At 38.6% G+C, this 121,896-nt stretch overlaps 7 protein-coding genes across 15 annotated transcripts in view; 5 read left to right on the forward strand and 2 right to left on the reverse strand.

The window, feature by feature from the left end:
• slc39a1 (solute carrier family 39 member 1) overlaps positions 1-1,570 on the forward strand; it is a 10,231-nt gene extending 8,661 nt beyond the window's left edge. The window contains exon 4 of the mRNA XM_057837372.1: positions 283-1,570. Coding sequence (XP_057693355.1) covers positions 283-636 — 354 coding nt within the window. The 3' untranslated portion in view covers positions 637-1,570. The remainder of the gene's footprint in view (positions 1-282) is intronic.
• Positions 1,571-12,356: 10,786 nt separating this feature from the next.
• rlbp1a (retinaldehyde binding protein 1a) lies at positions 12,357-18,128 on the forward strand. The gene is made up of 8 exons (XM_057845353.1): positions 12,357-12,432; positions 12,739-12,773; positions 12,911-13,039; positions 13,103-13,307; positions 16,837-17,015; positions 17,116-17,274; positions 17,347-17,457; positions 17,527-18,128. The coding sequence occupies exons 2-8, from the start codon at positions 12,765-12,767 to the stop codon at positions 17,671-17,673; spliced, it is 939 nt and encodes a 312-aa protein (XP_057701336.1). The 5' UTR covers positions 12,357-12,432; positions 12,739-12,764; the 3' UTR covers positions 17,674-18,128.
• Positions 18,129-18,225: 97 nt separating this feature from the next.
• On the reverse strand, positions 18,226-41,460 carry LOC130921439 (monoacylglycerol lipase ABHD2). Of its 2 annotated transcripts, none has more exons than XM_057845329.1 (11): positions 41,255-41,460; positions 40,053-40,135; positions 38,393-38,603; positions 36,336-36,511; positions 31,826-31,993; positions 31,545-31,728; positions 30,723-30,815; positions 30,445-30,546; positions 28,294-28,363; positions 28,129-28,213; positions 18,226-20,805 (listed from the first exon to the last, which is right to left on the reverse strand). In XM_057845329.1, the coding sequence occupies exons 1-11, from the start codon at positions 41,299-41,301 to the stop codon at positions 20,597-20,599; spliced, it is 1,428 nt and encodes a 475-aa protein (XP_057701312.1). In that variant the 5' UTR covers positions 41,302-41,460; the 3' UTR covers positions 18,226-20,596. The 2 variants fall into 2 exon arrangements, with proteins under 2 accessions (XP_057701312.1, XP_057701320.1); XM_057845337.1 differs by having other exon boundaries at positions 38,393-38,608; positions 41,255-41,320.
• Positions 41,461-45,266: 3,806 nt separating this feature from the next.
• On the forward strand, positions 45,267-62,410 carry LOC130927037 (lactadherin-like). Of its 2 annotated transcripts, none has more exons than XM_057852524.1 (10): positions 45,267-45,433; positions 47,341-47,466; positions 47,539-47,670; positions 55,452-55,565; positions 55,685-55,866; positions 55,940-56,095; positions 56,184-56,328; positions 56,775-56,959; positions 57,046-57,201; positions 61,695-62,410. In XM_057852524.1, exons 1-10 carry the CDS (start codon positions 45,358-45,360, stop codon positions 61,836-61,838), a joined length of 1,416 nt encoding a protein of 471 aa, XP_057708507.1. In that variant the 5' UTR covers positions 45,267-45,357; the 3' UTR covers positions 61,839-62,410. The 2 variants fall into 2 exon arrangements, with proteins under 2 accessions (XP_057708507.1, XP_057708503.1); XM_057852520.1 differs by having other exon boundaries at positions 56,757-56,959; positions 61,695-62,408.
• Positions 62,411-65,940: 3,530 nt separating this feature from the next.
• Positions 65,941-71,697, forward strand: LOC130921792 (hyaluronan and proteoglycan link protein 3-like). Of its 3 annotated transcripts, none has more exons than XM_057846086.1 (6): positions 65,941-66,159; positions 66,307-66,538; positions 68,030-68,252; positions 68,336-68,481; positions 68,683-68,985; positions 71,141-71,697. In XM_057846086.1, the coding sequence occupies exons 2-6, from the start codon at positions 66,409-66,411 to the stop codon at positions 71,425-71,427; spliced, it is 1,089 nt and encodes a 362-aa protein (XP_057702069.1). In that variant the 5' UTR covers positions 65,941-66,159; positions 66,307-66,408; the 3' UTR covers positions 71,428-71,697. The 3 variants fall into 3 exon arrangements, with proteins under 3 accessions (XP_057702069.1, XP_057702059.1, XP_057702077.1); XM_057846076.1 differs by having other exon boundaries at positions 66,350-66,538; XM_057846094.1 differs by having other exon boundaries at positions 66,350-66,538; positions 68,354-68,481.
• A 4,826-nt stretch (positions 71,698-76,523) lies between these two features.
• nucb2a (nucleobindin 2a) lies at positions 76,524-88,670 on the forward strand. The gene is made up of 13 exons (XM_057834712.1): positions 76,524-76,683; positions 77,016-77,153; positions 85,316-85,423; positions 85,548-85,680; positions 85,746-85,849; positions 86,028-86,213; positions 86,305-86,395; positions 86,462-86,520; positions 86,591-86,683; positions 86,754-86,843; positions 86,926-87,096; positions 87,169-87,229; positions 87,311-88,670. The coding sequence occupies exons 1-13, from the start codon at positions 76,654-76,656 to the stop codon at positions 87,514-87,516; spliced, it is 1,470 nt and encodes a 489-aa protein (XP_057690695.1). The 5' UTR covers positions 76,524-76,653; the 3' UTR covers positions 87,517-88,670.
• Positions 88,671-89,060: 390 nt separating this feature from the next.
• Positions 89,061-121,586, reverse strand: LOC130915007 (caprin-1-like). 5 transcript variants are annotated; one of them, XM_057834675.1, is made up of 17 exons: positions 121,384-121,586; positions 119,278-119,412; positions 113,067-113,129; positions 112,857-112,943; positions 109,656-109,897; positions 109,431-109,513; positions 104,722-104,901; positions 104,569-104,621; positions 104,386-104,469; positions 104,152-104,313; positions 101,508-101,616; positions 95,749-95,810; positions 94,904-95,035; positions 94,538-94,691; positions 94,243-94,440; positions 89,434-89,543; positions 89,061-89,328 (listed from the first exon to the last, which is right to left on the reverse strand). In XM_057834675.1, exons 1-17 carry the CDS (start codon positions 121,402-121,404, stop codon positions 89,242-89,244), a joined length of 1,962 nt encoding a protein of 653 aa, XP_057690658.1. In that variant the 5' UTR covers positions 121,405-121,586; the 3' UTR covers positions 89,061-89,241. The 5 variants fall into 5 exon arrangements, with proteins under 5 accessions (XP_057690658.1, XP_057690649.1, XP_057690666.1 ...); XM_057834666.1 differs by having other exon boundaries at positions 95,749-95,813; XM_057834683.1 differs by lacking the exon at positions 121,384-121,586 and adding an exon at positions 120,544-120,773 and having other exon boundaries at positions 95,749-95,813.
• Positions 121,587-121,896: the final 310 nt, after the last annotated feature.

Here is a 121,896-nt window from a genome sequence, read left to right on the forward strand (position 1 = left end):
CTGCAAGCGAGGGATTTCTCCATGCGTTTTTGAGACATAAAAAATAGCTAATAACTTAGAGACAGTATGACGGAATTTTTTTGCGGTTTTAAAACCTGACTTTTTCATACCACGTTATACCTTCAAACCGGTAATCGGCACATGTCTAGACATAAGTATTAATTGCTGGGTGTCGTTTCATTATGTTAAAAAAGGAAGTGAGTGACAATAGAGGAATTCGCATCCGTTTGTCCTCGGTTGAAAAAAACATCCATTTAAATGAATAATTGTTTGGCCCCACAGGTGTTGGAGATCTGCATCGCCATTTTAGTACATAAGAGCATCATCGTGTTCAGTCTATCAATCAAGCTGATCCAGAGTGCAATTCGTCCCATGTGGGTGGCCGCTTACATTGGAGTGTTTGCCGCCATGTCCCCAATAGGCATCGCCATCGGCATCAGCGTGATTGAGGCTCAGCCACCTGCCGGCACACTCATCCAGTCCGTCCTGGAGGGCCTGGCCGCGGGGACCTTTATCTACATCACCTTCCTGGAGATCCTCCCACATGAGCTCAACTCCCCCGGGAAGCAGATGCTCAAGGTGCTCTTCATCCTGCTGGGCTTCAGTGTCATGGCCTCACTCACGTTTTTGGGCTGAGAGCACGAGATGGTGACCATTGTGTTTGGTGATGTGACGTTTTTCTCCATGCCAAGAGAGCGTTTTGGCCGCAGGTCCTGGGTTTTCACATCATTTCATTATTGGAACATTTTTTTAAAGAACACTGTAATGCTTGATTATTTTAGACACTTCAGTATACATTTTTAAAGATGTTTGGGAATGATTTGTAAACATGACCTATTTTACTTTAGTTTCATGGCCTGTTTAATGATTAAGTAAGGCAAGGGTAAAACGGGGTGTATCCGAATTTTCATATGACTGGCATTCATTTTGAACCCGCCTGAAGAAACCAATAGACTTGTTAAAGGCCTTACCATGTGTAATAACATAATTTCATTCCGTTATGTGACATTATCAACTATTTCAATCTGTACGTGTGGTTTTTGGAATCAAATGAGAAGTTTTTGCCCTAAAGGTGCCTTCTCTTTTGCTTAAAAGAATGTCCTTTTTTGTCATTGCTGCTACTAGTCTATCACTGACCTCATGACATTTGTGCTGACGTTTTTTTTTTCTTTAGAATGCATTTTTAGCTGACTGATTATATTTTGTTGTGCATATTATTTGTAAAAGAAAACTTAAGTTTGATTCATTATCTGAACTTTGTAGACGATCCTTCCTAATACCTGATGCATTTTGATCCCCCCCAAAAATAGAGTGCAATCAAGAGAAAACATGATCGTTGTTATTTGTACTTTTTTTTTTTTTTCATCATCAGTGAGGAAGACTAATACAATGTACCAAACATTTCAATTCACTTCATTTGTTTTAGTCTCAATAAATAGAAGTGTCATACCAGCACATTTTCTAATTGTGTTCAACATACAGTATTACAAGTTTTAAGGACATATTCACTCCTTTTAATGACAGATAAACCTGTTTTTACATCTTGGTAAAATAAATGTTTTAAAAAGTATTACACTTCATTGTATGGCTTTGTTTTGTGATAGAAATAGTAGTGCTTAACTGTATTAGTACTTAACCTGAGACCTTGCATTGTGTCTTTCGGTCAACTCATTGTGTTGTTAAGGAACTTGAATTAGCCATCAACAGGCTCTGTTCCCTAACTGTGGAGTCATATGACCCAGAACTGTGTGCTTGTATAAGGTTGTGAAATACTGTCCAACAAATGTATGATACTGCAGTAAGTTTTTCATACAGCTATATATAGTAGTCCTAATATTGAATGTGCGACATGCACTGTATATTTAAAATTAGTTCAATGTTACTGTATTTAGTTTTAACTTTAGAAATTGTGACTGAGTAACCCCTTCACGACACCCTCAACTTTGACCCACTTATATATATCAGGACATTACATTCACAGGGGAAAAAAACTTGGCTGTAACAGTATGACTGTCTTCACTGACATCATTTAGCATCTGATCCACAGCATATGTTTGATCCGTAACTTATTAATAAACAAGTTCAAACTTAACTACATTGTACTTTACTTACAATTATGATACAGTGTTGTTTTAGTAGCAACCATTCTGAAATCCAGGGTTTAGGTCAGTCATTAAAAAGCATTCAACTTAAAAGTAATTGAATTGATTTTGTCATAATTCAGGCCTTAAAAAGCATTAAACTAAATGTTTGAGGCATTAACAATTATGTAAATTGGGCGGTTTTAGGTATCAGTGTTTATGCTTCTCAGTTTTGCTTCCAAAAAGAGTTATAGTGTATCGCAAAAGTGAGTACACCCCTCACAATTCTGCAGATATCTTTTCATGGGACAACACTGACAAAATGACACTTTGACCCAATGAAAAGTAGTCTGTGTCCAGCTTATATAATAGAGTTAATTTATTTTCCCCTCAAAATAACTCAAAATATAGCCATTAATATCTAAACCCCTGGCAATAAAAGTAAGTAGTAAATACAAACATCCCTAAATGTCCAAATTGAGTACTGCTTGTCATTTTCCCTCCAAAATGTCATGTGACTCGTTAAAGGAGTGCTGTCAGCATTGCTGCAGAGATTGAAGAGGTGGGGGGTCAGCCTATTAGTGCTCAGACCATACCCCGCACTTCACATCAAATTGGTGTGCATGGCTGTCACCCGAGGAGGAAGCGTCTTCTGAAGACGGTACACAAGAAAGCCCGCAAACAGTTTGCTGAAGACATGTCAACAAAGCACATGGATTACTAGAACCATGTCCTATGGTCTGATGAGACGAAGATTAATTTGTTTGGTTCCGAAGGTCTGAAGCATGTGTGGCGGCAACCAGGTGAGGAGTACAAAGATTAGTGTGTCAAGCCTTCAGTCAAGCATGGTGGTGGGAATGACCCCTCCCCCCACCTCTTCAATCTTTGCAGCAATGTTGACAGCACTCCTTTAACAAGCCACATGACATTTTGGAGGGAAAATGACAAGCAGTACTCAATTTGGACATTTAGGGATGTATGTATTTACTACTTACTTTTTTGCCAGCGGTTTAGATGTTAATGGCTATATTTTGAGTGGAAAATAAATGAACTCTATTATATAAGCTGGACACAGACTACTTTTCATTGTGTCAAAATGTCATTTTGTCAGTGTTGTCCCATGAAAAGATATAGTTAAATATCTGCAGAAATGGGAGGGGTGTAATCACTTTTGTGATACACTGTACGTTATTTTAAACCCAGGATTTGCACCTACAGTATGTACCTGTACCAACTCTAGTTGCTAATTTTAGGGCTGAAGGCGTAGGTTTGGCCTCAACATTGGTTAACAGCATAACCTGCATGTACACTTTTTGCTGGGGACGGGCCATTAATAAGACCAAGCAGATTGGGTGAACAGGGGTCAGGGCTACATTTCTCACAAAAATGAACCTATTTAATTGATAGGTTAAATGATCAATGCAAATTTAATCTGAATTTGACTTTTACTAACTTTCATGTGTACTGGTTCAAGTGATAAACTATTCGTTTCCAACCTTTGGTTTCAAAAACTACTCAAACATTTTTAAAACTTCCAGAATGAATGGATTTTATTAGCAAATTTGAATTGATATATTTGAACATGATTTTAATTACATCTACATGTTCCAGCCTTCTTTCCTTCTTAACCAGGCAGTTTACAGGAAGAAAAGCATCAGCATGTTTTTATTTACTACGTCCTGGGACCTCCTAAGAAGCTTCTTGCTCACTTTTTTCTGGTTCTATAGTTTCCGGCAGAGTTCACTACATTTCTCACAGTTTAATTTAACGTTAACAGTAGAAAACAAATACAAGAAGAGACTTCTGTCTAAGCAGCTTCTTATTCGAGTTTTGCAGGTTAGCAAGTTCACACAGTTTAATGTAATACTCTAAAACTCTGATGCAGGTCGGACTTTCAGCAGCAAAAATAGTGGTGTGTTTTCCACCTCCACAACATTGTCATCTTTTTACATTACTTCAGTGGCTGCATCATGCCCTTCTAATATCCCTCCTTGTCCAAGGGTACGGAGGGGGCGGCATGTGGTCAACATGTAGCAATTCTGTGTCGGGCTGGCTGCGTGCGTGTGTGTACGTGGGGGGGTGAAGTCATCAGCTAATCAAACGTGCGTTTGATGAAAAAAAAAAAATGGACCAGCACATTCAGCAAGTGAAAGGGGGTAAAGTCTGGACATAATGAAAATACAGTGATCCCTCACTACTTCACGCTTCAAACTTCACGCCCTCAGTCCATTGCAGATATTTTTTCAATTAAAAAATGAATAAATGCAGTATTTTATAGAGCTGCCCCGATCTGTTGACGTAGTCTCTCAATCTTGCTCCTGCCGCTTTTCTTGTTCAGGCAGTGCACTGGAGTTGCTCATTAAAGTTAACAATGATTGACAGGCTTTAAGGTTTGATCTTGCCAGTGACGTCTGGAAGCTGAAACATCAAAGCACCGCATGTGTCAGTCATTGTTTAACTTGTTAAACAGTTGCTGTGGCAACTCACTGTGTGTGAGTGAGCCACTTGAGCGTATTTGAGTGGACCCACTCAATGAAGCATTTAAAAAAGACAAGCATTTTCCACTTTATTCTTGTTTATAAATAATTTGGTTGGACAGTAACATGTTTAAAATGTATCATAATTTTTACATTTGAACTGCTTAAAGAACATTTATTGAAATAAAAAAATCAATTATACTTTGGGGGAAAAAAGTGAAAAAACGTCTTTTATGTAGCTTTACAATGCTAAATCTGAATAAATACATTCAACAACAACAAAAAAAGTGGGGGGGGGGCGCTACCTTGCGGTTTTTCTCTTGACGTGGCGGGTTCAGGTCCCCATTAACCGCGAAAAATGTGGGATCACTGTTAGGACTGGACAAAATGAAAATAATTCACTTAATAATGGTCGGATCAATTCTATCCTTACAACATATGGGAAGACAATCTAAATGACCTATATAACCGAACTCCTTCTATAATGCAAATAAGGTTGCTTAAAGGTAAGTGGGGACAATTGAAGCATATTGAAAAGTTGGTCGTGTTACGTCCCTACCATCCCTATGCAAACGTACGCCCTTGGCTGAAGTTAATACCCGTAGGCTTCTAGTGTTCTTCTCTTAGCTCTCCTTCATGCACACGTGGCCTTCCTGAGCCTTGTGTGTTCACTGGAACAGAAGTTGCATCAAGCAGCTTGTTGCATTTATGTTGCATTTGTATTTTCAATTTTCTTATGCTTCACTCAAACCTCCTATGTTTTCTTCCGTAACCATCATGGCAGGCGAGAGTACCTCGACCGATGAGATGAGTGGGATTTTGTATTGTCATCGTTCCGTTAGCTTATTGGTCAAAACGCAGGAGAGGCAGGGTAATGCATTTACCTGCATATTCTTGTAAAGCACCATAATGGTATATAAACAAGATAATACAGGACAAAGCACATCCCTTGAAAACTCAATATAGGATGCATACTTTTGTTTCTGAATACGGAAGGATTCCATTTTTCAAGGGATGTTAGGCTTGCCACCCGTCCCTTGAAATACGGAATCGTTCCGTAATTGGGAATTAAAAGTTGCGTTCTGTATTGAACCAATACAGAACGCAGTTTATTCCGTATTTCACAATTGTCCCATGGGTCGACCCCGCGCGACCCGCGGCTCCTCCGTGGCGGGCGGCGGTGCCCCCAGCCCATGCACGTCTGTCACACACAAACACACACCTGCGCTCATGAGTGATCACTGAGCCAACAATAATGAACAAAAAGGGCAGGAGATATTAAAGACAGCAAGATAGTTATCTGCCTGCCCGCTGCTGTCTGCCCTGCACTGCGCTCCACTTCCGGGTTCGTTGCCTAGTTACCTCGCTCTCTCTGCTCAGTGCACCGCCCCGCGCGTTTTCAAAACTAACATGTCTCTTCAACATTAGAAGTTCAGGACACCCCACATCATCCTCAGACTGGAGTGGCTCGATAGAGTCACTGATGATGATTATAACGCGAACTGCAAGGCAGGCAGGAAAGTTTTTGCAGTGTCTCACGGAAGTGTAAAACAGCATGCTGCAGGGGACCTCCACAAACAGAATATAAGAACCCAGAAGAGCCTTCGTCACAATTCTTTGTACCTGAAACATCCCCTAAGCTTGATTTGGTTATTATGCTCTTGTATATGTATAACATATAGGCTATATTTATATTCACATTCATACATCTTGCATTGATAGGAGCATAGCTAGGCTATTTCAGTTGCTACAATGGTTGATTATTTTTAGGAATGTTGATTTTTTTTTTTTTTTTTTTTTTTTGAAACATGCATTTATTATCAATCAATATGGAATGAATTTATGTACCCATAAAGAACATGTTATTTTGTTACGCTAACTAATGCTACTCATTTGGAATTATTCCTAATAGATTAACAGCAAATAAACATTGAATAAATAGTCCTACTGCAAATATATGCTATCTATTGATTGATTAATAGTGAATTTGACATCATCCCACTCCTACCCTCTAAATTACTGCAGCTGAGGTGACACAGGTATACCACACAGTAAAACGTTGCCAGCCAGAGCTACAATAGTGCTGACTGTGGACACAGGCTCAATCAGATTTTTATGTGATTCCAAAATGGTGAAAAAAATGACTTTGGGGAGAACAAGCAAGAGGCACTGTTGAAACAAGTCCTGGGTCCAAAGGCAGTGGGTGATGTGCAAAAGATCTTAACGTCACCCATCCCATTCTCCATACAGACCAATGCCTCGAATAAATTGAGCAGGAAGATGTTCCCCTTGCTGTCCACTACTTCAGTCCAGAGTCTGGGCTCACCAACAAAATGTTGGACTTCATAGAGAATGCAAATGAGTCAGCTGCTGGAATAGTAGCTATCCTGGAACATTCCTTTAAGAAATTTGGCTTGTCAATTCATCACGTGACCGGATTCAGTGCCGACAACACACATGTTAATTACGATATTCACAACTTCGTTTTTATTAACCTGCAGAAAAAAAACCAAAACAATCTCCTGCAAGGAAACTGCCATGCCCACAAAGTGCACAATACAGTTTTCTCATCTAAAAATACATACATTACTATGCATTTTAGGAGTTTTGGGATGCCCCTTTTTTTCCGCCCGTAAGGCTTTGGGCTCGAGGGGGGGGCGTCCCTTATTTCTATTTCTGGAAGGTGGCAACCCTAGGTTGGCAACACTAAGCATGGGCATTAAATTATTTATATTGGCATTAAACAACATAAAATGTGATTTGCTGATACCTGTAGAAACCCTGAACATTTTTTAATTATTTCACTAATGGTAATTAGGTAATAGTAGAAGTGTGGTATTGAGCACCACATTACACATGTTGATTTTTAGTGTGACACTACATTGTACTCTTAAATCATTAAGTCAATTATTATATGAATATACAGTATATTTTATCCAAACTGTGGAACATTGCCCAAGACTTAAGACTGATGCTGTACATTCTTTATTCATGAGTGCTTTGTCACTCATTCACTGCCATTGACGGTGACCACTAGCTTCCAGCCCCTCCCAGTCAACATAGATTAGACGTCTTTCGCTGTCAGTGGCAGCCAATGACTTAATGGCTTGAGGGATGACATAACATCAACACTCCTCTTGCCTGATGTTTAAAAGCATCGTTAACCCATTTTTCGAACTCTGAGGGGAAGAGGGGCCTATTCATGAGGATCTGCTAATGAGAGGTTCTGTTGAAGAACAATAGCAGAGTACAGTAAGTCGGCAAGCACAGAGGCCTCAGTGTGTGTGGAGGAGCCAGTAGAGCAGAGTTCTGGTGTGAAATAAATTCTTCAAACATACAGTACCTCATTAAACTGCTCTCACATCTCAGGACAGTCATACTGTTGAAATAGAGGCAGCAGCACTCACATGCCTGCAACATAAATAAAGCTGTAGCAACCTGGTGTCTGGAATTGGTGACCCAATTCAACGTTAACCATATATAATCACATATGAAGGTTTTCAGCTATAAGATCAATACAAGATTTAAAATATAGGCTTATAACATTTACGTATAACAATGTATGATTTTGTTTTATACTCATAGACTACGAGTAGGGTTGGGCATCGAGAACTGAGCATCGATGGGACCCGGTTCAAACACTCCGGTTCTCCCGGAACCGTTCGGTTTTTAAAATTTCAATTCCATGTTTCGATGCCCTGACCGCTGAGCGGGAAAAAATATGCTGCCGAAAACCACGAAGAAGAAGCCACAAGAAGCCCGTGTTTGTGCATTGCAACTTGATTACAACCATGGACACATTGGGCGGTGTTTAAAAGTTTGGCTTAACTTTAAAAAAAAAAGAAAAAAAGACCAGTCAGCTCAGTGCAACATTTGCAACACAACTATATCATGCAAAGGTGGCTGCATGACCAATTATGCATGACCGGCTTCATGGAATATAGCCTAAGTGCCAAGTGCTATGTAGTTGACACGCTGCGCCGTCAGAACCCGGTAAGTAAAACAATACATTACTTCTGTCTTCTGCTGTCCCAGTGACCCGACCCCAGATTAAGCAGTAGATGATGGATGGATTGAATAGTATTAGAATAAATCGTATTATTACGTCGGGCTATGGTCGATATCACCAGAGGGTCCCCGGGGGCCCCAGGCAACAAGCAACATGGGGCCCTTGGAGCGTGTCCAAGTAAGAGGGACAGTTGGACTTGGAGCAATAGCATATTTAATAAAAGTATAATAACGCCTTGGTCTCATAAAGCGCTTTTTAGCACACTCAAAGTGCCCGGCTTCTACTACATTAGGACATAAAACTACAGTAACATAGTACACTCACTGCTGTCTTGCTTCCTTTTCTCCTCTTCTGCTTTTTTTTTTCTTTCTTTTGTCGCTTCCAGAAGAATGACTTCTCTTCATTTTGGATATACGCCAATTAAAAAAAAGCCAAATTACCGCTCACTCTCACTCTGAGTCACGTGAGGGAGGGGGTGTAGAACGAGTGAAGGGGCCCCTTCAGGGAACTCAGACACAAGGCTTTCACTGGCGTCGCACTTGTCGCTGCGACAGTGCAGTAAGGCTGCGTGTGCTAAATCTCTTAGCCCTCTGGGGGCCCACGCTGGCTGGGGGCCCTAGGCAATTGCCTGGTTTCCCTAATGGGACGCGACGCCTCTGGATATCACATGTAAATAGAACTAGATGCGAAATGACAGACTGTAGCGGTAGAACATATAAAGTGAACTAGATGCGAAATGACAGACTCGTTGGCGTTAGTAAACAGCTGCCATCTTGAAGTAATAGGCGCCACCGTTAAAATCAAGGATTAAAAGGATTTTTGTTTTAGAATCTCTTGTGTTGCTTATTTAGAAGGAAGCAACCATATGAAGCATTCGATTACTTTTTTTAATGAACTCGTAACAGTGAAAACATAGCATCACATCACAACGCATTCTAGCCAGACGCTCTCATCTCTTCTTCTCCGTATTGTACATACACACTCCTACAACGCCACTCACTGGCCTAACTGGTATTGTCACAACATAAATATTGCATGTGTCTGTAAACACAACAGAATCGGTTTTACAAATAAGGAAGGAGACATTATTTTGCCTGACCTACATCAAATTATAATCAACAGAAGAAAGACTATAAGTAAATGTTTTCTCCGTGAGCTTTTGAAAATTAAACATCTTTGTGAAAGTGCACTCCTGTGGAAAGAAACTTCATTACATTCGAGTTCAAAGACTGATATTTATATACAAGTTAAAAATAACCCCGTGAGAAGTTCATACACTTCGTAAATATCATTTTAATTGTATTAATAATAAACAATAATAATACATTTTAAATTCATATGATTAAAAAAAAATCGAGAAGACATGACTATAAACTAATAAATTTTTAAACTGGATTTATTTTACCCTGCCTCTTTTTTTTTTTTTTTTTTTTTTACCCTGCCTCTTAAAAGAATCGGAATTGAGAATCGTTCGGAACCGGAATCGTTCAATTTCAAACGATGTCCAACCCTAACTACGAGTATAACCTGAAGAGCACAAAGTCGTGCTCTTCAGGTTATGCAGTGGGGTTTTTTTTGTATAGCTGCTCTGGTACCTCCTCATTTTCCACTGATGTTCAAAGTCCATCTTTGTCACAAACAACTTTTTTTTTCATTTCCTACTTTTTTTGGGAGTGGTGGGTGCGTGTGTGTGGGTGTGTTTGTGGCCATTCCCCCAAAATTAAATAGAGACAACTTTTTTCTTCTTGTTTTTAGTGCTTGTGTGAAAGTCTGTCGTGGCCTATAAAAAGTGTATTTTTTTCTAACACACACCCCCACACACACACCTATATATACAGTACAGGCCAAAAGTTTGGACATACCTCATTCAATGCAACAAAATGAAGGCCCCAACCTCATTGATAAAGCAATAAATTCCACTTATCAACCCTGAAAAGGTATACCGCTGTGAAGTCAAAAACCATTTTAACTGACTGCGTCTTGAAGCTTATCAAGAGAATGACAAGAGTGCGCAAAAAAGTAATTACAGCAAAGGGTGACTACTTTGAAGGTATTAGAATATTATACATGTTTTTAGTTATTTCACCTTTTTTGTGCTAAATTCTGCATGTGTTCATTCAGTTTTATTACCTTCAGTGAGAATTTACAATGTTAATAGTCATAAAAATAAAGAAAACACACAAATGGCAAGGTGTATGTAGTATAAATCTGTTATTTAAATAGTAATAAATTAAAAAAGAATGAGAAAAAAAAAACAAATAACATGAGTAATATAAAACAGATAAATTCTATTATATTTTGATTTACTGTATTTATTTTTTTTTTAAATTAGAACTTGAAAAATACATTGAGAGGAATTGTAAAAATGAAGAATAAAGACATGAATTCAAATAGATGTGGCCTGTGTGTGTTTTTCTTTGAGAATTTTATTTTAGTTTTGTTTTGTAAATCTCTTGTAAAATCACATAGCTTTGGCAATCAATTGATGGCAGTAGATGTTCAATCCACGTCAATTGTTCTCTTCAATATCAATTTCACTCTTTTACTAATTACCACAACACACACTCTGTGACCTGCTGAACTGTTAAAAGCTCATTTGTAGCATTAAAAAAAATTCTTGACCTTTTATGTACTGAGCATATTTTGCAGATAAGGTGTAGCATATACGTTCAATGCCGGGAAAGGTGCTGGCCATTGGTCCATCTGCCCCTCCAAAGGTCTTTGCATATGATGGGTCAAAAACAAGTGTTCACCTCCAAAGGAATGTGAGGAGGGGAATTTTCAATGTGAAGCCAAGTGTGGGATATTGGGTGTTTCTCTCATATGACATGTTCACAGTCACAAATATGTGATCAAACCCAACGTTTCATGTCACAAGGTGTGCCACACAATGAGAACATGAATACATTTTTTCTTCAAGTTCACGAGTGAACAAATCAACTAGGATAAAGGCCTGTATAGAGGATATGTCATGTTTAACAAGAAAGGTCCCCATTATTAGTGAAATTTCCTTTCATAAAATATCAATATGTAACCTTTAATGTTTCTAAAAAGTCATATTTCTAATTATCTTTTTTTTTTAGTGTAACATGAATTTCATGGTTTACTTTTTTTTTTTTTTTAGCTGCTAGTTGCACGCAACAAGGCATATCCTTTGTAAATACACTATATATTGGTGTTGAATGAAAATTGCAGTCATGCCTGATTTTCATTTTAATGTATGTCAATATATCATACACACACATATGTGTAACAAGTGCATGTGATAAGAGCAGTGTTTTTTCATATTTTTAAGCTTGATGTGATGGGGGGGAAATGAGCTTGGTTTTAGATTGCACAGCCAAAAATGAGCTCAAAACAGCTTTCAGACCTAAAACAACAAAAACTGTTCCCAACTGTAACGAGAGTGATTTCTTGATATCGTTTTCAGGTACTGGTTGCTATTTTTCTGTCAAGGAATCATATGTGAAAACAAAAAGTTACCTTACAGCAAGACCTTACAAGGTAGTCGATTTCTAAATGCTAATCAGCAAAAAAAAAAAGATGAAAAAAATGATGAAAAATATTTAGATACTGAAAGACAAGTGAATTGTGCTACTATGGAGTCATTTTACTCGTATGTTGATGAGTATAGTATGTGGCAAATGCTATGTCATGTTATGTAACATCATATACTGTAGTATACAAAATGCTTCAAATCTTCGTTTACTTGTTTTTGTCCCTCCTACAATGTGACACTTGTTTTCAAACTCCGCCCTCATTAAAAAAAATGCAATGGTTCATGCCTCCCCCCCGTTGTGGTCCACTTTCCCCCGTGGTCTTTGCTTCTTCCTTCCGTACTCCCCTCATACTCACCACACTTAAGGTAAGACTGACATTCCTTTTTGATTGCCAGCTATTAGATTGTAGTGTCACTCTTTTGATTAATGGAAACAAAAACTTATGGGTTGACATTGGATTGTTTGGATGGGAGCAATGAGACTGAAATGCTCGTAAAATCAGCACCTGCGCCTCCAATTGGATGTTGAAAAAACAAAATTTAATTTCAGCAGGACACATATTGTTATGTTATGTTATTGTAATGATTATCATTTTAACAGCGTATGCTCAAAGGATTCGTTCCAAATGTCTTCTCATTTATCAATAATTCTTTTGTCATGTTTCTCCATAGTGACACTGTCGTGAGATACTGCGAACATGGCTGCTGTAAGTTAAATCAAACACTATGAGATGTTTAAAACATTATTATTGTGACAGTAGACACTAGTTGTCGGAAGGACCTTAAATACTGAAATCATCTAGATATGTAATTGGTTAACATAGCTATCGGGTCCATCGTCTAGACCGGGTCATTCCGTGTGGTGTCGGAGGAGGAGCAGGCCATGAGATCCAAGCTGGAGCACTTGACAGTGAAGGATCACGGGCCCGTGTTTGGTCCATGTCACAAAATGCCAGGCCACACTGCACAAAAGGTCAGTCACTACAGCAACAGATGTGGACACTGTGACACTAAATATTGTGCTGACGCGTCGCAGGCTAAAGACGAGCTGAATGAGACTGAGGAGAGGAGGGTGCTGTCCCTCAAGGACCTGCGGGCCGTGATGAAGGATAGGGCAGCCGAGGGGGACGACCTAGCCAAGCTGGTGCTGGAGCGTTTCGGAGACAAGCCCGACTCTCTTCTCCTTCGTTTCCTCCGTGCCCGCAAGTTTGATGTTGTCAGAGCTCACGAACTCATGAAGGGTAACCATCTTCAACCTCGTTACGTATCATTACCTGTATTATTTTAGAATTTGCTCACATTCCGTAGACATCTACGGATCGCTTTGGTAATTGAGGTTGAGGCCTCTCTTTTGTACTCGGGTTTAGCATAAACTCTGTCCATCACAGAGAAAGAGGGTAATGTGTTTGTTAATTGGAGGCGCTGATGAGCCCTTGACAAAGACCTCCTTTGTTTCCAACTGGGACACAAATTTGGGCTCCTGATGAACTCAAAGTGTACCAGTGGGAACTTCAGAGGAGTACAGTGATTTACACTGGTTGTACCGCTAACTTTGGCGTAATGATATACTGTATGTATGTCATTGCAGAAGATTGTTAGCGAAGCTAAATGTGAGTGGATTGATAGCGATGACGTTTGCCTCTGTTGTGAAATTGGTACTCTATGATTTGCTTCAAGAGAAAAACAAGCCCGAAACACTACACATTGCTAGCACTGTTTGCACCATCAATCTGTCGCATGCAAATCTGTCCTATCCTCCCTCTTCCTAACTTGTTTATTAGGTGGATTTCCTACCCACTCATGTCCCCTCGGTAAAGGTAGTCATAATGAAGCTGGCAACGTTTCCTATAGCTAGGGCGTAGGTTTGGTTTCAACATTGGTAGGGATAGCATAACAAGGGTAGCATAACCTGCATGTACACTTTTTGCTGGGGACAGGACATTAATAAAATCAAAGATATTAGGTGAACAGGGGTCAGGGCTATTTCCCATGAATATGCTTATGTGTTTCCTACGTAAAATTAAAAAAAAGTTCAAATAGAAAATATATATAAGATATAACGTAAGTCATTATATAATGCAAATAAGATGGCTTATAAGTTGGTGGGGACAATTTGAGCGTCCTGAAAAGTTGGTAGTGTTTTGTCCCTACCGTGCCAATGCAAACCTACGCCCTTGGGTAACATATATATTCAATCATGTTTTTAAATGACTATTTCCTCTGTTCTTTCTCTCAGTCCTTTTAAATCATATTCTATCCAGCTATTATTTTTCAATAAAAAAAAACTCCTCCATTGCACATAAAAACTGCTTTAGCGTTTAAAGACACTCAGATTCACCAATCTGCCTGTTCAAGCAGTGGACGTCCAAGCACGTTTTTAAACAATATACAGTATCCATATAAAAATGCAGTTGTACCTCCACTTTAGAAATTAATTGGTTCTAAAAGTAGTTTTTTAAAGTTCCCTCAGCAGAGATATGTTTTCCATTTGAATGCCCCAATCCGTTCCAAGCCCCCCACCAAAAATAAAAGTTAATACACCTACATAAAGCTGTCGGAACACCTCATGACCAAAAGGGCAAACAAAGAAGACGCTTGGATACACACATACATATGCATTAGAGGCCTCTCTTAGTCAACTGGATGCCAGAAAGATGCTAGACAATAGCCAATGGCAGAGCAGCTATAATTATGCTACATTCCGTAAACTCTGGGAGCTGCGAGTAGCAGTCCATACTGTATTTTTGCCTTTCTTATCCGGAAATTTCTTTCATAATCATTATACATTCTATACCATCTTTCACATCAAGTATGCAGTGGCGCCTCCAGAAATTTTTCATAGTGGTGGCCTGATGGGGCCACTTTAAATCTTTGGGTGACGAAGACTAAAAGCCACAATATCAGGTTGGTTAGGCTATGTATTTGGAAGGAAATGCATAACTGATGCTACTACAATATAACGATTTACTGTACTGGCAAGCGGGGTGGCCAACAAATTTATAGGGGGGTCCCTGGTGGCAGCACTGCAAATATGTTTATATTAACTGATTGAACTTACCCCCCCCCCCCCCCCCAAAAAAAACGAAACATAGGTCACACTTTTTGCATTAAAAAAAAAAAAAAAAAAATCACCTATATAAGACTGTAACGGTATACAAACTTTAACCTTCAAATGCTGTGGGGGAAAAAAGCCTTTTTGTGTTTCCTGTTGTACTGAACCCGCACCGAACTGTGATCTCCGTACCGAGGTACGTAACAAACTGTGACTTGTGTGCATCGTCACACACCTAATATATATAGATATACCGTATTTTTCTGACTATAAGTTGCACCAGCCCAAAAATGTGCAATGAAGACAAAAAAAACATATAAGTCGCACCGGAGTATAAATCGCAAATTTTGGGGAAATTTACTTGATAAAATCCAACACATAGAACAGATATGTCATCTTGAAAGGCAATTTCAAATAAAAATACAATAGAGAACAACATGCTGAATAAGTGTACAGTATGATAATGTTACATGATGCATGAACAACGAAATGCGAACGTGGCCGGTATGTTAATGTTATTCAGATAACTATAAAGAACATGCTAACAAGTTTACCAAACCATCAGTGTCACTCCAAAACACCAAAATAACACGTGAAATGATATAATAATGTGTTAATAATTTCACACATAAGTCGCTCCAGAGTAACTGGAAAAAAAAAAAAACAGCGACTTATAGTCCGAAAAATACGGTCGTTTTCAATATGCGGGTGAAGCTCTGACTCTCCTGCCTTTCCTTTGTTTGCTCTAGTTGTTTTGATTAAAAACCCTCACACAAGGTTCATGGATACGTCATTCAAGAAAAGTTTAGTGCAAGTGACTATTTTTGATAATTAAAAAAATATTTTATATTGTCGCGTCTACAAGGACAACGCCAACTTGGTGATGATAATGCACACTCATCAGGAAAACAGTACTTCATTATATTAATATATATTATTTTCAGTTAACTGTACCCACCTGGATACCACAAACTGTATGTAAAAAAAAAATTGCTTGAGAGGTTAATATGTTGTCGCCACGCTAAATGCAAATGCTGACGCTATGAGCCACCTAGCCCATCATCATCGCATTTGCAACGGCGTCACCACCTCCTCACCTCCTCCCGCTCTGCTTTCTCCCAGGCAGCTGTGACAAAATCAGACAACTGACGCTTCATTCAACCAAATTGTAGTAGCGCGCTCCTTCAAATCCTCAGTAACGCGTTGCAAAGATGGGAAAAGTAATTAATAACTCACTACTGAATAAAATAACGCCATTAGAAACCTCGTTATATACGCTCAAACAATGTTAGTAACAACACTGATCGTAACCTGAAAATTCTGTATGTGGAGATGTTTGCAAGTAGAGGTACCATTGTATTTATATAATATTTATGCCCCCCCCCCCCCCCCCAACACTCTCAGAAAAGTCAGAATTTTTCCCATTGAGCTGGACAATAACAAAGTATACATACATGCATTTTTGTGTGTAAGGGTCAAGTTGAACCATGTCTGAGGGGTTCATAATTGACAGCTGTCAGTGGAAAAACAAACACATGCAAATGCACACTTTATTGGGGTCTCCGTATGAAAAGCACATGCGGTTGGGGTGGGGCTAACATTGGTGTGACTGCGTGTGTCCCACTAATAACCTACACACACACACCCACTACATTACATCACATCACATTGCAAAGACTCACTTTGATGACAACGCAATGCAATTGGTGTGGATTTAGGTTACGTACGCTTCAGAAAGGAGTACCCAGAGTTGTTTGAGAACCTGACACCCGAAGCGGTTCGCAGCACCATCGAGGCAGGATACCCTGTGGTTCTGCCCAGCAGGGACAGGTACGGCCATGTAGTCCTGCTCTTCAACATTGAGAACTGGGATCTGGAGGAGATCACCTTTGATGAGGTAGGCAAAACATATTAAGTCATCAATACATCCACCAATTACTTACCAGCTTCAGGGGTGTAAGTGCTTGACTCACCCTGTTTGTTTGCGAATGTCCCAGATTTTAAGAGCATACTGTGTGATTTTGGAGAAGTTGCTTGAGAACGAAGAGACCCAGATCAATGGCTTCGTCCTGATCGAGAATTTTAAGGGCTTCACTATGCAACACGCTTCAGGAATTAAGCCGGCTGAGCTCAAGAAGATGGTGGACATGCTGCAGGTCGCTCAAATAATAAAATAGGCGCGGTCAACGGGTAAGCATTTTACAATTGTAGTTTCGTTGACTGTGCAGGATTCGTTCCCTGCTCGCTTCAAGGCGGTCCACGTCACCCACCAGCCCTGGTACTTCACCACGACATACAATGTGGTGAAGCCTTTCATGAAGAGCAAGCTGCTGGAAAGGGTACGGCGAACAGGCCACTTCTCTTTTTACGTTGCTTGAAGTCTGAATGGCTCTTATCTCTTACCTCAGGTGTTTGTTCACGGGGACGAGCTGGACAACTACTTGAAAGAATTTGACGCCGACATCCTTCCTGTAGATTTTGACGGGAAAGCTTGTGTGGCAGATTGCCAGGCCATCGCTACAAGGCTCTTTGGCTCCGAGGACACGGCTCTTTGAATCGTCAGCAGAGATTAGACATACACACTCTGATTTGAAGCTAGAGAGTCAACTGTTTTTTTTTTTAATCTGTAAAGCAGATACATAACAAAGTGTGTATTTAGAATTAGAAATTAGTTAAAGGTCGCACTTGATATGGGTGTTTATTGTAGATATTGCAGAGTTGTTTTGGATGTGCAGCTATTTTTGTTTACCATTCAAATGAAGGTGGTGCGTTTGGGGTTCATGTTTTAGAATTTGAAGAACTTGTGCTAGACAGTAAAAGGAGTGGTTGATGTATAACGTAGGAGAATTTGAGGGAGGAAAGAAGGGTTAAAAAGTCATTATAGACAAACCTGCTTCATTCATTCATTCATATATATGAGCATAATCTCTAGGGCCTCTAGTCTCGTTACTCTAAAGACATATTGTAACAATTAGAAAGTACTACAAATTACCTCTTTGTAATTTGCAGTGGATTTGAAATCATATTCAATAAAAAATATATTTTTGAGGTTGTGATTTATTTAGTATGGAGATCGCAAAAACTGTTACAAACACACACTCAAAAACCCCAGCAAGTTTCTCCTTTGGACAAAATTTATTTGGGAATATCATCATGATTCCTTACACAACATATTTAGAAAATGAAAACATGATAATAAAAAACAAAGAAAAAAAACAAGTGTCCAAATATGAAAAGAAACCATTCTTACCATTTTTGCATCCCTTCGAGGCATCAGATAATTAACAAATGCTAATAAACAAATGCTAACAAAATTAAAGCAGCATATTTATTGTGGGCTGTAAAGCAAGATAGAACCCAACCTGATGAGTGTTTTGGACTTTAGTATTTGAATTATATTATATTCTGTTAACCTCAGAAAAAACAAGCCCAAAATGCTTTAAAAAAAAAAAAAAAAAAAAAAAAAAATGGGGGACATTATTTTAGATGCACAGAGCATGGATCAATAAATATTTTCTTGTAACAAAAAATATTTTAGGTCCCCTTTCATTGTATCATGTTTACATCACACCGATATTCATAAATCTCTTCTGATTGCTTATTGCCTCCATTTTGTTTTCATCCCTGGCCTTTTAAATATTTCAAAATAAATATAGATTATTTTATTTCCCTTAAACACTCTCATTTAAAGTCGATTGTTTGGTTGTTGCCAGAGCAGATGAGATGCTAAAGTAAGTCTCAGTCACTGACGCACAAAGATGTACAGGTATTTTGAACAAATAACACATACACAAGTATTGTTCACAAACGCAAATGAATATCTGCAAAGATGAAAAAGGCAAAATATATATAAATATATATTCTCATTGATGAAGTATTGGCAGAAAAAGAAAAACATAACGGATAGATGAATTGATGATTGGTTCCTCTAACAGTAGGTGGTAGCAGTGACTTTTGTATAAAGGCTATGATGTTTGTATTTTGTTTTTTTGGTCAAAGCCAAAATTTACCACCAAATTTAACAAATGGGATACAACCACTTCGTAACATGTCAAAAAACCTTCACTTTTTTTTATGGATCAACATTATAACAGAAAAAATACACTTCAATTTAAACATAAACTGCTTATATTTTTTTTCGGTAAATTCACAAAGTTCTGGCCCTTTTCTGTGATATTTAAATTAGTTTAAATACAAGATGAGCTCCGTGTCTCTTTCATTACTGTATGCATTGCATCATCATTTTTAAGTAAACTCATCAGTCATTTTTCCTGGACCGATAATTAACATTTAAGTTTAAAGTTGATCAAGGTAAGTTGCATTTCAGTAATTTACTGCATTTTCTTTTGGTTCAAATTGCTGCATTTCAGCACTAAATGCCAAAGGTTTTGACAATAAGTCACGGGAGAAATAACCACGGGGAAAAAATCCAACCCCTCCCAACATACAGTACAGCACCTGTCTCTGATGCACTGTTCACCGGATAATATCACTTGACCATCACTAGTGTTGTTCAAACAGTCCATAGAAAATATTTGGTTTATTACTTAGTAAATTGGACCTTTAACTAATCATACCTCACAGTAAAGAAGATTTTATTAACCAAGCGAATTAGTGTGCTTCCCAATTCTCAACTCTCTTTAAGAGAGAGAGTTCAGACCAGCTGTTCGGTGTAATTCATTTTACCACTGAACAACGTGGTGTCTCTGGGCTCTTAGCACTGGCAGTAGGTGCAACCGGTCAAAGGTGAACGCAAAAGATCATGACAGAGACAACTTGTGGAGCATTGGAATTTTCCAACACATTGTTGTCCTCTCACCTCCCACCCAGAGAGCAGAAACAACAACAAAAAACATGATAGAGTGTAGCTATAAAGTGCAAAGAATCTGAGAAAAAGAATACGACTTTGGGAATGTGCGTTGATCCCATTTGGGCTTGCTCACAAGCAACTATGCTTTCTTCCTCTTCAAGTGCCTACAAAGATTTTTTTGAACTGCTAAATTTCTACCAACTATAGCAGAGAACATGGATCGGGCCTATTAACACGCAGTCCCTAGTCTTTACCTCTCCACACACACACGCATCCACCATGTTTATGAATGGCATGGCATATGAAGCTAAATGGCATATGACGCTAAAATGGCGGTAAGCGCAGCACAACACTACTGCATGTGAGGGGCTCACTTTTGTGGTCCGCACCTCAGTAATTTTGGTCACGGACTTTATGATTGAATGTAACCGTTGAGCACGCATCATAAAAACAGTGTTCCCGCTTTGGACGTCAGAGGAAGTTTGTCGTTCCTGAGACTGTGCTGAAGGCATGGGAGGGCGTGTGGCGGGCGCAGAAGTGTGCAGCATTGAGCAGCACCGATAAAAAAGGCAGAAAAGAGGGAGCACTTCCGCGTGTCTCCTCAGTGCTGAGATAGTGGGGTCTTGTGTGAGTTACGATCAGGGGGTAGGAAAAGGAGATGAAAGATTTTAGCATTTTTCCGTTGCACAGGAACTCTCACTCAGGGGGTCACTTTGGCACGGTGGTTTCTGCTTCTGCCATTGGCATATGGCGTTGGCATAGCCCACAATCACTTTGTCCATCCAGGTGAGGGGCTTGGGAAAGAGCACGGCCCCCTTAAAGAAACCGAGGTGGCCTCCATGTAGCGTCAAGGCAAAGATGACGTTTGGCTTCTTTTCTGCGGGGGAACAAAGCAGAGTCTTTAGACCTTTGGATTCTGAAACTGTTAAAACGTGTAAGCAAAGGACAAGTCCACACATACTGTATGCTTGGCAGGAATATGGCAATGACAGTGTGGTTTAATACAATGATAACAGCCTCAGTGGAATGATTTAAGTCTTTATACCAATGACCTCAACAGTTGATTGCCACTACAGTGTAATAAAGCAGGGAGGGGAAATTGTGACTACAGGGATTTAGCTCATTCCGAAGGCAAAAACTAATCTCAAACTTGTTAATCATTATAGTAAATTGGTGTAGTCCAAATTTAAACATACAGTGGTACCTCTACTTATGAACATGTACAATTTTCAGGTTACGATACGCTTCAATGGAAAAATATTGCTTCTTATCACGAAATTACTTTCAGGATATGAAAGGCAAAAATACAGTATGGTCTGCTACTTGCAGTAGCTCTTATCGATTCTAATTTCGGGAAAAAGAAGAACAAACATTTTGATTGGCATCAAGTTTGTTTAATCAGAAGTCACAACCTTATAAACTCACAACGAGGTCAAAAGAGGCCCAAAGCCTCGATGTTAACTGTGGCAATAAGTGGCAAATGCACAAGAATGTGTAACATTTTACTGAAACATTTTTCTAATAGAAATAAAAAATATTGGTATATTTTGGCATATAGGTCGTTGTTCTGCCTTCGGCAATGTCCCCAAACTTTTTCCTGTGAGGGCCAAATAACTTTTCCCTTCTCTGATGAGAGGCCGGGGTCAGTTTGTAACAGAAAAAGTGTGACGACTGCAGGAGTGCGTAAATGTAAAAAAATTATTGTTTTTCAGAAAGCCACAATCAAATAACCCTCTGTGGATTCTTCACGGAACAAAAGTAAATAAAATAAAAATAATAATATAATATAATAATAATAATAAATAATAATAGCACTACTAATTAAATAGATAATAACCAAATAACCCTCTCTGAGTTATTCACTGAAAAAGGCCAGGAAATAAATAACACTACTGAGGGAGAAAAAAACAAAAAAAATTCAAAATGCTCTCTGTAATTGTTCAGGGGACCGGACCAAATATGGAGCCGCGGGCCGTAGTTTGGGGACCCCTGTTTTTATTTACCAGTATATTGAAATGCATGCCTTTTAGTTTTTATGGCGCTTTCACGCTCAAGTGGTGGCGCCCTTGCGCTTCCTCACGCGAAGAAGAGCGCAAAGAAGAAATGCCGCATCCAAGCCAGTGAGCGAGTTAGTGAGAAAGGGAAACACTGCCACGAGCCTACGTTGTTTGGTAATGTTTGTAAAATATCCACAGAGCCAACGCCTGTATGTATCATCTTCTGTATTGTTGTTGTGTGTTTTCACTTGGAACAGATTAGGGTATTTACATGGAAAACCAGCCTCTGCACACAGAATTTTCAGTTTAAGAAACTACTTCCAGAAACAAGTCTACTTGTAAGTAGAGGGACCACTGTAAAATGGAACATGTTTTACTGCATCCCTCACCCTTGCCAACGCAGCAGTTAAGTCATTAGCAGTCCCGTTTGGGTCCTTGTCTGCGCGGCTGTGTGCACGCCAGTGATTAGAGCAAGAGAGAGAGTGTGTTTACTGCAACACTCAGGTAGGGTTGCTGATCCAATAACATTTACGATGTGTCGAGAGTTGAGATTGTCATGAGTCATGTTAGATTCAATGTGCCTCCATCAGAGATGAGTAAATGAAGTCAATTGTATTGTTTTTAACCTTTGTTGATGAGAAGTTACTACTTCGCGCGGCGCGCCAAACTAGTTAGTGATCATGCTAATCAATGTCATAAGTGCCCATTTGTATTGTGTTTTGGTGAAGGATATTAGCACTCGAGTTATTGTTAGATATTAAAGTTGTCTCGTTTCTTTCTATAAAGAAATCACTCTCATAAACCCATTCAACAGCTTAAAGTGTCATTTCAACACAAACTCCCATTCAAACTGTAAATTGTCATACAAGTACAACTGTTGGGTAACAGACACGGATTCATTACAGTCTACCTCCTCCTTATTGAATGTTGTTGTTTAGTTTAAAGAAACTAAATGAGTCATTGACACAATTTACATCAGCACTTTGCCTGCCCTTAGGGGGAAAAATGTCAATCAGCAGCACTTTATTTGAGAGAACAGAACTTTTTTCCTGATTTTAGTACTGAGAAATTTCTTTTTATATTTTCAACTCATAACCTTTATTAAAAACTTTAGGTTTTATGTCCTTAAAACAGTACAGTTGTAGACTATAGTTGAAGTCAGGAAGCTGTAATAAAATATTATTTGTGAAGGAAATATTAATCCATTTTGACTTTGTTGTTACTTACAACTAGGAGTGGGAACCTCTTGGTACCTCATGATACGATACAATTTGCGATATGAAGCTCACGATAATGATGATCTCACAATATGGCGGTGCAATTATCGATACATTGGTCAAGAAATCATTCTAGGATATTCTTCAAAACAACTAATAAACAGAAAAACAACCTATCATCATCCTTCTGATGTGAGTTCATCACTAGTAGATGTTCAATCCATTTGAACTGGGAAGGTGACAGCGAATGAACCCCTCCCTCTCGAACGGGCCCCTCCCTCTTCTATGGTCGTCAATGGCAGAAAATGCCAGGTAACCAGGTCATTTTAAAATACAGGTCATTACCTGTTGATTTTCAGTAACTTCCGGTTGATTTGGGGGCATTTTATGGATCACTTCCTGTTGATTTTGGGTTACAGAACAGGAAGTGACCCGTGAATGAACAGGCAGTGACTCAAACTCAACAGGAAATTACCTGTATTTGCCCTAAAATGAACAGAAAGCGACTTGTAAATGCCCCAAAAATCAAAAAGAGTGACTGCGAACGTTCTGGTTTTGAATGTACCACCGTTCATTCGCCCTTCTCAGTCTTAACGGATTGGGCGTGGAATGCCGTCAATGGTAGCCATAGAGTTAACTGAGACAATATTATGGTGGAAGATTTTGGTAACAAGTTGTTGGTTCCTGATATATATATATATATTTTTTTTTTAGCATTGACACCTTTAGAAAACGATATCTCGATTCTTGGCATGAATGTATCGACATCCTTTTGGGATGCAAAGTATCTCGATATATTACCATTTAGATATTTTGTCACACCCCTATTTACAACATGCCTAAAACTTCAAGGCAAATTGTAATTGTAATTGCAAAAAAGTGACATTTATCCGATTAAGCTCTTAATTATTTGTCCGATTAATCGATTATGAAAATAATCATTAGTTCCAGCCCTAATTTGAACAAGGATGGCACCATTGAATGATCATATTTCAGTGCCATTGATGACAATGAACATTCAATGCATTTTGAAGAGGAAGGCTGGCTGAGTTGACCAAAAAAGTTAAAAAAAAAAAAAAAAAAAAAAAAAAAAAAAAAAAAAAAAACATTCATACGCTAATAATAAAAAAAAAAAGTGAATCATTTATAGTGTACACTATTGTATTTTGGTATGGAGTCACAATCATATATCAGTGAAATATTGGGTAGCTATATCTTTTATTCTAAAACGATCACAATTGTCTAAATCCAACATCAGGTGATTTTGATTAAACTGGACATCGTCAGCGTATCTGACCTAATAAAAAAAGATAAGGGGCAAAACTAGGACACCTCCCTGAAGCAGATAAATCATTCATCTTGATCCGGCGGCCACGTGAACTTGCACAGGGTGCTGCTGCTGTGCACGAGCGGGCAGAGTGGTCGCCTATAAAGGATTGGCCTGGATCTCTTTATTTTGTCTCTTATCTGGGTTAGTGGGAGACACGGATGCAGTTCAATAGTGATTAAGATCCCACAGGGCTTTCAACAGTGTGGAAGCTGCCTTAAGTGCTTGTCCACACCCTACAAAGCAGGCATAAAATGATGGCCTGGCAACATTGGCTGGGACAGAAAAATGATGAACGTTGTTACTACAGTGTTAGTAGTGGTATACTATGTGTTAAAGTTTAGAACACATGAGTGGATGACAGTCATGCCTTTTACTGGTAGCATGTCTGAGTCACGGGATTGTATTTTAGTACCAACAGCTGCTCATGGTACTTCTTAAAAGACACATGACTAAAAGTCTTCATGAGTGCATTCATGCACACAGAGGCTCACACATGACGAGCTTTTCTTTTCCCAAATAGCATCTTAGTTTGTATGTAGGTCAGTATGAAGAGGCAGAGAACCCAAGTGTCAGAGACTGGATTTACATAGAATGGTTAGAGTACCACAATTCAGGGTAGTTGCTCTCAAATGACATAATTGTTATGATTTTAGCTGACATTATGAAGTGGAATAAGGCAATGCAAAAAATACATTGAATCAGATTGAATACAAAATGCAGTTTCTTCAAAATATGGATAAACATTTGATACGGATCGTATACTGTACGTATGTGCCAATACTGAAATCCAATATAACCTATCAATGCAGGCAAAATATAACCAAAATGCTATTCACTGATCAGTGACAGAAATATGCATACTTTGTCTCTGACTTTAATTTCAGTTTTTAAGATGAAAAATATTGCGTTAGAGACAATGAAGTCATTTTAAAATATTTTAAACTGTTTCATGCATAAGATAGATCACAATGGGAGTGTGCCCCTGGTGAAGTGTTTTATTCGTGTCGTTTTTTTTTTATTACAATGGCATTTGCATAATTCGAAATTGTTCATGGTGTTTTGTGCAAGCACCTGCTGTTTTCCTTCTTCCTCCATGCCTACTAATATTGGGAGCTATATGTCGAGAGAAAAGCTGTCTGGACGTTCCCACTCCGTGGTTATTAACGGAGATGCATGAAGCATACAGTACTGTATATAAATAAAGTTGTTTTTAAACTTGTGTATATATATTTATATATACACATAAATATATACATACATATATGCATGCACACATATATATATACATACATATATGCATGCATTAGGTGCAGTTTTATACAATACATTTGTTGCATGATCAGTTCCTGTCTTTGTCACGTTTTTTTTTCCCTAGACCTCCACCCCACGCTGCTGTTCCTCCATCTTGATGGCCGGGAGGCACTACTCTGCTTGCATGCCGGCAAAAGTCAGCCTGCTCATCTGGTTCTCGATCAACTTTATTTTAATTTTGTCGTGCTACTATTCGCACCGCTACTCTGAAAAAAAAAAATTTTTATAACGAACCCCCCCAACTTTTCCTTCTTCCTCTACGTCCACTAATATCAGGAGCGCTGAGGACTGATAGCTGTCTGGAGGTTGCCAATTCCTTGTTCTTCACGGAAATGCACAAAGCATACAGGATATAAAGAAACTTTTATTAACTATTATTAACTATTTAAACCTATATACCGGTATACTGTATGCATTAGCTGCAGTTTCATACAATACATTTGTTGCATGATCACTTCCTGTCTTTGTCAGTTATTTTTTTCTGCGACCTCCACCCTACACCACTGTTCGCCATTTTGATGGCCGAGAAGCACATTACTCTGCTTGCACGCCGGCAAAAGCAAGCTTCCTCGTCTGGTTCTCAATAAACTTTATTTTAATATTGCTGTGTCACTGTTAGGGCTGCAGCTATCGATTATTTCAGTAGTCGAATAATCGATGAACCATTATAAAAATTAAATTACCTGAGCTGAGCTTCAAATGGTATAAAAAATAAATAAATGAGGATCTACGTACAAAAAAACTTACATAGCAAAAGTCTGCTAGTTTAAATGCTATAAAATGCTAATTTTTTTCAATGCTCTTAACAAATGGTTCAGACACATATTCCCACAAAAATAGGCTAAAAATACCTTTAAATTAAATAACGAATGCATTAAAAAAACATTAGCTCAAACGAAATTGTAGCTTATGTTAGTCTTAACAGGGAGCACCTGGATTCAGCCATGTGAAATGAGGCAGACTACAAGGCAGAGTATCCACCCAAATAAATAAAACTAAATGCAAACACTTTCAAAATAAACCATTACAACGCCACTTAAACGAATACTCAAAGCAGCAAAATTTAATTCGAACCTTTTTTCTAATCGAATACTCGAGTTAATCGATTAATCGTTGCACCACTACATTTGAGTTTATGTTTTGCAATCTGTCCAATGTTACTTCTAACAATTCTGCAATTTAATAATTTTTCAATTAATTAAAAAAAAAACTGACACCAAAAAAAATCTATCTCAGAGGATCAATGTGTGTACATTCCTAGAATATATCTACCAAATTTCATTCCGATCTGTCTACGATTACCAATTTTTGTTAGTGTCCTCAACAACAACATGAAAAAATTCAGTGACCCAGTGAGCACCTGGGCGGTCTAAAAAAAAAAACATTGCACTTTAGCTTTAGGTAGTTAGTATTGTCTGGTTTACTGCCATTTCTGCAAAGTATGTACACTTGCAGAGTTAATTGGGCATGGTGGTTCTGATCTGTGAATGAAAAAAAATCATACCTGACATGTCTCACTTCAAATGCTAAAGTCAACAGAACTCAGGTATGGGAAATTAGCTTTGTCAGTCCAGCCCGTCTTTAGTCTTTCTTTTACTTTTAAAAATGTACTTTACTGCTTCTATGTGAACGTGCTTGGACTTCTATTAGGTCTTCAATAAAGGCAAGGCATTTTGACTAGACAGAAAGGTTTGAAAAAATGTGATTACTCACAAAGTTGGCACAACAAGTGTGTTACACCCACTGGCCACAAAAAATACATTTAAGCAGTTTTGTCTGCAAGCCTGACCTAAAAGGAAACTGGCTGTGTTGTTACTTTCAAAGCGCTTGATTGAGAACAAAACATTGTGAAGTCACTTTCACATTACTGCAAGTCTATTACTCTTCTTTGTATTTGTCTATCTGCCCAAAACCACGACTTGATTCTGCCGGCATCATCCTACAACATCATGAAGGCCTTCACGGCCACTAATAACATCAAAATGCAGGAGATCTTACTCCTCAAATAGAACTTGACATTTTTTCCAAAGTGACCATTTGTCACCTCCTGGATCAAGAAACAGTCCAGCAATCTAAATACAATAAATAATACTGTAATTATTTATTTCAAAACAGAGAGGAACATGTTTCTACCCGTTTTGGATGTCGACAATTTTTGAACATGTTCCTATGGAGACATGTTTCTGTTCAAACTTTAGTGCAGTTCTTGGTCAATGCTGAAGGGATACTGGACTAAACAATGGTTTCAGTTGTAACTGATACAGCCAATCCAGTTATAAATTGTGGAATAAGAATTTTAAACATCTTGTTGTGTCGCTGAGGTGCTTGTCATGACTTTTACTTACCTGCTAGCGTGCGGGGTATTTTGAGGAGTGAGTCATGGACCAGAGGATCATCTGCAGCATTCACGAGCAGCAGCGGTACATTTACCTGTAGAATATCAATTACAGTTCAGCAGACGAACGTCACAGAAAAAATGTGAAATTGTTGTAGAACTGCAGTTACCCTACATTGTGAATATAATGTACACAACTTTCTTTCTCATAATACTCTTTGAGAGAGCTGTGGCCATGGAATTTCCTGTTGAACGAAACAAGCAATAAATTTGATTCAATTTAAGAAATGTGAATCTGTTCAGAATCAAGACATATAAAATCACAAGAATACAAACCAAAATATACAAGATAGAAAAACGAGTGTTGACCATTGTAGTGTTTTTATTACATTATTTTTTGAACCCCAGGAGGTCATCATGAAGTCATGCCATAAAAATAAAAAAACAAAATGGCCTCCTGTGCAGAATGTGGCATAGTATGTGTGCCAGTCTGTGAGCTAAAAACTTGATGCACTGATTTTTTTTTTTTTTTGGAGAACCGGTTTCCAGTTTGCTTACTTGCTCTTATTAATTTCCCCATACATTGCAAACGAATATTTTGGTTTTTATTCCTAACCTTTACAACATTGTGTAAAGTCAGAAACTGTCAATGGTTTGCCTCCTATTCGAATGAAGACTTATAGTACTATTATTACATTATTATTATCAACAGCGCATAATGCCAATATGTGCAATGATGCAGAATTGCAGAAAAAAAAAAAAACTTTTTTTTTTTTTTTCAAGTAATTGATAGAAGAATAATTACGTAATTTGAATCTCATCTTTTTCTAAGATTTTGAAGACTTCCCATGTTACTTTATTTTATGGAATGAAGAGGTGCGGAAAAAATGTTTTTTTTTTTTTTTTTTTTTTTTTAATTGATAGAATAATCAAGTACCGTATTTTCCGCAACATAAGGTGCATTGGGGTATAAGTCACAGAATAGCCTATTTTAAATTGTTTTTCATATATAGGGTGCACCGCAATTGTAAGGCGCACTAGTAGTAGTAGTGGTTGGGGTTGCGTTATGCATTCACAAGATACAGTAAGTGATTTTCAACCAGTGTGCCAAACAGATCGTTAGGAGTGCCACGAGAAATTATCGCAATTATCGCAATTTATTCATTTATTTTTTTAACGTTGTCGGGCAGAGTTGCAGTAGGAAGGAAGGAGAAGGTAGAAAGTTGTCGGTCACTTGAGCGAGGTATAGCTCGTTTCGCGTTCAAAAACTGTTTGGATATCTAGCCATCAGCCACCTTGCTAATCGCGACGTGGATCCCAGCACGTCTACAGTACTTCATTTGATTAGACTCGCTAAGTGTTGATATACACAAAGTGTTCTTTCCATTTTATCCATATGTGACGACCGTCAATCCTCCCCGTGTTATATTCCAACACATTGTCGATGACAGCAAGGTGGCTGATGGCTTGAAATCCGAGCACTTCTTGAACGCGACACAAGCAACTATAAAACAGCGCCATGGTGCCATGCAAGCTTAAACGTCATCTCCAAACGAAACACCCATCGGCTCGAACCATGGACTATTATGTTTGTCTTTGAACACAGAGTAACAGGCAATTTTTTTTTTTAGAAAACTACAAAGGTAAATAAGAAAGCCATCAAAGCCAGTTAGCTTGTTGCTGAACTTGTTGCTACATCCATAAACTCCTATACTGTTGCAGGGACATTAATACTACCTGCCTGCAAAGCCATTGTCAGCGAGATACTCAGCCCTGATGCGGTTAAAGACATTGCTAAAGTCTCCCTGTCTGATAATTCTGAGATTTTCAAGCCTAACTGCTATAAAAAAATAAAAACAGAAAGAGACTGAGAGCTGTTGAAGAAGATTCCTGCCAGGATATCGGCTTTGTGTTCATCTAAACGGCGGAATTTTCGCACTGAGTAAGTTTCAATACTGAGAAAATATTATATAATTAAATATACTGCACAGAAAGTAATTCTGGAACATTTTTGGATGGTTGTGTGCCACGAGATTTTTTCCAGTGTAAAAACGTGCCGTGAAAAGGTTGAAAAACACTGCACTAGATGGAGGTGCGTTAAAGAGAATTCAATGCCATGATTAACAAATATCGAGCCATATATAAAGCGCATCAGGTTATAAGGCGCACTGTCCGGCTTCGAGAAAATTGAAGGCTTTTAGGTGCGCCTTATAGTGCGGAAAATACGGTAATTAAAATCTCCTCTTTTTGTAAAATTTTGAAGATTTACCATGTTACTTTATTTTATGGAATGTGTCAAACATCAGAAATGGCAATCTTAACGTACCTCATGATGTTGTCGTCGATCTGCATGAGCGATGTTGCAGTGTATAGCCGACCAAGATCTCCTTCTATCATCTTAACTGAGTTTCCTCCAAATAGACTGTGCCTGGAGCATTCAAAAATGGAAAAACAAGAATACAAAAGGTTTAGCCTTTTTGTAATTTGAAAAGTAAATCCTATCATAAAATTTTCTTTTCTATTGTCATCACTGGTAGGTTAATTTGGATACAAATCAAATAATAAGATATAGAATGTCACCAAAATTCAAGCCGTAAGCGTTACCTGTGTGAAAGGATTATTTTCTTCATGTTGTCAGCCATGAGAAAATTATAAAAGCGCCTGAACTGATCCCACTGTAGGAATGTTTCCTGGGCCCTGAGAGACAAATAGTCAGGAAGTCAGCTTTGTGCTTATAGTACCACTCAGCATTCCTAACAAGGGAATGTCATATGTAATCCATTAGAAAAAAGAAAAAGTCATGAGAAGGGACTGACTGAGGCAACACCGAAGAGTTGATTGGGTGAGATGTTGAAACAAGAAAACTAAGAATTTAATCCAAATCATTTGTGAATTCAGGAAAAAATGAGTCAAATGTAATTTTACTTTTACAGTGCAGGCCAAATGTTTGGACACACTTTCTCATTCGTGTGTTTTCTTGATTTTCATGACTATTTACATTGTAAATACTCACTGAAAGTAATAAAACTATGAATGAACATGAGGAATTATGTACTTAATTTAAAAAAAAGGTGTAGTATTCTAGTGTCTTCAAAGTAGCCACACTTTGCTCTCATTACTTTTTTGCACACTAGCCATTTTCTTGATAACCTTCAAGAGGGAGTCACCTAAAATGGTTTTTGACTTTTCAGGGTTAATTTCTGGAATTTATTGCTTTATCAATGGAGCTGGGACCTTCAATTGTGTCGCACTGAATGAGGTGTGTCCAAACTTTTGACCCGTACTGTAGTTTGAAAGAAGGATTACATTAAATAGAATAACATGTAACTAGAGTTACTCTATGTAAACAAGGTAGATGAATGAAATCACAATTAATAAAGAAACATGACAATTTTTTCTGAATCACGCGATGAGACTTCCACCCACCGAAGAGCACTGTAACCTTGACAGACGCTGACACAGCAAAGCACTCGTTCCTGGTTGGACATGTTCTCACCCAGGAACTTGCAAACGATGTTTCCACCCAGACTGAAGCCCACCACTATCAAATGGGTCTGAGGATATGCCCGCTTAATGTACCCAACCATGGCAGCGAACTCCCATGTGCAGCCTGTGCAAATACATAGTGAATTATGAATCAGCCTTTTTCAAGAGCATTAACTGTATTGCTCTACTTAAACGTTCATGTAAAACTCATTATTACTTACCATAAGTAAACATGCGGGGCGAAGTGAGCTCAATGTTGGGTAGAGCTCCGAGGTGGTTCAACACAGCGCAACGGTAACCGTCCTTCTGGGCGTAATCCACAAAAGTTCGGATATAATGCTTCTCACTGTGGTTACCGATACCAGGGCATATCACCATGGTGATGTCATCTGGTGAAAAAGGCATAGATATGTCACAATCAAGAGATTATGGATTATTTTACTGCTGTGCAGCGGATCAAAGCAAGTCAAGGTGAGTGCCTACTCGAAAGGATTACACAGTCTCAATCTAAAGCAAAAAATGTAGACCACATATAGAAAGTGATTCTTTTCTGAGTAAAAAAAAAAAAAAAAAAAAAACATTTTTATGTTTAAACAAGCAAAAAAAAAACAATCATCTGAAAATGTCAATGTTTTTGTTTTTGTCCTAGGGATGTCCTCATCACATATTTTTTCACCCGAGTCCAAGTCACCTGATTTTGAGAATCTGCCCATACTGAATCCCAATCCAAATCCGGAAAAAAGGTGTTTTTTTTTTGTTTTCATTTGAACAAAAGTGGAATTCCAAACATCTTACAGTGCTGTAATTTTGACAGTATTTCCTCTTCAGCTTTTTCCGGGCTTTGTTGCGGAGTATAAGATGTATATATTTTTGTATTTTTTTGCAATCTTTTGGTGGCCTCGGCATTGCATCTCCGCTTTTTGCAGATGATGTGGTGCTGCTGGCTTCATCAAGCCGTGACCTCCAACTCTCACTGGAACGGTTCGCAGTTGAGTGTGAAGCGGTTGGGCTGAAGATCAGCACCTACAAATCCAAGACCATGGTCCTCAGTCGGAAAAGGGCGGAGTGCCCACACCGGGTCAGGGATGAGATCTTGCCCCAAGTGGAGGAGTTCAAGTACCTTGGGGTCTTGGTCACGAGTGAATGTAGGAGGGAGCGAAAGATCGACAGGCCGATCGGTGCAGCGTATGCAGTAATGTGAACTCTGCACCGGTCCGTAGTGGGGAAGACGGATCTGAGCTGGAAGGCGAGGCTCTCAATTTACCAGCCGATCTATGTTCCTAGTTCCTACCCTCACCTTTGGTCACGAGCTGTGGGTCGTGACCGAAAGAACAAGGTACCGGATACAAGCAGCCGGAACGAGTTTCCTCCGCGGTGTGTACGGACTCCCCCTTAGAGATAGGGTGAGAAGCTCAGTCATCCGGGAAGGACTTGCCATCAAGCCGCTACTCCTCCGTGTTGAGAGGGCATATGGTTTGAATGCCTCCTGGACGCCTCCCTGGAGAGGTGTTCCCGGCATGTCCCACCAGTGGGAGGCCCCGGGGACGACCCAGGTCATGCTGGAGGGACTACATATCTCGGATGGCCTGGGAACGCCTTGGGATCCGGACGGAGGAGCTGTTTGAAGTGGCTGGAGAGAGAGAAGTCTGGGCTTCCCTGTTAAAGCTGCTGCCCCCGCGACCCGACCTTGGACAGACAGACGGTCAGACAGACGGACGGATGGCGATGGATGGTTCTATTCGACCCTGACTTATCGTTTAAAGCTCACATTAAACCTGCAGAACGGCCTTCTTTCACCTGCGCAACATAGCCAAAATTAGAAATATTTAACTAAAAACGATGCAGAAAAATTAATTCACGCGTTCGTTACATCGAGATTGGATTACTGTAACTCCCTACTTGCAGCCTGTCCTAAAAGTCTAAGTCTTCAGCTAGTCCAAACACAGCAGCAAGACTTTTAACAGGAACCAATAGAAGAGAGCACATCACCCCTTTGCTCCAGGCCCTTCACTGACTTCCAGTTGAGTTTAGAATTAAAACCATTAATGGGTTGGGGCCATCTTATCTCACCGATGCTCTTGTTCCATCCTGCCCCAACAGAACACTCCGCTCTCAGAATGCAGGTCTACTGGTAGTTCCCAGGGTTTCTAAAAGTACTGTCGGAGCTGGAGCCTTTAGCCACCAAGCCCCAGCTTTATGGAATCAGCTTCCAGCTAATATTAAAGAAGTCGAGACAGTCTGCACATCTAAGATTAGATTAAAAACGTTCCTATACGACAAAGCTTATGGTCAGGCTAGTTGAAGTCGGAGTAGACTCACAGTTTAGTCTAAGCTGCACTAGAAACTATAATGCTGGGGAAAGTACAGCCACTGAGTTCTATCTCCTTTTTCTCACTCTACCTACAACTTGTCTTACTTATTAACATTGGAAAATAGAAATTATCTAGTTGTCTAGTCTCTTCATCACTAGTCACCCGGTGTCCCCTTTCCCCCCTCCCCTCTGGCGAGGGGCTATTTTTCGGCTGCAGCCTCCTGACTGTCCAGACCCCTGGCTGGATGGACGTCCTCGTTGCTACCCCCGTCTCATCTGGCTAGATGGACCTCTTCTTGTTCCTTTACTCCACTGCATCTTTAACGACTGTAACTTCGCCTGCTAATTCCCATTAGCAGTCCTGGGGCTTCCTGTCTATCCGTCCTGGGAGTGGATCTCTCCTGACTGTGGTACACCCCAAGGTTTCTCATTTTCTCCCAAAGACTCTGGAGTTTTTGGAGTTTTTCCTTGCCGACATGGAGGGTCTAAGGATGGGGGATGCCCAGGACTTGAACTTTATTTATTCATCTTTGTTGCTTCATTTGCTGTTTCTGATTGTGTATCATATTGACTCTGCAAAGCCCTTTGAGACAACCTTGTTGTGATTTAGGGCTATACAAATAAAATTGAATTGAATTGAAAATGAATGAATGAATGAATTGAATCGATGCCATTGTATTTCTGGATCATTTTGTTACTTTTTTAGTCCCTAAAAAGTTATATATTTTATAAATGAGGCCTGAATAATATTGGGAAAAAAATAACATTGCGATATATATTGCCAAGGCTTCACACTTACTTTTTGCATTGTTTGCACTGTTGTGAACTTTTTTCTTGAGGTGCACTAGCACAAATTGTAAGCGTACCCACATTTTTTGTTTCATCACATTTAACACCATACTTTTAATCAACCTCCATAATGTTCATCTAATTTATATGAGTGAGTTACCGACAACAGCCTCTAGACAATGGAGATTGACTAAACGATGACTAACACATTTGTGCATTTTATTGTAGAGCTAGAGCCTTCACTTGCCAGATCAAAGCTATAAACCTATCAATCATTGCTAACTTTAAGCAGCAAACTCCAGCTGCACTGCACCCAAGAAAAGCAGCAGGATGGAGAGTGAGAGGCTGTACAAGTATGAAGCAGAAAAACATTTTTTTTTATTAAAAACACGATCCTTTTCACCCGATTCCGATCCTCTGAAAAAAAGGTGCAATCGGCCCAATTTCCAATCACGTGATCTGATCGGGACATCCCTATTTTGTTCTTTTCGTTAACGAAAATGACATGCATATTTAACTTCTCTGAGGATTAATAGGTATATTAATTTATGAGGGTAAAAAAAACACATCTTGTGGTCTGATAAAATCCATGGACTTTTATGGGCAAAATTGCTAAGATTAAAAAAAAAAAAAAAACGAAATATAACATGCCAACAAAGTTATATAGTTAGAGTTATATAGTTATATAGTCAGGGGTGCACATAAGTGGTCCGCATGCGTACTAGACGTAGACAAACGCGCTGGCCCTCAACGGTTTCCATACGCTTTTGTGTACCAATGGCTGACCACTGTATTTGCGGCGGACACGAGAAAATCACTTCTGAAAATGTCAGAGGCAGGCCCCACTGAGTAATTATTTCCGTGTTCCCCCACCCCCGTCAAAAGACAGACAGACGACAGAGACGTCACCGGAGCTACCGAAAAAAAGGACTTTTGCTGAGAAGTGGCTGCAGGAGGTACCATGGCTAGAAGCTAATGATGCTCGCGCGGAAATGTGGTACAAAATTTGCCGTGACAATCCCAATTTCGCTGATAAGAGCAGCGCATTTTATGTAGGGTCAAAGAATTTCAGCCATCCAAACTTTGAAAAGCACGAAAAAAACAGAGTATTTGGCAATTAAGCAAACTATCGATGTCGGACAGGACCCCACTCGCCCTATAGACAAGTGGCGGAATCAAGTTTAATGAACAGCGCCATGCACTGACAAATGTGTTTCTGCTCGCATTTCACAAAGCTAAACATGCACGTTCAATGAGCTCTTATGAGGAGGACATCCCACTTTTACAAAGGCTTGGAGTTAATGTGGGAGCCGCATAATGTCCTTTATTTTGAATTAGTGCTTTTATGTTTATTTCTTTAGATTTCACTTCAGAGTAATGGCAATTTTGTTGTGCCAGTTGATGTTAATCAACCAATAATTGTTAATATAATTATTTAAAGGTAATTGGCTCTAAGTAAAGCTTGTCATAATTTTATCGCATCAGGTGGGTCGGCTCTCAAGTTCAATGAGGACCAAGTCACATCTCCAGGTCCTCTTCTGAGAACCTGGGCAAAAAAATTATGTGCACCCCTGTATATAGTTATAGTAGATATAGTTATAAAATTATTTCATTAAGCGATATTGGTCTACCTCTTGTTCGATGGTCCCCTACTGGTTCAAAAAGGTCAAAGGTTGCAGTGGCCCCATCCTGCATGGGCAAGTACTTCCTGATCCCACTGGGATGAGGTGAGCTCACCCGACCAAGTTTCCCATATAAGGCTGTTTGGAGGTGACCACTCTTGCCCCACAGCAATGGAGGAATATACCTGAGAAGCACAAAGTTCATCAACAACTTCCTCTCAACAATGTAACGATAGATTAGGACAGATCAATTGCGTGCAAGGCCATACTGTAGCCTTTTTAGTGACTTCCCTTAAAAGATTAATCAATCAGCCATTGAAGTTACATGAATGTTTAATGCTGACATTGTTGCTACAGTTTGTTGTTTCAAGTTACTCAATGGGCGTGCTAACATTCCGGTGACACCTTTGAAGACTTTAGTTATGAAATACACTGCTGAAACTTCTGCTTATCACTCACATGGCTTTACTACAATCTCATTTAGAAGTGCGTTACCACACATAATACCTCTATACTTTATACAAACCTTGTTGGCTGGCTCAGTTTTTAGGTGGGAACACAATGAGCAGCACAAAAAAATACAACATACATTGGCCATGTTTTCTGAGATTACAGAGATGGCTAGTTGTGACGCTGTGATTACATGTTCAGCATATCTTGAAGCGGATATGTCTCTGTGTATACAGTTCAGTGACGCCACATATTACACAAGGCCTTTAACCTTGTCCCTGTGCTTCCTCATCTCTAGCTTCAACATTTACTGCACCTTGACAAAACACTGTTACATAAGAGTGCTTGCAGTCACTCCAATTTGGTAATGTGATAACCTCTGCTGTTTGTTCTTAGCATAAGTGGATTTTAACCACACTTTCTGGAAGGTGCACCGCAGCATTAATCTTCATTTTTTGTAATGTAGAAAGTAATGGGTGTCAATCACCAAGTGTTCTTTACGAATTACCAAGTGATCTTTAGACAACGATACGATAATTGTCAAAGTCTGCCACAATTAGATTCAAAGGCCTTTAATCGCTTTAATACAGTGTTATGTACACATCTAACACTAGCTGTTATACTTCACCTAAAAGAATACAAAAGCGTTTTAATGTTTCTGACAATTTTTTTGTTGAAACATTTCAATTTTTGTTGAAACATTTCAAACATTTGAACAAAAAACAAACTTTTTAACAAATGCCATATCTAAGATATGACAATTCTAATAGAGTTTTTGCATTATGTGTACGGTAATTTGTTGTTGCTTTATCATTGTATTTATCTAGAACAACGTTTTGTCACCCCGCAAGTAGATGGACGGCGTTACTACTTAATCGCAGCTTTGTACAGTAATTCCCAAACAGTGTTTTTTTTTTTTTATCACAAAGACGTTATAGTAGCTAAACAAAAAACATGGCATGAAGACTCACTCTTAAGTTATTGTGTGCACGTTCCCACACAGAAACAAAACATTATTTCTATTGTTGATCCTGATAAGTTCCCCGTCCTTGTATTTCTCTTGCACAAAAAAACCCAAGCTGTCATAAATGTTTGAAATCATATCATGGATTAGGTCAAATTGACTGATAGTAAATGCTATCTACTCAGACGTAGTAATTAAAATTCGACAAAATGACAAGCGAAGGGGTCTGTAAGAACAGGTTACATAAGCAGACCCTCGTGATTAACTCTTCAGAAGTCCTGCTAAAGATCTAAGGTTCCCTCAGGAAAAATAGGAGAGGATGCAGGCTCTCAAAGGTTATGGTAAAAAGTATGTATTTACAAATACAACCTGGATTTCAAAAGAATTTACAGAAGCCAACAAGAACAAGGAGTACAATTTAACATATTTACATTTTATTTTTATTTTCTCTGTATTTGTAAGGCATTTGCCATTAATTATTTCATACATCCTGATTAAACCATGTTTAATCACTAAGTCAACTCCGATGTATACAAGCAGCCTACAATAACACTGACGAGTCGACAGATGGGATCATCACGGGTATACTGTCTCAAATGGCATGACATTATCGGCATTTCAACAGCAATGCCACAAACGATAGACAACTCACTCTTTGGTCAGCTGAGAACAGGACTTGAGCAAGAAGTGGTTGAGGGGTGTATCTTGATAGGTCAGGTCTGGGGGCGCAGTGGGGCTCTTGAGATTTAGGCAACGTACAATGACATAGAGGACCGTCGCCACCGCCGCCAACTTCATGCCATCAAACATCGCTGGCAGCTCCGGAGAGATGGTGTGCACATCTGAATCGTGCGTGTTCATGACTGCTCTAGAAAAAGGAAAAAATAGTATGTTTAGTAATGTGAAATTTCTTCTAAGATAGTCATGATTACATAAAGTCCATAAGGTTAAAAATATTGTCACTTGGGCTGTGACATTCATGCAAAAACAGGAACAGAACTGAACACCAGAGAAAGACACTATAAGCCATCATCATAGTTAAGGGGAAGTATCTGGCAGAAAATCAACCAAACTTGTGCAAAGGCCTTACAGTTTTCATTAGAGGTGAGAATCTTGGGGCACCTAACAATTCGATTACGATTCAGATGGTACAATTCGATTATAAATCCATTATTGATGCACCAACCCCGCTTTAATCTTTCATACATTAGTTAAAAAATTGTTCAAAAATCTTCTCAGGCTAAACCAAACTACAATTTCAGTATCAAGTTAACAGTTAAAAACAGTACGATAAATAAAATACTCAAGTCCCCGTTCTGTGTCAGCAGCTTTAAACTATATTTAATTAATTTAATGTTGTGAATCAACTGGTAAAGTTGTTTAAATGGCTCCCGTTATTCCATTATTTTCCTCTTTGTCTACTTTCGACATGTTAAATCTTTTAAACTGTTTCATCATACAGAGATAGATTCAAGTCAAGATTTTGCCGATTTAGGAGTATTTTAGATAAAAAGTTCATTAGGTTCGCTACAACAGAGCCTTCCAGAGAGGTCTACTGCTTTAAAATGGCGGCTGTTTACTAACGTCAGCAAGTCTGTCTATTCGCATCTACTTCTCTATACATGTTCTAACGCTGCCGTCGTCTGTCATTTCGCATCTAGTTCTACATATATGTGATATCTACCGTAGCATTACGTGGTCGTATGTTTGTAGCAACTAGCAACTGGGCGTTGTTTGTAGTGGCTGTCGGCCGCGGTCAGGTATTATTGTTTTTTGTATCTAGCAGCATGAGTTGAACATGATATTTACTTTCGGTCCATTCCTCATTGCGTCCCGAAGACCATGATGACGGTGTTTTAGTTCCGCTTTACCTGGTATAATTCAATAATCGGAATTTAGATGTTTGTGAATCGTTCTCAAATCTTCCACGGCCGAATCGCCAATAATCTAATAATCGGAAATTTGGCACACCTCTAGTTTTCATGATCACAATAATATCACCAGAAAATGGTAGGTAGATAGAGATCTGTGTAGTTTCATTAATTACAGAGCCATTCTATTCATCTTTTTGTTTTGGCAACTCCTGTACATTGTACTGTACATTTTTTTTTTATCTGAACTAATTGTTGCCTTAACTTCTTTGTTTTATTGAGAGGCCTTTTTGTACACACTAGTTGTCATGCACATGCTTAGGATTGGCTTTGAGGTACATCTCACTGCAACAAAAATGTTGAGCAAAGAAAAGTCACGAAATATAAATACAGTTAAGATGATTAGGTCTTTTGTTCATAATATTTTATAGAGTTACTTACTCGAATTTGTGGGAGCTGCAATGAACAGGTATTTCCAAAACTGGGGAAATCTGATGTGTGAAGTCACAGTGATTTGGTCAGACCTGAAGAGCACAGAAAACAAAAAAGGCATGCTTTGTGACATAACACACCAATATGTTTCACATTGAATCATGTGAACTGTTTTAAAAATCACTACAATCAAAGAAAATCCCTCAGTTTTGATAAATTTGAATGCAAGAATTTGTTGCCATTGATGGTGCTAGAGGTCGACTCCATTTTAACTAGGTAATCCGGCAAGGAAATTCGCTAAAACATGAAAATTCAAACCAGTTCTCCCAGTTTAAATGATTTGCACGTCTGTCAATGGCAGGCAAAAGTTAATAAACTTTGCAAATTAAGTCATTATTTGTTCTTGTATTAAAAAGTCACATTCCAGATCAAAGCAGCCTAAATGCTTTCAACCAATTATGTATTATAATTAACTTACGGAACTTGATTTCGCATCTAATTGAACGCAAAAACACAAGAGAATTTATTTTTTATTTTTTATTTTTTTTATTTTAATGTTGCCGTCAAAACGTTAATTTAGTGATTTTTATCTTTTTAAACTATAGGGCATCTACAGTTGTTTTCGGATTAGCAACACAGCATGTCAACACAAGTAGCGTCTGAATCCTCCACACCCACGTCCCTTCATCAATTTCCAAAACACGTAAACCAAAGAGTCACAGCGGCGTCTACTTAACTGCAAAATGAAAATTAAATCTTTTTTTTTTTTTTTTTTTGGAACGATGGTTCAGTCAGTAAATGAAGGTTGTGGCATGATGAGGGCGAAATCTGCTAATGTTCACTCTGCTAACGTTCTTTGTCACGACTTCTTGAAGGAAAAGAGGCACTCACACCCGCAACGCATTGTGCTTTACACTGACAACACTGACGTTGCTGCATGATGGAGATGGAAAGACCGAAAAGTGTGACAGTAGATAAAGTTAAATGACCTGCTAAAGACTTGCCATCCACTAAAATGAGAAGCAATCGGGTTGTTTTTTAAGATTTATCCCAAACTGATCAATCTATCTTTAGGTTAACATAGTGTAAATCATTCAATTTAATTCAATTTTGTCTGTGCAAGTAAAATACTATATTATGATTTTCATAGAGCAAGAAGGACAAGAGACATCCAATCGCTGAAGCATCTTTAGCATACTAGCGTTACCTACCACAGCCGAGGGAAAGAATCCGAAGCTATTTTTGAGCGTCCAGACATCCAATAAACCCGTGAGAGTTCATTTGTTTGTTTTTGTCTTGTCGTTAAGTCATATCCATCTGCTGTGTAACGCCGTCGCAGTCGATGTGGAGACAGTACAGCATGTAAAGCACACCAAGTACTGAGCTGGAACCTCCACACTGACAGCTCGATTCTGCTTCCGAGAAGATTCTGCAATTTGCATATTAGCGGCTGTCATTGGTTGACGGTCAGTGACGTCATAAACCCCTGACTCATATCTTGATATGTACTGTATTTGTACCGTGGTACTTAGATGCATAATAGGGAAAGCGGTCACTCCAATTTTGCTCATTAAAAAAAAAAAAAGAAATTACTTAAATATTATCAATTGATCGTGCATATGTGAACTGCTGGCCAAAAGTATTGGCACCCCTGCAATTCTGTCAGATAACGCTCAATTTCTCCCAGAAAATGATTGCAATTACAAAAGCTTTGGTAGTAATATGTTCATTTATTTTGCTTGCAATGAAAAAACACAAAGAAAAGAATGGGGAAAAAATTAAATCATTATCATTTTACACAAAACTCCAAAAATGGGCCGGACAAAAGCAAGGGCGTAGGTTTGGTCTCAATATTGGTAGGGACGATACAACAGCATAACCTGCATGTACACTTTTTGCTGGGGATGGGACATTAATAAGAACAAACATATTTGGTGAACGGGGGTCAGGGCTACACTTCTCACCAATATGAACCTAATTCATTAACAGGCTAAATGACTAATGCAAAATAAATCTGTATTGACCTATACGAACTTTCACACTGCAAATTTATAACGTCTTAATCTGATATATTTTTTTTGTTATATCTAGTCAAATACTTTCTCCCATCTTGTTTTGAGTGTTAAAGGGTAGTTAACAGATTAATGCGTCAGATTCTTCCACTTACTTTAAGTAAATATTACTACTTATTCGTATTGAGCCCATACATCTAAAAGTTGGTCATTTTTCACCTAAATCAAGAAAAAAATGATTTCAAATAATGATTTGAACAATATTCTTGCATTAAGAATATTTGTGACAAAGTTTTTCTTTTAAAATTAAATATACAAACTTTTTGCTTAAAATAAGTCTGTTAATCTTATTTTCAGCTAGCTGTTTTTCTTATGTCAAGAAATCTGAGTAAAATTGACTTGAAGCACTGTAGCAGATGAAAACTTTGTGGTGTGTTCCCGACCTCCACAATATTGACGTCTTTTTACATTACTTCTACATTCTACATTCTAATATCCCTCATCTTCGAAGGGGCGGGGGAGGCAACAAGTTGCATTTCTGTCAGGCTGTGAACGTGTGTGTGTGTGTGTGTGTGTGTGTGTGTGTGTGTGTGTGTGTGTGTGTGTGTGTGTGTGTGTGTGTGTGTGTGTGTGTGTGTGTGTGTGTGGAAGTCATGAGCCAATCAAACGTGCGTGTGAGGGGGAAAAAATGGACTGGCACATTCAGCGAGTGAAAAGGGGTCAATGTAAGTCTGAACATAATGAAAGTACTGTAATTCACTTAATGATGGTGGGATCAATTCTATCCTCACATCTTATAAGAAGACAATCTAAATGACCTATATAACTGAAGTCCTACTGTAAATAAGGTTGCTTAAAAGTTGGTGGGGATAATTTCAGTATCCTGAAAAGTTGGTAGTGTTATGTCCCCACCATCCCTATGCAAACCTACACCCTTGCACAAAAGTATTGGCACCCTCAGCCAATACTTGGTAGCAACTGCTTCCGGTATTTGTCATTGAGTTTGTTACAATGCTCTGCTGGAATTTTAGACCATTCTTCTTTGACCAACTGCTCCAGGTCTCTGAGATTTGAAGGGGGCCTTCTCCAAACTGCCATTTTCAGATTTCTCCACAGGTGTTCTATGGGATTCAGGTCTGGACTCATTGCTGGCCACTTTAGAAGTCTGAAGTGCTTTCTCGCAAATCATTTTCTAGTGCTGTTTGAGGTGTGTTTTGGGTAATTGTCCTTGCTGGAAGACCCGTGACCTCTGAGGGAGACCCAGCTTTCTCACACTGAGAGGGAGATTAGGGTGTAATTATGACTGACTGGACTGATGGGTATCATTAATATTTTTTCCATAGTCACCTTAATATTCAGTTCTATTTCAGAAACCACCAACCAGAACTAAGCAATACATGTGCTGAAACCTTTCAAGACTTATGAACATTCTAATTCTATTTATTCTAGTAACAACCATTGCAAGTCTTATTTTTGGCATGATTGACATACATATTTGTAAAAGGTCAGAGGATGTTAGGTAGACTATACTGCACCCATCTATGCTCCAAGTAGGTTATCTATATATATCGGTAATATATAAAATTTGCCCCCTGCTGCCAAGATGTTGGATTTCTGTTTTGCTTTTAATACTCTAACTCCTATATTTTATATCATGAAAATACAGTAAATTAAACAATTCTGGTACATACAAAAGCAGTTTTTTTTTATTGCAAATTCATCATTTCAGATGTGAATATCAAAATGTTACAACACAGTTATCACCTTCAGAAACATGGCACGACCCACAAAGTGACATCCTATTCATAATCCAAAGGATTTCACAGAAACTTTGTCCATCTACTGCAGGTACAGTGGCTCGTCAGCAGCAGCATCAATTCTTCTGGGGAAGCTTTTCACATGAATTCTTGATATTTTTGACAATTCTTTCAGAAGCACATTTGTGAGGTCAAACTAATTCAGGTGACTTTTTTGTTATCCATAATGTGTTCAATTGGATTGGGTTAAGAATCAGTCAGGTTAATCTACACCAAACTTTCTCTTCCATGTCTTTCCCTTTCTTTGTATACTGGTACAACAAAGTCATTTTGGAACAGGAACAGGTCATCTCCAAACTGTTCCCACAATGTTGGGTGGATGGAAAATACTGACCCAGTGCAATTTTCGTACAATTTCATGTTCCTGCAACTTTGTGGGAACAGTTAGGTGGCCCTTTTCTGTTTCGAAATGACTGTGCACCAGTTCTAAATGCAAGGTAAAAAAAGAAAAAGAGAGATTATAATTTTTTGTGTGGATGAATATAACTGGTGTGAAGGAGATTCCCCAAAACACACTCCTGCACCTCGTAGAAAAACCTGCAGGCACATAGGACGGGCTGATGTCATACTAAAACCCAAATGACCGACGACCAAATATACTTTTGCCAATATAGTGCACGTTGGTCTTCTAAATGTCGAGGATGACTTTATTGCAAATAATGTCCACCTGAGGGCGACAGAGATTAGGAAACCGATACTCATTCAAGTACTGTACTTTGTTAACGTTGTTGTTTTACCGTTTGTATGTGAACAAACATAAATATATATTCAACCCTTTCTTGCACAAATTGTGATCCCCCCCCCCCCCCTTAACCCTTACAGGACACTCATTTAACTCATTGGTTGCCATTGACGGCGCGAGACGTCCAATCAATTTAGACTCGGAGGGTCGGATGAGGCGTTCATTCGTCATTCAATCACATTGAATGACGAACGACGAACGTCCGTCAATGGCACTGAAACATGAGCATCTGATTTAATCATCTAAGCATCTAAACATGAAACTTCACACGGTACCTATCGCCTATCGACTAACAATATGCTATGATAAAAGATCAACTTTAGAGTGTTACTTGGGGCCGTGAACCAGTGTGTATTTCTGTTTTTATTCATTTTAATTTTATATCTTAGTTTTTTATTAACATTGTATTAATTTATACATTTTAAATAATTATACAAATAATATGAAGAATACAATCATTAAGATTTAAAAAAATAATATAATACCAAAAATTGTTAATATTTGTTTATTTATTTTTTAAATGTCCAAAAATACGACTTGCCCCATAAAATGAAAGGTTAAAGGAGTTGAGTCTCAAACATACAACTATACCGGAGCCCCGCCTCTCTGTGACATCACCAACCGTTGGGGTTTACCCGGTTGGTCCTCTCTTCTCTCTCAACAGAATTCCTACTTTTCACAGAGCACTTGAATGCGGCTACAGCCAAAGTTCAGCGCCATTCTAAATACCTTGGTATAACAATATGACATCTTCCATAAATGCGGGAAAAGTCTACCTCACGGCGATTGCACTTCTTGGTTGCCTGTTGTCGGTCACAGGTAAGTCAAAATAACTCGCACTTTGTTGACTTGCATCCAAAATTTTGCTGTGATTCAACAATGTTACGAAATAGGGAGTCTGCATGTCACCCAACATTCTTTTTCTTTCCCTGAAATAATGAAACCAGTTCTTTGCCCTTTTATTGTTTTATGACTTGTGTCCTTGTTGAAAGTAGGATTTTTAAAGTACCAAATTCGATAAGGATATGGTCATACTGGTATGTCAATTGAAGTTTATGGCGTCCCCAAATCATATTCCAATACCAGTTATTATTTAATCATATTTTAGAATTCCAGAGTTACTGTAGCTATGAACAAGTTTAACAGTTGATGAAATCCTTTTAGCACTTCTAGTAATTTTACCATCGTGAGGTCTTTAATAGACCATTTGTTTACCCTTCTTCGCAACACATAAGGTACCATACAGTATGTACCCTTGTGATCATATTTGTGTATATACAACATGCTGTTGTTTGCTTGAGTGGACATCTTTGTGGTGAAACAGTGTGAGGTGGTACAGATGGAGAATAAAATCACCATATGTGCTCTTGTCTGGAGGCAACATTGAACAGCTGTCTGTTCACCTAACCCTAGATCAACCTGGAACTGTCCTGCCAACTTCCTGCACCTGCACACACATCACCTGCCAAAAATAGTATGCAAACATGTCTGGACTATTCAGAACACCATTGGCTGGTGAATGCCCAGTGTCCTGACACCTATACATCCTGCACCTGTTGTTCTCACAGATCACCTTTCAATCCAGTAGTTCATTGGCGGCAAGCATCCTCAGCGTTTGTCATGTTGTATAACTGGTCATTCCCTGCAGACCAGGAGCTGCATGCATGTCTTCCACCTGGCTAATCCTGCAATCTCTTAATCCCAACCACACACAGACACGTTTTGCTGTCAGTGCTGTTTGCCTAGAATGTTTTGTCCATTTTGTCCAGAAATGTTTTCCATCACTGCTCATTTTTGTGGTGAAATTCAAACTATGAAAAAAAAACATACAGGAAAAAGCAAAAGTAACTCATGTGGTACAGTTTTATACGATGAATTATAACATTTTTAGAACAGAAGTCAGGAGGGGGCTGGCTCAAAATTTGTCCCATACAAGGCCCCTTTTTGGCAGACACCAAGTCCCAGGCTGTAGCTCTGTGGTAGTGGAGCTCTGTGTTAAAACAACAACCTGTGTTAGAAATAATGCAGAGTGTAGTTTGCAAAACCAAGAAAACGTTTGCAATACTAGATATGGTGTCCAAAAAGCTCAGACAGAATCTACACAATGCATTTTTAGAGTCTCCTTGCCATGATGTTCATTCTCCTTCCAAATAGATGTTGAATTCCTTCACCTACTGTCCAACATATTGATGTCCATGCTGCCATATGCAGCTGAGAGACCAAGTAGCACCACAAGAGTAAACAAACACCCATATTGTGACTCATAAATCTGTGCACTGCCACTCCCTCTGGGCTTTTCTGCTCTATTTGCAACAGCCGTCCAAGAAATATGACTCAGTTTTCTAGCACTCGAGTATATCCTTCCAAAACAACATGACAAACATATAACAAATTTTTGGCGTTTTGTGTTATTTCACATTTTTGAATGTTTACTCATGGCTATTCATCATTCTAAAGAGCCGTGAGAAAGAAACTATGATATATTGTGTGGTTTCTGTTTGACATTTCTCAGAATTTCCTTGAATGTTCCTGAATGTTCAGATTTGCTCCCGTTTAAACTTGTAAACAGGGAGAACGTACACAGTATTGACACAACAAGGTCAAGAAATGAACAGTCACTGAACAAAAAAAGTAACATTAAGTTAGCATTGCACAACAAAATGGGCCTTTAAATGAGTTTGAAATCATTTACTTCAACACTCTTTTTCCTCTTTGCATTTTCTTAGGTGATTACTGTGAGGTGAACTATTGCCATAATGGCGGGACGTGTGTGACAGGGGTAGGAGAGGAACCATTCATCTGCATCTGTGCGGATGGGTTTGCTGGAGACACATGCAACCTAACAGAGACAGGTACAAAAAACAAGGCATAATTTCAATGTCATAATTGTATTGTGTTGAAATTTTCCACTTTGTTTCAATCAGGACCTTGCAGTCCCAATCCGTGTAAGAATGACGCATCTTGCGAGGTGATTGCTCCTACCAGAAGAGGAGATGTTTTCAATGAGTACATCTGCAAATGCAGGGTGGGCTTTGAGGGTGCTCACTGCCAGATAAGTAAGTGCTTCTGTCCGGGATGCATAACATAAGTCTGGCAGGTTTCCCTTGTGTTGTAGATTACAATGAGCAAAGTAATATGCACACTAAATTGGCAATTCAAATTCACAGTGAAGTAGTCACAAATTTTTTATATATGAAATTTGCATTTTAAATTGAAAATTTTCAATTTCAAATACATTTTAATCGAAAGTGCCATACAATCTATTTAATTGTTTAAAACAAATGTGATACGTTGGCTACATAACCATTGTTAGAAAAATGCATAGATTACATGGCTTTCACTTAAAACTGGAAGGTGTGTTTCGAGTCAAGTATCAGCCCGACATTATTGAAAACTCTTTTGTGTATGTACACTGAATAAAGTAAACATTGGCTCGATTTAAAATACATTGGCTAATCAATCACACCCAAAAATTTTACTGCTAATACAATGTAAACAAATAAATTTATTTACAAAAACATACATTTATTTATAAAAAATATATATATATATTTGTTTACATTGTATTAGCAGTAAAATTTTAGGGTGTGATTGATTAGCCAATATATATGTTTTTTAAATGTTTACTTTTTTCAGTGTAGTTTAATACGTTGGTTGTCCTATCTCCCATTTAATATAGAGGGCGCACTCATCAAACCCTCAAATACATTGCATTATAACTATATAAGGGCAACTCAAATTTTACATCATTCAGTGAAATGTTCCCTGTATAAATTCCTGGACAAAAACGTTTTAACATTCTGGTATTCACTGTGCAAGGTAATAGTAGTAGTAATAGTCTGCTATAAAAAATGTGGCACTATTGAGTAATAATCACTAGTCTTGAACATTTTATTATGTCAAGCAAACAAACTCAGATAAAAAGCTTGAAAAAATAATGAAGTAGTTCAAAAGTGCAACTGCTTGGCATTCAGAAACACTAAAAGAAATGAAAAAAAAAAAAACATTGTGGTGGTCAGTAAATGTTACTTTTATAGAGCAAGTTCAGGGAAATAAATATAGAATCACTCCATTCTGAAGTAAAAAAAAAAAAATATTGAATCACTCCATTTTGAGTAGAAAATACAGACACAGCCAGTCAATTTCCTTACCTTAATCGGGCCCCTGCCTCAGATTGGATCTGCTCGTTAGTCAGCAGTTAAAACAGTGCAGTTATCACACCTTGGAGGGCTGCTGGACCAAGTGGATTCACAAGAATCATGGTTCTAACAAAAGAGATGTCTCTTGAGACCAAGGAGAGGATTATCAAACTGCTTGAAAAAGGTAACGGTACGGTTGCCAAAGATGTGGGCTGTTCACAGTCAGCTGTATCAACAATCTTAACCAGTACAAACAGCATGGCAAGGTTGTTAAAGTTAGGTGTACTGGTAGACCGAGGAAGACATCCAAACGTAATGACAAACAACTAAATGCCATATGTCTTGAAAACAGAAGATGTACAACTAGACAAATGAAGAAGAAATGGGAGCAAGCTGGAGTCAAGGTATGTGACAGAACTGTGCAAAATCGGAAATGGGATTTTCATACAGGAAAGCTAAAAGGAAACCATCATTTGCCACGTGTACATGGAGCCAAATATTCCAATTACAATCGGAATATTTGTTCAAACCGAATAAATGTGTTCCATATAAACACCTCATTCGGAATGAACAGGCCCAAATCGAATGGAATTTCATTCCGATTCACAGGGGTGGAATATTCCTTTTCCCAAACCGATTAGAAGTAAAATTATATCATGTAAACAGGGAAGCGAAATGGTGTCTGGTTGCGTTCTTTCTGCACATGCTCAGTACTGACGTGGTGACGTCACTTGGTGACGTAAGTAACGTCACTTGCAACATGGCTTCCAAGCACACGCACAGCGCACCCACACAACTTTTTAAATGAACGGCGTATCATTCTGAAGTTTTGTTTCCACTCGAAAAGTTAAAACAGCAGCTGATCTGACGATCGATCTCCATGTTTTGCAACGTGACGCTTTGTTTTGAGTAATCTGCGCATGTCAGACGGCAGTTGTCAAACGTCCTTTCGGAATAAAGGCAGACACATGTAAACGCTGGATCGGAATAGATGAAGTGACATGTAAACAGCTGATGTGAAATTTCCATTTGGAATGATTTGAATCGGTATGAATAAAAGTCAGCATGTAAACGTGGCTAATGACACTTAAACAGAAAAGAACAAGACTGCAATGGGTTAAGGCAGACATGTCCAAAGTCCGGCCCGGGGGCCAAATGCGGCCTGTGGTCAAATTTCATCCGGCCCACAGCCTAGGTCATAAAATCAGTAACGTCTGGCCCGCACACAGACTTAATAAATTGGTCAGCAGTTCTGTTGCTAGCCTATGAAGTAGCTTACACTCTAAATACTGCTACTCATTTACCCACTAAAAGGCAGCAGCACTCTAAGAAGCATTCCCCCGTGTGACCCTTTACTTCCAATTTTCTAAAATGGCGACAATCAACAAAAAAAAGGTTGACTGCGATGGCCAACGCTTCAAGCATAGGTGGAAATTGGACTATTTGTTCAATAAAATACACAACAACTGTGTCTGCCTCATTTGCAAAGAGACAGTCGCTGTTTTTAAAGAGTTCAGTGTGAGGCAATATTACCTAACAAGACACGCTGACATGTACGACAAGATTAAAGGGAAGATACGCAGCGAGAAAATGAAGCAACTTGAAGCTAGTTTAATTTCACAGCAGCAGTATTTCCTAAGAGCCCGAGAGTCGAAAGAGAACGCCACATAGGCTAGTTGCGAGATTGTTTAAATTATTGATTTAAAAAAATCATAAAGCAAATGTGACACACAGAATGGCTTGCTAAAAATACATTTGCTTAAATATATTGTTCTAGGTAAAGAACGTCAGCCACGGTCGGCCCCCCACATTTTTACCACACCAAATCTGGCCCCCTTTGCAAAAAGTTTGGACACCCCTGGGTTAAGGAGAGGTAATCGTGGACTGTGAATGACTGGATGAAGGTTATTTTCAGTGATGAGTCAAGAATCTGCATTGGACAAAGTGATGATGCTGGAACTTTTGTCTGGTGCCGTTCCAGTGAGATTTACAAAGATGACTGCCTGAAGAAAACATCAAAATTCCCTCAGTCCTTGATGATATGGGGCTGCATGTCAGGCAAAGGCACTGGGGAGATGGCTGTGGTTAAATCTTCAATAAATGCACAAGTTAACATTGAAATTTTAGATAGCTTTCTTATCCCTTCAATTGAAAATATGTTTGTCATTTTCCAAGATAACAATGCATCATGCCACAGAGCTAAAACTGCTAAAACATTCCTTGGAGAAAGACTCATCCAGCCAGTGTCATGGCCTGCAAATAGCCCAGAGCTCAACCATATTGAAAACCTGTGGTGGAAATCAAAAAAAAAAAAAAAAAAGGTCCACAGCAAGGCTCTGGCCTGCAAGGATGATCTGGCAACTGCAGTCAAAGAGAGTTGGCACCAAATTAATGAAGAATACTGTTTGTCACTCATCAAGTCCATGCCTCAGAGACTGCAAGCCAGAGGTGGTGCAACTAAATTAACTGCAACTAACTAGTGCAACTAACTAGAGATGTGTTTTGATTGTTATTTCTGTGTTTGTTTCTCATGATTCCATATATTTTTCCTCAGAATGGAGTGATTCTATATTTATTTCCCTGCACTTGCTCTATAAAAGTAACATTTACTGACCACCACAATGTTTTTTATTCATTTCTTTTAGTGTTTCTGAATGCTAAAGAGTTGCACTTTTAAATAATTCATTATTTTTTTGTTATTATTATTTCCCTGGACTGATGATTGAGGCCGATGCTGTTGCAGCGTCCCAGTAATTGGGATGTGTAGTCAGCCCATGCAGTAGTCTCATGAAAGCGCCTCTTTCACAGAGTCCTGTGGTCATTCTGTTTGGCTAATTAGTACGAACAACCTCCTCCAAGTCTCTTAGCATGCAGATGCCACCCACACTGGTTCCCACAGAATGGTTCTTATTCAAAAGAGCTCAAACGTTCACTAGTATTTGTGATTGATTTAATTTGAATCCAATGCTTCCACAAATGTGGAAAGTGAAAAGTTGAGACATTGGAAATTAAAGAGACTTTTCTACGCAACCCTCGATTATGTTAGTGAAGGCGTATTTATTTTGAATGAACTGCTCATCCTATTCCATAGTCCACAGACTGACCACCAATTGTAGTGTTTGTGCAGTATACTCCCTGCCCCAGTTCTAATTCTGTGTCAGACGTCATAGACAGAAATGGTCTCGTGGTTGAGGTAAAACCCATTCATATAGTTACAGAGCTTTATTTCTGTCTTAAACTAATTTGGTAATAGGTAAACACTATCATTTAGACAAAAATGTATTTTGTTTGTAGAAACTTCAGAATTTAGGTTGATTGAATAATTGTCTTTACTGTATTTGTGAAAATAAAATATTCTTCTCAAACTGGAATGTTAAGTAGACCGCACGTGCTTCGTTGCTGGATTTAGAGAAAATCAGTCAGATTACTTTGTATCCTTTCTTAGTAGGATCAAGCGTTTTCAGCCGTTTTATTTTTTGTTGTCACGGCCATATTGGCATTCCTAAGTTTTGACCAATCCTCTTAGTGGAGCAAGAATTGCAGAGATCCATGTGGCATTACGTCAGCCCGTCATCTGCTTTACCAGAGTCTTTAAGGCCATGTCAAACAAGGTAGCACAACACATTGTTTATCATTACTGAGGGGAAGTGATTGGCACAGATTATGGGCACAATCAAATTACTTGGACACTTCCACTAGTTACAGTGACTAACTATGTGCATATTGTCATGGAATCTCAGTAAAATAATGAACAGCCCGTCATCTGCTTTACCAGAGTCTTTAAGGCCTTGTCAAACAAGGTAGCAACACATTGTTTATCATTGCTGAGGGGAAGTGATTGGCACAGATTATGGACACAATCAAATTACTTGGACACTTCCACTAGTTACAGTGACCGACTCTGTGCGTAATGTCATTGAATCTCAGTGAAATAATGAACAAACATTATGAAGCACTCCAGGGATGTATACTCTTTTTTTTCCCCTCCAGTTGTACAGCTGTACCACTATAGTAGGTTAGTTGGCATGAAAATTAGAAATCAGCACAAGTGTACCACAGGCTGTGCGCACATGCGTGCGCAATGGCAAATTCCTAAACCTCTAGAAGGCTGCCTTCTACTGGGTAAAAGTTTTACAATTACTTTATCAGTCCTGATAAAAAAAATAAAAACTGACAACAAAAATCGGGTTCCAAGGATCGATAGGTACTGGTTCATGCTACATACAGTGGGGCAAATAAGTATTTACTCAACCGCTAATTGTGCAAGTTCTCCCACTTAAAAATATTGGAGAGGCCTGTAATTGTCAACATGGGTAAACCTCAACCATGAGAGACAGAATGTGGGAAAAAAAAAACAGAAAATCACATTGTTTGATTTTTAAACAATTTATTTGCAAATCATGGTGGATTGAACTTTTGGTCAATACCAAAAGTTCAATCTCAATACTTTTTTATGTACCCTTTGTGGCAATAACGGAGGCCAAAACTTTTCTGTAACTCTTCACAAGCTTTTCACACACTGTTGCTGGTATTTTGGCCCATTCCTCTATGCAGATCTCCTCTAGAGCAGTGATGTTTTGGGGCTGTCGTTGGGCAACACGGACTTTCAACTCCCTCCACAGATTTTCTATTGGGTTGAGATCTGGAGACTGGCTAGGCCACTCCAGAACGTTGAAATGCTTCTTACGAAGCCACTCCTTTGTTGCCCTGGCTGTGTGTTTGGGATCATTGTCATGCTGAAAGACCCAGCCACGTCTCGTCTTCAATGCCCTAGCTGATGGTAGGAGTTTTTCACTCAAAATCTCTCGATACATGGCTCCATTCATTCTTTCCTTTACACAGATCAGTCGTCCTGGTCCCTTTGCAGAAAAACAGCCCCAAGCATGATGTTTCCACCCCCATGCTTCACGGTGGGTATGGTGTTCTTCGGATGCAATTCAGTATTCTTTCCCCTCCAAACACGAGAACCTGTGTTTTACCAAAAAGTTCTATTTTGGTTTCATCTGACCATAACACATTCTCCCAGTCCTCTTCTGGATCATCCAAATGCTCTCTAGCGAAGCGCAGACGGGCCTGGACGTGTACTTTCTTCAGCTGGGGGACATGTCTGGCAGTACAGGATTCCATGGCGGCGCATTGTGTTACTGATAGTAGCCTTTGTTACTGTGGTCCCAGCTCTCTGTAGGTCATTGACTAGGTCCCCCCGTGTGGTTCTGGGATTTTTGCTCACCGTTCTTGTTATCATTTTGACGCCACGGGATGAGATCTTGCATTGAGCCCCAGATCGAGGGAGATTATCAGTGGTCTTGTATGTCTTCCATTTTCTAATAATTGCTCCCACAGTTGATTTCTTTACACCAATCGTTTTACCTATTGCAGATTCAGTCTTCCCAGCCTGGTGCCAGTCTACAATTTTGTCCCTGGTGTCTTTCGACAGCTCTTTGGTCTTGGCCATAGTTGAGTTTGCAGTGTGACTGACTGAGTTGTGGACAGGTGTCTTTTATACTGATAATGAGTTAAAACAGGTGCCATGAATACAGGTAACGAGTGGAGCCTCGTTAGACCTCGTTAGAAGAAGTTAGACCTCTTTGACAGCCAGAAATCTTGCTTGTTTGTAGGTGACCAAATACTTATTTTCCAGTCTAATTTGGAAATAAATTCTATAAAAATCAAACAATGTGATTTTCTGTATTTTTTTTTTTTCACATTCTGTCTCTCATGGTTGAGGTTTACCCATGTTGACAATTATACCTCTCCAATCTTTTCAAGTAGGACAACTTGCACATTTGGTGGTTGACTAAATACTTATTTGCTCCACTGTAGCTACTAAGTTTTAAGACGACCGGTTCACTAATCACGGAGGAGTAGGACTTCACAGTTTGACCTCCACAAGAACAACAATAACAACAAGCGTGGCGACTTGACAGGCCTTCAGTCTGTTTAAAGTGAGATTTTTAGAAATAAATAAATAATTGATGAGGAAAATACAGGTTTAGAAATACATAGCCAAATTCGAGTAATAAATAATGCTGAATCAATAAAAAGATTTGAAAAATACCATTCCCTCATACTTGATTTCTTAGGTTTTCAGTTATGTTAATTTAGTTGTGAATATAGTTAGATTAGTCCTTTATTGTCAGGGTTTTTGACTGACCTCGTCCAAGTGGCCTGATGAAAATCTTTTTGGTTTTTGTTAAAGCATCTAAATCTAAGTCACCTAAAAATGTGATAATTTGTAATTTGTGACTCCATTTGAAAAGCAAAATGCTTGTCAATTACATTAGTTACCTGTAATTTAGAATGAAGTTTCAATTCACCTTCTTTTCAATTTTATCTTAAACAAAACCATCACAATTATTATTCAGATTCAGGCATTGTGATTGATATATGGGAGGTGTGATACTGTCATTCGAATTCAACGTGTTGATGCAAGTATCTTTTTGTTGAGTATGTTGATTTAGAAGAGAGACAAGTCATGAACAAATTACTGTACTTTTACTGACTCCAGTAGCTCATTCCAGCTGCACATCGAGAAAGACTTGACCACGTGATGTTTAGAGTGTGGTTCATGTGTGCCACCTTGTGGTAGTTTGTCTCATGACCTAGACCTTGTTTAAAGGGACAATTGCAATGTAAGCAGTGCTTTGCTGACATGATTTTAATTGTGCCAAAAATAATAATGTTGTCTTGTCCTCTAGATGTTAATGACTGCGCCAATCGACCATGTAAAAATGGAGGCATATGCAGAGATCTCGATGGTGATTTTTCATGTCAGTGCCCTTCACCCTATGTTGGGAAGCAGTGCCATCTACGTACGTACACTCATTTTAACATCAGCTCATTCGGTCACATGCATTTTTAAAAAATCATCAAACAGCGTAAGCTAGTGTGGCGTGTAAACAGTAGGTGGACTACTGTTTTTCTATTTCAGGTTGCATTTCTTTACTGGGAATGGAAGGAGGAGCAATCGCCGAGTCCCAGATTTCTGCATCGTCTGTGCACTACGGAATTCTTGGTCTTCAGCGTTGGGGTCCGGAGTTGGCACGGCTCAACAATCAAGGCATCGTCAATGCCTGGACATCAGCTGTCCATGACAGAAATCCTTGGATAGAGGTAAGAGAAGTTATCGTTCATCCTCAGTCTTATATTAGTTAAAAGAGTTTAAACAATGATAACATGTCACCAGATAAACATGCAGAAGAAGATGCGTCTAACGGGAATCATAACTCAAGGGGCCAGTCGCATGGGCACGGCGGAATACATAAAGGCCTTTAAGGTGTCCAGCAGCTTTGATGGGAAGACCTATACCACATACAGAATGGATGGACAACGGCGAGACAAAGTTAGAACTTGATCATGCACAACCAAACGAACATGCTCAGCGTTGCGTTTCCTGTACAATCTATACATCTTATTTTTTTCCACCGCAGGTTTTAGTGGGCAACATCGATAACGACAGCACAAAGACTAATCTTTTTGACCCACCCATTGTGGCCCAGTACATTCGCATAATTCCTGTGGTTTGCCGAAAGGCATGCACGCTACGCATGGAGTTGGTGGGATGCGAACTAAATGGTAATCTCACTCAAAACACCCAGTTGCTACAGAATTCTCATGGTGAATAACTATATAGAATGTCATGATTACATTATACTTTTATTTACTTAAACAAATATTTACCTATGTAACGTCAGACAGATATGATTTATGCTTATAAAATTTGACTCCATAAGAAAAGATCAGCTAAAATATTTGGAGAGAAACATAGTACTGTACATAGGTTTATGTTGCACGGTGCACTTTCTTGCATGCGCGCCACCTATTTTTCTGCCTTGTTTTTCTGGCTTTTTGTCATCGGTTTTTATTGCAAATGGTCATTTTCTCCCTTCTGGTTTCCTGGTGGAGGGCAGTGATTATTTTCTTCTGTGGGTTTATTTATTCATCTATTCTATCTTTCTCTTGGTTTTTCCATTCCTCCCTTCTCTCTGCTTCTTTATTCACAGTTTATTCAAACACAACAGGGTGCTCAGAGCCAATGGGAATGAAATCTCGTCTGATATCGGATGGTCAACTGTCAGCCTCCAGTTCCTTCCGCACATGGGGCATCGATAGCTTCACTTGGCTCCCTCAATTTGCTCGCCTGGATAAGCAGGGAAAGACTAATGCGTGGTCACCTTCCCAAAACAACCGGACAGAGTGGATCCAGGTGAAGGACGATGCATGCCACGTAACGACTACACTGGAATGATGCTGATTTTCCAAAGTATTTAACGGTGAAAACTTGTTGCTCAGGTGGATCTCGAGAAGACAAAGCGCCTCACGGGTATCATCACTCAGGGGGCCAAAGATTTTGGAGTAGTGCAATTTGTGTCTGTATTCAAAGTGGCTTACAGTGATGATGAAGAGTCGTGGAATATCGTGAAGGATGTCAACACTGGCCGTGACAAGGTCAGTTTTTGTCAATTTGTACGACAGTTCTCTTCCATATTTAGCAAATTTGCGCTGTTATTTTCATGTTAAACGTGAAAAAGAAAATGCTATGAAATATATCCATCTTTATTATATTTTTAAAAAATCCAAAACTAATTCCTATTTAACCACAGAAAACAGAGTATTAGGGACTGCAAAATGGTCGCCTGGGTGGCTAAAACAAACACGAAAGCTACTTTACTGGCTTTATAACAGTAATTTTCGGACTATAAGCCGCTACTTTTCCCCCTCATTTTGAATCCTGCAGCTAATAGTCCAGTGCGGCTTATTTGTTCATTTATTTGGGTTAATAGGTAACACTTTATTTGACAGCGGTGTCATAAGACAGCCATAAGACTGTCATAATTATGACATGACCTTATCATGGGCATTAATGAATGCTTATGACAGATGTCCTTAAGTGTCATCCGGCAAATTATGTCACTAACTTCATTTATGTCCTGCTCGGCTCTTTTACATCCATTCAAAAGGGAGATAATTTGCACGATGACACAAAATGACATCTGTCATGAACATTCATTAATGCTCATGGCACAGCTTCTTTCAAGTTCTGCTTTTTTATTGGAATTTTCAAGTTATGATGGATAACTTACAAAAGTCAAGTTATTGCTGAAAACTCAAAATTTTGAGTAAACCAAAGTTATGTTAGGTAAATTGTACTCAAAATTTTAAGTAAACTAAATTTAAGTTTAAGTACATATTTAACAAATTAAATCAAGTGTGATTTGAACTCAGGTTCAACCTCAATGACAGCGCAACATGTAGACAAACTGCCTGATTGGGTATACCATATCCAGAGCACTCTTTTTTGAAGGGAGTCAGGCTAGGTCTAAGTTCCCACAATTTAACATTTCAATAATTTTGATCTGTTATTTACATCTGTAGGGCTGCAATGCATGCTAGGAGACATGTTGGTCGACAACAGTGTTGACAGCAGGTGGCAGCAGATGTTGACTGTCTCCCCCAAGAGAACAGTGATGGTCAAATGAAGCTTCTTGAAGCAATTACGCTTAGCAGCCAATTGGTTCCAAGCTTCATGGTGTTTCATTTGTTCTTATGACAGTCTTATGATGCCGCTGTCAAATAAAATGTTACCAGTTGATATCTTTTGCTGTAAATATCCCATAATACAGTGAGGACAGCTTCAGCTTATAGTCCAGTGCGGCTTACCTATGAACGAATGCTGTTTTCTAGTCAAATTTGGTGGGTGGCGGCTTATAGTCAGGTGCCTCTCATAGTGCGAAAATTACAGTAAACACAAATGGTGTTATGGTGTTATACTTGTATAGCACTTTTCCACCTTTCAAGGAGCATGTGAGCATGAAACTAGTAAGGCAAGGCAAGGCAAGGCAAATTTATTTATATAGCACAATTCAACACAAGGCAATTCAAAGTGCTTTACATCACATGAAGATCATAAAAATCCCATTTAAATCAACACAACGTAGAAACGAAGACAAAAGATCGCATTTAATTACAGAATAAAAATAAATAAATAAAATAAAAATAAAACAAAAACTACTACTAATAATAATAATTGAAATCAGCAATGGAGATATAAACAAGAGGAATAGAAAGCAGGTAGATTGAAATATATAGACAGTTATAGATATGCAGTGCTAAACAAAAGCGTTTTTAGCCCTGATTTAAAAGAGCTAAAAGTTTGAGCATACTTCAGACGTTCGGGTAACTTGTTCCAGAGGTGAGGAGCATAATAACTAAATGCTGCCTCACCCTGCTTGGTTCTTGTTCTTGGAACATGCAGAAGACCGGTTCCAGACGACCTTAGGGGTCTAGATGTGTCATAGGACTCTAACAAGTCAAGCATGTATTTTGGTCCAAGGCCATTAAGTGTTTTGTAGACGAGCAGTAGTATTTTATAGTCTATCCTTTGACTTTTATAGTCTATCCTTTGACTTACTAATCACAAAAAGTGTTGTGACAAAAGCCCACGTGAAGAAAAAAATAACAAGTAACTGCAGGTGGCCAGAGAGCCTCACGAGAGGGGTACAAAACAAAAAAATGCTAAACATGCGGAAGGCTGAAGAACAGAAGGATACTCGGGAGATCACATTAGTACTACTAACACAAAACGTATAAGTGAAGTACTGCTGGCGAGGATACACGAAAAAAGAAGCACAAGATATACAAACAGGTTACGCCAGTGGCGAATAGGCTCTGCAATGCAAGACAAGAAAAACAACGGAGCAAGGCATCAAACCGGAGTGTAATGGAAACGGGTCTCATCTACTAGTTACATTTATTAGAATTTAAGTTGGAAAGTGCCATATTTGACATGTAGGTAATTAACTATCAAAATCTTTTTCATCATCTGTAAATTATAAAGCATGATCAGTCAAAATGCATCATAACTCTGTATTACACTTTAATTTATCAATTTCTTATATATTGTATTATCATTTAGGAAGGTACTTATTCCTTCCACCTTCATAAGCTTTTCATTTGGAAAAAAAAAATCTGTTCTTAAGTACACCTCTAGATGCTACTTGGACACATAATCAGTAATGAACCCGAGGTCCTAGGGTGTTTTGGGTCTTTGATCATTAAACACCCTCGCTCTGCCAGCCCCCGACTTGTGTCCAAGTGGCACGCTACTCCAAGGATTCCCCCCTCTGGATCCATAGCCATCTTGAGGCTTTTTCTGCAGCCTCAGTAATGATTTTGATGGCTGTTTGGCACAGCTGCCCTTTTACTCCAAGGAGTTTATGGGTTCGGGATAGTGACTGGCCAGCAAAATGCCAGCACCCCACCTCAACAGGTTTGCAGGGAGCTCAGTCACCAACTCTGCATATTTGGCCCTGTTACATTCGTTAGCCTCCTCCAGTCTTTCTTCCCAGGGGACAGTAAGCTTGACCAGAACCACTTGCTTTGTTGACTCTGATGTTAACACCATGTTTGGACGGAGTGAAGTGGCCAGGATGTGCTCTGGGAACTTGAGCTGTCTCGACTTCCAGTTCTGTGCGGTGGTGATAAGACCCCAGAGGAACTTGGCTGATGTTGCACCTTTTCCCCAGCTCTGACGATGGACTTCTTGGAAGTGTGTTAGTACCTGCAGTTGGTAATAGTGTAACTAAGTGTATCTGCCTGGGGCCTGAAAACCTGGTCATGACGCCAGCGGTACCATCCTTCCCCCAAGGCCTTTGATCAGCAACTGCGGGTGTGCTCAAGGGTGGAACTCTACTGGCCCAGCTGGCATTCTGCAGTGTTTGCTAAGCCCAGCACTGAAAGTTCATTGGGCTTGGGAGAAAGTCGTATACAGACTGGATAAGGAAATGGGATTCAGGCCTCCAGAGCTCTGGGCTGGTGATTTTTCGCTGTTCGGCGTGCTCTTACCTCGTCTACCTGTGCCTTGTTGGTGCATAGCCACCATCTTGAGCCGCCGATCGTTCTGATCCCTCCACCTCTGTTCTGATCACATCCTGTACCAACTGACGTTTCCCCTTTCTCCTGGCTTTGTTGTTGTGGGGCTTGGGGCAGCTACCAGGATTGCCACCTTGAGAGTTTACACTGCTCACTCAGCGCCCCACTTCAAACAGCTTCACTTTTTTTTTTTTTTTTTAAATAATATATTCAACAATAATGCATATTAAAATGCATTGTCATCTACAAAGTGGTGTCCTCGTATTCCCAGTCATTTCAGTCTTTTAGAGTATTTTTTTCTTCTTCAGTTCAAAAGTGATGTCCATAATGTCAACTCTAGATATACAAATCAGTTGCATGTCCCTAGATTTAACACTCAACTTTGTCAATTATCTATAAGGTACATGGGGCCCCAGTTATGGAATAAATACCTTCAAAACATAGCTGAGTCATCCTCATCATTAAAAAAAAAAAAAATGAAACGCAAACTTCTATTTTTCTTTTTAATATTTCTCACTTGTTGTCTTTATTTTTTCCATACTTTCTTAATGTTCTGTTTTGTATAAACCTATTAGACATCTTATGTTTTTGGTTTTGTATTTTACTAACGTTCAATAAGGTGAGATTGCTTTTCTAAACCCTCTTGGGATTTTCTGGTCTCACTTGCACAATATTTTCTCTGTTGTTTTGTTTGTAAAACTTTTTATCTTCTATTGCTTGTACATGTGCAAATAAACAAAATAAAATAAAAATATTAGGAATCATGGCCATTGATCTAGATACAATGTAGTACAGGAGGAGATTCATTGTGTATAATGGGATTAAGGCTCACATGTTCTTCTGTAAAACCCATCCAAACTTATTTATGGCCCTTTCTTTACTACAATAAAGCACATTCAGGATGGAACGTTCGAGGACGTTAAGTTATTCTCACAAAGTTGAACGCATATGCTTATAAACGTCCAGATACAGAAGGAAGGGCTCTCAAACAGCTTCTGATTAAATACATTACCGTACTATATTAAAAGGTGCTTTTAGTCCATCTTATTCTAATGCATCTTCTTTTTCAGCTTTTCCAAGGCAATATTGACAACAACAGCCATGTGAAGAATGTATTTGAGCCACCGTTCTATGCCCGATTCGTCCGAGTGGTTCCCTGGGAGTGGCAGGAGCGTATCACACTACGCATGGAACTACTAGGTTGTGATGACTAGAGACTCGGCTTCCATTCGCAGATCTCATCCTTATTTCACCTTATCCCCACCAATACCCCATGACAGCGTTTACATTGTGCTGTATAACTCTGGATAAAGATTATGTTGCTGGACTTAAGCATAAGTAGCACTTTCTTTGTCTTTTTTTTTTTTCCTTTTTTTTTTTTTTTAAATTTACATTGCTTACTTCTGCTGTGTATTTGTGCTTTAAATTGTATAGCGTTCTTATAATCTTAAATGAATCCTTTAACTTTGCGTATAACATGTACAGTATTCCATGCTAATTATGTTGCGGAGTTTAAATGTTTTCCTGAACTATAGTGATCTTTACGAACAGATACACACTACAACAAGTAAATCTTACCTAAAGGCTAGTTTTCACGGCGCACACGATATTATGAAGAAGCATGGTCAGTGCAATATGAATTTTGGTACGCTGTGAGTCTTGTAGATATTATTTTGTTGTTTACACATTTCAGACTTTTTTTCCACCATGTTTAAAAAAAAAAAACTGCTTGTAACACTTAAAATGTGTACAAAGGTAAAATAAATTGTTTTTAAAGGTATTGTTGCGGTACTTTGACAGTCACTAATTAAAGATGAAGACATCATGTTTGATGTCATGCATTGTATACACCAGACATGTCCAAAGTCCGGCCCGGGGGCCAAATGCGGCCCGTGGACAAATTTCATTCGGCCCCCAGCCTCTGTCCTAAAATCAATACCGTCTGGCCCACACACAGACTTAATAAATTGGTCAGCAGTACTGCTACCAGCATATGAAGTAGCTTATACACTAAATGCTGCTCCTCATTTACCCACTAAAAGGCATCAGCACTCTAAGCAACATTACTCCGTGTGACCCTTTATTCCCAATTTTCTAAAATGGCGACAATCAACTGCGACGGCCGACTGTTCAAGGATAGGTGGAAATTGGACTATTTCTTCTCTAAAATACGCAACAACTGTGTCTGCCTCATTTGCAGAGACAGTCGCTGCTTTTAATAGTTCATTGTGAGGCGATATTACCAAACAAGACACGCTGACATGTTCCACAAAATTACAGGGTAAATACGTAGCGATAAATTGAAGCAACTTGAAGCTAGTTTAATTTCACAGCAGCAGTATTTCGCAAGAGGGAGAGAGTACGCCACAAAGGCTAGTTGCGAGATTGTTGAAATTATTCATTTAAAAAAATAATAAAGCAAATGTGACACACAGAATGGCTTGCTAAAATTTGCTTAAATATATTGTTCTATGTAAAGGACGTCAGCCAAGGTCGGCCCCCCACAATTTTACCACACCAAATCTGGCCCCCTATGCAAAAAGTTTGGACACCCCTGGTATACACAATATGTAGTTCCATAAATACAGTGGATAGCAAAGGTTTTTCCACTGGTCACTGGGTGTTGGTGGCTATTTTCATTCATGTACAGACTTGTACACTGCTGGCCAAAAGTATTGGCACCCATGCAATTCTATCATATAATGCTCAATTTCTCCCAGAAAATGATTGCAATTACAAATGCTTTGGTAGTAATATCATTTATTTTGCTTGCAATGAAAAAACACAAAAGAGATTGAAAAAAAAATTAAATCATCATTTTACACAAAACCCCAAAAATGGGCTGGACAAAAGTATTGGCACCCTCAGCCTAATACTTGGTTGCACAACCTTTAGACAAAATAACTGCGAACAACCGCTTCCGGTATCCATCCATGAGTTTCTCGCAATGCTCTGCTGGAATTTTAGACCTTTCTTCTTTGGCCAACTGCTCCAGGTCTCTGATATTTGACGGGTGCCTTCTCCAAACTACCATTTTCAGATCTCTCCACAGGTGTTCTATGGGATTCAGGCCTGGACTCACTGCTGGCCACTTTAGAGGTGTCCAGTGCTTTCTCTCAAACCATTTTCTAGTGCTTTTTGAAGTGTGTTCTGGGTCATTGTCCTGCTGGAAGACCAATGACCTCTGAGAGAGACCCAGCTTTCTCACACTGGGCACATTTTGCTGCAAAATTTGTCGGTAGTCTTCAGACTTCATAATGCCATGCACACAGTCAAGCAGTCCAGTGCCAGAGGCAGCAAGGCAACCCCAAAACATCAGGGACCCTCCGCCATGTTTGACTGTGGGGACTGTGTTCTTTTCATTGAAGGCCTCGTTTTTTTTCTTCCTGTAAACTCTGATGATGCCTTTTCCCAAAAAGCTCTACTTTTGTCTCATCTAACCAGAGAACATTCTTCCAAAAACATTTTTGGCTTTCCCAGGTAAGTTTTGGCTAACTCCTGCCTGGCTTTTTTACGTCTCGGGTAGTACAGGTGGACACTGTTATACCCTCGGACTGCAGGACAGCTTGAACTTGTTGGGATGTTAGTAGAGGTTGTTTATCCACCATTCGCACAGTCTTTCGTTGAGATCTCTCATCAATTTTTCCTTTCCGTCCACATCTAGGGAGGTTAGCCACAGTGCCATGGGCTTTACACTTATTGATGACACTGCGCACGGTAGACACATTCAGGTCTTTGGAGATGGACTTGTAGCCTTGACATTGACAATGCTTCCTCACAATTTTGCTTCTCGAGACCTCACACAGTTTTGTGGTCTTCTTTCTTTTCTCCACGCTCAATGTGGTACACACAAGGACACAGGACAGAGGTTGAATCAACTTTAATCCATCTTAACTGGCTGCAAAGTGATTTAGTTATTGCCACCACCTGTCATGTGCCACACGTAAGTAACAGGTGCTGTTAATTACACAAAGGGTGCCAATACTTTTGTCCAGGCTATTTTTGGAGTTTTTAAGTAAAATGGTAATGATTTTTTTTTTTTTTTTTTTTTAATTCCATTATTTTTTGTGGGGTTTTTTTTCATTGCAAGCAAAATAAATGAAGATATTACTACCAAAGCATTTGTAATTGCAATCATTTTCTGCGAGAAATTGAGCATTATTTGACAGAACTTCAGTGGCGCTAATCATTTTGGCCAGCAGTGTAAGTAAAATTGTGTAGAAGACGACATTAGTGACAGTGGATGCAGAGGCAAAATGATAAAAAGAATCCATTAAAAGAGGTCTGTCACACTGTCATTGCATACTCAAGGGGCAGAGAGAGGAACTGCTAAAAGTTATGATATTGAAAATAAATACAAGGCCTTGTGGGAGCTGCAACATGCATTTAGTTTCCTCTTCTCTGTCTGGTATCTGATATTTGGCCTTCTGTTTACAAAAAAAATTACACCCTATTCTCCCTCTCAAAGCATCACTCACAGTTCTGGTATGTTTTAGCCCCTGGCAAGACCTTTCATCTCTTAAATGTATGTGCAGGACCCACATCCGTCACCACTCTGTGAACAAGCTGTTAATGGCTGACTGTACTACAATACAGCTGGTTTTCTTATTAACCCTTTCAGGGACAATGGTCACTAAAGTGCAGAACTATTCAAAAGTTGACACTTAAGAACTTTAACACTATGTAGGTCAATGACTATTTTCGGTAATTAAAAACAATTAATATTAGCAATTATTATTTTGTTATTATTTTTTAAAATGATTATTCATTATTGCATTTCTTATATAATTTCATAATTCAACAATATCCATGGTACCGCTGCCATGCAAGGTGCTGCCAACCCACTAGGGGGCATACTAGGGTTCGGCGCCTTGCCCAAGGGCATTCCGACAGTGGGCAGACGTAACCAGGAAACAAACTGTGACCCTTTGGGCCCAGGACAACTTGAGCTACCAACTGCACAATGGCGATGCTAAATTAATGAAATTAAAATGAATAAAAACATATACACTCCGATTGCGGCCCAAAATAACACTAGACTTTTTTTCATAGTTTTCAACACATGCATGACATTTATGGCGATAAACGTCCGATTCATTTTGACAAGGATCAATTCCAGTCAATGAGATCAATGCGTGGCACGTAAAGGCTAAAAAAAAAAGTCATAATTCGTGCATGAAAGGGTTAAAGACCATATTGTTTCAATGACACTGAAACTGCTAGGGTGTAAACTACCATTAAAATCTCTTAAATTCTCAGAATCATCTGTACTCTACTCTGTAATCATTTGTACCATTTCTTCATAAAGGACACAACTTTCTCTCATGAGAAACACAGGAGAGGAAAGACTGCTTTGAAAAAGACGTGAACGAGCAAAACCTGTCAAATAATTCAACTGCTAAGCATCTGTGCATGGACATGTGTGTTCCTGTCACTCACACATGTATTCATACACGCACACACACAGGTGGCTTTTGGCATCTAGAAAGAGACTGGCTAGGCTTGGAACTTGAATCATCAGCAGAGCAGTAACAGGTACGGTAAAGCTGTTTAAATGTGTGTATAGGTGCGTGTGTGTGGGTGTGGGAGATTCAAGGGGTGGGTTGAGGTGTGTGTGTGCGTGTGTGTGTGTGTGTGTGTGTGTGTGTGTGAAAACAAAAACTGTAGTTTTGGTCTTTTCAGAAAACCATTGCTGGGTGAAAACCAACTTTCTCTTGTGGCTTAGGAAGGGAAAGAACCTTCACCTCATAAGCTCTGCGGTCTTGGGTTTGGAGTCCAGATACCATGTTTCCCTCCCAATTGCTGGTGTTCTGTTGCTTCCAGCTTGTGCTTTCAAAGTGGAGCATGGCTGCGCCAACTACTACAAACTTATTCTTCTACCAACAATACCTCAATGGCAAGGGCAACAAAGACAGTATGTAGAGTATATTTTTAATTTTTGAATGAAGTTAAAAAAAAAAAAAAAGGGAACAAAATGACACTTGCACATTTATGACATTGATTAACTACTGAAAATAGTAAATCTACTGTATTTTAATGAGTTCTGTAGTTGTCGTTTTTTTAATTCATTAAACTTCTCAAGGACAGTGGCCACTATAGTGCACAGCTATTCAAAAGTTAAAATAAAATAAACGAAATTATTAGCAATTCGTTTTTTTTTTATGACTAATCGTTATTGTTTTTTAAAAAATTGTATATAATTATAAATAAATGTATAAAATCATAAAATGTTAATAAAAGCGAAATTAATATACCCGTAATTTTCGCACTATAAGGCGCACCTGATTATAAGCCGCCACCATCCAAATTTGAAATAAAAACCACATTTATTCATAAATAAGCCGCACTGGACTATAACCCGCAGCTGTCCCCACTGTATTATGGGATATTTACACCAAAAGATATTAACCGAAAACACTTTATTTGACAGCGGTATCATATGACTGTCATAAGACCAAATGAACCACCATGAAGCTTTGAACCAATTGGCTGCAAAACTTCAGTGCTTAAGAAGCTTCATTTGGCCATCACTGCTCCCTCTGGGGAGGCAGTCAACCCCTGCTGCCACCAGGTGTCAACACCATTGCCGTCCACTATGCCTCCTAGCATGCATTGCAGCACTACAGATGTAAATAACAATCAAAATTCATGTTCTGTCCTCATTATTTCTTCAGTTACTGTTCCAGTTGTTTCAGACTGTCATTAGACAATCATAGTTTTGACATGACACTGTCATGAGCATTAATGAATGCTTATAACAGATGTCCTTTAGTGTAATCAGGCAAACTATCTCACTTTTAAATGGATGTAAAAGATCCGAGTTGGACATAAATGGAGTTAGTGGCATAATTTGCCAGATGACACTTAATGACATCTGTCAAAAGCATTCAGTAATGCCCATGATAGTGTCATGTCATAATTATGACAGTTTTATGACGCCTCTGTCAAATAAAGTGTGAACTATTAACCGAAATAAATGCAGAAACAAGGCGCACTGGACTATAGGCCGCAGGAATTAAAATGACGGAAAAAAATAGCGGCTTATAGGCCGAAAATTACGGTAATTAAAAACAAATATGAACAGAAATACAAAGTAAACTTTAAAAAAAAAAAAAAAAAGTATTTAAATCGTTGCATGCCATTGATTGTATGAGACATCCAATCCATTTGGACTGAGAGGGGCGAATGAACGACATTCGCCCCTCCTCGTCTAAATGGTTTGGACGTCTAGCACCGTAATTAGAAGCCAATGAGTTAAATGAGTGACCCGTAAGGGTTACAAAAAAAAAAAAAAAAAAATTAAATTCATGCACAAAAGGATTAAATTGCTGTTAAGAACTTATACTTTGATTTCAAAGTTTTGAAGAAGTGGAGTATAGTGTCCATTATTGTTTTTTCTTCCCAGGTTATTACAATAATATGAACCTCCATGTGGACTCTACATTTTCATCTGTGTTTGCACTTCGCGGGGGGAATGCCACCCTGCCATGCAGGTTTTGGTACAAGCCTGAGCTCGGTTCCCCCAGGGAAGTGCGAATTAAGTGGTCCAGGTTTCCTGTTGCAGGGGGACCCCAGACAGACGTTCTGGTGGCTGTGGGTTCACGCAATCGAATCTTTAGAGAATTCAGGTTGATTTTTGCAGATTTTTGTTAGCTGATGTAACTGCATATTTTTTAAATGACTCCTTACTTGGATGCATTTTGTTAATCAGAGGACGGGTGCGGCTCAGACAGGATTTTGCAGAAGATGCTTCACTGGACATGACTCAACTCGGACTTAACGACTCAGGTCGTTATGTCTGTGAAGTGGTGGATGGACTGGAGGACAAGCGAACTACAGTGGATCTTGAATTAAGAGGTGTATACAGTGTATCCTATAAGTTGACATCAAATATATGCACAGCTTTAAACACAACATTTTGAAAACTAGTATTCTCGTAATTTGTACAATATGTCTTGAATACCGAATGCTCTTGTACTTGATAAAAATCACCAAGACAACACGCGGCCTTCAACATCCCAAAAGTAAACCTGTAAACCTCTCTTAATAAATCCACAGGTGTAGTGTTTCCATACCAACATCCACTCGGGCGTTACTACCTCAGCTTTATGGAGGCTCAACAGGTGTGTGAGAAGCAGGACGCCACACTGGCCACATTTACTCAGCTCTTCCATTCCTGGGAGGACGGCCTGAACTGGTGCAATGCAGGTTGGCTGGCTGATGGGACGGTTCAGTACCCCATCACCCAGCCCAGGGCACCATGCGGAGGATACGAGCTAGCTCCGGGAATTCGGAACTACGGCAGGCGCCAGCTGACCAACCATCGCTATGATGCGTTCTGCTTTTCCTCATTCATGAAAGGTGAGGTTGCGTTCACCTAATGCTGATTTGAATGAAGGCTTCATTATTTATTGGTTTGGAGGTACACTCTTATCAGAATTAACCCATGTATAATTAGACAGTGTCTGTAGACTACTGAGCAAAGCCAGTAGTCTACCCAGAGGTAAGTAGAGTAGCCAAAATTTTTACTCAAGTAAGAGAAGCGTTACTTCAACCAACGTCCTCCAAAAAATGTACTCAAGTACAAGTAAAAAAAAAAAAGTATTCGGTGAAAAGAATACGCAAGTAATGAGTAATATTGTGAGTAACTACTTATGTTTTTTTAAACAATGGTATTTTTTCTAGGCACAAAGTTATGTTTATGAACTGTTATTATTATACTGTACTAAAACCTATGACTTAACCACATTAAGCCAAACAAATGGAAAAAAAAAAAAAAAAAATCATTGAATTCCGGCAAGAGAAAAAAATCTACAGAAATGAAGCCTTACTTGTCCAAAGAGCATGAGTGCCCTCTAGTGAAAAAAACATATTTCCTCTTATGAAACTAAAAGGATCATATCTCCAGTTTTCCGTGGTCAAACAGTACCAAATAAAAATTGGGAGAGAGATTGAATTCCGCTCTTTTAAGTCATGTAGACGGTGGCGCTTTATGTCAAATACTTAATTCTTTACGATGCTTTAAAGACGCCACGTGATTGAACAGGCCAACGTGATTATAGAAGACACAGAAGCTTGAGTCTGATTGGTTTGAAGTGCCTGTGACAGCGTTAAAAAAATCTTAAATTGCATTATTATGTGAATTAGAATCATATTTTAAGACGATCCGACTATAGACAACAATTTGGCAGAGCGCAGATGACAAGAAATTAGTCTTTTATTCTGCCGTCTGTCATTATAGCACTCTAGCGTCCCCAGCTGGATGATGACGTCAGCAGGGTCACGATTTCATCTGATTTAGAACTCAACCCATTGAGGAGGAAGATTACGAACAGGGAAAATACGACACAGAGCATCAAAATGTCATCATTGTTTCAATCTCGCTACGCCAATATTTTTACAGGATATTCTTTTTATCTAAGTATTTTTCCCCAATTGCTAAATAAATGGTATGGTCATAACAAATAACAGCCTTGTGCTAAAGGGGATATGAAATATGAAAAATGCATTTATTCTGTACGACATGGCAAAATTACTCCATAATGGTCAAAACTGTCGACTTGCACCTCCCAAACGGTATTAAATGCCACCGGAGTTAGTCCGGCTCTTGTCCTTTCCCTGCCCCGGCGTCAAAGAACGTAAACAAACCAGGAGGCGTGACAGCTAGCTGACATGCTAACCTGAACCGAGCGGCGTTTTCAAGTCTTATTCTCGCCTTTCGAAGCGAAAAATCACACAAAACTACCCTGGATCATGTCACACGGCAGCATGGCTGTCGATTGTCTTCACCAATCTGCAATCCCTCCCGGCGGCGAGCAAGTTACAGCTCATCGTTCCGCTGCTGCGGGGCAGGAGAGCTCGTTTGCCGGGGAAGCTGCTGGAGAATGACCGCCGGACAAACCGGCCGACGTCGGAGCGGGACGCTGCTCATGGCCAAGCCGAGGATAGCGCATTCTCGGCTAAATCCGCAGTCGTTCTGCATACTGTAGTATTGGCTGCATACTGAAGATGATTATCCCGCTGACGTCACATTCGCAGTCTACGTCAATCCAGGAAGTCACTCATTTTTATTGTGTGGGATTCATAAAATTGAATAAATATATCGATCGCTTCAACACACAACCAAGCGGTTCATTTCATTTAGGAGCATAAAATATCGCGTGAAATATGAAATAAACATGCTTTTTGCTGTCATAGGCACTTTAATGGAGTCATGTGATTAATGTTGAGACGGTGAAACTGGTAGAGGCACTTTTAGCGTCTCTGGCAAAAAAAAAAAACTGGTAGAGCCACTGTTGGCGTCTCTGGCAAAAAAAAAAAAAAAAAAGAAGTAAAATCTTATATGTAGAATAAAAAGGAAAAATGTAACGACCAGTGTAGCGGAGTAAAGGTAAAGCGTTACTACCCACCTCTGACACCTACATACCAAATCTCGAGGTCAATTTCAATACAGCCATGTAATTAACACATAGCACCAGATCAAGCTGAAAGTGACAATTCTTTTTGACATCCAAAGGGCAAGTCTACTATTTTCAGCCTTTCCACAAGATGAACCTGACCGAGGCTCGACAGGCCTGTGAAACAGACAAAGCGCAGATTGCTAAAGTGGGACAGCTCTATGCCGCATGGAAATATACCGGATTGGACGAGTGCAATGGCGGCTGGTTGGATGATGGAAGTGTTCGGTATCCCATCACCAGGCCAAGAAAAAATTGTGGGCCTTCCGAGCCAGGAGTACGCAACTTTGGTTTCCTGCCTCCTCAAGACAAGTGGGGAGTTTATTGCTACAAAGAAAAGAGTTAAACTATCATATCATTTACATTATTCTCATGGCTATATTGTAATGACCTCTGCCCATAGGTGAAACCTATGGAAGGAGTTTATGTAATTCGTCGTGTCTTTCTGTTTGTTTGTGTGTATGTTAGTGTTCAAGATAACTAAAGAATGAATAAAGGAATCAAACTTGCAGGATATGTTTATGTTTATAAAATGAAGAAGTGTGTCAATTATGAGGCAATAGGGTCAAAGGTCACACAAGTTAGAAAAGGAATTTCAGGATAACTCCTTTCATACCTAAGGGAAGTGCCGAAGCTACTAAATATGGCAATGCTGCTGCTTAAGTGAAGGCCTGCTCTCGCTGAGTGCTCCTTTAGTTTCTTCATGAAATTCACAAAATGACCACTCAAGCTATACTTTTCGCAAAGTTTCTAAAGGTTGTGTAACACTCTAAGATGATGAAACAAGTGTTCATGTTCAAGTGATGCAAGAACTACTGGCATATGCAAAACATTACATTATTACAAAGCAGACATTGAAATGTTTTGCTCTCGTGTAGTATAACTGGTCTCCAGTCAATACATGCATTAGTGTTGGTTCATCATGTATTTTAACCCTTGAGAGTCGTAGGACGCGCCGGCGCGTCCTCAGCGCACGTCGTCTTTGAAGCGCCCTCACGTTTTAAATACGTCACCCACATGCCGTTGGTTGGTCTCGTTTTAAAGTGCGGAAGTTGCGGTTTACTTTCGTTATTATTTGAAGTCAATCGACCAATTAAAACGTGAGATATTGTCATTTAAGTTTTATAGTTTTATTGTCCTCTCAAAAAAACATTAAAACGCTGCATGGATCATTTGTTTGTGTCTATATTTCCATCATTTCTTGTCCTTTTTCAAAACGGAAGCTCCATGAAAAAACCACAAATCAAACGAACCCTTTCGAAGTCACAGTGGACGCACTAAATGCGTTTTTTAAATAAATATAACTGCCATGCGAGGTTCCACCGAACGAGAGGGAGGAGTGTTCTGAAGCAGCGAGGTGGCGAGCCGACGGCCGTTTGGATCGAGCAGCGACTTTGTGTGACTTTGAGAATGAACGGAAAACTAAATTTAGCGCAAGCAATTGTGCTATTTGATCAACTTGAGGAAGAGGATGGTCCAAATTCGTCATCATCGTCTTCTTCGGAAGAGTCCTCGAGTGAAGATAGTGACGCCATCGAGGAGCAGAGGTAAGCAAACTCACTTTTTTTTTTTTTAGGCTGGAAAAAGTTTCTTTTGAAAGTTTCTTTTGATATTGCAAGACAAAGTTAATTTTGATGCAATATAAGTGTGTGTTTGTGTATATAATAATAAAATGTGCATATCAGATCAAAGTCGTACGTGAACTGTGTGTATCCAAGGCAGGAATTTATTATTGTGGTGATCTTCTTTCTATATGAAGATTAGGGATGTAGCACATATTCAGCTATGGTATTCTTTCTATTGTCATACATATAGATTTCCAATATTATTTATTGCTGTATATATTTTTATTTTATACTTTATTATTTTCATAAATACTGACTTTTTTTCATGTTTATAGTGACAATGAAAGTAAAGTGAAATGAAAATGGAAGGGTGGAAAGAGGACCAACACCCCATGGAAGTGTGGGCTGTGTGATGTCGCCCTGTTTCGAATTCCAGGACGAAACTGCTTTTCGGAGTGGCATGCCGGAAAAAAATTTAACTTGTTTATTGTAAATATTTTTGAAAATACTTTTTTTTCCCCCAATGTTATATATATATACATTTTTTCCCACAATCAGTCTTCTCAATTTGTGTATATAAATGTGTGTTCAAGAAGCTTGATTGTGTGTACATAGTTTTCATCAGGTGATGGGCCGCAATACCTAAACTCATAAAGAGATGGCCTCTAAACACTTTTTGTGTTAGATGGTATATATTTTTTCACTGTTCGGTCTGCTGTATATAACCTGTTTTGACTAGAGCATGTATAAAGGCAAAAAACGCCTATGCTATACCTGTTGTTTATGTTGAATTGTCAAATATAAGACTATTTATTCTAAATTTTTTTGGTTGAATGTTCTCATAACATGTTGAATAAATATTACAAAGTTTCAAAACGGTTCGTTACGCATGTTTGGTTGTCAATTGGACATCAAAATTCAAAATTTTGACAAAACGATTGTGGAATTTTTGGTCTTTTTGGGCCCAAAATGATGATTTATAATTGGTCAGTGACGGAAACAACAGTTTGGACATGAAGTTCAAGGTGTCACAAAAAAAGGGACCAAACCAGGCCATCGTAAACAATTCTTTCTTTGAAATATAAAGGCAACTTCAAAGGCATGCAAAATCAGACAAAATAGGCCCAGACCTTAAAGGGTTAATTAGTTCATATGGTATATGAATTGACCTTTTATACATTTGTAAATGTAAAAATATCAAGAATTGAAGCAGAACTCACCAGATTAACACTAAATTGTCTTGCCTAAAGCTGTCATTTGTTTGTTGAGCAAAAAGGCAAGATAAGAATGGACAAATGTGCAATGGTCGACTTGAAATGAATAAATAAATGTTGAAATAAATATTGAAATAAATAAATAAATATTGAAATGGAAGCATTTTAATGACACTTTTAATTATATAATTAATTGTTTTTTTTGGTTTTTTTTCTTCTTAATTTTGCACTCCTGGTCCTCCATAATTACATAGGATTAATTAGTGCTAGACATCCAATCCATTATTACCGGTAGGGTTGGAAGCAAACATAAGCATTCACAGTCAGTTCTCCCAGTTTGAATGAATTGGACATTTTTCGTCGTCAATGGAAGCCAATGCTTATATACTATGATTAAAAAAAAAAAAAAAAAAAAAAAAAAAAAAAAAAAAAAAAAAAAAGCCGCTTTTTATTCATTTTAGTTCATCAATTCTGTTTTTATTGACATTTACTTACATATCATTATATCCATTCATTAAAACAAGACATACAAATTAAAAATATATAATGAGACCTGCCGTCCACATATTGGACACATTTTGCCTACACAAATGGTAACATTGTGGCCTATGTGAACCAGAGTATGATCTCGTTTTTCTTGTCTATTTTTTGTGTTAATATTCTTGCACACTTTTTATTTCTTGATATACTAAAAAACACAGAAATAAGGAAAATAATATCATGTGCAATTTTTATGTCACATCAGACAGCACCATTATATCAAGTAAAAAGCAAAAACAAAAACAACAAAGTGGACTCTGTGACCATATGCGGATTTTAAAGGGGGGCGGGCAGGAGGGCCAGGCCCCCACTGGTGGTCGAAAAGTGTCATTGCATGTAATTGACTTTCCTATATATATAAAAGTTGTAAAGCAATAAAACTGAACAAAAATAAATGAAATGAACAAAAGAATTTTTTTTTTTATAATGGGTCAAAATTGTTTTTCTTCAGGGGAGGGCAATTTTATTTTTTAAATGATTTTTTTCTTTGATTGAAAATTTTTTTTTTTTACTTGAAGTAACTTTTTTTGGGATGGAATGATTCAGACACAAATGTCCCACCCAAAAGATAGCCCAAACACAAAAAGGATTGCTTCAATCAAAGAAAAAATTTCAATGAAAAATTAGGTGTTCAAATGCAAATTTTTCAATCTCAAATAATTTTTCGCATTCAAAAACTTTTTTCTATGATTAAAATTCTTCTTTTCTTTGATTGAAGTGATTTTTCTTTTTGAAAATATATTTCTTATGAAGCAACTTCTTTTTTGAATGAATAAAGAAAGACAAAAATGTCCTGGCCAAAATGTGGCCAAACACAAATCAACATTACTTCAATCAAAAAAGTTGCTTCAATGGAAAAAAAAAAAAAAACAAACTTGACTTCAATGGAAAAACAAAACAAAACAATCAATCAAAGAAAAATAGCTTTCACGTGCCTTTTTTTTTTTTTTTTTTTTTTTTAGTTTTTTGAGTTTCAAATTTGTTTTTGCATTCATACACATTTTTTTTTTTTAAATTGTAGCAACATTTTTTTTTGGTTGAAAATATATATTTTGATTGAAGCAACTTTTTTTATAGACACCCCCACCCCCATTCTCCTCTTTCACTGGCCAATAGGCCCCCACATGGTGTAAACCGGAAATACATCTCGCTGACGATAGCACCAGCATATTAGTAACTAGTTTAGATGTTCAATGTATATCTAGTTGTTGTTTGTGTATGTGTTTCTTTTCCTTCTTCTCTTGTATTTCTTTTCTTCTGTCCCCCCATAATCCCTTCCTGTTCGCTGCTTTGTCATAATAAAAAGGTATTTTGAATGATCACAATGGGAGTATGTCAGACTCTCAATGTGAAACATTAAAACTGTTCAGAATCTGGGCACTTAGACTTCCATTCTCTGTGTCAAACAGCTGAACAGGACAGGTTTAAAAAAAAAACAAAAACAAAAACAAAAAAACAAATCAACATTACTTCAATCAAAAAAGTTGCTTCAATGGAAAAAAAAACAAACAAACTTGACTTCAATGGAAAAACAAAACAAAACAATCAATCAAAGAAAAATAGCTTTCACGTGCCTTTTTTTTTTTTTTTTTTTTTTTAGTTTTTTGAGTTTCAAATTTGTTTTTGCATTCATACACATTTTTTAAAAAAAATTGTAGCAACATTTTTTTTTGGTTGAAAATATATATTTTGATTGAAGCAACTTTTTTTCCCATTGAATAATAAAGATACAAATCTACCTCCATATGGCTCCGCCCAGAAAATACAATTTTTGCCAGGGGTAACTACATTGGCACAACACCGGCGGGCGCACCATATTCAATGGATGACGATCTTGGCGAAAAGTATTTCCTAAGCCGCCTGATTTAGAATTCCCCTCAAGAATGATGGGAAACAAAAAACGGTCATTGTCAACTTATTATTATAAATATTCTTGTAAGTTAATTTTAGAGCTGACACTGCGGGTCATCAGCATGTTTTGCCCCCCATAAGTCAAACTCCGCCTATGTCTGTGACGCGTCTTTTCGCTATCTCTAAACACGGAACAGATAGTTTCAAGCTCCGTGTCTGTCTATTGACAGCGCACAGTTTCGTCAGCTCGCCACGTACTGTTCGATGCAACCGAACTGCAAATTGATTTGACAGGCGTGTAACGTGGCCAATGAAAACGAAGTATTTCCACTCGGTCCTCCCACGAGCGGACTAACAAGCTACTTGCCGACACAGCTCTTATTTGAGAAGAGGCGAGGATTCATGGAAATTATGTTTTACAGTCACAGTAACGTGAGTATACAACAAGCACATTAAGCGGGCTATTTTTAATGCATGTTACGGTGAGGGTTTATACTGAACACTAACGGAATCAAATTCCTAAAGGGTAATTATTAGTTGCCTGGGAGAATCATTGCTAAATCTGACAGTGCCATTGCTAAGGCTAACATCAACATCACCCTCTGGCTACATAATAATTTGACATGATTTGATTTAATAGTGGAGAAGGAACATTAGCCCACAAAAATAGATAAAGCCATATCAAGGCATTTCAAAATCAAATGTCTTAGAGGTTGGATTTTAGTTGCCATTTAAAGTCTATACTTGTGTCTTTGGTGTTGCAGATGTGGTGCAGTCGTGTCTTGCTGATCAGCTGGGGTATGCTGCTGCTCCAGCTGCTCAATTTGGAGGCTGTTCCCATCAGTAAGGACAAGACTAAAATTCAAGAGCCACCGGTCAAGATAGAAGATGCTCCAAGTGTTGTAAGTGTTTTCTTTGCAGTCGGACTTTATAAATGTTTAATATTGGATCTAACTCAGCTATTCAAAAGTTGACACTTAGGACCTTTAACCCATTATAGAGCAAGTGACTATTTTAAAAAATATTTTAGCAGTATTTATTATATATGTCATTTAAATAGTATTACTCATTATTGTAGTTTTTTTTACTAAGTTATAATTATAATATAATTATAATGTATTACCATAGACCTACTGACATGACACAGGAAAGTTGGCCGATCCGTAGGGGGCCTATTTTCAAAAACTTCAAATTCAAATATTTTCAAAACCAAAGCTGCTACTGACCTAAAACCAAAACAGGCACCTACCTGAGCCATATATGAGTCTCCATGAGCAGCTGCATAAAAAAAAATCAAAGTTGTTCCCTTATAAAGTTCTGATTATTTTTTAACCCTTTAAGGTCTGGGCCTATTTTGTCTTATTTTGCATGCCTTTGAAGTTGCCTTTATATTTCAAAGAAAGAATTGTTTACGATGGCCTGGTTTGGTCCCTTTTTTTGTGACACCTTGAACTTCATGTCCAAACTGTTGTTTCCTTCACTGACCAATTATAAATCATCATTTTGGGCCCAAAAAGACCAAAAATTCCAAAATCATTTTGTCAAAATTTTTAATATTGATGTCCAATTGACAACCAAACATGCGTAACGAACCGTTTTGAAACTTTGTAATATTTATTCAACATGTTAGGATGAACATTCAACCAAAAAAACTTAGAATAAATAGTCTTATATTTGACAATTCAACATAAACAACAGGTATAGCCATAGGCGTTTTTTGCCTTTATACATGCTCTAGTCAAAACAGGTTATATACAGCAGACCAAACAGTGAAAAAATATACCATCTAACACAAAAAGTGTTTAGAGGCCATCTCTATATGAGTTTAGGTATTGCGGCCCATCACCTGATGAAAACTGTGTACACACAATCAAGCTTCTTGAACACACATTTCTATACACAAATTGAGAAGACTGATTGTGGGAAAAAAAAAAAATATATAACATTGGGAAAAAAAGTATTTTCAAAAATATTTACAATAAATAAGTTAAATTTTTTTCAGGCATGCCACTCCGAAAAGCAGTTTCGTCCTGGAATTAGACACAGGGCTACATCAAACAGCCCACACTTCCATGGGGTGTCGGTCCTCTTTCCACCCTTCCATTTTCATTTCACTTTACTTTCATTGTCACTATAAATGTACATGAAAAAAAAGTCAGTATTTATGAAAATAATAAAGTATAAAATAAAAATATATATAGAAATAAATAATAATGGAAATCTATATGTATGACAATAGAAAGAATACCATAGCTGAATATGTGCTACATCCCTAATCTTCATATAGAAGGAAGACCACAAATTATACTTTGATCCGATATGCACATTTTATTATTATATACACAAACACACACTTATATTGCATCAAAATTAACTTTGTCTTGCAATATCAAAAGAAACTTTCAAAAGAAACTTTTTCAGCAGCATAAAAAAAAAAAAAAAGTGGGTTGGCTTACCTCTGCTCGTCGATGGCGTCACCCACGTGTTCAAATCCGTCACTATCTTAACTCGAGGACTCTTCCGAAGAAGACGATGATGACGAATTTGGACCATCCTCTTCCTCACGTTGATCAAAAAGCACAATTGCTTGCGCTAAATTTAGTTATCCGTTCATTCTCAAAGTCACACAAAGTCGCTCGCTCGCTCGATTCAAACGGCCGTCGGTCGCCACCTCGCTGCTTCAGAACACTCCTCCCTCTCGTTCGGTGGAACCTCGCACGGCAGTTATATTTATTTAAAAAAACAAAACAAAAAAAAAACGCATGTTGTGCTTCCACTGTGACTTCGAAAGGGTTCGTTTGATTTGTGTTTTTTTCATGGAGCTTCCGTTTTGAAAAAGGACAAGAAATGATGGAAATATAGACATAAACAAATTATCCATGCAGCGTTTTAATGTTTTTTTGAGAGGACAATAAAACTATAAAACTTAAATGACAATATCTCACGTTTTAGTTGGTCGATTGACTTCAAATAACAACGAGAGTAAACCGCAACTTCCGCACTTTAAAACGAGACCAACCAACGGCATGTGGGTGACGTAATTAAAACGCGAGGGCGCTTCAAAGACGACGTGCGCTGAGGACGCGCCGGCGCGTCCTTCGACTCTCAAGGGTTAAATAAGTATAACAAAACTTAAAATGGCTATAAAAGTCTAAGATTTTACACTAGATGCACAAAAATCACCAAATGCAGAGATAATCACCTATATTTTCAGGATCAATAACAATATTTAACATATCATATAAGTTTTTGACCAAAGTAGCAACTTAATTTAACATCAGAAACTTAATACTTGAGGAAATCACGCAGAATCAAATTAATAAATTCTATATACAATCACAACTTATTATAGAATAGCCCTTTATTGTTATTATACAGTTATACAATGAAATTGTGGAGCATTCCTTTACAGTGCACTATAAGTTAAAATCTCAAAAGTGAAGTGCAAGCTAAGCCTGTCCCAATATGCAATAATTCCCTTTATCGCACGATAAATAAAAATGAAGGTGGTAATCTTTCCGCTGCGATTTATATATTTATGTGCGGCAGACATGCTGTTAAAAGTTCAGATTCCATGTTACCAACTGCGCAAAATGCATCTTCGTTACAGGTCCGGCAAAAAATAGCGCCGGAGCCAATCGTTCCCATTATATCGTATTGTTCAAAGTATATCGGCCGCGTCAGTGCTCCGGATTGACTGTGGACCATCTCCAGCGTGCCGGTGTTGTTGACGTGTGGGCGCTCCCGTCAGGGATGTCATTTCACGCAGGGCGGCTATTTTTCGGCATAACACGGGATATTTGAGTGGCAAATTAAGAGAGCTGTGCTTCAAACTCGTCCTGTTTATGAAAGTCGATTGTCATATGCTGGTGTTGTGCAGTAATGAGCAGATGAGACTTCTGTGGCGTTTGCTAACTTTTTTAATGCGCGCGCACACTAGATGTCATGAAATAGCAAACTATATGTGCTACGTCCCATGCCACTGGCTACGTGAGCCCAGAGTGATTATGGGACACGTAGTCCATATACTACATCGATGAATTAAAAGCCACCATGACTGAATGGAAGTTAAGCAGGCCAAATCAATCCATACTAGTGACTATAGATAATGCTGCAAATATTGTTAATTTAGTACGTGACACAGATGGATTCAGACCACAAATAGGATGTCTTGCTCATGTAGTAAACCTAACTGCTAAGAGAGCTGTAGCAATCAACAGTGTGCCCCGCCTCACTTTACAAACAGTAAAGATTGTTCTCAGCACTTTTATACTAAATTTCTTCGGATCAGTAAGAAGTAAGCACATAGATATTATGCACTAAAATGCATGTTTATATGATGGCAATTTAATAAAAAAAAAAAAAAAAAACGAAACAAAAAATACATTTGTTATTTTTCTTTTCCAGAGCATTAAATGTATTGAATCAGATTGAAAATCGTGGCCCCGTATCGAAAATCGTACTGAACCGTGGCTTAACTGTATCGGTGCATCCCGATGGAACACCATTGCAGAAGCTATGAGGGGAAAAGTTTTCATTTGCCTAAATGCTTAAGTTATTAACTGCAATTGTATTTTTTTTTTCTTGAAAAACACATTTTATTTATTCTGTGTTTTTGTGCGATATTAATATTGTTGTCTTTTACTTAAGAGGCATGGTCTATTGTTTTTAGTTGTGATTTCTTATTGCGTTTAAATGGGTGTACTTGATCTATTAATATATACTGTATTCTCACTGTGTTATTGTAAATTGGTTTTAAAAAAATTGCGGGGGCGCAATAATGTCGCATATCGCAATAATTTATGAGATAAATTATCGCACACTAAAATTTGTTATCACGAAAGGCCTAGCAACACCATCATAATGCGCAGGGTTTTCGGAGCGTAGCGAACAAGCTGCTTCATTGTAAAAGCCGCAAGGTAGAAACAAAGAGTAACGTCTTATAGTCCGAAAAATACTTCTAGGGGTTTTTAGTGCCTAATATCTGGTGATACGATTCATATCATGATTAGATTCCGATACTACACTTTATGATAATTATTGGGATATTTGTATATCACTTTAGAAATGAACAAATCAAAATGGACGTTCATCAATTTATTCTTGAAACCTCATCCAGCACTCATGTAAACATGTTTTTGTTTGAACAACATATGGCTTTCATTATAGCATTTTCTCTTTTTTTTTAGTGCGAAAGTGCTTTAGTGCAAACCAGCTTTGGTCCAAACTTGCTTATATGCAGGATTCTAAACTTGAAATATGATTAAAAAATAGGGTTTAACATCCTAAAGGATGTATGGCATGTTCATAACAATCAGTTATAAAAAAAAAAAAAATGGCTGCTGGCAGGTCAAAACATTAGCTTCAGCATCCAGGTGTTCCCGTAGTATTTCGTTTGCATTGCACAGCTTGCATTTGGTGTGGCTCTCGTCACACTCCATGCATGTTTTTGCAGTGAAAGCCAAAATGAGCCCAAATTTAGGAATTATATAAATTCGTCGGGGCCAGTGTTGTTAATCTTACTGAAAAAAAGTAATTAATTATAGTTACAAATTACTTCTCCCAAAAAGTAATTGCGTTAGTAACTCAATTACCTGAATGTAAGAATAATTAGTTACTTGGCAAAGTAATTGGTGATAATTACTTTTTTTTTTTCCTCAAAAAAAAAAAAAAACATTGGCCACACTATGTGAAGTTTTTTTGTGAAGGTTTTTGGTACAATTGGCCCGAGCCCAATTCTTTACCCTAATTTACCCTTCACCCTGAATCAACTGTTAAAAGTTGTTAAAATTGCTCCCATTATTGCATTAGTTCCCTTCTCTCTACTTTCGACAAATGAAAGTTTTAAAACTATTTCATCATTTAAAGATAGATTTAAGTCAAGATTTTGCCGATTTAGAAGTGTTTTAGATAAAAAGTTACTTAGGTTCGTTAGGAAGGTTCTCTACAACAGAGCCGTAATAAAAGGTCTACTGCTTTAAGATGGCGGCTGTTTACTAACGCATCTAGTGCCGTGTCTGTCATTTTGCATCTAGTTATATCTATATACAGTATATACTCGGGGCATCTTACAACTCCTAGCAAAAAGTATGGAATCACCAGTCTCTGACGAGCACTCACTCAGACATTTTATTTTGTAGAACAAACTCGGATAAAAAGCTTGAAAAAAAATAATGAATTAGTTCAAAAGTGCAACTCCTTGGCACTCAGAAACACTAAAATAAATAAATAAAAAACATTGTGGTCGTCAGTAAATGTTACTTTTATAGAGCAAGTGCAGGGAAATATAGACCCTACCCACGTGACGTCACAACTCCGCCCTCCTGACTGGTGCCACCCAATTGTCCGTCAACACATCGTGTTTACCTGTTACGGCTACGTACATTCCTCCTATTTACGGCGTGTTTTTCTGCTCGTTAACATTAATAATCAAAATGGTGAAGGCGTGTGTGGCGGTCGGTTGCAATAACAGAGAAGATAGACGGAGAGACTTGAAGTTCTACCGGATTCCGAGAGACCCGGAGAGGAGAGAGCGAGATGGGCTGCTGCAATTCGACGAGAAAACTGGGCTCCAAACGATTACCACAGATTATGTAGTAGTCATTTTATATCTGGTAAGATGCATTTAATATATATTTAGAGGGTTTTGGACTGACAACCACAATTAAGATCATTGCTAGGCTAATCGCCGACAACATACACGTATGTATGTAGTGAGAGTGCTATCGCTAAACCATATAAACATTAAAAGCCCTAGCTCCATTGACAAATGACATGAAATACATTAGACTTGACAATGGATGTTAACAAGAACAAAAGATTTTGAATTGAGAATTTCGTAACTCACCTTTCCAAGCACAAGATAGATTCCTGCCGAATTTTCGTGGACGAGGACCTGTTTCACCCAACCAGCAACAAAGTATTTATAAGCCTCCAAGCTCTTAAAGTTTTTCAAACTTTTGTGAGAATAGGCTGATTTTGTGTGGACAAGATAGTTGTAAATATCAGGGTAGCTAGCAGATGTCAGGCAAATACGGCGAAGACAGCAGGTCGAAAAACATCGATTTAGGCATCAAATATGGATCTGGCGAATGGATAAACTGAAGCTTTTCCACATAACGCCTTTTATGCAACGCATCCAGTGAGTTTACGGCATCCGAAAGCACCGGGTCTTCCATGAAATGCAATATAAATTGCTCGATCAATTGAGACCATTGATAATACAGACACAAAATGACGGACAAGGGGGCGGAACAATACAGCGATCACGTGATTTTGTGACGTCGGTGGGTAGGGTCTATAGAATCTCTCCATTCTAGGGAAAAAAATTATGGCGAAACAAAGAAAGATAACAATCAAAACACATCTCTAGTATTTAGTTGCACCACCTCTGGATTTTATGACAGCTTGCAGTCTTTGAGGCATGGACTTGATGAGTGACAAACAGTATTCTTGATCAATTTGGTGCCAACTCTCTTTGATTGCAGTTGCCAGATCATCCTTGCTGGTCGGAGCCTTGCTGCGGACCATCCACCCCCCACCCCAATTTCCACCACAGGTTTTCAATAGGGTTGAGATCTGGGCTATTTGCAGGCCATGACATTGACTGGAGGAGTCTTTTTTCCTAATGAATGCTTTAACAGTTGTAGCTCTGTGGCATGATGCGTTGTCATCTTGGCAAGTGATTTCATTATCCCTAAACATATTTTCAATTGAAGGGATAAGAAAGCGGTCTAAAATTTCAATGTAAACTTGTGCATTTATAGAAGATTTAACCACAGCCATCTCCCAAGTGCCTTTGCCTGACATGCAGCCCTATATCATCAAGGACTGAGGGAATTTTGATGTTTTCTTCAGGCAGTCATCTTTGTAAATCTCACTGGAACGGCACTAAACAAATGTTCCAGCATCATCACCTTGTCCAATGCAGATTCTTGGCTCATCACTAAAAATAACCTTCATCCAGTCATTCAGTCCACGATTTCCTCTCCTTAGCCCATTGCAGTCTTGTTCTTTTCTGTTTAAGTGTCAATGATGGTTTCCTTTTAGCCTTCCTGTATGAAAATCCCATTTCTGATTTTGCACAGTTCTGTCACATACCTTGACTCCAGTTTCCTCCCATTTCTTCATTTGTCTTGTTGTATGTCTTCTGTTTTGAAGACATATGGCCTTGTTTGTCATGACGTTTGGATGTCTTCATCGGTCTACTAGTATGCTTAACTTTCCAACCTTGCCATGCTGTTTGTACTTGGTCCAGATGTTTGATAAAGCTGACTGTGAACAGCCCAGATCTTTGGCAACTATACGTGTAACGTTACCTTCTTCAAGAAGTTTGATAATCCTCTCCTTGAGCTCAAGAGACATCTCGCTTGTTGGAGCCATGATTCTTGTGAATCCACTTGGTCCAGCAGCCCTCCAAGGTGTGATAACTGCTGACTAACGTGCAGATCTAATCTGAGGCACGGGTCCAATTGAGGAAAGGAAATTGACTGGGTGTGTCTGTATTTTCTACTCAAAATGGAATGATTCCATATATTTTTCTTCGGAATGGAGTGATTCTATAGTTATTTCCCTGCACCTGCTCTATAAAAGTAACATTTACTGTCAACCACAATGTTTTTCATTCATTTGGTTTCTGAATGCCAAGGAGCTGCACTTATGAACTCATTCATTATTTTTTCAAGGTTTTTATCAGAGTTTGTTCTACATAATAAAATGTCTGAGTGAGTGCTCGTTTGATACTGGTGATTCCATACTTTTTGCTAGGGGTTGTATATCTCAATCTCAGCCATGTTGAAACCTTTGCTCCGTGGGGCCAAATCCCGTGGGACTAAGTGTGCTGCCAACTAATGAATGCGAGTTGAAGTGCAGCTACTGTATTATTTCCACCAAAAAAAAAAAAAAAACACGTGTAAGGATCGATATAGATTGATTTTGAATCGATACTAGAATTGCGTAACGTAATATTGTGATATATCTCAGAACCGATTTTTTTAGTTTATTCTTTGAACAACCATCTTCCACTTGAACGTCATTTATACTAGGTCTTGTATTTTCCTTTCAGGATACAGGCCTTCACTATGACCGCTACCTTAGAGAAGTCATCGATTTTCTCGAAAAAGACGAACATTTCAGAGAAAAACTCCATAATACAGACATGGAAGATATCAAGGTAAAGTGACCTTTTGTTTTGTTGTTTTGGGTAACAGATCAATCTCTTCTCCATGTGAACCTAAATGAAACGATAGTTGATAAATATTGGGATTTTTGGTTCTGATCCCCCCCAACACTTACAGGACGGTAAACTCGCCAAAGAGCTGGACTTTGTAAGCCACCATGTAAGAACCAAACTGGACGAGTTGAAGAGGCAGGAAGTAAATCGACTGAGGACACTCATTAAGGCCAGGCATGACCTTGAAGGTGGAAATGGTAAGTCAACTTGGCAAAGAAACAAACATATCCACTAACCCACTGTACATGTGTCACCTCCGTAGATATCGCAGTGGACCACCAGGTTCTGCTGAAACAGTTTGAATACTTGAACCATATGAACCCTCATACATTTGAAGTGGAAGATCTGGATCGTCTCATCAAATCGGTAGATAGCCAGCAATATTTTCACGTTTACCCTTGAAGCACTGTTTTGCGAAAGATTTCTCACTACATTTACTATACGTTAGCGTTCAAAGACAAGTCGTACAGTTGTTGTCGTAGATGGACAATTCATCCCAGAAACATTTGATCGAAGTGCAAACCAATGTTTTTCCTCTCTGTAGGCCACAAATGATCTGGAGAACTTTGACAAAGAGAGACACGAGGAGTTCAAGCGTTACGAAATGATGAAGGAACACGACAGGCGGGAACACCTGAAGACATTGGATGACGATCAGCGAAAACAAGAGGAGGAGCACTATGAGGAGCTGAGGAAAAAACACGCCGATCACCCTAAAGTCAACCACCCAGTAAGTCTTTCTTATGCTGGAGGTACACTCAGTCATCATGTTGAGTTCATATCTAAAAATAATCTGAATGCAATCTCATCATCTCTTGCAGGGCAGCCAGAATCAACTCAAGGAAGTGTGGGAAGATACTGATGGTTTAGACCCAGAGGACTTTGATCCCAAAACCTTTTTCAATTTGCATGGTAAGGCATTGTTTTTCCATCTTCTCCCACGTGCCTGATCGCTCTGTTTTCCTCTGCCCAATGCAGACACCAACGGAGATGGCTTTTTTGATGAACAGGAACTGGAATCACTGTTCACTAAGGAGGTGAGAAGTCATGTTTATTTATGTTTTGGCGGAAATGTCCTCGAGTGATGCTTTCTATCTGCCATTTCAGTTGGAAAAACTTTACGATCCCACAAACGAGGAGGATGACATGGTAGAAATGGAAGAAGAGAGGTTGCGCATGAGGGAGCATGTCATGAATGAGGTATCAGTTTCCAGTTTTAGTTGACAAATATTCATTTTACAATTTCATACATCCTAAACTGGACTTGCAGGTGGATTCAAACAAAGATAGGCTGGTGTCATTAGATGAATTCATGACTGCAACAAATAAAAAAGAATTCTTGGAGCCAGATAGTTGGGAGGTGAAATACAAACAACAAATATGATTATGTCAATGAACTGAAAAGACTGTAAAACTGAGTACATTTACATGGTGCGCGCTAGACGTTGGAGCAGAACCAGGCCTACACAGATGACGAGATGAGGGAGTTTGAGGAGCACCTCGCTCGTCAAGAACAAGAGCTTCACCAGAAATCCGCCGATCTTGAGAAACAGAGAAACGAGCTGGAAAGACAGCAGGAGCAACTTAATGCACAGAAAATGGAGTTGCAGCAGGTAAATCAAGATTTGCTCCCAGTGTTTCACATTGAAACAACCTATGACGTGGATTGACATTTTTCATTCTAGGCAGTTGATCATATGGAACGACTCCGGTCTGAGAAACTAGAGCCCCCTCCGGAAGTCCACGGTGGGTTCCCATTTAATTTTTATTCACGGGTTTTTGCTGGCAGGCTGATGTCGTGATGTTGCTTGATGTGTTTTCTCGCAGTGGAAGGAAACGCCATCCCGGAGATCCACGCTCTCGACAATCAGCAGCAGCACAACCAAGAGGCTCTCGGCCATGAGCATCAGCAGGCAGCGCAGGTTCATCCTGAGGCTTCTCAAGACCAGAATCAGCAAACAGGCCAGCAGACACACCAAGATCTGCCTCCGGGCCATCAAGAAAACCAACAAAGCCAGAACCACTTGCAGTAGAGCCTTCACAGCCGGACTTTTTCAAGCTCGTCCTATTGGTGCTTTGGATCTTGCTCAGGATTGAAAAGCACACAAGATGAACAATGCCAGTTTCTGGTGTCCGACTTATGAATAATGGATTTTAAGGAGCATTTGTCAACATACTGACATACATGACAGGGACATTTGAGCTATAACAAATTTTGAGGCCTGTGGATAAAGTCACTTTAAGCCTTTGAACGGAACACAAATGTACTATTTGGTATCACTGTGAAGGCCCCGCCCCTTCACAAGAATGACTGAAATGTTGTTTTGCAACATTGCAGTGAGACCCAAATTTGTCACCAACTCATTCACTGCCATTGACAGTGCTAGATATCCTTTCCAACTGAAGTGGAATGGCTGGCATTGAGTAATCATGTTTCACTGCGATTGATGACGCTAGACCTCCAATCCATTAAGCGCTATCAATGGCAGCCAATGGGTTAAGAACAAAGTATTGACTGAAATGTTTTGCATCTTTAAGAATATATATATAAATATGGAGAAAAAAAATCACAAAATCTCTTCATAACAGTAAGGATGACTTGGTGGTCATCTATATGTTCAACTAATCTAACCAATGACGATGTTACAACCACAAAAATGAAAATCCTTGGATTTGAATCAGACATTTTTAAAGATATCTTTGATTTTGTGGTTTACAATTTTGTTTGGCACAGTTTGGAGGTTGTACAGTTGAAATACCACTGTTTTTGCTCATACATCATTGTGTATGATGGAGTTTATGACTTTTTAATCAAACATCTGTTGTGAACACAATTTGAACAGCAAAATATTAGCATTTGTCTTCGCATTCATTTTAACCGACCCAATGAGAATTGAATGTTTCCACAAATCCTAAACGTGATGTCATACGGCATCATGCTTTGCAGTGTTATGATTTCCATTTGTCCTTTGCATCTGCCAAACTGTACGTCTTTTTCCTTTTAAGCCCACAAAAAAATTTCCAAGCTGTGCCGAGAGGAAATTTTTGCAAAATGTGTTGCATATTAGTTTGCACAAGAAGTACAAGTGGTTCTGTTATTGCTTGCTGCTGGATTAAATTGTCATTGTATATGTTGCTACTTGTATGCCTCAGTTTATCTAAGGCAATAAAGTGATTACATCTTTCAGTTTGAGCAAGTGGTCATAATCAGTCGCTTGCAGTGTATTTTGTCACCCTGTAAATTGCAATCTGGCGTCATAGTTGTACAACTCCATAGCCATACTGTCTTAAGAGCAGCAAGAATAGTTGCTTTTTAATAGAACAGCTTTATTTATTGAAACAGTCTTGACTGATAACATCAGCATACAAAGAGGTGATGGTGAGAGTTTAAAAAATGTCAGGGGAAAAAAAAAAAAGTATACAAATGAGGAAAAATGACAAGCACATGCCAGAGAAAACTCCCGGGAATCATTTTAACAGTGGCAGGGTATTTTTTGCATTTTTTTTGTACAAAAAATAAATTAATGTATTCTTTCAAGTTTACAGGAATACTTGCTGATCCTACATGGAGTTGAGAAACTCAGCTTTTTTTTTTTGTTTAACATTGAGAAGAAATTGACAGGCAGGCTGACTCATAAGAAGGCCAGGATTTTTTTCAAAAGAAAGATTGTTAATGATAAATGAAACAGTACAAAAGTGAGTTATTGTGAACACATTCAAAAATCCTGAATGTTAAACGTAGCGCGACGAGGCAGTCATTAGGATCGCATTGCTTGAGCATTACCTCGGGCCAATCCTCGAGGCCCCTGGGCTGCTCCCCGTTTGTAACCTTGCTGGTAGCCCTCCTGCAACACACACAAATTGACTAAATAAAAAAAAATATCTGGACAGAATAAACTGTTAAATCAGATTACGCCCCTAACCCCCTATTTCAAAATGACAAATATTACCCTCTGGTAGTTGTTACTGGAGTAGTCCCTGGCCCCCGTGTTGAACTGACTTTGACCATAACCACTGCTGGGAGGATTAGAAAAAGGAGGCCGGTAACCTTCATACCCTCCTGGTGACAAAAAGATGGTGAAAAATGTTTTTTTTTCAATCTTAGGTTGCTTTTTATTCAAGTACAATATCAATCTAACATCAAACATGTCATTTTATGGAGACACCATGTACGGTCACTTATGTGATCCTCTTTGTTTCTTAGGACATCCACCACATGGTGGCGCCTCTTTATGTTGTATGTTCACTTTCTTCTTCAGTTGCTACCTACTTTTGGGGGCGTCAAGTGTGATCATGTGTGCGTGGTCCGTTGCACTCCCGAGTGACGAGTATTTTTGTCTATTAAAAGTGCATAAGTGTACGTCTGCTCCCCCCCCTTTTTTTTTTTTTTTTTTTTTGCGCTCCAAACTATGGAAAGTGTTGCTAAGAACAGCACTGCCATGGTGCTATATGGTAGCATCTTGTTGCAAAGGAAGTAGTGCTGCAACTAATAACTTAAAAAAAAAAAGAAGCTTTGAATCAAATTTTGCCGCTTTGAGGATTCCATTAGAGTGACGTTGTAATGGTGTGTTCAGAAAGTGTTTGGATTTAGTTTTATTGATTTGGGTGAATATACTGCCGTCTAGTGGCAACAGTGAAAATGACATAACTCATCTAACATGGCTGAATCAAGCTACTCCCTGTTAAAACTATCATAAGGTAGGTTTTTGTTTGAGTTAATATTTTTAGTTATGCATTATCATTTCGTTTAGAAGTGTATTTAGCAGTTTTTTTTGTGGGGATACATGTATGTGTTTTAATAATTTATGAAGAGCTTTGTAAAAAAAAAAAAATAAAAAATAAAAAAACTTGTGGGAATACAGGTATGTGTTTTAATAATTTATGAAGTTTTGTAAAAACAAACAAAAAAACTAGCATTTTATAGCATTTAAACTAGTAGACTTTTGCTTTGGAAGTTAGCAAATTGTTTTGTATTTGTAATTGTATTGTCATTTTATATATATATATATATATATATATATATATATATATATATATATATATATATATATATATTATATATTTTTTTTTAATATTGTTTGCACTAAGCTCAATTATTTTTAGTTTTAAATACATTAATTGCTCTTGTGAAATGAAAGTGCAATTGTACAACATGGCATTTAATGCTCTTTAAAGCAGAAATCTTAGCAAGCCAAAATATTATTGCAAGCATAAACACGTGTTTCTTTGTCTACTAAAATGTATTCTGGAACGCAATAAATGTCCGAAATCTGGTTACTCAATTATTCGAACTAACTAATCAATAGATTAATTAATGAAATAATCAATATCTGCTGCCCTAAAAGGAAGCAATCTGTAGTGTGTAATGGAAGTTCATTCCGACCAGAATTTTTACAAATTCCCTTAACGCTTGATGGAGAAACTTTTTTTTTCCTTTTAACAAAACAGAACACCATAAAGACCTGATGTTTACAGACGTGGACATCACATTTGGTATCCACGTGATTTGTGATAACATGTGAACACCAGGTCTCAATTATATTAGTGCTGCAACAATTAATGGATTGACTCGAGTATTGGATTAGAAAAAAAGATTCGAATTAAATGTTGCTGCTTTGAGTATTCATTTAATTAAAGTGGCGTTGTAATGGTTTATTTTGAAAGTGTTTGCATTTAGTTTTATTGATTTGTGCCCTCTAGTCTGCCTCAATTCACATGGCTGAATCCAGCTGCTCCATGTTAAGATCAACATAAGCTAAGTTTTGTTTGAGCTAATGTGTTTTTAAGGCATTCATATTTTAGATTTTAAGTATATTTAGCCGTTTTTTTTGTGGGGATATGTGTCTGAACCATTTGAAGGGCATTGTTAAAAAAAAAAAAAAAAAAAAAAAGGTTAGCCTTTTTCAGCATTTAACCTAGCGGACATTTGCGATGTAATTTAGCCAATTGTTCTTTTGTTGTACATAGATCTTTATTTATTTATTCTTTTGTACTGTTTGAGGCTCAGCTCAGGTATTTTAATTTTTCCTGTTCATTATCTGATTACTCGATTATTCGAACTAGTTCATCAATTAATCGACTACTAAAATAATTGATAGCTGTAGCCCTAAATTATATTAATAATTATTATTAACCCTTTCAGGGGTAGTGGTCACTACAGTTGACACTTAATACCTTTAACCCTATATAGGGCAAGTAACTACAGTATGTTAGCTTGACAAAAAAAAAAAAAAAAAAAAAAAGTATACTGTATATATATATATATTTTTTGTTTTGTTATTTATTGTATTTATATGTACACATAAATACATATATTAAAACTATAAATACATTTATAAATGAATACAATTTTAATTGAAACTAAATTAATGAAATCAAAATGAATAAAAACACACACACTGATTATGGCCCAAAGTAACACTCTGATCCTCCTAATTAGAGATGTCCCGATCCGATATTTGGATCGGATCGGACGCCGATATAGGCAAAAAATGCGCATCGGTATGGGATCGGCCGACACGGAAAAATTCCAGACTTCTGATCCAGTTTTTTTTTTTTTTAAAAAGTCCGGTCCGGGTTTTCCAGCGCACCGATTTACATAATCCATTCCAGTTTTTGCTTCGGTTTCCCTAAAGTCCGGTCCGCATTTTACGGCACACCTTCAACACACTACATTTACGTTACCGTCTCCCAATTTACCGAGAGACTTTATCGGTAAAAATGTCAGCTGTTAGGATCATTTCATCTTAAAGGACGACAAAGACGAAGAGGCAGTGTGCAACATATGCCACAATTAAGTCAAGCGTAGTGGTAAAGCTGTAAGAAGTTTTAATACAACCAACCTAATCAAGCATTTAGCGAGATACCACCACAAACAATATGAGGAGTATGTTAAGAAAACCGAAGACAAAAAGAAAGGTCCTACGCAACTAACACTGGCAGAAACTTTTGCTATGTGTGACAAACTGGCACTCAACAGTCCCAAAGCCCAGGGAATAACAAGAGTCATTGCCGAAGAATTCATTCTGGATGAAGAGCCATTAGCTCACGTGAGTAAAGACGCACCATCCAACACTTAGAACCACGGTACAACATGCCTAGCCGTCATTACATCCTTGAGCGATTCGGCCGTGGAAGATTCGAGAACGATTCACAAACATCCAAATTCCGATTATTGAAATATGTCAAGTAAAGTGGAACTAAAATACAGCGTGGTCTTCGGGACGCAATGAGAAACGGACTGCATTACGTCCCGAAAGTAAACATAATGCTTGTCATAGACCCGGGTAATGCCAATGCTCAACTCAAGGCTTTAGCTCAACTCATGCCGCTGGATAAAAAAACACAAGAATACCTGACTGCTGCTGACAGCCGCTACAAACTACGTCAACGTCGTTTTACAGGAGATAATAGATATCATATGTATATAGAACTAGATGCTACACGACAGACTCGACTGCGTTAGCAACATTGAAGTATTGAAAACCAGATGCGTTAGTAAACAGCCGCCATCTTAAAGCAGAAGACTTCCCTAGTATTAACTTTTTATCTAAAATACTCTTAAATCGGCAAAATCTTGACTTGAATCTATCTTCAAAACAGTTTTAAAACTTTCACATGTCGAAAGTAGACAGAAGTGAAATTATGGAATAACGGGAGCAATTTTAACAACTTTAACAGTTGATTTGCAAAATTAAATGAATGTAGTTTAAAACTGCTGATACAGAATGGGGACTTGAGTATTTTATTTACTGTTTTGAAATGTTAACTTGATACTGAAATAGTCGTTTATTTAAACCTGAGAGGCTTTTAATACAATTTTTGTAACTAATGCACGAAACATTAAAAGAATGTAATAGCTTGGGGGATTTGTGGGATTTTCCACTGAGGTTGTTGGTGTGTTTTGCTTTTTTAAGACAGTTTACAATATTATTTGGACATTTTACTGACTGACTATGCCATTTCTGTTTGTTATTAATAATGTTTTGTGTTTGTCACTGAATAAACAGGTCAGTTTCTTGTTACCAACCATTGTGTGTTATTCAAACTCACCTAATTCAGCTGGCTAGTTGTTATCAAGTGTACTAAAACCTTTTTCAACATGAGTCTGACAACTAAGGAGGCTTAATAATTTTAAACTTTAACACATGCTCAGATAGGTCGGTATCGGCCAGTATCGGTATCGGATCGGAAGTGCAAAACAATATCGGTATCGGATCAGAAGTGCAAAAACCTGGATCGGGACATCCTTACTCCTAATAGTACAGTTTTTAACTCAATGCACGTCACTGATGGCGATAGACGAGAAATTCATTTAATAATGAAAGACTGGCAGTAAATGCTCATGAATCAGTGCCAGTGACTGTGCTTGGCGTCCAATCTATTTTGACTGTAAGGGGCAATTGAACCTCTAGATTGGATATAGATAAACTTTGCCATTCCAGTACGCACAAGTGAAAATAGAACGAAATGTTGTTGCATTTGGCCCAAACTGTTGAGAATAAAATAAAATGAATAAAGTTACGCAAAAATATGAATACACTAATACAATTTGAATAAAATCTACTGCCAATGGCAGACAGAGAGTTAAATGAGTGTGCTGTAAGGGTGTTAAAAAAAAAAAAAAAATCATTTATGTGTCCAAAGGTCTATTAATATGATTGTTCACTGCTATCCCTTTCCAGGCATAATGGAATGGACGTCTATCACCGTCAATAGCAGCCAATGTTAAGTAGATTGACCCCAAATAAACAAATTACCTCGAAATCCATTCGAGGAGCCTCGGTAGCCGTTCATGGCACCTCTGCTATTCCTCGGACCGCCGCCACCACCACGTGGCACACCTCTGCTGCTGTAGAAAGGCTGGCTGGACGGCCCAAAGCCTGAATTGGGTGACGAGTCATCGTGCACAACGGATGAAGGCAAGACCTGGGCTTGGGACTGGAACCCGGCAACAACTGGAGGGCACCGCATGAGGTCATACATTTAAATACTGCACACTGTATTAGTTGACTGCAGTGTTGAAAAAGATGTAAATCTTCATTTCTTATTCACCAGATTGTAATGTCTCCTGCGGGATGTCGGGCTGGTCCACAGCAGTCTCGGACTGACCAGCAAAACTCTGCCCATAGCTCCCAGAAAACTTGGACGGCTTTAAAGGATCTGCTTGGCCACCAGGAGGGGGCACAGGTGCACCCATATTAAATACCTACAAAACAAATTTGACTTATTTTTACAGGACAGGCCGAACAAAAAGACCGTCCAGTCATAGTTTTTTCTCAGCATCCAAAATTGAAGAAATAAGATGGAGAGAGCTACATGTCAGGAGGGGAAAAAATGGAATGACCTGTAGGACTGAGACAAGGAAGGAGGTGTGCGCATGGGTGAAGTTCAAGAGTGGACACGGATACAAAGCATTACCGCTTGCACTGACTGGAAAGGTGCAGCATTGACATTTATGCCTCCAGTGTGGGTGGGTTTAGAGGCAGGTGGGAAGGCAGAAGAGAGGGAACAAGAGGCAGACGACTGCTCAGAAGACAGAGACATCGCAGCCTAGAGGGTTGAGAAAAAAAAAAAAAGACTAGGGTTGTGGAGGTGTGAACGCTAAAGAAATTCTTGTTGGGAATCCACAATATGTCGTCGTATGATGTACAAAAAACAAACGACATCGTCAAATGATATCAGAATTGATGGCATGTATATTTACTGTAAAAAGGTACAATAAAAAGATTAAGATTATTTTTAGCATTTGAAAGATAAGCCAATATTGATCCCCCTTAGGGGAAATTCAGGTATTGCAGCAGCGTCACAACAGCATAGTCAAAAGGATAAAATATAAAAGGTATATACAATTAAAAGTGGAATCTGAAGTGACAGTTGAAGATAGGCGCTATGATAAAATAACAACGATCCAGAATTGTGTGTGTGCGCGCGAGAGGGAAAAAGAGGCCTGTGACTGAAATGCTTTTGTTGTGTTTTGGCATATTTATGGTTCACGACTGCTGTCCCAACTTTTTTTGAGCCACAAAGCGTTTTAAAAGAAGGGGAAAAAAGAAGAAGAAAGGATTGCTTAGTTGTGTTCGCGTGACCTTGTACCAAGTGGTCCAGTTTATGTTGGTGGACAGGTGGTTGAAAGAGCCACTTCATAATTAATATGTGCAGTACACCGGCACAATGCATTATTGGTTGCGTTACTCAATTGCTTATTGTTCATCACGTCAGAGGAGAAATTGTGATTCGTCCTGTTGTTCCCTTAAAATACTTACTAGTGAAGGTTCCTTTGGTCCTGTAACCGCACTAATCTGAGAAAGTCTGGATTCAGCGTGAGCTGCTGGAAGGACAGCACAGATGATGTGAAAAATGATTAAAAGTCATCCCAAACATGCTTTTTGTCAATGAGGCAGAAGCAAAATATGGAACTTTCTTGAAAAAAATTACACAAATGTCTTTCAAAATGAAATTTAATTTGAAAGTCACCGATTCAAAAACTCTTGATTTTATTTGCAACGTCACTGCTCTCTGGAAACGATTTGTTTTGTTTCAAAAAATTACATGAGGTTTTGTGCAAATACCAGTATACAACACACTAGAAGTGTGTATTGCCTTATATCCGACAATACGATTCGTATCACCGTTCACGATTCGATCCCGATTAATCCCGTTACTACACTTGAAAACGATTATTGCGATATTTGTATACCACTTTAGAAAAAAGAAAAGAGACAGAATTTATACCAATTACTTCCTGAAACCTCATCCAGCAATCACGTAAAAATGTTGTTTTATGTTTGAACAACACATGGCTTTCATTATAATATTCTCTCTTTTTTTAGGCCAAATCTGCTTAAATGCAGGATTCTAAATAATCCATGCCTTCGTTTTTGCAGTCAAAACCAAAATGAGCCAAAATTTCGAGAGGAGTCTGGCTGCAGCCCGCCTCTCTCAGTACCCTGCGCCGCTCTTCTCAGTACCCATCCCTCAGTCCCCTCAGACCGGAAATGTCGTCATCCCTTGCGACGAAAACAAGTTACGTTATTTCACCTCTCGCGAAGAAAACACGGTAAGTGGCCGCACAGAAAAAAAGTTTTTAAAAGCGTATGCATGTTTAAAAATGTTAAATAGTTAAACAACACTTGCGGTGAAAATATGAAGTGTTTATTCCGAGTTGAAAAGACTGTACTTATATCTAGTATTCTTAATGTAATTTAAATAATGTCTTCCTTTACTAACTGCATGTGACTTTGCTCTACTTATATTGTTTAATACGCGACCCTCGTGAGGAAGAAGCGGCATGGAAAATGAATGAATGAATGAACGTACTGATGAATTCAGCAGCGAATTGGCTAATGCTGCTAATGCTTTTTACATTTTTTTTTTCACAATGAACAGTCTTCTTTGTGTAGTTTTCATTATATTGCACTCTTATTTTTCATTATGTACATGCCTGCAATTCGCAGCTCGCTGTTTTTGTTGTTGTATGGTATTGTTGTTTTGCCTTCATTTGTTTTGTCTGGTCCTTTGTAGTTTGAATGTTGTCACATGATCCAAATAGGACAAGGTTGTAATTTTTTCTTGATATTGTTACTCTGCTTACCTATATATTTTATCATTTAAAAAAATTTTTTTTTACTAGCTCCAAGATCACCACCCCATTGGGAAGAAACTAAATCACGACCCCCAAATGGTAGTCTTCCCATGCAGATACAGGGATGTCACACAGATCCAAATGGAAGTAAGTAGCATAAGTAGTAATGTACTTTAGATTTTGGACTGTGCTGAACACTTTTTTTTGATAGACATCGAACACTGTAAAACCCACTGTGCAGACAGGACCAATGGTGACAATATAAGACCATGCCGAGTTTCATGGACGGTTCAAACTCATCCTGCCCAGGAACGGCTGGTATGTTTTTATGTCTGAGACAAATGTTGTGCTCAGTGGAAATCTGGATAGGCTTATTATTCCTTATATTAGTTAACAATTGGACATAATTATTTACTCTTTGTTTATTTAACCAATCAACATTCTTATTAGCTTATGCAAATCTTGAATATAAAAGAGGGCAGAAATGGTGTTGATTGTCTAAAAAAGAAAGTTTGATTGACACGTGCTGACTTTTGGAACGTTGGCCTGAACAATGAAATGGAATCAACTGTGAATTTTGAGGATTTAGTTTCTCTAAAGAACATAATGTCACTTGTACAATTAAGTAAAATGTAACTTTTTAGTGTTTGTTTTTTTGCAGATATGAAATGCATATTTATAACTTGTCTAACAAGTAGCTCATTCAAAGGTATAAAAAAGTAGTTTTTGGCATGTGTAGGATATTATGTTAACTATGTAGCCTACAGAATGTTTGTATGGGCTCATGTAGGTGTCTGCGTACGTTTGTATTTATATAACATATGTCCGTGTGTATAGATTATGTATTTTTCAGGGAAGGACCATATTTGTGGCTGACCCCTATGTTGTTGCAATATGGTGAAAGCCTACAGGATGTGACCCACACATGCATTTGCCTGTAAGGCTGATTAGTAACAACTATAACTTGGAGCATTGGTTCATTTTCAAAGAACAGTCAAATCATAACAAATTAAATGATCCAAATTCCAATTATTTGTGGGAAGAAAAACAGATCCTATCATGAGATCAGAGAACTATTGTTATCTCTAATGAAATTCAGTATCCATTCATATTGGCATGGCGTTTCCATGATGATTCAGAATAGCCTTGTTTGGTTTTGAAGGTATGTTCCAGTCGATCCTTTTATGTTGCCCCTTCAATTAAAGCAGAATTGCACTCCAGATGATTCATCCAATCATTTGAAGCAAAATTCTAAAATGCCACTCTAAAATTGCGAATGTTTTGTTTCAAGGGCGTTGGCCCGGTCTCAACATTGGTAGGGACGAATATAATGCAAATAAGGTTGCTCAAAAGTTGGTGGGGACAACTTTAGCATCCTGAAAAGTTGGTCGTGTTATGTCCCTACTGTCCCTATGCAAACCTACGCCCTTGTTTTGTTTGCATGAATCATTTAAACCTGACTGGTTGGTGTTCTTATGCATGGAAACACGTTTGTAATTGTTTAACTACTGTATTAAATATAAACCTATATTTTCAATTGCAGAAAACGTTGACAGTCAATCAACAGGGGGACATGGAAAGAGCTGATTGGAAGTGAAATAGAGGTATTTGTAAAAGTGTGTATATTCATTGATTCAAAACTTGAAGGAAGTGACTCGGTTAAATTCTTACGTTAGGGTTTTCCGGGACAGCTTTTAAAGACTTTTTAGTGTCCATTACTCTGACGCACTTTTGAACATGCCCCCCTTTATTCACTGATTTATTTTTAGGAAGAGGTGCAACCACAGCTCCTTCAAGTTAGTGGTGGCCCACGCCAAAAAGATGGCGGGAAAAAATGGTAAGCTTGTTTATATACCTAGTTTAATGCAATGCCTGAAAAGAAAAATCAAGTATAAAATTAACAGAGCATAATTTTTATTTTACTTATGTAATATTCAAATAGCTCTTTTCTTTCTCTTTTCCAATAAACAGTTTTGGTAAAAGGATTGTGCAAGACAGCACAAAAGCCTGGGACAGGGCTGGGGGGGGGGGGGGGGGGGGAGAATCAATGCAGTAGGAGTTCCCAAGCATCCTGCAGATGGAAGAGGATGAGCACGAACTACAATGTCTTGGAGCCATTCAAGTTCTGTTTCAACCATCTGGAAGATGGATTTACCTTTTTTGAGGAGATTGTTGACTAAAGAAAATATCTGGTATTCTCTCAATAATAATAATAAAAAAAAAAGAAACTAAAAAAATAAAGTTTACCACATTAGAACTGGCTGTATTGAGTTCATTTTTCTACACTTATAAATTAGTTGTTTTTTTTTCTTTTATCCCAGATGTTAGTTGTAGGTAGTTTTAATTACCTGTGATGAAGGCGGGAGTGCTTGCCGAAAAATGTCAGGTTAACAAAACAACCTACAACTATTGTCTGGGATAAAAGAAAAAAACAACTAACACATGACAACTATTTTGTCATTTCTGTTTGAAATAAAGGTGCCTTTCCTGGAGCAGAAAGTTTAATATATTTTCTGAATAAGTTAATTAGGATCTTCACCCACATGAATGAATTTGAGTAGCAAAATGAAAGACAAAATTGGTTTGGTTGCAACATTGAGAGAATATTATGTTTTTGATACATTAAATTGTAATGAAGCTATATTAATGTGTCCGTTCATAAAAATGTAAGGATGACAGCAATTTCTAATAATTCTCAATTGGAGTATATTTTACAATTGACAAACTAAAGTACACACTGTGATAGGTCACAGGCGATCTTTCAGTCACTAATTAAACCTTTATTGCAGTAGTGTGTATTTTAATTTTGATGTACTGTAACCGTGTTTTTCATTTTGGTAAAATCAGCAGGCTTTAACAAACTGACCGCGCTTAAAGAGTTAATCTCCCGATTTCACCAAATCAATTTAAGGAGCATGTAAATAAATTATTATTTAAATAATAATGAATGATGCTGAAACTGAAAATAAAAGACGTGCGAAAAGAAAACTAAACTAGTATTTACGTTCGAATGGACGCTAACTATTACGATAAAACCGGAAGGTCGGAGCTCGAGCGCTGCTTCATGTTGTCATTTCCGGTCTGAGAGCTGCGATATTGCGTCACTTCCTGTCTGCGGGATGGGTACTGAGACGAGCGGCGCAGGGTACTGAGAGAGGCGGGCTGCAGCCAGACTCTCTTATTTCACACTTATAAAAGCACTAATCCGAGCAACCACTAGAGGAAGACGTACACAAATCTCAACTCGAATTGGTCGAATGTTATTGTTACTTCAGGAGACTGCAAGGCAATGCTGCTGTGCTGCTAACTACTGGAAGGGAGTATAAGTGCAGCCACTGAATTGTTTATTTCCACCAAAAACATTCGTTTAAGAATCGGTAGACGGATTTTGAATCGATACAAGAATTGCGAGACGTAATATAGCGATATATCTCAGAATCCTTTTTTTTTTTTTTTTTTTTAAACACCCCTACAATACACACATGCCGAGTAGATCAAATTATAGTGTATTACAGTGTAAAGCATACGGACAGCAAACATCTGGCCATTCCAACAAAACCAGATTAAGTAAAACAAATTATTCAAAAATGAGAACATACCGTCATTTTCTGCACCTGACAATAAGCAGCACCCACCAAACATACAATAAAATTGTATTTGTTCATATATCAGCTGCAAGCTATTGAAAAAGATGTGAACACCGTCAGCTGTGACATGCCAGTGACACAAAATTTTAGGTCAAAATTTCCCAAGTAACTGTCAAAATTAGAGAGCGAGAAAATATTCTGATATTCTGATTATAGTTTAAGTTTTAAATAACAGGCATTTTTCAGAAAGTAACCTACTAACTATCGAGTGTTTTTTCTACAAAGGATATAGTGAGTATACAGGTTGTCTTAGATGTGGTGATGCACAATTTAAATTCAATTTACGTCTTACCACTGAAACGTAGGTGTGGTAAATTGTCTGTATTTAATGTTTATCTTGACAGTAAACTCCAAGTGCATGTACAAATAAATAGTTTTGTTGCTCTTTTTGATGAATTATTGCATATTTATCAGTTCTGCTTTTTGTCATGCAAGTTGACTTAAATACCACAAAACATTGCTTGCATTTCAAGTCAGCACTGGCAATTCAAAGCAAAAACAAAAATCATATGAATGACAGCCAATACCTAAAAAAAAAATAAACTCGCACAGTAACTTGAAACTCGAGGAAATAGTAGGTGGCTATTTGACTCATTGGCTGCAATAGACAATGATATAAGGCAAATCTATGAGATCCGAGAGTGGCTGGCAATGATCCTCCCCACTTAAAGTGTCTGAAATCTATCGCTGTTGTTAGCAGCCAGTGAATTAAGCGTAAGGAATTTCAATAGTAGTGGATGAAAAAGCCCATTGTACTCCCTGTCCAAGTGCACTGCCTTGGCATTGTACTCACATGGCGCACAGACTATCTGTTGCAGGTCCACAGTCTGTACAGGCTTCATGGGCTGGGCCGCCACAATGGCCGGATCCAGGGCCTGGCCATCAAAATCCAACACTGAATCCTTGTGGAACAAAACATTGGTTATTTGTGGTGGACACTTACAGGTCAAAGATGGAACGTCATAATCCAGATATCCTTTGAAAAACTTCCTCATGGATTTAAGTGACCAAATGGTGTTATGGTGTTATACTTATATAGCGCTTTTCCACCTTTCAAGGCGCTCAAAGCGCTTTACACTATCTCGCCATTCACCTACTGGTGACGCAGCACCAGGAGCAACGTGGGGTTCAGTATCTTGCTCAAGGATACTTAGGCGAGTTCATCAGGGCGAAGAATCGAACCCACGACCTCTGGGTTGGGGGACAACTACTCTACCACTGAGCCACGCCACCCCCAAAGCCCCTTTCACACACATATCCCGGTAAATTCCAGTCTAATGTGATGCAGGATTTACTCGCGTCCTTGCTTTCACACATGGAGAGATATCCCGGGAATGACCCGGGGTTGGACACTTTCACAGACTTGTCCCGTGTTGCCCACTCTGAGCGGGGAGGGCTGCTGGTGCGATTTTATAACCCGGACATCACGTCATTTTTGGTCCGCATCGACTGTCACATTCTGTTGGTCAGATCGTGTTTTATTATAGACCCAGTTGTGGGAACGTTCCCGACGTCGTACCTGCAGCCGATTCAAGATCATCAAGACTGTATTTAAGCCCAGACAAGAGAAGGGTGCAGAGAGATTAACTTGCTGGGCGACATTCTACACCTTATATTCTTGAATTTCGTGCATTTGCTAGCTTGTTCGTCTGCTGCCCTTGTTTTGAAATCCTCTACGTTGTGCTAGTATTTTAGTGAATTTTGTTGTCTTATTGGCTCTCTGCCTACCTCTTAGGTTAGTATTATTGATCCCCGCTGTCACGGAACAATTGTGTTATTCCCCCTTTTTGCAACCGCGTGTGTTCTTGTTTGTATTTAATAAACCCTTGAACACAACCCTCTGTTGTTTTCTGGTTTGAGGTACGACCTTGTTTCCGCAGTTGCGGACCCTAACATCAGCAACAAAATAAACCACACATTTCCAAAGATGGCAGATGGACTCTCTTCCTCGGTTCTACGATCCAGTTGCAATTTAATTTCGTTATGTTTTCAGTTTAACTTAGCCATTTCCAGCTTGCTATGTAGATAATTGCGATGTTTGTTTACTGCTTTTCGTCTCATTGCGATGCTATGATATTTACGGTGTCAGCCATCGTGCTGTAATCCGTGAATTCAACGCCTGCTTTCACACACACCGCTTCCCGGGAAAGTCCCGGACATTACAGTAAGAAGTAGGCCTGAACGATATTGGAAAAAACTATTGCTGCGATTTTTTTGGGGTTTGCGATAGTATATTGCGATATTGAAAAAAAAAAAAAAAAAAAAAAAAATATATATATATATATATATATATATATATATATATATATTTTTTTTTTTAAAGAAATTTTCAGTAGATGACTTGAATAGCTGTTTGGAAAGACTTTGGATGACTCACCATGAACCCAAGTATACAGTATTCCATCGTTTTTTGCGGTTAATAGGGACCAGAACCTGCCGCGGTAAGTGAAAAACCGCGAAGTAACACATATCCCCCAGTCCCCGATTTTTTGTGTGTGTGTATGCTCATTGTATTCAGATTTATCATTGGAAAGAGATATATAAGACATGTTTTTTCCTCACTCTTTTCCCCAAAGTATGATAAAAAAAAAAAAAATATATATATATATATATATATATATATATATGTATACACATATGCACATTTTAATAAACGGCTTTTAAGCACTTCAAATGTAATAACTATGACTAGTTTTAAACATAACTGTCCCACCAAATCATTTTTAAACAAGAATAAAGTACTGTAGCAGAAAAATGCTTGGCTTTATTAAATGCTTCTGTTTACCTAACTTGGCTGTGAATCTTGGAGTGACATATAGAAATGACAAATTCCTCACGATCTGGCATGTATTTTATATGCGTCGACCGTCTCTGTCCCCCACCCCCCACATTCATTCCAGCCCGCTCTTCCTTGCAGAAACTGTTTAACAAGTTAAACGATGACTGACACATTGCTGCCTGTGTGAAGTCCGCTTCTTTGGCAGGATCAAAGACATCGTTAACTTTAATAAGCGAGTGCCGCAGTGACTGAAAGCTGGGTGAGGGAGGCTGTGCGAACGAATGAAGCAGAACAAAGGTTTGTGGTTTGAAAAAAAAAAAAAAAAAAAAAACATAAAACTATCGCACGTCCTTGCGATGGGACTATCGCGCATGCGCACATCGCGATGGCGATGTTTAAACGATATATCGTTCAGGCTTACTAAGAGGCGACTCTGTAAATGTCCGCGTCATCTCTGTGTCAGTCAACCCTGGAAATTGCTTTCACATACAAGGGCTGCTCGTTTAAATCCCGGGATTTAAATGGTGTTCAGGTGTATGTTAAAGGAGCTCAATAATCTTACAGGAAATTGGTCAGAGACGACATAATAAGGACTATAATACAGTTTTGACTTCAGGCTTTCCCACAAACCACACTTGTAGACACACTCGCCTGTCACCTGCATGAAGTTGTATGTCCCTTGCATTTGAGCCATAAGATCTTGCACCGCCTGCTTTCTGACCACCGGGTCAGTTGGTGGAGATATTCTGATGTGATTCACAGCAACACTCTGTTCTGGTGGCAGCTGGGCAGGTGGCTGGTGCTGGAGGGAATTCACCATCTATGTGTACGGATAAAAAATTAGAAGAATTGCTTGTATGGATGGTGTATATTGTAGAGAAGACTTGCATACCTGCATGTCCACTGACCATTCCTCCACATGTTCTGTATCAGTGCTGCTGTAAGTGCTTTCCGGGATAAAATGTCTATTTACAAACTACAAAAACAAATAATATACAAAGGGTAAATTGACCACATATTACAAAAAAAAAAAAAAAAAAAAAAAGTATCTAATCCAGTAATATGCACAGCTCACCTCTGTGGTTTCTAATTGCACCGGCTCGGGGTGATTTTCAGGAACTTTTCCTTCTTTTGGAAAAAAAAAAAAACAAATCCAGAAAAAAAACCACCATTACATTATGCTTCCTGCCACCCATTTAAACATACATCTTAATATGTTCAGACCTACCAGGTTGAGATGGCTGCTCCTCCACATTACAATCAGCCACCGCTGCTTGCTTTTCCTGATCTTCCTCACCCAACTGTTCCACCTCCTCCTCCTCCTCACATGTTCCATTGTGACCACTTTGAGCTCTATCGAAGTAGCCACTTTGAAGCAACTTGTCCATGATGCCCTTCAGTGACTTATCTAGAACAAGGACAGTGAGATCAATGAAGGGATTAACACGTAATATGAAGGGAGGAAAAAAAGCATCCTTTAACTTGAGAACGGAGCTCGGTATTGTTTCAAGCCATAGACTTCATAATGACACTGACGGGACACTCCCCAGACACTGCGCCACGCCTTCAAGTGGGGGGCCGTCCCACACTGCGCTTCAGTCGGTCGCAGTTATTCTCAAACACATGCAGTGATCCAACACCGGATTTAGGTTGAAAAAGTAGGAAAGCTGTACCGCATACAAACAGGAAGGATTGTCTCAGGAGTGATTTGTTCGAGGATTCAAGGTAATTATTATATTTTTCGTACCATGCATGCATTTTGAAACGTTGTGAAAAAAAATCAATGGGAGAAATTAACCGCTACAGCATTGGCGTCATATTACGCAATATTTACGTAAATTAAATGCTGACTGCCCGTTATTTTTGCTTTTAACCAAGAATCGAGGCGGTTTTACGTCCATATCTATAAAGAATTCAGGGATCTAAGCATTTATTCACAAGTTTTCAATGTCAAAAGCTCTTTGTGGTGATAAGGCGGCGCCACAGTCGTTTAAAGACTAGCAGCATCTTCAACTTATTCACGTGAAATGAGTGCTAACTGCCCGTTTTTTTTTTTTTAATTTTAACCCAGAATCGAAACTGTTTTACGTCCATATGTATAAAGAATTCAGGGATTAAAGCATTTATTCACAAGAGTTTTCAAAGTAAAAAGCTCTTTGTGGTGATAAGGCGGCGCCACAGTGGTTTTAAGACGAGCAGCACCTTCGACTTATTCATGTGAAATAAATGCTAACTGCCCGTTTTTTTTTTTTTGCTTTTAACCAAGAATCAAAACTTTTTTACGTCCATATCTATAAATAATTCAGGGATTTAAGCATTTATTGACAAGAATTTTCAACGTAAAAAACTTTGTTTCCACTCAGTCAGCTTTGACGGAGATAGGCCCCCCATTCATTTGCACCACGCCCCATGTCCAGTCAATATATTATGAAGTCTATGTTCAAGCAGACAGGAGTGACAGCAACACATGGTTTATTAAGTATGATATGTCTTAATTAGAGCAGGGCGGTAAACCTAAAATTTACCATTACCGAAATTCTTCACGATGACCAACGTAATTTTGACCATGTCGGTAAATTCGGTAATTTAATAAAACAAGAAAATATAGTCTTTTCATCCCGCTTTGACTGTGTTGTTCGGCTATGTTCATTCCCCGTTAAGAAAGCAGTCAGTGCGCTTACGTATGGAGTCACGTGGTTTTCAGGAAGCCAAACAAACAGAAGCCCGGTAGGCTAACGCTAGCGGTTAACGCTACAAGTAAACGTGATGGAGTCAGGCTTAAGGGAGCTTCGCCAAACTTTCACCCGACATTAAGTAAACTCTTTCAGACGGGCTTTCACCCGCTGTCCTCCCTTGTTCACACGATTTCAGGAGAGGATGCTTTCAGTGCTTTCTTCTGGTAGCCAAGCCACAGGCTAACGCTAGCAGCTAACGGTACAAATGAACGTGATGGGAGTCGGATAGCGGCTCTAACCTTATCGAAACGGCTGAAATTAATGCGTGGACTGGGCACAGACTTCATGTAGCAATCATTATGTTGCGTTATTTGGTATCTCTGTGTGATTTCTCTGAAAGCTTTCATGATGGTAAAGCACTCAGCATAAAGTATAATCCAACAGTGAAGCCTATATATATGACAGTTTAATGGCCACAGCTATTTTTCTGAATGTGTTTGCTTTATTCTGCCATCATAAAATCTTAAATGTTTCATTGGCATCAGAACAATACAGCTTTAATCTGGTTTGTTCTGTGTGGGGGGGTGCATGAATTAAAACATGTTCTGGAAAAAAAAAACTGAAACCTTGACGTAAACACTTGTGTTGAATAATTATGTCACAGCAGCCATTACCAATAAGTTGTCTAAAGTGTACTGTTAAAGCTGCAAGTCATTTGTGTTACGATGACGTTTGCACAGTTGTCATATTGATTTTTATAATGTACATTTTTCAAGTCATACAAGCTGTTATAATTGTTCACACTAGAATTCTTATTGTTAACTAGATTTTTTTTTTATACTGTACTTAATGTTTAGACTGCATGTGCAATTCTTAAATTGAAAGCTGGTAAATAAATTTAACGAGAAACGGTTAATTTGTATTCCATGCGATGATTCAAATTTTCAAATTATATAACAGTCCGCTTGGGCGAATTTATTGTCATTTATCGTTATCGAGGTAAATCTGCTCAATTTATTGTGATACGTACTTAAGGCCATATCACCCAGCCCTAGTCTTAAATTAGAAATGTCTCAAAATATAAATGAAATGCTTACATTATTTAGCTTATAATTGTGAAGAGTGCTGATTGATTGACACTTCCAAAAAGTACATACACAAAAATGCATTCAAAAAAGGGCAGAGGACAGAGAAAGTACGTACATTTGCAGAAACATTTTAATATGCAATCTTCTGCATTTCTGTTTGAAGTGAATAAAATTCCATCAGTTTTTCCAAGCTATTCTTGTTGGTGCTTTAAAGCATAGCTCTTGAGACAAACGGAGTTCTCATTAATACATAATATGTAAATAACATATTTGAAATGGATCCAATTCAAATAGGGGACGACACTTCGGTGTCATTGGTTGTTGGCTAGCTCTGGGAGGGCAAGTGTTAAAAATACAACAACCTTGCATTTTAATAATTTGATGTGGGGTTTGACAACTGACAAGTGTTACTTGCCATCAGTAGGAAGCGGAATTAAACAAGCCTAAGCCCAAGTCTACAAAGCTGGTGATGCTGAGTAAAGCATTTATATGGACTGGTCGTCGGAACCTGGCAACATAAAAAGATATGCACTTTGAATCCATGTAAAAACTCATGTTAAAGAAGTCATTCTTGAAGGAAAGGGTCTGAACGCAGTGCAACGCTGCTTCCAAAATGCTTAGGGATTTCATACAAATTAAATTGAAGGCATTAATAAACACGTCTGAGTTTTCAGCTTTCCTGAGAAGAGTGGGCATGTGGCAGGCTTGAAGTGGGTGGACACTTGCATAAGAATGTAACAATCCTTTGTGACATTGCCACAGGTTTCAAAGCAACTCATTTGCAGAGACGTTCGAATTTAAAAGGTAATGGCTATCGACAAACTGCATAGATGTCAAACTCTAATCAGCTTGCACTCATTTTCAGTGCTGTACAGTGCAAGCGTTTTGCTCACACATGCACCTAAAAAAACGGTGTGAGTAGAGGGGGGAAAAAATAGGAGCATAAGTGCTAGCACAGATACCCTATTAATTTAATTTAACCCCATTTTGCTCCTATAAAATATAGGAGATATAAAAGATTTCTTGATCCCCATCTTTTTAGCTTATGATAAATCATTAGTTTTTGTTGAGCTAACGATTTTTAGAGGCTCTGTATACCTCAGATTGGGCTGATGATAGGCGGTGTTTTCAATAAGACATGGCCTAAAACAAACATTGTTACACAAAGTTCTGATTGGTCCTGCCGGGAAAGCCCAGTGTCCGGACTCCCAATCACAGCCCTTGCACGTGATCATAGCACTTGCCTTTGCACTTGTGACGTAATCGCCATACCAAGCTAACAGAAATTGCCAACAATGTTATATAAATGGATCACGCATCCGCTACAAAGAAATGGCTGTGTATCTACAATAAACAATGGGAAGTCAAAAAGCCCTAAGTAAAATCAGTAAGGAACGACTCCATGACAGCCTGGTGTACTCTTATGTCGACAAAAGTTTTCAGTTGGCCACGGAGGTGAGAACGACTTAACTAGACATGCCGACTTGCCCATCATGCACATGAAGGCTGTCCGAGTAAAGGAGCTAGCGATATCGGTACGTTTTATGCTGCCTGAAAGGACAAGGGGATGCTGGGAGAAGTGAGGAGCAGCAGGAAATATCCATAGAGGAGGAAGTAACCCGTAGATGGTGAGTCAATAATGAGTAGGTCTACTAACATCATTTAATATTAAATTATGTATTCCCTGACTGCCCTTTAGTGACTGTATTAGGTAACAATTGTGGAGGAGTAGTTAGAACGGTTACAGAGAGGCTGAATGAATGTTTTATTTGTAATTTATGTAATTCGTTCATGAATCAGTCAATGGTTTGGATTATCATGGAGACACAATGCACTTTGATTTAGTCCTACTCATTCATGTCAACAGGCCATTCAAGAGTGAGCAACAACCAAGGGCAGAGAAACAGAGAAACATGGAAGCAGAGACTGTGTTTATGTCCATTTAAAAAAAAAAAAAAACATGAAAATTAGCAGCATAGGATTGTGCCCGATAAGGGCTCAATTTCCCAAAACTTATATTTATATAGACTCCTTTCACATACAGTTCGTGAAACAAAGGTGAATTTCTTTGTGTGTATAGTTTGCGAAAGAAAGAATATACACAAAGAACAATATTTAACTTTTCTCCTGGCACAACTCAAAACACTATTCCAGAAGTAATTAAAATTGTTTACATGAAGTTCCTGCCACAGCTTTGTCTTTGCCCTCCAGCAGTTCCCACAAGTGCTGCGAGGCCTCTTCATATTGTTCAGTCAACCTGCAGGTTAATGGGTCAACAACGATTTACAATTCATTTAGTGTCTTGTCAAATGATTCATCACACAACCACCACATATTACTATCACATGAATACATCTTTTGATTTATGAGGAGATAATAACATAGCAGGTGCCACGTACCTCACGTCACAGTTGCGATCAGGTCCCACAAGTTTGTAGAACTCATCAAGAGATGCAAGATCAGCATCGGTGAGCAAAGAGGAGCCAGAGGTGTCAGGCCGCTTCAGGTCCTGCCTGACATTATCGTCTCCCAACTGGTCTAATAAAAACTGCAGCTCCAAAACAGTCTTCAGCCGCCTTTGCTCCATTTCCTCTCGCTGCAGCTGTTCCCGTCTTGCAGTTTTCTTCACCACCTTCTGAATCTGAAAACACAGCTCTAGTGTTTAGCTCACTTTATGAAAAGAAAACCAAACATTCATTAAAGCTCCATATACACCATCATCCAAGAGAAATTTAGTCTGAAAGGTGCGGATTCTGAAACACCCTGGAGGCTGTGTTCCCGATGGCAGTGAGCATTTCGTAGCAAACTCTGAAAACATCCTATAGCAGAGGTGCTGGCATAGTGATAGCAGGCTGTTCAGTGGACTGAAGAAACCTTGAGAAAAGTGCTTTTTTGAAGTTTGGGACAAAAGAAAAATGGCTCTCACGATTCCAATTGCTAAGCTAAATGGTATCTCGATGTACGTTTGTGTGGAACTGTAGTTCACAACAACAACAAAAATCTGTTCTGGCCAAAACTAGTAAAGCTCTTTACAAGACTATTACAATCTCCCTTACTCCTTAAAATAAGTGGCCGTATACTTGTGAAACAAAGGAAGTCGATCAAGAGCCGGGCGAGGAGGCAGAGTCCTAGTGGTGACAAAGCTGGGCGCAGTGGGACATCTGCATTAAATGGTGATTAGCAGAGGGGGTGTGGAGGTTGCGAAAAAAGAGGAAGTGGTCGTGCAATGAAAGTTTTGTACTAAACCACAGCAAAAGCACACGTATGCATTTAAATACTACTCTATTTGTATACTGTTCCCTTGATTAAACTCCAATCTAGACACGCAGAGACTCAAATGCATTGCACTCTTGGGAGCGAGAATATGACGCGGGACATCAAGGAAAAGCGACTTCAGAACGAGGGAGTAGCAGCTATGAAGCAAATTTGATAATTTATATTTATTGACAGGGTGACATTTCTAAGCATTTTAAAAGACTTTGAAAACATGACAATGAAATCCGAGTGTAACGGGTACACCCACAGTGTATCCGTTGTAGCACGTGGAAACCTCCCCGCCGATTCCTTCATGTGAGGACGCTAACGGCTGCGCCGTTGGCTCGAGCTTATTGGCGCAGTGGTTACCGAACTTGCCTGCCGACTAGAATCGTCGCGGCGCGCGGGTTCGCGTCGGCCGATGTAAAATTGTTGTCATACTCAAATCCTGGAAGCGATCCATAGCTAGACAAGAAGCATATATGTATTTAGTGGTATCTCACACTCACCGCCTACAACTCTTAAGTTAAACCATGTGCTTATTTACTTACAGCCCGCCATAGATACAGTGATGAGACATGAGGAAAGTTAGAAAGATTTACCTTAAGTTTCGGACTTTAAGCCAATACTTTTTTCCCCTAATTTTGAAACCTGCGGCTTATAGTCCAGTGCGGCTTATTTGTTTATTTATTTGGGTTAATAGGCAACACTTTATTTGACAGCGGCGTCATAAGACTACCATAAGACCATAATAACTGTGAAATGACATGATCATGGGCATTAATGAATGCTTATTACAGATGTCATTTAGTATCCTCTGGCAAATTATGTCACTTAACTCCATTTATGTCCAGCTCGGATCTTTTACATCTATTCAAAAGTTAGATAATATGCCAGATGACACAAAATGAAATCCTTCATAAGCATTCATTATTATTCATGGCAGTGTCATGTCATAATTACGATGGTCTTATGACAGTGTTATGGCGCCAGTGTCAAAGTGTTACAGAATACCAGAGCTAGCGATTAATGAAACAACTGGGAGAGTACCTGAAGAAATAATTAACACAGAACATGAATTTTGATTGTTATTTACATCTGTAGCTGCAATGCATGCTAGGAGGCATATTGGATGGCAATGGTGTTGACAGCTGGTGGCAGCAGGGGTTGACCATCTCCCCCAAGGGAGCAGTGATGGCCAAATGAAGCTTCTTGAAGCAATGAAGCCTTGCAGCCATTTGGTTCAAAGCTTCATGGTGGTTCATTTAGTTTATATGACAGTCTTATGATGCCGCTGTCAAATAAAGTGTTACCAGGTAATATCTTTTAATGTAAATATGCCATAATACAGTGAGGACAGCTGCGGCTTATAGTCCAGGGTGGCTTATCTATAAGCAAATGCCGTTTTCGTGTCAAATTGGTGGATGGCAGCTTATAGTCAGGTGTTCCTTAAAGTGTGAAAATTACGGTAACTACTGAGTTAAAAGGTCCGAAACACTAAAGCACACAGTTTTACGGGTTTATGGAGGTGGTGTGACCATAGAGAATTGGTGTGTACGCATTAAACGAACAATGTACGTGGATAATATTAACTAGCCAGGGCTATTGTTTTCTTCACATGCCCTGTCTTGGTTATGGTTGTGTGAAGTATGTGGTAGTGGTGAAACCATGCACAGTATGAATTACCAGGTTGGTAAAAATATATTTTCAGTACTTGGGGAAGAGATAAGGGCTGACTGTAATTTTTTCCATTGTTTTTAGGAAAGTCCCACATCCAGTTTGTCTTCTTTTCATACGATGAAGCACGTGTAACAACAAAAGGAGTTACAGTTATTACTGAAAACACTAATTACAGCATGTTAATACTTTGGCACTATCTGAGGAGCTCAAGACAACTTGTTTAACTTGTGTTGCACATTGCATTTGTAATGCACTAATATACATGTTTGTGCTTCACTGATACTCATGTTGGCGTTATGTCATTTCATATGAGTTAACTAGGGTGACATTCTTCTCCCATAGATGAAACTTGTGATGAATATTAATTTTTGTGAACAAGATACCATGTGCTCTGAGTAAAAAAACTGGGAAACGTGGATGCAGTTCCATGAATAATGGGCGCTAACATGCAGCATTTCGTCTCTTCGTTACAAAACTGTGCTAATGCAATGTAATGGCCAAACTACACACCTACCAGGAACTCAAGCCAGACCCTGCTTTAGTCACAGGAGCTGGTGAGTTGAGCTGACTGGTAGGAGTACTGCTTTATGAAGAAAGTTTATCTTTAAAACTTTGAAATTTGATGCACATCAAATTAGGAGCAAAAACAGTTTGTATGGACTTACTTCTTGGCCCAGCGTCAGAAAGCTCTTCTGCAGCTCTCGAGCAAATTCAATGTTGTTGAGGATCTCTTGGTACTTTGACAAGGCCTCCTTCAGGCACACAAAGCAAAATTAAATTGGACTTGGCTGAATAAAACTTGCTGCAGTAGATCAACTTTACATTCGGGAAGCACACCAACACGTTGTTTAAATAATATAAAACTGTATACATACCAATTGATCATGGTTCAGTTTTTCGCCTCTGATTTTCTTTGCTTGATAGTCATCTAATTTCGACTGAGGGGAAAAAATGATAAAATATTAGTTATACTGTAAGTACCAAAATGTAAAATGAAATAATGTGACATGTAACAATGTCAAGTAATCAGTGGGGGGAAAAAAGGAATAGTGAGAAAAACAAGCAACTGTATCCCCCAGCACATTAGCAGGCTGAAACCTGTGTGTGCATGCCCTCGACTGGCTAACTCGGAACCAATAAGAAAAATAAGTTTTCAATTAATTAATCAATCAATCCCTGATACAGAGGATAAAAAAATCGGACTCAGAGGATCGAAACCACGCACTAAGAAATTTGAAGCCTCAACTATGAGGAAGACAAGTGAACCACTGCTCTCTGTAGTGTGCTGTCCAGTTTTACACTTTTCACACAGAAAACAAATGTTTCCAACTAAAGTAAATCTTGAAAATTATATTAGTTTTGTAGCGCTCCCAGCATGTAAATTGAAGTCGACATCAGGGCTGACAATCCAGAAGCGGTTCTCTTGCGCGTTCTTTTCTTTTACTATACATTCCAAAAATTGTACTCCGGGTCCACTGTGTTAGATTTATTGAGTCTCATTTTATCCTTAAATTAAACGAACATGTAATACAGCAATGAAAACAACTCGTAACCATCATGCAACATTTTTAAGTCCACCTTGCCCTCCACTGGCTAACTCGGTAACTACAAGCACAATGAGCGAATTAATCAAGCCCGAAACAAAACATTAAAAATTGGGGTCAGAGGATCGATAGATACTGGTCCATGTTACATACAGTAGATAAGTTTCAAGGTGATTGGTTCATGAATGACAGAGGAGTAGGATTTAACACAATGAACACCAATGTTACATGGATAGGTTTCAAGGTGATTGGTTCACGGATGACAGAGGAGTAGGATTTAACACAATAAACAATGTTCATGTTCATTGTCAATGTCAATGTTCATTGTTCGAAACCAAAACAATGTTTTGGTCAACAAGGACTATAATGAAAATATTTCGTCAACAAACAATTTTTTCATGACGATGACGTGATGAACTACAAATGTGTTTTGGGAGACTAAAGCATAACCACACGAATGCTCGTTTTTGTTTGATGAGAACGAAATGGATATTCACCATAGTTTCCGTCATAAGTTCACAATGAGTGACATTTTTTATCGTATGTGAAGCTACCACGCATTGTAGCAGTGTTTGGTTGTGTCACTCATGAAACATGCTGCACCCCCCCCCCCCCCCCCCGACTTTCTGTGAAACACATGTCAGGTGCTACTTGGTAAGTTTTGTTTTCTTATCTTGACTAGATATGCCTTGTTGCTTTAACCTTTAGAGGTCTTGCTGAGTGATCATCAAACACTAAATATAACTTGTAGCGTTTGCATAGCGTTCGGGCATTAGCATTTAGCTTGATGAGTGTCATCGTAAACTCTTGAAAAACTTTTTACATACAGTTTGTGGTGTCCAGGTGAGTGTAATTAATTGAAAATAATGTACTGTTTTCCTATGTGTATTATCATTACAAAGATGGTGATGTCCTTGTAGACTCTACAATTATGTGCTTGTCTGTCAATGTTCATTCAAAATTATTGGAAACATTTTATTTATTTATTCATGGACTAAAATTTTTTTTGCGTTTACAGACAAAAACATTTTGAGTAATTGTTTTCGTTAACTAAAACTAGATGAAGACGAACACATTTTGAAATGACTAAAATATGACTAAGAATAGTATTAATATAATAGACTAAGACTAAGGCGAAAACTAAAGGGGCTGCCAAAAACAACGCTGATTTTTACTGTCCAGAAGAACAATAACAACTTGAACGGCCTTCAGCCTGTAAAAATCAAGATGTAGGCACCTACAATGTGCACAGATTAGGTGAAGGAACATTTCCAGCGTACTCATAATCAGATAATCATTAATATTAGTAGTTCTATTAAATCCAATGTTATTCTCAGGGAAGTTTTTAAACTGCCGAATAAGAGAGTCACCGTATCTTGATATGGCGATATATCGGGATATTTCACAACCTGATGGATTATCGATATACTCCGACCAAGTATCGATACTTTTATTTGACACACTGGCCATGAGAGGCGTGTGAAATTTCCGATTCTTAGATTATTCGCGATTCGGCCGTGGAAGATTCGAGAACGATTCACAAACATCCAAATTCCGATTATTGAATTATACCAGGTAAAGCAGAAATAAAACACAGTCAGCACGGTTTTCAGGACGCAATGAGAAACAGACCGAGAGTAAATATCACGTTTAACTCATGCCGCTAGATTAAAAAAAATAATAATAATAATAAAAAAATAAAAAAACAACAATACCTGACTGCGCTCGTCAGCCGCTACAAACAGCGCCCAGTTGCTAGTTGCTACAAACATACGGCAACATACGGCTATGGTAGATATCACATATACCTAGAACTAGATGTGAAATGACAGACGACAGCCGTGTTAGATCAGATACCAAGAACTAGATGCGAAATGACTTTCCCGCGCTAGTAAACAGGCGCCATCTTAAAGCAGTAGACTTCTCTAAAAGGCTCTGTTGTAGCGAACCTAATTACTTTTTATCAAAAAAAAAAAAAAAAAAAAAAATCTTGACTTGAATCTATCTTTAAATGATGAAAAAGTTTTAAAACTTTCACGTCGAAAGTAGACAAAAGGGAAATTATGGAATAACAGGAGCAATTTTAACAACTTTAACGGTTGATTCACAACATTAAATTAATAATTAGTTGAATGTAGTTTAAAGCTGCCGATACACAAGGGGACTTGAGTATTTTCTGTTTGTACCGGTTACCGGTTAACTTGGGGGGGGGGGGGGGGGGCTTTTGGTGCATCAATAATTAATAATCATTTTATAATCGAGTCGGAGCCTCGGAATCATAATCGAATCGTTAGGTGCCCAAAGATTCTAGGGCTGTCCCAAACGACTAATTTCCCCCCGATTAGTCAGCTGACTATTTTTACGATTAGTCGACTAATCTAATAATATTTTTATTTTTATTTTTTATACTAATTTAGCAATGAAATTTTTGTTTACGCTTATCAATTCACAAAAAATATATTGGAACACTCAAATAATTTATTAAAGTACAAATAAACACGTAAATAACAATAATAAAATCACAAATAAACAATGAGTTCAAATGCTGATAGAATTAACTAGTGTAGCATCCCGATTGAAAAGATGGTCTCTTAAACTGATGGTTTACAACTTTTATTCCATCCTTGATGTAAACACACTGTAAGAGCTACGGTGCACACAAATAAAGCAACACAATTAGAAATTAACAAAAACTTTTCACCTTTTTCCTTTTAAACCTTATTTATATATCAATGAATTGCCTATATGAATTGCCTTTACCTTATTACCTTATCATTGACAATCTCTCCCTTGAGTGCAATCACTGTATATACTGTATATATTTATGACCTTTTAACCTTATATAATTTTCTATGCCATAAAATAAACCATAACATGGAATGAACCTTTCAATTAGCATTAAGAACAATACTAATAGCACTTATAGGCCCATTGTCAATGAAACATTATTATTTAGTAAGGCGACAGCACCCTCTGGTGTACAAAAAATGAAAAAAATAAAATAAAAAAAAATTACAAACTGCGTGATGGCGCTTAAGGTGTTTATTCACGGCCGACGTGCAGCCAAGCTTGGCACTGAAGAGACAGGACAGAAGAGTGTACTCTCCTTTGTTTCTTTGAAATAAGTCAATGTTTTGGACACTCTGGTGCGCTTTTTTTGGCTTTGTGGCGCTTTCCCCGCTTGCAAACAGAGCATCCGACATTCCAACTTTCCACGCATATATTTTTTTAACCCTTCATTAACCGTCGACGGGATGTTGTGCTCGTCGACGGATTTACGTCATCGATGACGTCGACTAGTCGGGACAGCTCTAAAAGATTCCCACCTCTGCTGGCCATGTTATGGAGTATGGAGGCTGTAAACTGCTCAATGTTTGTTCAGCAATTCCTTGGCGGTCCGCTAGGGGCGCTCAGAGTGGCAATGAGGGTAAACTGCGCGCAAGACGTCTAGAGAACAAGGTTCAAGACTTGGGAAGAAAAACAAAAGTTGAGCGAGACTGGTGGATGGAAAAAAAGTGAGAAAAATATTCCTACAAATTACAAGTGTGGACACATTTTGGATTTTACACCAATAAGGAAGGAACTAAGCTAAACAAGGACTTTGCTGTATGCAAGAATGGTCTAAAATATAAGGTACACTGGAAACACAATGAATATGCACAGCCACTTGTAGCGCCTACGAAGTGGTCACCAGATTTCTTTAGCAATAATCTGCCATCACTGCTTTGTTTTTATTACCGGAGGTCAGAAAGTTTTGCAATGTAAATGATGTATTGCATGTAGGATTTTTGATGAAATTTGTTGTTGATTAATATCAAATAAACCAGAATCTTACATTTATTGGATGGAAATAAAAATCAAATCAGCCTACGTTAATTTACTGATTTTAGAACCATTTTCCAACTAACCTACTACATAAACTATTATTATTGCCATTTTGATACAAGGACCTATAAACATTGTTTGAATAGCTCCCAAGATATATAACGTGATATGCATGTTAATTAATGTAGCCTACATATTAAAAAGAATTTTTGATTCTATACATTTTTTTTAATTCACTCAATAGTTCCAACACAGACAAATCAGGACTTCAATTAAGTAGCTAATTTTTTTTGGTTTTATTTAGTTTTTAAGGTTAGGAGGAATGTGACTGAGTCAGACATCTCGAATTCTGAAAAGATGGTGGAAGTGCTCAAACCAATGCTTGTGGCACAAAGGGTCAGATGTGAAGAAAAGAGACACACCAATTCTATCATTGCCCCACTCCCAGCTCCACTGCTGACACCTCCAGCACTGCTTAAGATTCACCTCTGGTTCGAGAAATTAAGGGTGCTATTCATCATGATCTCTCCAAGCGATATGAGTAGTTAGCCCCTTTCACACACTCTGAAATACCGGGAATATAGCGAGATTTAACCCTGCAGCATTTGTGTGTGAAAACAATTTCCCGTGTCAACTGACACGGAGATTTCACGGGTCGTGTCTATGTATCATATCCGGGACTTTCATGAGCATGCAAGCAGGCGTTAAATTCCCGGTCACAGCACGATGGCTGATGACGTGAATATCATGGTGGGCCGATCATCACTTCCCCCCTCGGGATCGGGCCTACAAATCAAGTTAATTGATCGGGCTCGTGCCGGGTCCGGCTTTGATACCCGTAGACCCGGGTCGGGTCGGGTCGGACTTGATTTTTAGGCCCCCCTCTTACCTCTAGCTTAAATACAGTCTTGATGAGCTTGAATTGGCTGGAGTTACGACGTCGGGAACGCTCCCTCCGGAACAAAACACCATTTGACCAACATTGTGACAGCTGATGCAGACCAAAAACGACGTAACGTCCGGGTTATAAAATCGCGCCAGCAGCCCTCCCCGCACAGAGAGCGCCATTGGGCAACACGGGACACATGTGTGAAAGTGTCCAACCCGCGTCATTCTCGGGACATCTCTACATGTGTGAAAGCAATGACGCAAGTAAATCCCGCGTCACCTTACACTGGAATTTCCCTGGATATGAGTGGGAAAATTGTTGCTTGTTCCTTTATATGTGCAGTTAAAAATTTTGCAATACATTTCTTCTTTAACAGCAATGTTGCACAGAAAAGGTGTCACTGTTTAATAAAGGACTCAATAAACAGTATTGTTTTCCATTTTGAAATCTTTTCCGTTTAAACAGTTGTATCGTAGAATATCGTATATAAATTTCCTGTGCAACGTATCGATAATCATTGTATCACAATATCGTGAGATAACAATTATCGTGAGCCTTGTATCGCGAATCGTATCGTAAGTTGCCTTGACGTCCCCACCCCTACTGTTGAAAAGCAAACACTGACACCTTGCCTTAATTTGTGAATTTATTTAACTACAGGGAAGATATTAGAACCAGCTCTTAGTTTAAGGCAATGCAGTTCCACACACCTCTGCACTGCACAAGTCACAAATACATTTTTCAATTAATACCTCTTTGACAGGGTTAATCAAAAGCAGAAAATTCATCATATTATGGAAGTAAGGAAGATGATGGTGCTGGCGATACCTTTTTTTTCTCCATGTTGCGAACCTTCTTGTCAACTACACCAAGAACCTGCTTCATGGCCTCAGACTGACTTCCACTTCCAAAATCTGAAGTGGCTGACTGGACAGGATTGTTGCCAACCATAGCTGAAGGCATCTAAATTCAGTTGAGAGAGAGTGACAACAAGAGGATAGTGAGCTGTTTATGTAATTGTGAAAACTACTTATTTGATTTGGCTGACAAACTCCATTTAGTCAACCAGGTGGTGCTTCACAATTGCTACAGTCGGAAAGTGGGAAACCTTTCCATTGTGTGGGAACTACCATTACGGAACCAACTTGTTGGCTGCCATTCAAAGTGACAGACGTCCAATCCAATCCATGAACGAAGTTAATTTGGCTCTCCCAATGAAAATAGATTGGATATCTAGCGCCTTAAATGGCACTGAAAGATACACAACCAGTCCTCCCAGTTTGAATACATTGGACGTCCAGCACCGTCAATGCCAGGCAATGAGTTAATTTGGGTATGATACAATGTGACATTCAACTGTTACTGCCTTTATATTTTGGATATTTGCTATTGATTTTAGGGCATTTTCAGGTCACTTCCTGTTCATTGGTCACTTATTGATTTCGGGTAACTTTCTGTTGATTTTGGGTCACGTTCTGATGATTTTTGGGTGTCCGGGTGACTTCCTGAACATTTCATATCATTTCCCTCTGTTCTTAAAGCATATCCATTTTACTTCCTGTTCATTGGTCACTTCTCTTGGATTCCGGGTAACTTTGTTGATTTTGGGGTGTTCCCGGGTCAGATCCTGAACATTTCAGATCATTTCCTGCCGTTTTTATGGCATTTCTGGGTCACCTTTTGTTAATTGGTCATTTTCAGTTGATTTAGGGTCACTTCATGTTCATTCGCCCCTCCCAGTCAACATGGATTGGACGTCTAGCGCCGTAAATGGCACTGAAACATGAGCATTCACAGCTAGTAATCCCGGTTTAAATGGATTGAACGGCTAACCTTGTCAATGAGTTAGATGTTATGAAAACAAACACACAAAAATCAACTTTTGAGTGTTATTTGGGCTGTAACCAGTATTCATTTTAATTGTATTAATTTAGTTTTTATTGACATTGTAACATTTCCTAATATAAGAATAATGATTAACTACATATACACACACACACACACACATATATATACATATATATATACATATATATATATATATATAATAGCTGATATTTACTTTTTTTTAAATGACCAAAAATAGTTACTCACCCTCTGAAGCAGTGGTCTCCAAACTATTCCACATAGGGCCGCAGTGGGTGCAGGATTTCACTCCAACAAAACAAGACCACACCTTTTCACCAATCTGGTGTTTTATAAGTGTCATCAGTTGATTGCAGTCAGGTGCTGCTTGTTTTAGTAGAAACCCCATTGGTTAAAAGGTCTGTGCTTGATGGGTATGAACAAAAACCAGGACCCACAGTGGCCCTCGAGGACCGGTTTGGAGACCCCTGCTCTAAAGGGCTAAAAGTCCAAAGTGTCAACTTTTGAATAGCTGTCCACTGTATTGACAACTGCTCCTAAAAGGGGTAAAGATTGTGAAAGTTGCTCAAGGCAGAAAAGACTCCTATCTGAACTATAGAAAACACATTTTATGGAGGAAAAGTGAAAACCGAGAGCTGACACAGATTAGTTTGTAATGTTACGTAACGAAAGCTAATTGAACAAGGTAAAGACTTTTGACTATCGTATTCGCGTTTGTGAGTCGAAGCAAAACGAATCCCACCATGCTCACGTCGAATTTTATATTGCGTTATCTATCGAGCTCAACATTGGTTTCGGTCTCCGTATTCCATTGTTAGCTTATAAGCTAACCCCTCATTAATGCTATGCGTCTTATCAAACGATATATCTTCTGTCATGAGATAAAACACTATAAAAATGATATTTCGGTTGTTTCCAAACACGGTTTTCAATGAACCTACGTGCAGATAAACAAAGACGATCAGTGGGGGCTGCGACAGCTCGTTGTGTTCAGTCGTCTCGACTAAACATGACAAAAGAGGATTTTGTACTCACTACCGTTCCGTGATTATCGAACAAATATCATACCTTTATACTCTTTGTCTTCATAGAGATTTACGTCGACGGAATTAAGGACAATTGCGCAAGTGGTGTCGGAAGCTTTCACTTTCCGTGGTATTTTTCCAGAAAAGATGCTCGGGGTGACACACGAACCGGCTGAGGAAAGAACTGCGAGAGAACTGCTGCTCTTTGGCGCCTCCTCGAGATCAGCTAGGGAAAGCTACAAGGACCCCTTTCCGGTGTCCTCATATTTGCCTGTTTGGAAACTAAAAGTATCAAACGTTTAATTTATATGTTATCATGTGGCTCAAAGACAAACTTGGATTTGGCACCCTCTGTCAATAATATGTTTATAAATGCACATTCATACACCGGCTGTACATTAAAAGCGAGAACTAGTCTTTATTTACTGTAAAATATTGCAAACAAACAAATAAAAAAATAAAAAAATAGTTAAATAAAATAAAATGAAATAAAATAAAGCACATGCCGGGATGTCTGCCTCTATGAGTATGACATTATTTTAAGCCTTTCGGGGAC

Source organism: Corythoichthys intestinalis, chromosome 1 (assembly GCF_030265065.1).
Source record: "Corythoichthys intestinalis isolate RoL2023-P3 chromosome 1, ASM3026506v1, whole genome shotgun sequence".
NCBI classification, from domain to species: domain Eukaryota; kingdom Metazoa; phylum Chordata; class Actinopteri; order Syngnathiformes; family Syngnathidae; genus Corythoichthys; species Corythoichthys intestinalis.

Coding starts and splice junctions, on each gene's coding strand:
- rlbp1a (XM_057845353.1), top strand. Junction 17,016..17,115: donor AGGAGATCACCTTTGATGAG/GTAGGCAAAACA, acceptor CGAATGTCCCAG/ATTTTAAGAGCATACTGTGT. Junction 17,458..17,526: donor AGAGCAAGCTGCTGGAAAGG/GTACGGCGAACA, acceptor CTCTTACCTCAG/GTGTTTGTTCACGGGGACGA.
- LOC130921439 (XM_057845329.1), bottom strand. CDS start 41,301: ATGTCTGGACGCTCAAAAATAGCTTCGGATTCTTTCCCTCGGCTGTG. Junction 38,604..40,052: donor TGCAGCTCCCACAAATTCGA/GTAAGTAACTCT, acceptor TTTCTAGAGCAG/TCATGAACACGCACGATTCA. Junction 28,364..30,444: donor ATCGACGACAACATCATGAG/GTACGTTAAGAT, acceptor TTCGTTCAACAG/GAAATTCCATGGCCACAGCT.
- LOC130927037 (XM_057852520.1), top strand. CDS start 45,358: ATGACATCTTCCATAAATGCGGGAAAAGTCTACCTCACGGCGATTGCA. Junction 47,467..47,538: donor ATGCAACCTAACAGAGACAG/GTACAAAAAACA, acceptor TGTTTCAATCAG/GACCTTGCAGTCCCAATCCG. Junction 56,096..56,183: donor ATGGACAACGGCGAGACAAA/GTTAGAACTTGA, acceptor TTTCCACCGCAG/GTTTTAGTGGGCAACATCGA.
- LOC130921792 (XM_057846086.1), top strand. CDS start 66,409: ATGTTTCCCTCCCAATTGCTGGTGTTCTGTTGCTTCCAGCTTGTGCTT. Junction 68,482..68,682: donor AGTGGATCTTGAATTAAGAG/GTGTATACAGTG, acceptor ATAAATCCACAG/GTGTAGTGTTTCCATACCAA. Junction 68,986..71,140: donor CTTTTCCTCATTCATGAAAG/GTGAGGTTGCGT, acceptor TGACATCCAAAG/GGCAAGTCTACTATTTTCAG.
- nucb2a (XM_057834712.1), top strand. CDS start 76,654: ATGGAAATTATGTTTTACAGTCACAGTAAC. Junction 85,681..85,745: donor TGACCTTGAAGGTGGAAATG/GTAAGTCAACTT, acceptor TCACCTCCGTAG/ATATCGCAGTGGACCACCAG. Junction 87,230..87,310: donor GCCCCCTCCGGAAGTCCACG/GTGGGTTCCCAT, acceptor GTTTTCTCGCAG/TGGAAGGAAACGCCATCCCG.
- LOC130915007 (XM_057834666.1), bottom strand. CDS start 121,404: ATGAAGACAAAGAGTATAAAG. Junction 113,130..119,277: donor GCAACATGGAGAAAAAAAAG/GTATCGCCAGCA, acceptor TTTTCCCCTCAG/TCGAAATTAGATGACTATCA. Junction 101,617..104,151: donor GGACATACAACTTCATGCAG/GTGACAGGCGAG, acceptor TTGTTCCACAAG/GATTCAGTGTTGGATTTTGA.